The sequence below is a fragment of the Capra hircus genome, chromosome 11 (assembly GCF_001704415.2).
Source record: "Capra hircus breed San Clemente chromosome 11, ASM170441v1, whole genome shotgun sequence".
In the NCBI taxonomy this organism is placed as follows: domain Eukaryota; kingdom Metazoa; phylum Chordata; class Mammalia; order Artiodactyla; family Bovidae; genus Capra; species Capra hircus.
In genome coordinates, this window is record NC_030818.1 from 70,651,896 (window position 1) to 70,796,074 (window position 144,179).

The 144,179-nt window shown below is 38.6% G+C and overlaps 3 protein-coding genes across 8 annotated transcripts; 1 reads left to right on the forward strand and 2 right to left on the reverse strand.

Moving 5' to 3' along the window:
- On the forward strand, positions 6,418-19,341 carry TRMT61B (tRNA methyltransferase 61B). 2 transcript variants are annotated; one of them, XM_005686858.3, is made up of 7 exons: positions 6,418-7,798; positions 10,407-10,509; positions 13,354-13,544; positions 17,257-17,348; positions 17,826-18,052; positions 18,764-18,841; positions 18,926-19,341. In XM_005686858.3, exons 1-7 carry the CDS (start codon positions 7,085-7,087, stop codon positions 18,967-18,969), a joined length of 1,449 nt encoding a protein of 482 aa, XP_005686915.1. In that variant the 5' UTR covers positions 6,418-7,084; the 3' UTR covers positions 18,970-19,341. The 2 variants fall into 2 exon arrangements, with proteins under 2 accessions (XP_005686915.1, XP_005686916.1); XM_005686859.3 differs by having other exon boundaries at positions 6,419-7,798; positions 17,826-18,025; positions 18,926-19,135.
- Positions 19,206-55,035, reverse strand: SPDYA (speedy/RINGO cell cycle regulator family member A). Of its 2 annotated transcripts, XM_005686857.3 has the most exons (7): positions 50,762-51,322; positions 48,831-48,889; positions 46,723-46,808; positions 39,892-40,063; positions 31,549-31,846; positions 31,188-31,190; positions 19,206-19,314 (listed from the first exon to the last, which is right to left on the reverse strand). In XM_005686857.3, the coding sequence occupies exons 1-7, from the start codon at positions 50,994-50,996 to the stop codon at positions 19,226-19,228; spliced, it is 942 nt and encodes a 313-aa protein (XP_005686914.1). In that variant the 5' UTR covers positions 50,997-51,322; the 3' UTR covers positions 19,206-19,225. The 2 variants fall into 2 exon arrangements, with proteins under 2 accessions (XP_005686914.1, XP_013823248.1); XM_013967794.2 differs by lacking the exons at positions 19,206-19,314; positions 31,188-31,190 and adding an exon at positions 54,877-55,035 and having other exon boundaries at positions 31,201-31,846; positions 50,762-51,014.
- PPP1CB (protein phosphatase 1 catalytic subunit beta) lies at positions 61,273-97,896 on the reverse strand. Of its 4 annotated transcripts, none has more exons than XM_018055488.1 (9): positions 97,878-97,896; positions 97,379-97,518; positions 79,588-79,719; positions 78,170-78,400; positions 76,118-76,222; positions 74,624-74,695; positions 70,336-70,487; positions 67,399-67,533; positions 61,273-65,238 (listed from the first exon to the last, which is right to left on the reverse strand). In XM_018055488.1, exons 2-9 carry the CDS (start codon positions 97,428-97,430, stop codon positions 65,134-65,136), a joined length of 984 nt encoding a protein of 327 aa, XP_017910977.1. In that variant the 5' UTR covers positions 97,431-97,518; positions 97,878-97,896; the 3' UTR covers positions 61,273-65,133. The 4 variants fall into 4 exon arrangements, with proteins under 4 accessions (XP_017910977.1, XP_017910974.1, XP_017910975.1 ...); XM_018055485.1 differs by lacking the exon at positions 97,878-97,896 and adding an exon at positions 97,755-97,860; XM_018055486.1 differs by lacking the exon at positions 97,878-97,896 and adding an exon at positions 97,672-97,761.

Here is a 144,179-nt window from a genome sequence, read left to right on the forward strand (position 1 = left end):
CAGAGGCATGGGTCAGTGGTGGCCTGCTGCAGGATTGGGGGCACTGAGTGCAGCAGTGCGTGCATGGGACCTTCTGAAGGAGGTCGCCATTATCTTCATTACCTCCACCATAGTTTGGCCTCAGGTCTAATAATAGGGAGGGAACACAACCCCGACCATCAACAAAAAATTGGGTTAAAGATTTACTCAGCATGGCCCCGCCCATCAGAATAAGAACCAGTTTCCCCCTCAGTCAGTCTCTCCCATCAGGAAGCTTCCATAAGCCTCTTATCCTTCTCCATCAGAGGGCAGACAGGTTGAAAACCACAATCACAGAAAACTACTCCAGGCCGGAATACTGGAGTGGGTTGCCATTTCCTTCTCCGGGGGGATCTTCCCAACCCGGGAATCAAACCCAGGTCTTCTGCATTGCAAGCAGACGCTTTAACCTCTGAGCCACCAGGGAAGCCCCATATGGACCACAGCCTTGTCTAACTCAGTGAAACTGTGAGCCATGCCTTGTAGGGCCACCCAAGATGAACAGGTCATGGTGGAGAGTCCTGACAAACGGGTCCAATGGAGAAGGGAATGGCAAACCACTTCAGTATTCTTGCCTTGAGAACCCCATGAACAGTATGAAAAGGCAAAAAGATAGGACACTGAAAGATGAACTCCCCAAACTGGTAGGTCCCCAATATGCTACAGGAGATCAGTGGAGAAATAACTCCAGAAAGAATGAAGAGATGGAGCCAAAGCAAAAACAGCACTTAGCTGTGGATGTGACTGGTGATGGAACTGAAGTCCGAAGCTATAAAGAGCAATCTTGCATAGGAACCTGGAATGTTAGGTCCATGAATCAAGGTAAATTGGAAGTGGTCAAACACGAGATGACAAGAGTGAACACCGACATTTTAGGAATAAGCGAACTAAAATGGGCCGGAATGCGTGAATTTAACTCAGATGACCATTATATCTACTACTGTGGGCAAGAATCCCTTAGAAGAAAGGGAGTAGCCATCAGAGTCAACAAAAGAGTCCAAAATGCAGTACTTGGATGCAATCTCAAAAATGACAGAATGATTTCTGTCCGTTTCCAAGGCAAACCATTCAATATTACAGTTATCCAAGTCTATGCCCCAACCTGTAATGCTGAAGAAGCTGAAGTTGAACGGTTCTATGAAGACCTACAGAGTTATAGAACTAACACCCAAAAAAGATGTCCTTTTCATTATAAGGGACTGGAATGCAAAAGTAGGAAGTCAATAAATACCTGAAGTAACAGGCAGATTTGGCCTTGGAGTACAGAATGAAGCAGGGCAAAAGTTAATAGAGTTTTGCCAAGAGAATGCACTGGTCATAGCAAATACCATCTTCCAACAACACAAGAGAAGACTCTACACGTGGACATCACCAGATGGTCAGTCCTAAAATCAGATTGATTATATTCTTTGCAGCCAAAGATGGAGAAGCTCTATACAGTCAACAAAAACAAGACTGGGAGCTGACTGTGGCTCAGATCATGAACTCCTTATTGTCAAATTCAGACTTATATTGAAGAAAGTAGGCAAAACCACTAGACCATTCAGGTATGACCTAAATCAAATCCCTTACGATCATACAGTGGAAGTCACAAAGAGATTCAAGGGATTAGATCTGATAGACAGAGTGCCTAGAGAACTATGTACAGAGATTCATGACACTGTACAGGAGGCAGTGATCAAGAGAATCCCCAAGAAAAAGAAATGCAAAGAGGCAAAATGGTTGTCTGAGGAAGCATTACAAGTATCTGTGAAAAGAAGAGAAGCGAAGAGCAAAGGAGAAAAGGAAAGATACACCCCTTTGAATGCAGAGTTCCAAAGAATAGCAAGGAGAGATAAAGACTTCCTCAGTGATTAGTGCAAAGAAATAGAGGAAAACAACAGAATGGGAAAGACTAGAGATACCAAGGGAATAGTTCATGCCAAGGTGGGCTCAATAAAGGACAGAAATGGTATGGACCTAACAGAAGCAGGAGATATTAAGAAGAGGTGACAAGAATACACAGAAGAATTATACAAAAAAGATCTTCATGACCCAGATAACCACAATGGTGTGATCACTCACCTAGAGCCAGACATCCTGGAATGTGAAGTCAAATGGGCCTTAGGAAGCATCACTGTGAATGAAGCTAGCGGAGGTCATGGAATTCCAGCTGAGCTCTTTCCAGTCCTAAAAGATGATGCTGTGAAAGTGCTGCACTGAATATGCCAGCAAATTTGGAAAACTCAACAGTGGCCACAGGACTGGAAAAGGTCACTTTTCATTCCAATCCCAAAGAAAGGCAACAGTAAAGAATGCTCAAACTACCGCACAGTTGCACGCATCTCACACACTAGTAAAGTAATGCTCAAAATTCTCCAAGCCAGGCTTCAACAATATATGAACCGTGAACTTCCAGATGTTCAAGCTGGTTTTAGGAAAGGCAGAGGAACCAGAGATCAAATTGCCATCATCCACTGGATCATCGAAAAAGCAAGAGAGATCAAGAAAAATATCTACTTCTGTTTTATTGACTATGCCAAAGCCTTTGAATGTGTGGATCACAACAAACTGGAAAATTCTGAAAGAGATGGGAACACCAGACCACCTGACCTGCCTCCTGAGAAATCTGTACGCAAGTCAAGAAGCAACAGTTAGCATTGGGTATGGAACAACAGACTGGCTCCAAATCAGGAAAAGAGTACGTCAAGGCTGTATATTGTCACCCTGCTTATTTAACTTATATGCAGAATACATCATGAAAAATGCCAGACTGGATGTAGCACAAGCTGGAATCAAGATTGCCAGGAGAAATATCAATAACCTCAGATATGCAAATGACACCACCCTTATGGCAGAAAGTGAAGAACTAAAGAGCCTCTTGATGAAAGTGAAAGAGGAGGGTGAAAAAGTTGACTTAAAACTCAACATTCAGAAAACTAAGATCATGGCATATAGTCCTATCACTTCATGGCAAATAGATGGGGAAATAATTGAAACAGTGACAGACTTTCTTTTCTTGGGCTCCAAAATCATTGCAGATGGTGACTGCATGAAATTAAAAGACGCTTGCTCCTTGGAAGAAATGTTATGACCAATCTAGATAGCATATTGAAAAGCAGAGACATTACTTTGCCAACAAAGGTCTGTCCAGTCAAAGCTATGGTTTTTCCAGTAGTCATGCATGGATGTGAGAGTTGGACTATAAAGAAAGCTTAGCACCGAAGAATTAATGCTTTTGAACTGTGGTGTTGAAGAAGACTCTTGAGAGTCCTTTGGACATCAAGGAGATCCAACCAGTCCATCCTAAAGGAAATCAGTCCTGAATATTCATTGGAAGGACTGATGCTGAAGCTGAATCTCCAATACTTTGGCCACCTGATGTGAAGAACTGACTCATTGGAAAAGACCCTGACTCTGGGAAAGATTGGGGGGGCTTCCCGGTGGCTCAGAGGCTAAAAGCGTCTGCCTGGAATGCGGAGACCTGGATTCAATCCCTGGGTCGGGAAGATCCCCTGGAGAAGAAAATGGCAACCCACTCCAGTATTCTTGCCTCGAGAATCCCATGGACAGAGAAGCCTAGTAGGTTACAGTTAGCAGGGTCGCAAAGAGTTGGACACGACTGAGTGACTTCACCTGACCTGGGAAAGATTAAAGGTGGGAGAAGAAGGGGACAACGACAGAGGATGAGAATGTTGGATGGCATCACCGAGTCAATGGACATGAGTTTGAGTAAACTCTGGGAGATAGAGATGGACAGGGAGGCCTGGTGTGCTGCAGTCCATGATGCACAGAGTTGGACACAACTGAGCGGCTGAATTGACTGACTGACTGAGATGAGCGCAATTGTTCAGTAGTTTGAACATTCTTTGGCATTGCCTCCATGGTCAGGGAACTATTAAGAAGCTGCAAGGTGGGGCCAAAACAACAACACAAACCTGGTAAAACTGGTAAAATCTAACTCTCCACCCACAAACAACTGAAGATGACTAGAGGAAAGCCACAACCACCTTCTTATGACTCTTAATCTACTTTAAATTGATCACAAACCTCACATGGGAAGTCAGTGCTAACCAGATCATCAAACAGTTGATCCCTAACTCATTCACTGTTTCACTGTTGCTGCTCAGTCACAAAGTCATTGTCTGACTTTTTGCAAACTCCATGGACTGCAGCACACCAGGCTTCCCTCTCCTTCACTATCTCCCAGAGTTTGTTCAAACTCATGTCCATTGAGTTGGTGATGCCATCCAACCATCTCATCCTCTGTTGTCCCCTTCTCCCCTGCCCTCAATCGTTCCCAACATCAGGATCTTTTCCAATGAGTTGGTTCTTCCCATCAGGTGGCAAAGGGTTGGAGCTTCAGCTTCAGCATCAGTTATTCCAAAGAATATTCAGGGTTGATTTCCTTTATGGGCCTTGATGCCATGATCTTTGTTTTCTGAATGTTGGTTTTAAGCTAGCTTTTTCACTAGCATGAACCTGGGAGAGAAAATGCTAGTTGCCTTCAAATCCATTTACCTCTTATTCAGGATTAATATAATTTCAGATTTTTGGTTAGGGTGATATTCAGTTGTAATAAAGACTAAATTTCTCAGCTTTCCTTGCTGCTAGATCTGGCCATGCGATTAAGTTCTGGTGAATGAAATGTAAGCAGAAGTGATATTTGTGTTTTTAGGAAAGTGTTTTTAAAGAAAGAGGGCATGACCTTCTTCCTACTTCTCCCTTCTTACTGACTAGAATTGAGATGAAGTGGCTGGAGGTTGAGCAGCCATACTCAATATTAATACTTTTAGATGTGTGCAGGACAAAATATTTATATCACTGTATTTGTTATTCAAACAACAGAAAGAAAGGAATGCTATTTACTGTTCACAATTTTAGAAATTATGTATTTAAATGTACTTCGCATATTTTGTCAATGTACTTTCTAATTCTTACTCCTTCTGAAATAACATCCAAATATCTTAAATAACATTTAAGAGTTAATAAAGTAGGAATGATAAATTTTAAAACAATTGTAAGGCTTAAGATTCAGAAGGTTCCAACTCAGACCCATATTTAGCAGTGATAATAAAAGGAACTTTTCTTAAAACAAATCGGAAACAAAAATGACACATGCAGTTGGGAAAGGGAGAGCAGGGCTGTTTTGTCTTTTCCTGTTTAGGATTAAAAGAGAGAAGTCTTGATGATGGAGTTTACAACGGTTGATGTTTTAGAAAGCACAGATTAAAAATAATTTATGTCTTTGAAAGTAATAACAAGACTTATTTTCTCAAATTTAAATTGAATTAGTAGCTCTCTGAACATATTCATTCCCATGCCAACTCTGAATTCAGTCGTACTGTTGACTGGTCTTTGAGAAGGGGTGTTACAGTACAAAGAGCATGGACTGCTGAACCAGACTGACCTAGATAGGGAACCCTGTCATGCCACTTGTCAGCTATGGGCTATTGTCCAAATCGTTTAATCTCCCTGGGTCAGTTTCCTTATGCATAAAACTGGAATACTTATTTTGACACAGGATTGTTGTAAACTTATATTAAATAAATATCTAATGTGCCTTGTAATACCGAACCCTCAATGAACTTTTATCGATTGAATTAACATTAAGCAAACAAGTTAGTGATATTTAATGTCAAATGAGATTTTAGACTCCATAGATAACTTTTCCCCTGTTATTAATTTTGTTTAGTTTTCAGGGTTAAATTCATTTTTATTTAAATATGGGGGGGGGGTGTGTGCCAAAACCTGGAAATAAAATTTTTTTAAGAGATTCAGCAAGAGAGAATTAGAAAGCAGTCAATTCTTTCTTTTTTTTTCTTAAACAATTGAATTAATTTTCTCACAGTTCTGGAAGCTTGAAGTCCAACATCAAGGTGTTGGCAGGTCTGGTTTCCTCTGAGTCTTCTCGCCTTGACTGTAGATGGTCATTTTCGGCCTATGTCTTCACATGGTGTTCCCTCTGGATCCTCATCTCTTATGAGGACAGCAGTCATACTGGATTAGGGCTCACTCTAATGGCATTTAAGTTAATTACCTCTTTAAAGACCCTGTCTCCAAATACAGTCTCATTCTGAAGTATTTAAGGTTAGGACTTCAGTGCATCAATTTAGTGGGCGGGGGGCTGGGGGATGGTGTGGGGAATGAAATGTAGCCTATAACACCCCTCTACTCTGCCACTCCTGTTTTAGCAAAGGTCTTTCCCTGATAGCTCAGTTGGTAAAAACTCCACCTGCAACGAAGAAGACCCCAGTCCCATTCCTGGGTGGGGAAGATCTCCTGGAGAAAGGATAGGCTAACCACCCCAGTATTCTGGCCTGGAGAATTCCATGGAGAAGTCCAGGGGGGTCGCAAAGAGTCAGAACTGACTGAGCGACTTTCACTTTCCCATTTTAAGACACTAAAATTTTGCTTAGTTTTGAGGAGGGTAAAATACTTAAACTAAGTATTATATTTTAGTTATTGAAAACAACTCTGTTAAATGAGCACACGGTGGATGCAATCACTTTAATCTAGGGTGGCCTATTCCCAGGGCCTGGGGAGGACATGCAAGTAGTCAGAGCCCAGTCAAAAGGGACTCGCTGAGACCAGAGGAAGAAGGAGGCGGTCAGCCGGGAAATGAGAGACAGTCAGCTGGTGGTAGGTACAAATGCAATCTGTAAAACACATCTCGCGGCCAGTTTTACTGATGGTGACTGAGTGACGTTCCTGTTCCTGATGACTAGCGAGCTAACTCTGATACAAGACTTCAGCTTAGACAGCGCTTTGACAGGCTGTGTCTCTGTTAATCCTCTCGTCCCCGGACGAGGCTGGTGGAGATGTGCCAGCGGTCAATTGTTTAGTCTGAACACATTCCAAAGAGGAAAACGCGCCCCCGTGCAGGAAAGGGTCCCACGCATGGGACAGTCAGTCAGCGAGGACGGGCGGCCACCTCGCCGCCTCTGGAGACAAGCGCGGTAGCTGCGCTCTTCCCGCTCAATAGTTGTCCAGCCGAGGGAGGCTGCGTCACTGCTACGCGCAGCGAGAGGCGGAGCCTCGCCGGGCCTTCCGTCACTCGCCTGCGACTGCGCCTGCGCGGGTCGTCATGCTGTCAACCAGGTGTGTGGGTCTGGTCCTACTACCGCTGCGGCGCCTCCAGAGGTTTCCAGGATTCAGGACTTGTCTCTTCCTGCGTGGCCTTGGGCGAGAGTCCTTCAAGAGAGGCCGGTTACTGTGTTTTAAAGCCTCACCTAGAGACACGGGAAATGAAGAAGGAGTGCGCGAGGCGGCACAGAGGAAAGCCCCAGGCTCAGACTCGCCTCCATCTCTCCCTCCCCCTGTCCGGGGACTTGGGACCAGATGTCTATCGTCGCCGGAAAGCTTCGGACTCCCGACGCCGCGAGAGGAGTCACTCCCTCAAGAGAGCGAGGGCTCGAGTGGAGACCAGGGCCGGACGGATCCTGCACACCCGGGATCCGGGAGTCCCTCAGTGCCCGCCTTGGTCCAGTCTGCCACCACGGACGAAATCTTTCACGTCTCCTCCTCCTGGTCCGCTTCCAGAGTGGTGCCTTTTCGGGTTGGGGAGCTGATTTTAGCTGAGACTGGGAAGAGAGAAACACAATTTAAAAAATTATTTAGGTTGAGCAACGCCGGACACTTAAATAGTAATTGGGGGACAGTCCCGTTCAGCGAGATCGTGGGGAAGTTTCCCGGCCAGATTCTGAGGAGTTCCTCTGGTAAGCACTTCATGCTGAGGAGGCCGGCACTGGAGGATTATGTGTTACTGATGCAAAGAGGGCCTGCCATAACGTATCCTAAGGTAATGCCATGGGAGTTACTAAGAGCAAAACGGATGTAGTACTACAGACCTGATTAATGTACTTAAAGCACCTCTCAGAATATTTCAAGTTTCTATTCTCACTTTTTTTTTTTAAACCAATGGCTATAACCAATGGCTATTACATATATTTTGATTTCTAATTCCAGGAAGAAACAGCCAGATTTTAATTTTAACTTGGGAGCCTCGATTCTCTGATCTGTAAAGTGACTTACTATTATGGAGTGGGGTGGACTCACTAGGCATTTAATAAGAATATACATTTATTCCCCATAATACTTAAGTTTGCAGGTTCAGCCTTCAAGAGAATGTTGAACTCTTGGGGACAATTGTATAGTACCACTGTGGTGATATTTTAAGCATCATACTTAATGAGGTAAGTTATTAGAGGTTGTTGTTCAGTCATTAAGCTGTGTCTGACTCAGCAACTCCACGGACTGCAGCATGCCAGGCTTCCCTGCCCTTCACTGTCTCCCTTAGTTTGCTCAAACTCATGTCCATTGATTCCGTGATGTTATCCAACCATCTCATTCTCTGTCTCCCCATTCTCCTCCTGCCCTCAATCTTTCTCAGCATTAGGATTTTTTCCCAATGATTACACTCTTCACATCAGGTGACCAAAATATATTTTATTAACAAAAGATTTATTACTATGCTTCTATCATTAGGGAAAAATGTTTGTATTAAAACAGCTAAAATTAGACACTAAACATAAAAGGGATATTCTTTAAAGGAAATTATCTACCAATTCCTTGTTACAGTTTTATATCCATTGCTAGTGGATTATTTTAATCATTCATCATAGTCACTGTCCTTGAGTAGAATGTTCATTTGTAATTATAACAACTCTTCCTCCAGTCCTAGATGAAGAATCATTCATTTTTTCTTCAGCAAATAACCACCAACTTTATACATTCAGGGCACTATTTTAGGGAGGTGTAGTGGTGAACTATAGTCCTTGCTTTCAACATAGACCTCATGTCCTAGAGCAATGGTCCCCAACCTTTTTGGCACCAGGGACCGGATTCATGGAAGACAATTTTTCCACAGACTAGGATGGGGGTGGGGGGAGGTGTTTTGAGTTTGATTTAAGCACATTACATTTATTGTGTGCTTATTTCTATTATTATTACATTGTGATATATAATGAAATGTTTCTATGTCTTATATGAAAGAGCCAAGGAAACAGAATTGCTTCTCGTGGGCATTTCATTGAAATGATTGCTGGAGATGCCTCCCACTCCTGTGTGAAATTATCTGTGCCCCCTCCCACCTCTGCTCCCATGTGCCTGACAGATGGGAAAGGATATGTGTATCTGAAAGACTTTGAATTTGTGACTGAAACTTTTTGAAGTGTACACCTTAAATATTATGTATCTATGTATCATTGGGTTCAAGTCTTAGTCCATCATTTCAGAAAATACATTTTGGCTTTCAATTGGACCACTGTACCTGTTAAATATTAATAGTTTCTTATGCAGCCAAACCCATATTTAATACACAGTTTTTTTTTGTGATTCAACAGAGGATCTTATTTTTTTTTAGAATTTTCACTGCAGCTTTTCCCAGAGAAGAAAAATAGTAAAAACTTAATTGATATGCTGCTTATTAGCAACTTCGAAAGGTTTGCTATTGGGGGGAATGATGAAATAAATGCTAACATTTACATTTTTCTCTCTATAGCATTTATAACAAATAGTGTTTAACAGTCAACTGCATGGTGTTTGGGAGTTCAGCATCAGTATTACTTGCCCACTTAATTCCTGGCTGTGTGACTTTGGGCAAATTACTTAAACTTTCTGATTTCTCATCCTTATAATGGCAATGGTGATCATTTTCTCATTATTATTCTGATTAAACAAGATCATATTTGAAAGCAGTTTGCATAGTTAACAGAAGCCTGGCACCTGGTGAAGTTTCAATAAACAGCTATTACTACTATCATCCGTGATATTCCTGTTAACAAAACAATTCTTTAGTTATAAAATTTGGCAAATGTGTCCTGTCTGTTCCTGGTATCCTAATTCTAAATGAGAATTCATCATTTAATGCAGATTATGTAATAACTTCCTAACTTGTCTTTCTGCCTCTACTTTTTCTCAGTTCTAGTACATCCTGTATTGCCCTGACAGATTAATCTTTATAAAATGCCATTTATATTACCTCAGTGACACATCCTAGTTACTTACCATGTTAAGTTTAAATGCTTTAGCCTGGATTCAGATAAGCAAACTATGTTTTATTCTACCTATTTTTTGTTGAAAGCTGTCCCTACCTTGTGACTGTTTCCTTACATTTTCTATGTCTTTAAGCTAGGATAGTCTGCTGATTTCTCTCCTTTCTCTGAGCTCTTAATGTTACTTATTGTCTGTAATTTCAGTATTATACTTAAGTCCTTCCGTATTTGCTAATTGATTCCTCAATTTCTCATTTTGTCAAGTAAACTATAAACTCTTGGTGGAAAGGGCGAGAGTTTAATCCTTTTTTTTCCCCCCCACTTTTCTCCAAGCCCAACATAGTATTTGAAGGAGTAGGTGCTTAGTACATATTTATTGGCCACACAATCACCCTTGCTGTATTTCAATCATAGGATATAAATATGATACTGTCGATGATGAATATCCATCCAGGTGATACTGTTTTGGAAGCTGGCTCGGGCTCTGGTGGAATGAGCTTATTTTTATCCAAAGCAGGTAAGAGATTGGGATAAATGAATTGAATTTAGATGACAAAGAAAACATTCAATCTGTTCATAATAACAGAAAGTTAAATAGATACAGATGTTTCAGAAAATGTTCACATAACTTTGAGATAGAGAGCATTCTCCTTGAAATCAAATGTTTTTTCTATTAGCAATGATTTTTCTATTTTGTTCATTTATTCAAGTCATTTTCTGTCTAACCCTCTCTCTCTTTGCTTTCTATTGCTCCTTCCATGCTTTTTTTTAACTGAAATTTTTATTAGAACATAACACAGCTGCAGAAAAATGCACAGATCATTAGTGTATACTTCATTGAATTTTTATGTAGTGACCACACTCATGTAATTATCGCCCAGATCAAGATAGGGAATATTATTGTACTATTGAAACCTCAAATCCCTCTCAGTCCTTATCCTATCCAAAAGTAGAAGGTAACCACTACTTTGACTTTAATCACCATTGATGAATTTTGCCTGTTTTGAATCTTACATAAAAGGAATCCTTGAGTACTATACGCTTTTGAATCAGGTTACTTTCATTCAACATTCTGTTTGTGAGGTTCAGTCATTGCATGTAGCAGTGGTTATTTCATTTTAGTTGCCATTTTGTGAGTAAAGCACAGTTTATCCATTCTGCTGTTGATAGGCATTTGAGTTGAATGTTGTAAACAATGCTCCAGTGCTCCTCTGAACTTTCTTGTGCTTGTCTTTTGGTGCACATGTGTACATGTTTTTGTTAATAATACTGCCAAATGAATACTCAGTATCAGAAACTATAGAAGGGGGAAAAGAGCTGTCAGCTGCTGGAGAAGAGTCATATACTATTAGAGGCAAAGAATTATCATTGTTCATGAATAAATTAATTAAACTATTAAAATAAAACTAGATCATGAAGAATTTTCCTTTCTTAGACCAAGTCTCTAAAAATTGTCAGTTGGTTAAAGTACTGCTTGAAGGTCAAAAATCAAGAGGTATATAGTAAACATAAATAGCTGTTCATGTTACCACCACTTGAATTCTGGTTACTGTTGTAGCTGATTACTGCTCCTTTTGGCCACTGAATTCCTCTGATTGTCAAGGTTGCTTTGGCTTGTTTGACTGCCTCTGCGGTGTTCCCTTTCTCACCTAATAACAGACAGCACTCTCTTTGGATAAATTTAAAAAAAAAATCATTCATGTTGTTTTTATTAGTGTATTCTTTTTAAGCTAATAAACATTGTTAGAGCAATTGTAGGTGTATGTGGGTAGATTTATAAAGATTACAGATAGACATATATTGAATTAAACTTAAACCTTTTGTTTTTTGACCTAATGTCATCACATACAAACATAATCCAGCTTATACTGGGTCAGGAAATTCATTTTGGGCTCTCCACATCTTTTGTTGCACTCTTTTCTGTGCATAAAGGCAGCCATTTCTTCACAGTCTGTGACTGATTCCTAAATGCATTTGACAAAAATATAAAAGTTTGTGAGATAGGAGTGTCCATATTTCTAATACCTATAGTGTTGGAGGAGGGTCACATAGCATGAATAATCCCGACCTATGAGTGATCAAGAAATCATTGCTATTTACCTTCAGGATGGATATTTTTGCTCCATAATTTTCTAAACGGTTAGCTTATGCTATTAACATTAATTTTTATCCCTTGAGAACATGATGAATTACAGCTGGACTTACATTTTAAAGACACATGCTGGAATTTAAACTCATTTTAACTATAGACTGATTGACCTAGGACAGCCTCCAAATCAAATCACCTCATATAGAGAGTGATAGAAAATTAATTGCTGTATTGAAAATGTAGTAGTTTTCTGTGAGACTGCAGTATTACTATGATAGTTTGAAAGTTTTTCAGACACACACAAAAATACAAGTATCTTTGAAAGTGAAGTGAAAGTGGCTCAGTCTTATTTGACTCTTTGTGACCCTGGAATTTTACAGGCCAGAATACTGGAGTGAGTAGCCTTTCCCTTCTCCAGGGGATCTTCCCAACCCGGGGATTGAACCCAGGTCTCCCACATTGCAGGCAGATTCTTTACCAGCTGAGCCACAAGGGAAGCCCCAAGTATCTTTTAAGTATCCAAAAGGCCTAACTTCATCCTAACAAAAGACATGCAAGTTAAAACTACAGTGATAAACTGTATGCAATTTTTAGGTTAATAAAAAGTTTGATAACTCTGTTGGAGAGAGTATGGAGAAATAGGCACTCTAATACATTATTGGTCAAATGTAAATTGGTATCATCTTTTTGGAGAACAATTTGGTAATAATTTTCAAAATAAAAAAAATTCACATATCCTTTGAGTCAGCAATTCCATTTTTAGGACTTTATCCTATATATATATAACTGGCTTATGTTTACAAAGACCTAGGCAAAATAATTGTCACTGGGGTATTGTTTGTAATAGCATAAGATGAGAAGCTAAATATTCTTTGGCAGGTGACTGGTTAAATAAACATAGCCATACAAGGGAACATAAGAGCTCTTTTAAAAAATTCAGTAGATCGTTAATCACTGAAATGCCATTGGTAAATAAGAAGAAAGGTACAGGACAGTATGTATGATGGGACACTGTGTTAAAAACAGAAAAAGAGATACTTGCACACTTGTAGAGGCACCGACTATCTTGGGAAGGGTAAATAACTGTGGTGATATGGTTGCCTCTGAAGAGGGAGACTGACTGGGGATTTGGGATAGGATAGAGACTTTTTTAACCTTGAACCACTTGAATTATTTTTTCACGCCCATGAAATATCTTTGAAAAATAAATTTTTGACATTTTTAAATAAACTGATTTATACTATATACTGTCATAATTTGTTTTTAATTAAGTTGGATCACAAGGACGAGTCATAAGTTTCGAAATTCGAAAGGACCACCACAAACTGGCTATGAAGAATTATAGACACTGGCGTGATTCATGGAAAATTAGTCATGTAGAAGACTGGCCAGACAATGTAGATTTTATTCATAAGGATATTTTAGGAGCAACCAAGGACATACAATCTTTAACATTTGATGCGGTAAGTTTTCTAAAGTGGGTCCTATGATATTACCTAATACTGAGTACAAAGAAAACAAAGACCACACTTCTTTTGTATGGAAAAGGGTCTTCCTTCATTATTTGTCCCATTTCCATTTCTAAGAGTGGGAGGAATATTTTCCTTTAATATCGTGGTGGGATTTAGAGCAGAGATATATACTGAATTAGGTGCCAGAGTTGTTAATAAATGTGCCTATGCCGTGCGTGCCATGCTCAGCCACTTCAGTTATATCTGACTCTTTGCAACCCCTGGACTGTAACTCGCAAAGTTATGTGAAGCAAGAACTTCCAGAGGCACAGCTGGGTTTAGAAAAGGTAGAGGAACCAGAGATCAAATTACCAACATTTGCTGGATCATAGAAAAAGCAAGGGAATTCCAGAAAAACATCCACTGCTGTTTCATTGACTATGCTAAAGCCTTTAACTGTGTGGATCACAACAAACTGGAAAACTGTTAAAGAGACGAGAATACCAGACCATCTTACCTGTCTGCGGGTCAAGAAGCAACAGTAAGAATCTTATATGGAACAACTGACTTGTTCAAAATTGAGAAAGGAGCATGACAAGGTTGTTTATTGTCACCCTGTTTATTTAAGTTATATACAGAGTCCATCATGTGAAATGCCAGGCTGAATGAGTTACGAGCTGGAATCAAGATTTCCGGAGAGATATCAACAACCTCAGATATGTAGATGATACACTTTAATGGCAGAAAGTGAAGAGGAACTAAAGAGCCTCTTTTGATGAGGGTGAAAGAGGAGAGTGAAAAAGGCAGCTTAAAACTCAATATTAAAAAAACAAAGATCATGGCATCCAGTGTCACCACTCCATGGCAAATAGAAGGGGAAAAGTTTGAAACAGTGATAGATTTCCTCTTCTTGAGCACTAAAATCACTGCAAATGGTGACTGCAGCCATGAAATTAGATGACTGCTTCTTGGCAGGAAAACTATGACAAACCTAGATGGTTTATTAAAAAGCAAAGACATCACTTTGCCAACGAAAGTCCATATAATCAAGGCTGTGGTCTTTCCAGTAGCCATGTATGGATGTGAGAGCTGGACAATAAAGACTGAGTGCCGAAGAACTGATGTCTTTGAACTGTGGTGCTGGAGAAGACAATTGAGAATCTCTTGGACAGTGAGGAGATCAAACCAGTCAATCTTAAAAGAAATCAACCCTGAATACTCATTGGAAGGACTGATGCTGAAGCTGAAGCTCCAATCCTTTGTCCACCTGATGCAAAACAGCTGTCTCACTGGAAAAGACCTTGATGCTGGGAAAGATTGAAGGCAGAAGAGTGTGAGAGAGGGTGAGATGGGGGTCAGCATCACTGATTCAGTGAATAAACTTGGGCAAACTTTGGGAAATGAGAGACAGGGAAGCCTGGTGTGCTGCAGTCCATGGAGTTGCAAAGAGTTGGACACAACTGGGCTACTGAACAACAGCAGACACTGAATATAGCTCCTTGTTGTTTAGATTATCTATTTTATATATAATAGTTTGTATCTGGCAATCCCAAACTCCTACTTTATCACTCCCACCTGTTTCTCATCTGGTAACCATAAGTTTGGTTTCTATGCATTAGCAGTAGGATGAATTTGAGAAATACTAAGAGATAGATTTGTAGGACTAGGTGATTAATCCAAACAGAAGCATCATAAGTCTACAGATTCTTAAAAGAGAATTCAAGGTAAAGAAAATAATGACTCTAAATTTCTGACTTGAGTGGCTAATGAATGGTAATACTGTTAAGAGCTTTGGATTGGCAGGCTGCTTGGTAGTCTGACTTTTGGTCCTTGTCAATAATATAAGACTACAATCAAAGAAATCCATTTATGTCTACAATGTTGGCCCCCTTGATTAGTCATTGAGATCTTTACTTGGATATCTAATAGGCATCTTAAACTCACATCCAAATCTGAATTCTCAAATATTTCTCCCCAGGCTTGTTCTTCCCATTGTCTTAGTCATTTTCCTCAATAGTAAATGAGGAAAATTTACTCTATTCTTTCAGTAGCTTAAGCTAAAAGCATTGAATTTATCCTTACTTCTCTCATATCTCACAGCCAGTCCTAATTCTAATTGGCTCTGTCTTATCCCATTCAATGCTATTTGCTATTGCAAGTCTTTCCTTGCCCAAGTCAGAATATACTTAACGCCACTGAACTATGTACACTTGAAATGCCAAGTTTTATGGTATGTTTATGACACTCAAAAAAGTTTAGAAAGTCAGATCATGTCTAAAACTCTCCAGTGGCTTCTCTCTTCATGAATAAAGCTAAAGTCTGTAAGATTCTGCATAATTTTTCCCTCCCCCGTTTCCACCACATCCCCATCATCTGAGAACTCTTCTCTAGCCACTTTCCCACTTTTGTCCCCACTGCAGCGATAGTGGCCTTCTCAGACTCACCAAATACGCTTCAGCCTCAGAGCATTTGTATTTGCTCTTCTCTCCATCTGGAGTACACTTCCCCCCTAAATTTCCACAGGGTGAGCTTAATCACTTTCTTCAGGTCTCTCCATGACCAGCTTATGTATAAAATTAGCACTTCCTTTCCTTGCCCTGTCATTCTGTCCTTCATATTCTCCTTTATAATCTTGTAGTTCATGTCACTCATTACTCTCTGAATTACATATTTATTGAATTTTTGTTTAATGCCTATCCCTTAATTAGAATATAAGTTCCTATGAAACAAAATAGAATGTAAGCTCCCATTTTATTTTTACCACTTAGCAAGATACTTGGCACATGGAAGTTGCTCAATAAATATTTGGTTAATAAATTATTAATGAATGATGACCTATTATTTTTTTAAAAACTGTGAACAGAATACTTTCTAATTTAGTAAATTTAAGGATGTGCCAACTAGATTAGATTTCTGGAGTTATCAGTAGGTCAGTTATTTTCTATTTTGGCTATTTATTTTTTTCAATGAAATTTTTTTGAAAATTTCACTTTCTCATTGTATTCATTTGACATCTTTTGAGTATATAGCCTTGTATTCTGCAATTGAATGAAGAGTAAAGAAATAAGGGACATGATTCTTATATTTTAGGGTCTCTAAAATTAATATTCAGAAGTTTTCTTTTGAACATAAAAATACACATTTGAGATAGTGTGAATTTCTATTGCAAAAGGCTGAAATAAAGCATTGAAATTTTATATATACAGTGGACCTTTGAACAACACGAAGTTTAGAGGCAACAATCCTGCTTGCAGTCAGAAATCTGAGTATAACTTACAGTCAGGACTCCCTCTCCATGGTTCCATTATATCCAAGGGTTCTACATCTTCAGATTTAACCAAATGTAGATCGTGTAGTTCTGTAGTGTTTACTATTGAAAAAATCCTTGTGTAAGTGGACCTGCACAGTTCAAATGCATATTATTCAAGGGGCAACTCTGTGTGTGTTTATGTATACAAGAAGCTAAAGATTCCTGTATTATCAATATTGTCAAGTACAAGACTTGCCATTACAGTTTTTATGTAGTCAAGAATTATGACAAAATGTATAATAAATGTGCCTTTTTGAGAGAAGTAAAATGATCATCATCAGTACTGTATTCTAAAAAGTGAAATACTTTAACTTGGTATTTTAACTGCTTTCTCAAAGTGTATCATTTTACCACAATAAGAAATACATGTTTTATTTAAACAAAACTCAGTCTGATTCTCTTTCCCCACTATAGGTAGCTTTGGATATGTTGAATCCTCAAGTTGCTTTGCCTGTTTTATTCCCAAATCTTAAACAGGGTGGTATATGTGCCGTATATCTAGCAAAGTGAGTAATGTGACTGTTCTTTTTTGTAATGTTATTTTTTAAATTTATTTTTAATTGAAGGATAATTGCTTTACAATATTGTGTTGGTTTCTGCCATATATCAACATAAATCAGCCATAGTTTAATGTTATTTTAAACACACTTTTGTTTTAAAACTGAGTTAGATGTATATTTTATCTAGTAAAACTGTTATGAAAGAGCATATGTCCCAAATTTAGTTATATTTCTGGTTAAATCATTCTTTACATAAACAGTAATATAAGATGGCTAGTTCTTCTGACAATTTAGAAGAAAAGTTTTTAAAAGTGTAATCTATATTTTTTTATTTAGTATTCTCTTTTGTGCCCTAACTTGCATTTTTACTTTTTTCCCCCGTCTTGATTTCAGTATAGCATTTAAATTGGGATAAGTGGTATAATGAACTTAAAGTTATTGCTGTAGTAGAAGTTTAAAGTACATTTTTCACTTTTTTGAAAGCATCACACAGGTTATTGAACTTTTAGATGGAATTCGCATCTGTGAACTTGCCCTCTCATGTGAAAAGATAAGTGAAGTTATTGTCAGAGATTGGTTGGTTTGCCTTGCAAGACAGAAAAATGGAATTTTAGCTCAAAAAGTAGAACCTAAAATCAACATAGACTTACAAGCACACTCTCAAGAAAAAGTTAGAATTGAAGGTGAGATGTTTCAATATGATGACCATGGTGAGCTTCAATTCTATTTTATGCATGTGTTTGCAATAATAAATGGAGAATATATTCCTGAGTGTATGAGCAATACATAAAAATATTTCTCAGGGATTTATTATTTTATCCTATGGAAATTGAAATGTATTTATTCTATTAAGTTAAAATCTCTAAGAGAAAGAATCATGACTTTTCCGGCCTTTAATGTAAAACTCTGATACCTTTGAAGAATTGAACTTCTTATAATATTCATATTTGTGATAAGGGGGTTGGCTTATGAAATACTTTAAATATACTAAAGAATGTTTTAAATTTAGATCAGTGATTATCACTGAAGGGAAAGAATTTAATAGGACTTGGTATGCAAATAGCTAATATTCCAAAAAGCAACTTCTAGTATGCTGCTGGAATTTTTCCAAGAACTAAATTTAGTTCCTTATTGCATGTACACATTATTTAGACCATAAACAAGTTTTCAGTCATCTATAGATTTATGATATTGGCTTATTCATTTGGTAATAAAACCATATATAAAGTTTATCATGTAATCCTCGACAAGTTGTTTCTGTAAGATAACTGTCAGAATAGCTCCAAAACAAACACTAAAAAAAAAAAAAACTGAGAGAAAAAACTTAAAAGAAAGGGACAGTAATTTGTTGTTTAACAGTTTTGTAAACAAATTGTCAAATATTTTATGTTGCTTATAATACATATTTTGTTCTATAATAGAAGAATCACATTCTGATTTTCCCTATGGATCATTTCCCTATATTGCTAGACCTATACACTGGCAAATTGGTCATACAGGTGAGTAATTTTTTTCTGGCTATATTATATGGTGTTTTCTTCTCATTATTGCAATCACCTTACCTTTTTCTCCCCTTAATTTAGCTTTTCTTGTCAAGTTGAGGAAGTGCAAACCACAACTTAACTGAGTACCTCAGATGACAACTGATTTGAAGACTTGAAAAGTATCAAAATAGAACTTTATATTGCAAATCACTACTTTCATAGATTGGTATTTTTAGCTATCACTATGATTTGTATAACTTTTACATGTAACTTTGAAAAGTAATAAAAGCTGGAGAAACATGTAACATTTCAAAACTGCTTAAATGTCCCATTTTGACACTTGTCTTGCAGTTTGGCATTTTGTAGTAAATGATTCCAAGTTGGTTTAGTTGAGCCATTTCATTCTTCACTTCCTGTAAACCACTCCATAGATTTGTCTTTCTTCATGAAATTAGTTTTCTTTTCTTTGTTTGATTGATGGTCATTGGCTACCAAAATAAAATATGCATTTTGAGGTAAATTTTATGTATCTGTGTATTGTAAATACATACCTTAATGGCTTGTATGTATCTTAAAAAATAACAAGTCTAGGCTATAGTAAATAATAGGGAAAAAATGATAATGATATCACTTTCTTTAAAATTGTAACAAAAGATGTAACAATTCTTGACTCTCTTTTGCCCTAATAATAATTTCCATGGAATTATTTTAACAGTTTGAAAGAACATCAGAATTATTCTGTTATGTAAGTCAAATGTTTGTGGAGTTCCCTGGCGGTCCAGTTGTTAGAGCTTGGCACTTTCACTGCCATGGCCCAGGTTCAGTCCCTGGTCAGGGTACTAAAACCTTGCAAGCTGCATGATGCAGCTAAAATAAAGTTTGGAGAGATACACTTTATATGTATGAACTAATTAGGACTAGATTTTATTATTCATCGGTACCAGTCATTTAGCATTTACCATGTGCCTTACATGTCTTAAGGACTTTATAATGTCTTTTTATTTAATATGTGTTGCTCATCCTTAAGGTTATCCGTATTTTACAGATAAACATAAGCTTAGAGTTATTATTTAAATATAGATTTTTATAGGTTTTGAAGTAGTGCCTGTAAGGATAAATGCTACTTATGTCTTAGGTTAGAACTACGTAATATACATATCCTAAAAAACATTTTACATACTTTTCATTATGTGGAAAAATCTAGTCTAAAATCTCTGCCTTTTTAGATTTTATACCCTGTAATAGAGATAGACATGAGAAAAATCACACAAATATAAAACTAAAACTGTTGTAAATACTTCAGAAAAGTACAGGGTACAATAGAGATTTTGATCAGGTAAAGTAATTACCTGTGCAAGTGACAGTTGAGCCAAGACCTGAAGGGTAGGTAAGAGTTAATTACAGCAAGGGAAATGAGCACAAAAAGGGTCAGTGATATTGTGGTTGACTGAAAAGAGACTGAAAAGAAGGTAGGGGTCAAGCCATGCAGGATCTTGTAGACCTGTTATGGAGTTGGTCTAACCCAAGAAAAATGGGGTGCTACTGAAGGGTTTAGTGAAGTAAGGGGTAACATGCGTAGATCTGTTTTGAAAAAAAAAAATCACTTTGGTTGCATTTAGAGAAGTGATTAAATCATAAGCACAGAAGTCTTCTCATACTATTTCTGTGTGGTAAGTATCTGAACACTCATATAATAATAATGGCTTTAAAGTTTTTATAAGATTTCCAGGTGTATAGAAGTTCTAACATACAGTTTTAAATTCCATCATGGAATACTCCCCATTCTTCTGCCCTTCTATTTAACTGCTAGTGAAATTCTGTCCTTCATTTATTGTTTTGAACACAGGCCCTAATTGTACTTTTTGGAGAAGGGGATGACTTAAAGAAGAGAGAAAAGTTGTACTCTCTCCTGTTTCATGTAGAATAATTGGTTTGGTACACTGCTCAGTAGACGTTGAACTGAACAAGGAGTTGAAAACAAAACTACAGAAGCAAATAAACATTTATTTGTATATTTAATCAAAGTCCAGTTTAAGCCCTTTATCCATCTCTTCACTGAATACTAAGCATCTTTATAATTCAGTTTGTGGGACAGATGCCTTCTTCTAAAGTTAGCTTTCTCGGTTCAAGTCTGGCCCTCATTTACCATAAAATACTCCTAAAGATCTGTGACTGACTCACAACTGTCTTCCTAGTAACTTTCAGAAATCCTGACTTTTCCACCCAGTAAATGGTCAGTAAAAGTTTGCTGATGGCTTTGAAGCCTACACTGGATCAGGTATTATTTCATCAATGTTGACTTGGTTGTTCTAGGGGGAAATGTAAGTATATAGCTCATGGATTGTGGAAAACTTTGATTTTGAACTTACTTCAGAATCAGTAGGAAAGTTAAGTTTCCATGTTTATGCAAAAGCAGGTATTTTTTAAAAGTCTGTTAGCAGTGTCTGAGTATTTAAAGGAAGGAAAAACCATTAAATGAGAAATTTCATAGTAATACATAGTGTACAACTATGAGGTGATTAGAATATACAACTAGGAATGGTGGAAGAGAGAATCTAAAAAATTATTGTAAAGGAAGAACCAGATAAGCTGGTGGTTCACTGGATGTAGAGGGAGAGAAGCTATATATACTCAAATTTTCATCCACTGTTCAGAAGCCCTTTCCCTTATTTCTCTGGGCTGAACAGGATTCAGTCAACAACCAGCTCATAAATTACTTCCTTGGAACAGGCTGCACTATGTCTTTTACCCTGCAGAGTTAATTTTGAAATCTTTTGTGCTCGTAAATGTTGATTATATAATTAGCATTGGTAATTTATAAGCCCTGATTATGCCTTCATTAAGGATTTTAAAATGGGATGACTAGAACAGTGGTAATGACAAAAGTAAATAAGCAAATTCAGAGAATGATTTATTTTTGAGGGAAAATTACTTGCTTTTAGATTATGTAGCAGTTGGAATGTCTCCTGCCTGCCTACAGGACCCAGGAGTAAGGTTTGGTATATTGCTTTCTTTCCCTTGGCTTCACTCTAAACTCTGGGGAGTCCTCAGATAATACATAATAATATGTACCCATGTTTCAGATAGATTAGCCTAAAATAGCTTAAGGTAATTTAGTTGGTATAAACATGTACTATCTCTTCAGATAAAACTGGGTTCCATCTTGGTGTTTTTATTGTTGCTGTTTTACTATGCAACCGTGACTTTTCTGAGTTTGTTTATCAGTAAAATGAATGTCATACTGCCACTTCAGGATTTCTTGGTGAAGTCAAGTATTAAATGAGAAGGATTTACTTCTGAGGAAAAATTATGTGTTTAAACCTTTATAAGGTAGCTTAGCACATGATTGGTGATTGTGATGCATGTAAATTTGTACAGAATGCTTCATCTATCTCCCACAACCTTATCAAAATCAACTATTTTATTCTTAATAAATGTTATAAATGTTTATATAAACTTGTTGTTGAACATGTTGTTTTGAGAAAAAAAAATGTTAAGGTAGAAAAACATGATCTTAACCTGAAAAGCAAGAAGTTGCTTATATTTGAAAGAAGGATGGAAGCATGGATACCATCTATTGCTAGTTTTAGCATAAAAGCCCAGAGCAGAGCATCAGTTCTTTGTATCTCTCCTGGAGAATGAATTGTCTGCAATGAATTGTCTGCAACCACAAACCTTAGGTGATTCCAACAACCTTATGTGAACTGGAGGAAGAGAATTTTGCTGAATAGAGGCCACTACTGGCATCAACAGCTGCTGAGGCAGTAAGAGAATGACCACAGTCCTGATAATATCATGTTATCCTTAAACCTCCCCAGCCCCGATTAGCTCACTCTCTTGTTAAACCTATTGAGGGAAAATGAATACAAATGTTTATTGGTCAAATGTATGTATCAACAATAATTTTTCTTTGTATTGCCTACCCTCTGTCATCCTGAAACAATAGGTTTTACATTAGCCTTGAGTTAATACTGAGAACAAAACAGAAATGAGAAAGTAATTGTTTCTTCCTATATAGGACTTATATATCCTAAGCCAGGGTGTCAGAGTGTTCATCCAGAAACAGATGAAAGCACAATTCCATTTACAATTGCCCTAAATCAAGTGCCCCCTTTTTCACCTAAAATCCATCAAAGACCTGTTTGTTTGTTTTTTTTTTTCCCTCTCCTTGAAGCAAGTTGACTGGCAGAGCTTCTTCCTCCCTTGCTGCACTCTGATTTCCCGCTGAAATATCAAAGTCTAAGCATAGGCTGTGACTACTCTTGATATCTGAGGGGCTAGCTTGAATAAAATATAGGTGCTTCTGTTCTTCTTTCTTTAAATATTTGTTCAAATTGTGGTTGGAATTCTCTTCTAGTTCATACAGCCTTCCATCAGGGACTTCGTTCTTAATGCTTTCATCAACTCCTTAGTCCTTGGCAGTCAGCTAGGACTTCTGTGGCAACTTATTTTTACCACAGAAGGCAGGATTTCATCAAAGAGATCAGTATAGCATCATTAGAATTCAGGCTGTAGTAGATTCAGACCTGGGTTCAAGTGTCACTCTTATCACCTTGGGGAAAGTATTTAACCTCTCTAAGCCTCTGCTTCCTTATCTACAAAGTGGAAATACTAATATTTACCTTAGGCTTGGCTGTGAGTATTAAGTGAGGTTATGAATATAAAACAATCAGCACATTGCATGGAACATTTTAAACATCTAGTAAATCTTACCTGTTATGAGGATAAAAGAGTATAAGCAGAAAGCTGGGAGAGAGGAGGGATACTTAAAGGCAACTCTTATTTTATAAGGTCCTATTTACCCTCCAATATGAGTGAACGAATAAAAATTATGCTTGAAGATGTTACAAGGGAAGAGACTAAACGATCAGTCAAAATATTCAGTGATTACTATGGCCAGTGAAAGTGAAAGTGTTAGTTGCTCAGTCGTGTCTGACTTTGTGACCCCCATGGACTGCAGCCCACCAGGCTCCTCTGTCCATGGAATTCTCCAGGAAGGAATACTAGAGTGGGCTGCCATGCCCTTCTCCAGGAGATCTTCCCAACCCAAGGATTAAACCCAGGTCTCCCAAATTGCAGGCAGATTCTTTACCATCTGAGCAAGGAAGGGAACAATGACAGGCATGACCCTTACCTTCAAGAGTCTTAAGAGATTAGTTTCTCGTTTAGTAAAACTTCAGTAGCTACTGCTATAAGGATGTGGTAAAAATAAATAGGTGATATTCTGAAATAATGAGCCGTAAGAAATTGCAGTCCTATGTTCAGATGGGTGAAAATCTGGGACAAAGGTACTATAAGAAGTAGAAAGGATCACTGCTGCTAGAATATTATTCTGGTTCTGTTTCAACTTGGGAAATGTCAGAGAAAAACAACCTTTCTAAATATAATTTAAATGGAAATTAGAATGTGGTTGACTCAATGTATTTCCATTTCATGGTTCAGTTCAGTTCAGTTGCTCAGTCGTGTCCGACTCTTTGCAACCCCATGAACTGCAGCACGCCAGGCCTCCCTGTCCATCACCAACTCCCCGAGCTTACCCAAACTCATGTCCATTGAGTCTGTGATGCCATCCAACCATCTTATCCTCTGTCATCCCCTTCTCCTCCTGCCCTAAATCTTTCCCAGCATCAGGGTCTTTTCTAATGAGTCAGCTCTTTGCAGCAGGTGGCCAAAGTATTGGAGTTTCGGCTTCAACATCAGTCCTTCCAATGAACACCCAGGACTGATCTCCTTTTGGATGGACTGGTTGGATCTCCTTGCAGTCCGAGACTCTCAAGAGTCTTCTCCAACACCACAGTTCAAAAGCATCAATTCTTTGGCACTCAGCTTTCTTTATAGTTCAACTCTCACATCCATACATGACTACTGGAAAAACCATAGCCTTGACTAGACAGATCTTTGTTGACAAAGTAATGTTTCTGCTTTTCAGTATGCTGTCTAGGTTGGTTATAACTTTCATTCCAAGGAGTAAGCGTCTTTTAATTTCATGGCTGCAATCACCATTGGCAGTGATTCTGGAGCCCAGAAAAATAAAGTCAGCCACTGTTTCCCCATCTATTTGCCATGAAGTGATGGGACCGGATGCCATGATCTTTGTTTTCTGAATGTTGAGCTTTAAGTCAACTTTTTCACTCTCCTCTTTCACTTTCATCAAAAGGCTCTTTAGTTCTTTGCTTTCTGTCATAAGGGTGGTGTTATCTGCATATCTAAGATTATTGCTGTTTCTCCCGGCAATCTTGATTCCAGCTTGTGCTTCATCCAGCAGAGCATTTCTCATGATGTACTCTGCATAGAAGTTAAATAAGCAGGGTGACAGTATACAGCCTTGACATACTCCTTTTCCTATTTGGAACCAGTCTGTTGTTCCATGTCCAGTTCTAACTGTTGCTTCCTGACCTGCATATAAGTTTCTCAAGAGGCAGGTCAGGTGATCTCTTTCAGAATTTTCCAGTTTATTGTGATCCACACAGTCAAAGGATTTGGCATAGTCAACAAAGCAGAAATAGATGTTTTTCTGGAACTCTCTTGCTTTTTAGATGATCCAGCAGATGTTGGCAATTTGATCCCTGGTTCCTCTGCCTTTCCTAAAATCAGCTTGAACATCTGGAAGTTCACGGTTCACATATTGCTGAAGCCTGGGTTGGAGAATTTTGAGCATTACTTTACTAGCATGTGCTGCTGCTAAGTCACTTCAGTCGTGTCCGACTCTGTGTGACCCCACAGACGGCAGCCCACCAGGCTCCCCTGTCCCTGGGATTCTCCAGGCAAGAACACTGGAGTGGGTTGCCATTTCCTTCTCCAATGCATGAAAGTGAAAAGTGAAAGGGAAGTCGCTCAGTCGTGTCCGACTCTTCGCGACCCCATGGACTGCAGCCTACTAGGCTCCTCTGTCCATGGGATTTTTCAGGCAAGAGTACTGGAGTAGGGTGCCATCGCCTTCTCCGTTACTAGCATGTGAGATAAGTGCAACTGTGCAGTAGTTTGAGCATTCTTTGGCATTGCCTTTCTTTGGGATTGGAATGAAAACTAACCTTTTCCAGTCCTGTGGCCACTGCTGAGTTTTCCAAATTTGCTGGCATATTGAGTGCAGCACTTTCACAGCATCATCTTTTAGGATTTGAAATAGCTCAACTGGAATTCCATCACCTCCACTAGCTTTGCTCATAGTGATGCTTCCTAAGGCCCGCTTGACTTCACATTCCAGAATGTCTGGCTCTAGGTGAGTGATTACACCATTGTGGTTATCTGGGTCATGAAGCTCTTTTTTGTATAGTTCTTCTGTGTATTCTTGTCAACTCTTCTTAATATCTCCTGCTTCTGTGAGGTCCATACCATTTCTGTCCTTTATTGAGCCCATCTTTGCATGAAATCTTCCCTTGTATCTCTAATTTCCTTGAAGAGATCTCTAGTCTTTCCCATTCTGTTGTTTTCCTTTATTTCTCTGCATTGATCATTGAGGAAAGCTTTCTTATCTCTTCTTGCTATTCTCTGGAACTCTACATTCAAATGGGTATAATCTTTCCTTTTCTCCTTTGCTTTTCATTTCTCTTCTTTTTATAGCTATTTGTAAGGCCTCCTCAGACAGCCATTTTGCCTTTATTGCATTTCTTTTTCTTGGGGATGGTCTTGATCCCTGTCTCCAGTACAATGTCATGAACCTTTGTCCATAGTTCATCAGGCACTCTGTCTATCAGATCTAGTCCCTTAAATCTGTTTCTCACTTCCACTGTATAATCATAAGGGATTTGATTTAGGTCAAACCTGAATGTTCCAGTTCATAGAGTGCCAACAAATATCTGTATAGTCAATGCTATGGTGTTCCCAGTGGTCACATATGGTTGTGAGAGCTGGACCATAAAGAAGGCAGAGTACCAAAAAATTGATGCCTTCGAACTGTGGTGCTAGAGAAGATTCCTCAAAGTCCCTTGGACAGCAAGGAGATCAAACCAGTCAATCTTAAGGGAAGTCAACCGTGAATACTTGTTGAAAGGACTGATGCTGAAGCTGAATCTCCAGTATTTTGGTCATCTGATGTGAATGGCCGATGTGAATGGCTGTTACGAATGTCACTGGAAAAGTCCCTGATGCTGGGAAAGACTGAGGGCAGAAGGAGAAGAGGGTGTCAGAGGATGAGAAGTGGATGGCATCACCAATGCAATGGACATGAACTTGGGCAAGCTTCAGGAGATGGTGAGGGACAGGGAGGCCTGGTGTGATGCAGTCCATGGGGTCTGAGTCAGACATGACTGGGCAACTGAGCAACAACCACTGTTCAAAACCATGTAAATCACCCCAAAGAAATATGCAAATAAATTGTGGTACTTATACCAGGTCATGACTAAAAATCAGATTTTCAAAGACTAAATAATGACAAGTTGCTTTAAGATAAGTGAAAAAAAGCAAACATGGAAAAAACCAGAAAATAGAAAAGTGTATAATATTACAAAACAATATTAAGACAGTATGATATTGGCATAAAACAGACACACAGATCAATGGAATAGAATGGACAGCACAGAAATAAACCCACACATATGGTTAATTTATGACAAAGGAGTCAACACACTGGGAAAAGATAGTCTCATCAATAAATGGAGTGGGAAAAACTGGATAGCCACATGTAAAAAAGTTTAAAACTGGACCAGTATCTTATACCATGCACAAAAATAAATGGATTTAAGACCTGAAACCACAAAACCCTAGAAGAAACAGAGGGTAAGGCGCTTGAAATTGGTTTTGGAAATTGCTTTTTGGATTTTATACCAAAAGCAAAGGCAACAAAAGCAAAACTAAAGAGTGGAATTACATCAGACTAAAAAGCTCTCTATGGTATAGGAAACCATCAACAAATGAAAAGGGACCACAGAATGGGAGAAAACATTTGCAAATCTTATATCTATTAAAGGGTTAATATTCAAAATATATAAAGAACTCATAAAACTCAACAGAAAAAAAATCCAATCAAAAGATGAGCAGAAGAAATGAACAGACATTTTCCAAAGAAGACATACAAATGGCCAACAGGTACATGAAAAGGTGTTCAACATCACTAATTAGCAGGGAAATGCTAATTAAATCCACAATGAGCTAACATCTCACACCTGTTAGAATGGCGGTTAACAAGGAATAACAAGCTTTCATAGGGACATGGAGAAAAGGGAACCACTGTGCACTTTTGGATGCAGTCACTACGAAAAATAGTATACAGGCTTCTCAAAAAATTAAATTTAGAACTACCATATGATCCAGCAATTCCACCTCTGGGTATTATCTGAAGGAAACAAAACCACTATCTTGAAAAGATACCTGCATCTCCATGTTCATTGTAGCATTATTTGCAATAGTCAAGAAATGGAACAGAAACAACCTAATTGTCCATCAACAGATGAATGGATAAAGAAAATAAAATGAGAATATTTTACACACACAAACATCTTTAAAAGAATACTTACCATTTGTGACAACATGGATGGACCTTGAGGGCATTGTGCTAAGTCAAATAATAAATGAGAGAGTGAAAGGCAAATACCGTGTGATATCACTTATACGTGGAATCAAAAACTCATAGATACTCCACCAGATGGTGGTTGCCAGAGGTGGCGAGGAAAGGGGCAATGGGTGAAAGTAGAGGAAAGTATAAACTTCCAGTAATAAGATAAATGACAGTGTCTTCCTGGCCCCTAGCTGACTGGGCCCCTTTTCCTGCAGTGCTCTTGAGTCTGATATGGTGGGACAACTCACCCCCACCAGGGGAATGAGCTCATGGTAGAGTTTTGCCAAGAGAATGCACTGGTCACAGCAAACACCCTCTTCCAACAAGAAGACCCTACACATGGACATCACCAGATGGTCAACACTGAAATCAGATTGATTATATTCTTTGCAGACAAAGGTGGAGAAGCACTACACAGTCAGCAAAAACAAGACTGGGAGCTGACTGTGCCTCAGATCATGAATTCCTTATTGCCAAATTCAAACTTAAATTGAAGAAAGTGGTTTTCTAGGGAACACCACTAGACCATTCAGGTATGACCTAAATCAAATCCCTTACGATTATACAGTGAAAGTGAGAAATAGAGTTAAGGGACTAGATCTGATAAGAGTGCCTGATGAACTATGGACAAAGGTTCATGACATTATACAGGAGACAGGGATCAAGACCATCCCCAAGAAAAAGAAATGCAAAAAAGCAAAATGGCTGTCTGAGGAGGCTTTACAAATAGCTTGAAAAGAAGAGAAGCGAAGAGTAAAGGAGAAAAGGAAAGATATACCTATTTGAACGCAGAGTTCCAAAGAATAGCAAAGACAGATAAGAAAGCCTTCCTCAGTGATCAACGCAGAGAAATAAAGGAAAACAACAGAATGAGAAAGACTAGAGATCTCTTCAAGAAAATTAGAGATACAAGGGAAGATTTCATGCAAAGATGGGCTCAATAAAGGACAGAAATGGTATGGACCTCACAGAAGCAGGAGATATTAAGAGGTGACAAGAATACACAGAAGAACTATATAAAAAAGAGCTTCATGACCCAGATAACCACAATGGTGTAATCACTCACCTAGAGCCAGACATTCTGGAATGTGAAGTCAAGTGGGCCTTAGGAAGCATCACTACGAGCAAAGCTAGTGGAGGTGATGGAATTCCAGTTGAGCTATTTCAAATCCTGAAAGATGATGCTGTGAAAGTGCTGCACTCAATATGCCAGCAAATTTGGAAAACTCAGCAGTGGCCACAGGACTGGACAGTTTTCATTCCAATCCCAAAGAAAGGCAATGCTAAAGAATGCTCAAACTACCACACAATTGCATTTATCTCACATGCTAGTAAAGTCATGCTCAAAATTCTCCAAGCCAGGCTTCAACAATATGTGAACCGTGAACTTCCAGGTGTTCAAGCTGATTTTAGGAAAGGCAGAGGAACCATAGATCAAATTGCCAACATCTGCTGGATCATCTAAAAAGCAAGAGAATTCCAGAGAAACATCTATTTCTGCTTTATAGACTATACCAAAGCCTTTGACTGTATGGATCACCACAAACTGTGGAAAATTCTGAGAGATGAGAATTCCAGACCACCTGACCTGCCTCCTGAGAAACCTGTATGTAGGTCAGGAAGCAACAGTTAGAACTGGACATGGAACAACAGACTGGTTCCAAATTGGAAAGGAGTACGTCAAGGCTGTATACTGTCACCCTGCTTGTTTAACTTATATGCAGAGGACGTTATGAGAATGCTGCACTGGATGAAGCACAAGCTGGAATCAAGATTGCCGGGAGAAATAATCAATAACCTCAGATATGCAGATGACACCACCCTTACGGTAGAAAGCAAAGAACTAAAGAGCCTCTTGATGACAGTGAAAGAGGAGAGTGAAAAAGTTGGCTTAAAGCTCAACATTCAGAAAACAAAGATCATGTCATCCAGTCCCATCACTTCATGGCAAATAGATGGGGAAACAGTGGAAACAGTGGCTGACTTTATTTTTCTGGGCTCCAAAATCACTGCAGATGGTGATTGCAGCCATGAAATTAAAAGACGCTTACTCCTTGGAACGAAAGCTATGACCAACCTAGACAGCATATTAAAAAACAGAGACATTACTTTGCCAACAAAGATCCGTCTAGTCAGTGGTTTTTCTAGTAGTCATTTATGGGTGCAAGAGTTGGGCTATAAAGAAAGCTGAGCACAGAAGAATTGATGCTTTTGAACTGTGGTGTTGGAGAAGACTCTTTCAGAGCCCCTTGGACTGCAAGGAGATCCAACCAGTCCATCCAAAAGGAGATCAGTCCTGGGTGTTCATTGGAAGGACTGATGTTGAAGCTGAAACTCCAGTACTTTGGCCACTTGATGCAAAGAACTGACTCATTAGAAAAGACCCTGATGCTGGGAAAGATTGAGGGCAGGAGGAGAAGGGGACGACATAGGTTCAGATGGTTGGATGGCATCACCAACTTGATGGACATGAGTTTGAGTAAGCTCTGGGAGTTGGTGATTGACAGGAAGGCCTGATGTGCTGCAGTCCAAGAGGTCGCAAAGAGTCGGACACGACTGAGTGATTGAACTGACTAATAAGTAAGTTCTGGGGATATAATGTACATCACAGTGACTATAGTTGACAAGATCCTATATTTGAGAGTTGCTAAGACTGAGCGTCTGAACTGAACTGAACTGAAGAAAATCCTAAAATTAAAAATCCCAAGAAAAAAACAAAAACAAACTATGTGTGGTGATGGATGTCAAGTAAAATTGCGTTAATCATTTTGCAACATCTATTAAATCATTATGTCACCCACCTAAAACTAATACAGTGTTACATGTTACTTTTAGTTTTTAAAAGTGTGTAAAAGAAACCAAAGTTACTCACTGATAAAGCTGGATGGTGAGATTAGAAGTAAATTTATTTTCTTCTTAAAACTTGCTTTGAATAAAATAAACACTTCAAAGAAAATGGTTCAGGCTCTTAAAACACTTGGGATCCATGGTGAATTAGGTTTTAATTTAACAAATTCATGTTAAAAATCTCTTAGTTTAGGTAAGCTACCACAAAACAGATACCAAAACAAAAAGTAGCAACTGAAAAGGGGAAATTTTTCAATATTAACTCATATTGTTATAGTATAAAATTATTACGTACCGCTGCCTACAAGGACTACATACAGGTCAATAGATAACTTCGATTCATTACTAAGGTGCATAGATCTGCCATATTGCTAAATCATACCTTGAGAATAGCTATAAGCTTGAGAAGTATCAACTATTTTGTCCATTGAGAATGAGTTGTGTGATTCCTGAGAATGTTTCTCCACCACCTCTAGTGTATCACTGGATGAAGATGATGATGAAGACAATCCCAGCCTAACATATCTTCCTTTTTTACCACATAGTGAACAATCTACCGGTGTGGCACTAGGTCCCCGGGGCAGTTGAACTTCATCTCTGTTGTAGTTTCTAACAGCTCCACTGTGATGCACAGAGCGTTCTCGTTGCCATATATAATGGGTTGGAGCAATGGCCATAACCTATAGTGGAAAGCTTTCTTTTAGAATTTTTAATAAGATTTTAAAATTTAGTTAAAGAACAAAAATTATAACTTAAGAAATGCTATCTCTAAAACTAGATCTAAAAAAATGTTTAAAAAAAAGCATCTCCAGATAGGGCAGTATTACCTATAAAGTGATTCATTGCTCAGATCCTTAAGATAACAATTGGTAGAATATTTAAATTATTTCTAACAGGAAATAGAACTGAAGCAACTTTCCAGGTTTTGCTCAGATATTCTAGGTTTGGGAAAGATAATGCCCCCCAAATGATACATCATTCTTAACTTTGGAATGTATTGGGTTGAGAATATTTTTAATTGAGGTTTCCACCTACGTATGTTTATCTTAGCACGTTTGCAATAGCAAGAGATATGGTAAATGTGAACACAGGTAAGTTGCTTAACCTCTCTGTACTTGTTTCTTGTCTGTAGTATGGAGAGAATAATACTGTCTATTTTAGCAGGTTGTTGCAAGTATTAGATGAGGAATTATTTAGAAAGTACTGAAGATTCTGCACTACATGTCAGACACTATTCTCTAAGGTGTGTTAGATAAGGTACTGCCTTTAGAGTCGGGATAGACTTAGTTTCTTATCCTGGCTCTGCCACTTGCTAGCTGTATGATGCTAGTTACTTAACCTTTAGGAGCCTCAATTTCTTCATATCTAAAACTGGGGATACTATCTGCTTCATAGGATTGTCCTGAAGGTTAAATATGTATAAAATCCTTATCACACAGTAAACATCTGGCCAATGAAAGCAAATGATAGCCATTTAAGAAGACAAGCTAGGGAAATGTACCTACCTGCTGACCTCATGGTGTCTAAAACTTCAAAACAGAATGTTAGATAGAATGTTACTTCTAAACAAAAAAAAAATGTTTAGTTGCAGTTATCAATGACCCAAGGTAAATTAGAATTGTAGAATTTGAGAGCTAGACACTGCTTTTAAAAAATATTTAAGTTTCTGGACAAAACTATAATTCAAAAAGATAGACAGTGCTTTATTAATTGTCTAGTCAAGTGATTTTTCAGACTGGTTTGAGGAGCCCTTGGTTTCACAGACAACGCTGGGGATCCCAGGAGGGGCTAAGGGAAGACAGAGCAGCTTGGAGAACCTCAATTTTTTTGGAAATTTTTTTGGAAAGAAGCTTTTGTTGTTAAGAATGAAAACCTTAACCGCACCCCCCACCCCCAATCCCGGTTAAAGCCAAATCCCTCAGAAAATAGGGTTATTGCAGTTATTGTCTCATTCAAGGCAATGAATAAAGAATACTAGCTATGCTAACTTTATGATTGTTTCTTTTAATTTTAAACTTTTTATTTTGTATTAGGGTGTAGCCAGTTAACAATGTGATAGTTTTAGGTGAATAGCAAAGGGACTCAGCCATCCATATATGTGTATCCATTCTCCCCCAAATTCCCCTTCCATCCACAGTGCCATATAACTTGAGTAGAGTTCCATGTAGCTATGCTAATTTTTAAAGTGTACTTTAGGATTGGATTTATTTTATAATCTACTTCTTAAATCCTTGAAAAGTTTTCAACCAAAGACATGTAATTAAAGTTATATATCTTTTAAAAGGCAGAATAAAGATGTTAACTTAAAACATATATATTTCTATGACAATGTAAAATTTGTTAAGAAATACACAAGGTGAGGAAGTAAAATGTCAATTTTCCTTATTCCTTCCAAATTTGTCTATAATTTTTCCTCAGTGTTTCTCTATTTCCCATATCTGGAATGGCCTTTCCCTTTATTTGTCTTAGCATTGCTTTTCCTTCAATGCCTGGCATAAATCCCACCTTTCTAGAAACTCCAGGTTTCAAATTTTGTTTTATTGTTAATCCTATATTAGGACTCAGCATATAAATGTTAGTACTCAGATATCTTTTTATGCATGTAACCCCTTCTGGACAGGAACAGCTTCTTGTACATTGCTCTCTCAAATGCCCTCTCCACACATGTGAAAGTGAAAGTTGCTCAGTTGTGTCTGACTCTTTGTGACCCTATGGACTATACAGTCCATGGAATTCTCCAGGCCAGAATACTGGAATGGGTCGCCAGCTCCCTTCTCCACAACAGTACACAGTCATTAAATATTTCTTAATGATAGATGAAAATAAGAAATTAAGAGGCCACTGACATTACTAGCCTTCAACAATATAACTTTTGTAGGAACCCTACAGCAAAGTCTAATGAAGAGAGCAGAGGGAACTATGAAGTAAAGGGAACTCTGAAGCAAAGGGCACAATATAGATGATTTGATATTGTTCTTTCTGCAATAAACTAGGCATCATAGTCTCTCCACATGCTAACCCAGAGAAGCGCAGGCAAGTGCACACTCTTTTAAATATACATAAGGTCTACATATATTTTGCACACACATTAGAATGTTACAGTGATAACAACAGTGAATTAAAAAGAAAACTGTACCACAGTCAAAAAAGCAAGATTTTGGTCTTAATTCTATTTAGTTCCTATGATCTTAGGTAAATCGCATTAACTTTCTGAGCCACAAGGCCTTTTATACATAAGGAAATAGGTCACTTAGAGTTAACAAATTCTACAATTCTATGAAGGTGACTTCTCTGAAGCATCGGTAGCACTTGACCTATCAGAAACATTATCCTAGTTTGTTTTTTTTTTTTACTTTATCTCACTCTTCTGTTATTTTTAGTGATTTCTTGGTGGGGGGTGGAGGTGAGCTTTAGTGAGTTTTTAAAATTTAATATTTGGCTGTTTTTCTCTCTATACACTCTACTTCTCTGTGATCTCAAGCAGCAGTATAATATAAGGTGTTAAAAGCAATGACTCTTGAGTTAGACTGCTTAGGTTTGAATACTGGTGTGCTGCTTTTCTAATTGTGTGACCTTGGAGAAGTCATTTAGTCTCTCTGTGCCTGTTTCCTTATCTGGATTACCTAGTTAGCTGTAAGAATTGTGAGAGTTAATACATGTGCAGTACTGAGACCACTGCTCAGAAAGTATTAACATTACCTTCATTGTGGATCTTTTATCTACTACCAAACTTTAAACATCACTTAATGAAATGATAGATGTCAGAGAACACAGAACATTGGGAAACCATCAGATGTGAAGTCAAGCTCTGTTCTGCCATTTAACTATGTATGATCTTGAGTAAATTTCAACCTCCGTGGTCCTCAGTTTCATCAGTTATAAAATGAGAATGCTACAATCTTCGAAAGTACTTTTGTGAGGATAAGAAGCTAATTTATATGAAAATATAAATTTGTAAAGCACAATGCTAATGTATAGTATAATTATTGTAAGCCAGTTTGTAGCTAGTATTGTAACTTGCGTTTATTTTCAGGTATGTGACTAAAAAATCGGTTGGCAGTGTGCCAGTACTGGGCTCTTAATAACAAATGCATAGAACACTTAACTAAATTTCTTAGCATGTATCCCCACCCCTACCCCCCCAAAAAAAATTATATATCTGGATATCTGGATAAGGGTCAGTGCAAAGGCTACTCAGTAAAGAACTGTTCCATAGTCTTGTTTATTTTTAATGTTTTTTTTAATTGAAGTACAGTTGATTCACAATGTTTCAGGTGTACAGCAAAGTGATGCAGTTGTACACTTTCTCAGATTATCTTCCATTATTGATTATTACAAGATACTGAATGGAGTTTCCTTGTTATATAGTAGAGGTCCTTGTTGGTTTTCATGGATAAGAAAATATGAAAAAGAAATGGAAGCTTCAAGTTTCATTGTGTCAGTCAGTTGTATTTACTGAGTACTTACTATAAGTCAGGCACTGTTCTAGATACTGTACACGTAATAAGGACAGAATAAAGACCCTCTTGGGGACTTCCCTGGCAGTCCAGTGATTAGGACATAACACTTTCACTGCCAAGGGCTCAGGTTCAATCCCTGGTTGAGGGAACTAAGATTCTGCAACCTGCACAATGCAGCCAAAAAAAAAAGACCTTCTTGGAATTTATATTTAGTAGGGGGAACAGACATCAGCAAGGTAAGTAAGTAAAATAGAGTGTTATACAATGGCTAAGTGTTGTGAGGAAAACCAGGAAAAGGAGTAGAGAGTAATAGAGGGATGTGTACTACTTGCTATTTTACCAGCTTTATTGAGATATAACTCAGATATCATACAATTCACTGGTATGAATTCAATGGCTTTTGATATCTTCAGGGTAACACAATGATTACCACAATCAATTTTAGTACATTTTCATCACTTCATAGAGAAGGCAGTCACACTCCATTCCTCCCTCCCTTCAGCCTCAGGCAACCACTTTCTATGATTTTGGATTTATGTATTCTTCACAGCTGATGTAAATGAACTACGTGGCTCTCTGAGGACTGGCTTCTTTCACTTGCTTTAGGTTTTCAGCATTCATCCACTTTGTAACATGTATCAATCCTTTATTGCTTTTAATTGCCACATAATATATCATTGTATTGATATTTTGTCTATCCATTCGTTAGCTGCTGGACATTTCAGTTGTTTTTACAACTATTGACTATTATGAATACGGCCGCTTGCTATAAACATTCCTGTAGAAGTTTTCAAAAAATATCTATTTATTTTTGGCTGTGCTGAGTCTTCATTGCTATACGTTCTCTAGTTCCAGCAAGCAGGAGCTACTCTCTAGTCGTGGAGCATGGGCTTCTCACCGTGGTGGCTTCTCTTGTTGCAGTGCACAGGTTCTATGGGCACGTGGGCTTCAGTAGTTGCTGCTCCTGGGCTGCAGAGTGCAAGCTCAGTAGTTGCGGCACACGAGCTTAGTTGCTCCATGGCATGTGGGATCTTCCTGGACCAGGGATCAAACTGGGATCTCTTACATTGTAAGGTGGATTCTTAACCACTGGACCACCAGGAAAGCCCCATATACAAGTTTTTGTGTGAACACAATTTTCATTTCTTTAGAGTATAAAACTAAGAGTGGAATTGCTGGGTCATATGGTCTCCGTTAAGCTTTTCTGAGGAAGTGCCAGACTGTTAAGCAACTAAATGATTTTACACTCCCACCAGAAGTGAAAGTTCCAATTTCTCCACATCCTTGTCAATATGTTATTATCAGTCTTTTTTTTTAAATTGTAGCCTTCCTCGTGCATGTAAAGAAATATCTCCTTGATTTTGATTTTACATTTTTCTGATGGCTGTTGAGCATCTATTCATGTGCTTTTTGGCCCATCTGAATATCTTTTTTGAAGAAATGTGTATTCAGATCCTTTGCCCTTTAGAAAATTGGGTTGTCTCTTTACTTCTGAGTTTTAAGAGCTGTTTATATATTTTAGATACAAGTACCTTATAAGATAGATGATTTGCAAAGATTTTCTTCCCGTTTCTGGGCTGTCTCTTCACTTTCTTAATGGTGCCCTTTGAAGAACAAAATTTTTAAATTTTGATGATGCTCATTTTTTAATCTGTATTTTCTATTCTTGCTTGTGCTTCTGGTTATTACATCTAAGAAACCTAATCCAAGGTCATGAAGATTTAACACCTATGTTTTAAGAATTTTATAGTTTTTAGATCTTAAATATAGGTCTTTGATCCATTTGAGTTAGTTTTTATATATAATATGAAGCAGGGGTCCAGGTGCTTTCTTTTGCATGTGGACATCCAGTTGCTTCAGCACAATTTGTTGAAAAGATTATTCTTGCCCCACTGAGTTTTCTTGGTATCCTTGCCAAAAGTCAATTAAACATAAATTTCTGGACTCTTCAATTTTTATTCCATTGAGGGAGATACTATGCAATATAGGGCAGTAAGGAATGATTTCTCTGAGGTGACACTTAGCAGAGTTCTGCATGAAGTGAGGAAGTGAAGCATACTAATACCTAACTAATAGGAATGGCAAGTGCAAAGACTCCAAGGTGGGAGCGTCCTTGATGAATCTGAGGAATAGCTAGAAGGCCAGTGTGGTTGAAGTGAAGTGAACAAAGCTGGGAGATAAAGTCAACGAAATAAGGGAAGAGAGGTGGCAGACCATGTGGAGCAAGATAAGGATGTTGACTTTTGCTCTGTGAGATGAGAAACCTCTGAAGGTTTTTGAGTAGAGAAGACATGATTTGATTTCCTAAAAGATTTACTCTGGCTGCTATAAAGAATAAACTATAGAGAGAAAGACTGTGAGGGAGTCTATTTGGAAAGTTATGGAAATAGTTGAGGCAAGAGATGACAAAGTAGGGTTTAGTGGCAGAAGTGAGAAATGGTGGGATGCTGGATATTTCTTTGAGGTATAGATCTGAAAAAAAAACCAAACAAACCTAGGGTGACAGTTTTTGGCCAACAACTAGAATGATGAAGTTACTGTTTATTGACATGTGCAAGACTGTAGGAGGAGCAAGTGTGGAGGTCTGTGTAGGAGAATCAAAAACTCAATTTTCAACATGTTAAGTCTGAGGTATCTACTAGATAATGAAATATGAAGTAGGAAATTAGATCTGCCAATCTGGAATTAGGGGAGAACTCTGTTAGTTCTCAGTGCTGAAGCCTTGAGAGACTGAACTTTTCTGTAAATCCCACTGACATTTTCAGTGTCAGTGAAATGAGTGAAAAAGTCAGTGAAAAATCAGTGAAAAAGTCATTACAACAACTGACTTTTCAGGTGTCTAAAACACTGTAGTCTTTTATAAGCCACATCATTCCCTAACTGTCTGGTGCCAGCAACCAAGGTAATTCCAGCTCCAACAGAATAAAACTGTTGTAATTAAAATGTGAGTCATTGTATTTTAGGAGTGGTGGGCAGTCTACCATGAGGAAGCATTGCCTATCCTGACCTCTTGCCTCCAGTGCCTCCTCCATGCACTTGGCTGAGTGTTCCATGGAACCTGAAGCATTTACTTTGATAAAATCAGAGTGTTCAAATAAGGGCACTATCATACCAAGGATGGCAACAGGTGCACAAATTACCCACTCCTGACCTGGGGAAGCTGTGACAAAAAGTAACGAGACAGGAATTTTTCAATGCCCTGTAATTGGAATGAGTCCTTTAAATTCATTAATGAAGACCCACTAATGGAAGGGAGGTAGTCATACATACTCATCCTTTCATATTTTTCTACTGAATATAATCATGTGCTGTACAGTCTTCTAAGTTATTTCTGAATCTTTGCATTTCTCCCAATATTCAACAATTCTAATTTAATCCAAAACCATGTATAACTTCTATAACTTCATCTCATTAATAAATATAATGAACAAGATTAGTTCTGGACAGAGTTCTGTGACACACCTCTAAAGTCTTCCCTCAGGTTAGACACTAATCCATTATTTGGCTTCTCTGGCCTGTAGTCATTAAACTAGATATGACTTCATTTAATTACAGCATTATCTGCCCTGACTTTTCTGAACTAGTTCTGGCTTATATTAATTAACTTAATTACATGAACTAGTTACTGCCTTCCATTAATTTTCTACTCTAATATTTTTAGTTTGAAACATTAACTTTCTTTACTGAAAACCAGAACATCAGATAAAATAACTGATCTTTTAATTTAGTGTCTTTCTGCTTTACATTAATAGAATCTGTCATCAAGGAAACTTACTTTATGTATGCTATATGAACAGAGGTATAGTTTTTAAGCTTATTTAAATTTATTTAAATTTTAATACCACACTGTTTATATTTCAACCTTGTGAATGTGAAATTTTGATACTTTAGTGGAAATTATTTAATAGAAATTATTATTCAGCTCCAATGTTATTACCCTGAGGTACTTTGGAATGTGCACACTATTTCTTCCTAATATATTGGTGATCTTTTAGAGAAGAGAAATACACTAAAATAAAAATACTTTCTGTGGAAGTAGGCTGTTCAGAAAAAAAGAAATGACACTTTTAAATTGTTGTGCTATAAATTTAAAATATCAACATTTTAATATGCAAGTTGTACTCATGGTAATCATCAAGGTTAGCAGTTTACCCTTCATTTACAAAAAATGAAGCATTAGAAGCACATTGAAAAACAAGACAGGGAAAATTACATAAAGAGAAGACAGAGATTATATATATATATGAAGCATTTAAAAATCTTACCTCCTCACAGCATCGCCTGCTTACAATAGCCCTATAGTCAATTCTATCCCAGAGTTGGTCCCTTAATTTTAAGAAGTCAGGGAATAATTTTCTCCAGTTTTTCCCTAAAGCCCATGGAAAAATTTCATATTTGGATTCTTCTTCATCTTCTTCAACTGTATTAGCGAGATACCTAAAAAAGAAGACCAACAACTCAAAAAAGAAATGAGTAAAGGACAGGAAGAGAGTTTACGCACATACAAAAAATTCAGCTTGTTTATAAACACGGTAACAGATATTCAAGCCTTATGAATGATTAAAGAAATGTATATAAAAATTAGAGATACAATGAATTTTACATTGTTGAGTTCTGGATATTTTTATATTCCTATAAATTTTGAGCTTTGCTCTAGGATGCAGTTATTGAAACAGTCTGATCCTTTCAAGTCTTGATTTGTTAGATGGATCTGGAGCAATGTTCAGTTTGGGGCCAATTACTCCCCACTAGGGCAAGATGTTTCCAAGTACCCTACTCAGTAGTGAATTATTCAGTGTGAACTGGAAGTTTTTTCAGCCTGGCTGGTGTGAACAGGCACTATTTGAGCTGCGGGCAAATGTTAGGCACTGTGTTCCCTCTAACCTTTTCTTATGGTCTTTCTCTACACTCAAATACCTGAGGGGGATTAGGCATGCATAAAAGTAGGAAAACAGGACAGCTATGAAGAATCATCATTAGCCAATCAAAACTGACTGATATATGGTAGAAGTAACAGACAAAGACACTAAAACAGTTACAGTTATTCTAGATGTGCAAAAAGACAAGTAGACACATTGAAAGTATACTTCTAGAGATGAAAACTTTGTGTACATTGAAAATTACACTGAGTGAGGGTAACATCAGATTAAATGTCATGGAAGGAAAGATTTGTGCACTGAAGACATAGCAATATAAACTATCCAAAAGAAACATAATGAGAAAATGAAACAAAAATAATGAAGAGCATTAATAAGCTGTGAGACAACTTCAAGTAGCTTAATAAAGGTGAAACTGGAATCCCTAAAGGATGGTGGGTGGACAGAAAAAACACCTGAAGAAATAATTACTGAAAAATTTTGAAATTTGATGAAAACTGTAAACCCACAAAGAAGCTGAATAAACTCCAAAGCACAAAACATATCATAATTAACTTCTTGCTGCTACTGCTGCTAAGTCACTTCAGTCGTGCCCAACTCTATGCAATCCTATAGACGGCAGCCCAGCAGGCTCCCCCGTCCCTGGGATTCTCCAGGCAAGAACACTGGAGTGGGTTGCCATTTCCTTCTCCAATGTGTGAAAGTGAAAAGTGAAAGTGAAGTCACTCAGTTGTGTCTGACTCTTAGCGACCCCATGGACTGCAGCCCACCAGGTTCCTCCATCCGTGGGATTTTCCAGGCAAGAGTACTGGAGTGGGGTGCCATTGCCTTCTCTGATTAATTGCTTATGGCCAGTGATATAGAGAAAATCTTAAAAGCAGTCAGAGAAAAAAATAGACACATTAAATTATACAGGAATAGAGATAAGGATGAAGCAGATTTCTCACTGGAAACAATGCAAGGTCCACAGATGATTTTCTAAGGAAAAAAAAGGCAACTTGTAATAAAAGGATTTACAAAACATATAAGGGAACAAGGCAAAATGAACAGAAACAGGCTGTGAAGTGTGAAGATACTGGAAAAATAGACAAACACCCAATAAAAGGGGGTCTTAAAGCAAACAGAAAGGTAGGCAAATGATCCCAAGTGGAAGGTGTGAGACGCAAGAAGTAACAGTAATGAAAGATATATAAATATGTGGGTAAATCTAAACAAATGTTGAATTTATAAAACAACAATAATAATATCTAACTTTTTAGAGAGCATCATGTAGAACTAATGGAATTGTAAGATAAGAGAACAGAAACTGGGTCTTGTAATTAAAAATAACTAGGGTAATTGCTGAAAGAATAGGTGTAGAATGTAAGATTTCCTAAGAAGTAGAGGAAAAAAGGTGTCAAAGGTAAAAATTTTAAAATCTCAGTTAAAAAAAAGATAAAAATGGAGGGGAAAGAAGAAACAGAAAAAAAAAATGGAATATTTACAAAGTACACAACAAGATGGTGGGAAAAAATGCAAATATATAAGAAACAAGCGTATTTTTTTCTGTAGTGAAAGTGAACTACAGCTACACATATCAATAGAAATTAGTCTCAGAATAATATCATAAAGCAAATGAAGGAATTTACAGAAGACATGTACATATAATTTTTATTGTATAGCCCCAAAATAGGAATAACCAAATAATATATTAGAGGTATATACATAGAATAAAGGAAAGCAAAAAAATGATTACTTGTGGAAGGAAGAGGCTCTAATTGGGAAACTGTGCTGTAAGCTTCTAAGATTCTGATAATGTTCTATTCTTAAGTCAGGGGTACATGAATGTTTGTTTTGCTTTTATTCTTTCACACACACATACATATACACTCCAATCACTCTTCTGTAGATATTTCATGTTAAAAAAATTTTTTAAAGCACACACAGAAGTGTGAGTACATTTCTATTCATGTAATACACATACTGGTTCATATATAGAAAATTATTTCTAGACAGATACACATGAAACTGTTAATTATCCTTGAGGAAGGAGATCAAGATTTTGAGATACGAGAAGACTCACTTTCAATTGTATACACTCCTATGTAGTCTTTTTAACCATGCACATATTCATATTTGTGTGTGTGTGTATGTGTGTCTCAGCTGTGACCAACTCTTTGTGACTCCATGGACTGTAGCCCACCAGGCCCCTCTGTCCATGGGATTTTCCAGGTAAGAATACTAGAGTGGGTTGCCATGCCCTCCTCCAGGGGATCTTTCTGACCCAGGGATCGAACCCAAGTCTCTTGCATCTCCTGCACTGGCAGGCAGGTTCTTTACCACTGGTGCCACCTGAAAAGTACCCATTCATATTTAGTTACATTAATATGAGTAGTTACATATTTTTATTCTCCCTTAAAATAATTATATATTTTAATATTATTTTATATTATATGTACATTATTAATATCATAAAGTACCTCATTGTTAAACTCAGTTATTCGAGTCAAATTGTGTCCTTTGTGAAATTATATCAAGTAATTTCTGACTTTAGTATCCCTAATAATTGTTAGTAAACTGTAGATAGAGTTGGAAGAGGTTGGCCCCTTTCATGCTTGCTGATTATGAAAAATCTATAATGCACATATTGAGTGCCACACTCAGTACACCAGCAAATTTGGAAAACTCAGCAGTGGCCACAGGACTGGAAAAGCTCACTTTTCATTCCAATCCCCAAAAAAGGCAATGCCAAAGAATGTTCAAACTACTGCACAATTGCACTCATCTCACACACTAGCACAGCAATGCTCAAAATTTTCCAAGCCAGGCTTCAACAGTACGTGAATCTTGAACTTGCAGATGTTCAAGCTGGATTTAGAAAAGGCAGAGGAACCAGAGATCAAATTACCAATATCCGCTGGATCATAGAAAAAGCAAGAGAGTTCCAGAAAAACATCTATGCCAAAGCCTTTGACTGTGGAACACAACAAACTGTGGAAAATTCTGAAAGAGATGGGAACACCAGACCACCTTACCTGCCTCCTGAGAAATCTGTATGCAGGTCAAGAAGCAACAGTTAGAACTGGACATGTGACAATGGACTGGTTCCAAATTGGGAAAGGAGCACGTCAGGCTCTATATTGTTCACCCTGCTTATTTAACTTATATGCAGTGTACATCCTGCGAAATGCCAAGCTGGATGAAAACAAGCTGGGAGAAATATCAATAACCTAAGATACGCAGATGACACCACCTTTATGGCAGAAAGCAAAGAACTAAAGAGCCTCTTGATGAAAGTGAAAGAGGAGAGTGAAAAAGCTGGCTTAAAACTCAACATTCAAAAAACGAAAATCATGTCATCCAGTCCCATCACTTCATGGCAAATAGATAGGGAAACAATGGAAACAGTGACAGACTATTTTAGGGGGCTCCAAAATCACTGCAGATGGTGACTGCAGCCATGAGATTAAAAGATGCTTTCTCCTTGGAAGAAAAGCTATGCCAACCTAGACAGCATATTAAAAAGTGGAGACATTTCTTTACAAAGGTCTGTCTAGTCAAAGCTATGGTTTTTCCAGTAGTCATGCATGGATGTGAGAGTTGGACTATGAAGAAAGCTGAGCACTGAAGAATTGATGCTTTTCAACTGTGGTGTTGGAGAAGACTCTTGAGAGTCCCTTGGACAGCAAGGAGATCCAACTAGTCAATCCTAAAGGAAATCAGTCCTGAATATTCACTGGAAGGACTGATGCTTAAGCTGAAACTCCAATACTTTGGTCACCTGATGTGAAGAACTGACTCACTGGAAAAGACCCTGGTGCTGGGAAAGATTGAGGGCAGGAGAAGGGGTCGACAGAGGATGAAATGGTTGGATGGCATCACCGACTCAATGGAAATGATTTTGAGCAAGCTCCAGGAGTTGGTGATGGACAGAGAAGCCTGGCGTGCTGAAGTCCATGGGGTTGCAAAGAGTTGAACACTTCTGAGCAACTAAACTGAACTGAACTGATAACACACTATGGTACAGAGGAACCTGGTAGGCTACAGTCCATGGGGTCACAAAGAGTTGGACACGACTGAGCAACTTCACTTTCACTTTTCAATATTGTATTAGGACCACATTATGATTCCATTCCACATTAACAATTTTTCAGGCTCCATGCAATGAAATGTCCGTATCTTACACATGTAAGTTGTCTTCTAATTTGAAATAGATTTTTCTTGGAGCAGAGTCCATTTATATTGCATAGGGTTAATTATGTTTATTCAAATAAAGAATTAAGAAATTCTACGTTAGCCATTGAGGTATGCAAAAAAAGTAAGGTACACGTTCTTTGCCTGTAAGGAGTTTACAGTCCAGTAGAAAAGGTAACATGAAAAAAATACTGGAGTAAAAAATAATAGTAGAAGTTCAGAGTGTTAAAAGAATATATAGAAAATAACTTGAAATAGAACTGTGGCTGAGAAAATATTTAATGAGAACTATTGAGTTGGGTGGGCTTCCCCTATGGCTCAGATTGTAAAGAATCTGCCTGTAATGCAGGAGCCCCAGGTCTGATCTCTGGGTCAGGAAGATCCTCTGGAGAAGGGAATGGCAACCCACTCCAGTATTCTTGCCTGGAAAATTCCATGGACAGAGAAGCCTGGTGGGCTAGTCCATGGGACTGCAGAGTCAGACACAACTGAGCGACTATCACTTTACTTCACACTGAGTGGGGTTATATCAAAAGTACGATTAGATATAAAAATGGAAATTATGATTCATGTTACTTTTAATATGAAGCTTATAATACAACATGCAATAAAATCTGACATGCTACTACACAGTGTAAGCTAACAAAGTGCTTTGCTGGTAATAATTTTACAAAGCTAGTCAAATCCAATTTTGGGCATGTGGTTCAATTTAAATAAAGTTTATCTTGGCTTATTTTCAATTCTCAAGTGAGAAAAAAACTACAAAATATATATTGCATCAATATACCGATATAATACTAAAAGACACATTAAAAGCAATACAGCTTAGTGTCAAATGGCTGGATTTGGCCATTGGCAAATCATACCTAAATCTGTGCCCCAGTTCCTCTACTTACTAACTTTTGTGATCTTGGAAAGCACTTAATCTTTCTAAGTTTCATTTTTCCTATCTGTAAAATGGAGATAATTTAAAAATATATCTCATAGGAAAATTAAATGAGTTTATAGAAAACATTTTTCTGGTGCCTCGCACATGATATTCAAATTAGCAAATACTATTATGTTTCTCCAATTTAGCAATCATCATCAAATTTTATACTGAGTTCATTTTTTCCTATGCATGGGGAAATGTATCTCCTGAAAACATCCAAAGATCAATTTCCTCTAGTCCTATTTCCTAAATTATATTCTGAATTAAGCAGACTTTAAATTCTTCATTGCTAATAGTTGCTGTGATATTTAACTTCAATATATTTATGTGTAGCTCCTTAGTTAGGTACTTAAAATTATATTCATATATTTCAAACTGTAGCATTGTATCCAGGTAGTGGGCTTTTGATATTGAGATTGTCTAGAGTATTTCCCACAAACTGTTCAATTTAAAAGGGCAATAGTTATGATTTTTACTAAATATTAAATTTCAAAGAGGATATTCTGGCTTTTAACAAGTCTCTAAGTCCAAAAGAGGAAATTTAGGGGATAATTTATATGGAACACTATGTAAAGTATGACAATGTGAAAGGTACAATATAAACTCAAGTGGAATATTAAAAAATAAATCTTAGGCATAAGATCAATGAAAAGAACATAAGAATATCCTATTAAAGTAAAAAAAAAACCATACAGCCTTTAAACAGGAAGGCCTATTCAAAGATACATACCAAGGTTTAAACAGCCTCTATTTTAAATGAGGTATTGTATATATTGCGCTTCCCTGATAACTCAGTTGGTAAAGAATCTGCCTGCAACGCAGGAGACCCTGGTTCAATTCCCGGGTCAGGAAGATCCTCTGGAGAAGGGAAAGGTTACCCACTCCAGTATTCTTGGGCTTCCCTGGTGGCTCAGCTGATAAGGAAACCACCCACATGTGGGAGACCTGGGTTTCATCCCTGGGTTGGGAATATCCCTTGGAGAAGGGAAAGGCTACCCACTCCAGTATTCTGGTCTGGAGAATTCTATGGACTGTATAGTCCATGGGGTCACAGAGAGTCTGACACGACTTATAAATAACTACCATAAAAATCACTTAGTAGAAAGCATACTTACAGAGCAATAAAGAAATTTATCCTGGTATGCTCATTTACAGTAAATTTAGCTCTCTTGAAATAAACAAAGGTCATAGCCAAAAGATACTACAGAGAAAAAAGTTAGAAGTTAAAATTAATGTTTTGCTTTCATAAGTAAAACTGTTTTAAACTAGCTGTCTTTCTATACTAAAACAATAAAGCATTATTTATCCTTATTACAGAAACACCTATTTGAGTCCTTATTTTTTGGCTTCCTTTAATCTATATGAACAGTGAAAAATAGTTATGGATCACTTATGATTAAGTCATAATTGGAATCAACTCCTAAATTTTATTCTTGCCAATATCTTTTGAACCCCAAACTCATTTTTTTCCTATTATTCAAACATATAAAGAAGCTGAAATAATAATCAAGTGAATAACCATACATCCTTTACCAAGACTCATCAGCTGTTACTCTGTTGCCACACTGGCTTGATCATGTTTATAACTCTTTGAGTTAGTTATAGACATCCATACTCAAAATACTCAAAATAATTTAAAAAATAACTTCTAACCAGAAATTAGAATCACCTGGCTCTATTTTCACTGGGAAAAGTGTTTTAAATGTATTATTAGGAAGACATGTCTAGCCTGTTATTAGCACCCATGCCAGGTTCTGCCTGTTCAAGTTACAAACAAGTTACAATGCAAATATATTAGACTCCCTCTCGTAAGATAGCTAATTCATCCTACCTTTGCAGGTTTGACCACAAAGGTGATTCCAAGTTTTTAAAGGTAACTTTCAGTAGAGGACTCGATACTAGTTTGTTAAGATACATTATTCCTGGTTAATTACTTTAGAGGCACTGCACCCTGCTGTCCAACAACTTTAATTACCAATAAGACACTTAAAACTAAAATTTAAACTTTAGAAGTCCATATGAACTGGATATTTGATATTAAGGCATTACTGTTAATTTTTAAAGGTATTAGTGACATTGATTATGTTTAGAAAGGTCTCACTTTTTAGAAGTACGTCTTTAAATATTTATGGATAAAATGTTAGGCTGTCTGGGCTTTGCTTCAAAATAATTCAGTTTTAGGGAGAGAAATGAGAAGAAACAAGAATGGCCATGAGTTAATGACTGTGTTAGCTGGATGGTAGGTACACAGATGGTCTTTGTTCTATTGTCTCTATTGTAATTTTAAACGTACTACCGCATGTTTGAAATTTTACAAAATTAAAATTTCAAACTTTAAAAGAAAACCTCCAATTTTATTTTTGTTATCTTAAGCTTAAAAGAGTTTACATCAATATTAAATTAACGGGTATTTAATCTTGAGGTAGTCTGTTCATTCTCTTTTCTGTTGGTTGGCACATTATCTTAAATGGGATATGAAGTCATGCTGCATTTTCTGATATGACTAACTGGTCTAAGATGACATTTATAAAGCTGAAATTCTAACTCTTTGGCTAAACCTAAAGAGTACAGAGATAGCACAATCTCTACGGTATAAATCAGCATCATGATGTTCTTTTATGAAACACTGATTCCTATATAAAGAATAAGATAAACTAATTTTACTCTACAAGATTACTGGGATTTGTTTCATTTAAATTATCTACAAAATATTAAAAAGGATAATCAACCACTTTTATCAGATGTTATTACCTTATAAAAGGTAACAATTTGGATCAAAACATATTAAGCCTAATACAGCAAATATTTTATAACTATAAATGGAGTGTAACTTTTAAAAACTGTAAATCATAGTGTACAGCTGTACTGTACATCAACTGAACTTCAATTAAAAAAGAATAAAAAGTAAAACCAAACCAAAAACACCCAACCAACCAAACAAAAAACATATTACGTCTATATTGATTCTTGTTTTAAATCAAACAAATATGGGTTTAAGATCATATGAACCTAAATCAATATTTTACAATTCCTTGAGTATAGATGGAATGAATGTATGTTGTATACTAACGTATAAGGATTCCATTTTGAAGGAGCAATGTTAAGTTAGTTCTTTTCTTAGCCTTAATTAATAAAATAGAAAATCATTATAAGGTTCATTAAAGTCCGGACAGTCCAGTAACATAAAAATGCTAGTTAATGATTATACTGTTATCAAATTTACCTTGTCTGCAATTTTACAGCAGCAGTCCATCCACAAGAAATCCTGAATTAAATCGTCATCTACAACAAAAGAAGGCTATGACTTGTCTTTTGAAAACAGGTTTCCTTTTGAAGAATTAATTTTTACATAAGAAGATTATAAACAATGCTTATAAATCACACAAAATGGCTGGACTGGTGTTGTACAAAGTATAATAGTTTTTGGTTCTTTAGTGTGTTTACCACTGCAAGCACTGTACAGAAAACTACCACTTTATTTTTTGGCTTCCTATCTGATAGACCAGACTAGAAGGGGAATGCCAGAAGTGTCTGATTTACTAAATATTCCAGTAGCTCTTTTAGGAATGTTTTGGGTAGCTCTAGATGGGCTCTTTGTTAATTTCCAAAACAAATCTTTAACAGGTGGAAATGGAATCTGATAAAAGATAACTCAGTCATTAAGAAATAATGACTCAAGGAATACTCTGTTTTCTAAATATCTTTTTTTTTTTTTAAACACTTTATCCTTTTATGTATAGGGCATTTTTAGTTTTGGGTTCTTTTTCTATCCTCATATTTATCTCACCTCTGTCCAATTATCTATTATCCAAATACACATGAAAATGTCTATGTAAGGAAGATTTAAAATTCATTAGTTATTTATAACTAACATTTAATTTTGGAAAGACAGTGTTATGACAAAAAGATCAACAGACAAAAATACTGTTAAAAAGAATAACATCCAAAAAAATAGGTAAAAAACACTCACTTCCAATAAAGGCTCAAATACATAATACCAAAATATACGTGTAGCTGTCAGAAAATAATTTGGAAAAAAAATCCACTTTTTTCCATTTCCCCCTTCATTTTTAGTTAAATAACTAAGTATAACTTTTTGTTATATCCAAGAAATTTTATCAGTGTAGTCAAATAAATGGAAAGTTCCAATATGTATCAATTTTCTGAGAATAATTAATCTCTGCCTTGTTAATTCCATTTCTATTTCTTAAATTACCTAAAATGGTAGAGCCATGTATTTTTCCTTATTTCCCACATTCAGTTATGAATAACAAAAAAGTTTGTGGGTAATAATTTTGCTCTATTCTTAACTGAGAGGGAATCCCCCTCCCCCATTTTTTAAAGACTTCTGTCCTCTCAGAAGGGCAAATACTCTTGTCCCTCTCTCTTCTTTTATGCATCTCCTTTCCTCTATAAGCAAGGAAGGTTGTTACCTCAATCTACCAGTCTGTGATAGCTACTTGATTCAGTCCCACAGATAAGTACCAGAATCTATCTATCCAACCCTTTATTCTGTCTACTTACTACCTTACCTCAAAAAAAAAGAAAAAAAGGTCCTCTTTCTTGGGCCAGTAGAAATACTACAAAGTTTCTTTTTGGCTATTTTTAAGATTCTCAGCAAAGAAGCACTGTTTCAAGATCTGAACAAAATTTAATTTTATTATATGAGCATTATGATAAAGCATAGTTAAATTTTTAATAATATTCCCCAGAGATTATACTGAAACTTCTCTAGGTTGACTAACCTTGCCAGTTTGCTCAGTTTTAGCACTGAGTCCTGGGAAACCCCTCAGGCTCGGTGACACGAGTCAGTTAGCTCACCTGAGACTTTATGTGTATTTACTTTAGGTCAAACAAAACTCATGCTATGACCTTGAATTGCCCAGAATTTACATTTGACACTTGAATTAAGTAGTCTAGAAGCTAGATGAGTCAGAATTTCTACTCTCAAAGTAACAGAAACAAACAAAAATCTAGCACTGGGGAAGAAAACAAAACAGACTAAGGCAAAAACAAATTTGGTTTGAGATAGAAAATCTGACACAGAAAATAACAGCATCCTTTTTGATTATCATGAAAATGATAAAACAAAACTTACATTCTCTCACTTTTAAGTACTTTATAATTACCTCTATTACAATATTTTAAACCTACCAAATAATTTAAAGAAAGCAGTCATTTCCTGACGCTGTATAACTAGACAGGGTCCTTTGGGGCGTTTAGACTTGTTGCTATTATGTGCATTTTTTTCAGATGCTGGCCAACTATCTTTGAAAATAGGACGCTTCAGGGTAATGGGTTTTTTAGGCTGATGCAATCTATTTGACCCTGATTTTACATGTACAGTGACAGTAGGTGGTGTCTCACAACACAGCTGATTATGTCTCATTTTGGTTTCCCACGATTCCTGTAAAAATAAAACACATAGTTATTTACCACACTCTTGTTCACTTCAAGAAAAGCTATGTTTCCTTTGGGTCTGGTATGTCTCTATTCCCAAATAATAAGATACTGCATACTATTTTGCTTTGACTACTAGGGAACTAAAAACCAAATTTTAAAGTTAATTATAGAAACTGTGCTGAGTTTATAATCTATTTGTGGTATTCTTTTTTCCTGATAATTTTTATTCTGCTTGTACTGACAAAATTTTATATGATTATTGTCATCTCGAATTTTTTATAGAATAAGGCAAACTGCTTTAAGAACTAAGTTATTATCAATATCATTATTATGTTAAAAAGCAATTCACATACACACAAACATTTTCTAACTGGTTAATTCCTGGATATGTTATAAAACTCACTGATTCAACAAGTGTTTACTGATATTTTTGAAAAGTTAAAAACAATTCTAGCAAAGAAATGCATGCATTGAGGGATTCTCATAAATTGATCACTTTAATTTCTAAAGTTGTGAGTGTATGACTATGCTATTTGAGTGGCTGATTACCAGTGTATATGAATGTAAACTGCTTTAGTCTAATAAAAATTGAAAGTTAACCCATCAGTATTTAATGATATGCATAATCACTATTACATCAGATGGTAATTAGTTCACATAATTACTAGTATTACTTTTATGATCAAAGTATTTATAGGGTAATAGGAAATGCAGTTATGAATAGCCAAAGCAGCAAACTATTTTAAGACCCTAATGAGAATCTCTGAATCCATAACTCACAGTGACCCAGGCAGTCGTGCCCCCTTCGATGTTCAGTGAGTTAGGTACAGATTCTCCTTCCTTACCCTCAGAAACTTCCCTGCTGAAGGAAGGAATGGAAAATAAAATTGGATATAGTGAGGCTAGATCAGAATTGCCCAATATAAAGTGAGCCACATACATAAATTTATATTTTAAAGCCACATTTAAAAAAGCAAAAAATAAGCAAGTCAATTTAATTTTACAAATATACTTTATGTAACCGAATATATCAAAAATACAATTTTGGCATGTACTCAATATAAAAACTAAGACAACATTTTATATTCTTTTATACTGTCTTTGAAATCTGGTTTGTATTATACTTATATCTCAATTTTGAATGCTAAAATTTGCAACAGTTAGTGAAATGTAGTCTTGCTAAAACAATGATCTAGGAGGTAAGGGAAAAATATTTTATATTCCTTCAATATTTAATTGTAAAGTAAAAATTCTTCAGTTGCACCTGCCACATTTCAACTGTTTAATAAGCACATATGGCTAGTAGCTACCCATATTAGACAGCACAGGGCTAGATTATGAAGAACTAGGCAGACTAAGTTATATTCAATACTTTTATATATAATTCCTTCTCCTCTACTTTGCTTCCCTCCTCTCCACTCCTCTCTCCTCCTAGATCCTCATCTGTATCTTCTTCTTTCCCCCAAAAGAAAGAGCAGCTTTACAATCTAGATGGAAAAACACTAGTCACGCTTCTCACATTGGGGGGTGTGAGGGCTAGGCTTAGGGAGTGGGGGACAGATGTGCCAGAAAATAGAATAATGGTGGAACTTCTCCCAGGATGTCATTTTTACTTAATGTTAAGTAACTTAAAAAGTGTTGCTTTATTAAAACAACCTGGGATATATGATGAAACAGAATGCAAATTTTCTATCAAAAAAATAATGATCACATTTTACATTATTCTGCCTCATATAAAAATTGAGAAAAGAGAAACAGGAGGCAATTTGTTGAGATTAATAAGCAAACACTGGCAAAAGAGTTATGGAGAAGGAGCTTAAGGAGAGAAGCTATCAATGATACATTTTTGTTCAAAATCCAACTTTAGGTAACTTCAATTTTTGCTCTTCATTTAGACATACTAAGAGAATGGCAAGTCAAATGAGAATTTAAGACAGGATAATTTTATAATTTTTAAAAAATTAATTGAAGGATAATTACTTTATAGAATTTTGTGTCAAACCTCAGCATGAATCAGCCATAGGTATACATATATCCCCTCCTTCTTGAACCTCTCTCCCATCTCCCTCCTCGTCCCACCCCTCTCACCCCTCTAGGTCGATACAGAGGCCCTGTTTGAGTTTCCTGAGACATATAGCAAATTCCCTTTGGCTATTTTACATATGATAATATAAGTTCATGATACTCTCTCTATACATCTCACCCTCTCCTTTCCTCTCCCTGTGTCCCTAAGTCTGTTCTCTATGTCTGCTTCTCCATTGCTGCCCTGCAAATAAATTATTTGGTACCACTTTCTAGATTCCATATATGCATTAGTATACGATATTTATCTCTTTCTGACTGACTTCATTCTTTATAATAAGCTCTAGGTTCATCCACCTCATTAGAACTGACTCAAATGTAGTCCTTTTATGGCTGAGTAATATTCCTTTATGTATATGTACCACAACTTCTTTATCCATTCATCTGTCAATGGACATTTAGGTTGCTTCCATGTTCTAGCTATTGTAAATGAACACTGGGGTACATGTGTCTTTTTCAATTTTGGTTTCCTCAGGGCATATGTCTAGGAAAGAGATTGCTGGGTCATATGGTGGTTTATTCCTAATTTTTAAAGAACTCTCTATACTATATATAAGACAGGATTTTAAAGTATGACTGAAGGCAAAGGGACAGAACTGGCTGAGAATAAATGTTAAAATACTGGACAAGAGACCTGGATTAAGACCTGATTCTCACCAGTGATATGATCTTAGGTTATTTAACTTCTGGGAGTCTCCCTTTTCTCGCTTGTGATATTGAGATAATAAAAGCACTAATTTTTTTTAGAAGCCGGTACATAGTAAGTATTCATTTAAAGTCACCTATTATCAGGTATTGTTATAATACATATTTTGGAGGGTTAATGAGGAAAGGAACCATATGAATAATGCACAGTGCTGAATGTTTGGCAAAAACTCAACCTATGGCAGCACTATTATTGTTTGTTTTTTTTTTTTTTTTACAGAAAGTGTCTTTGGAGGAAAGAGTCCCAATATGACAGATAACCAAATTTCACCTCAACTAATAAACGTAATTTAAATGTTAAGACTTTATTGGTAACAGGCACCATAGATATATTTTAATGTGCTTACGACAAAGAATAAAGTTTGTAAAGAGGCTCTCAATTACTTCTAAAGTTTTGTTTTGTTTTTAATTGAAGCTAGCTGTCCCACAGTCGTACTGGAAATGCTAGGAAAGGACATTTGTAAATTTTGATAAATGGGCTAAGGGCATAGCCCTGAGATACAGCAACTCAGGTCTCAGGATTCTGGTGCAGATGTTCCTGGAAAAAAAAGATGCGTTTAATGGGACACAAGAGGCAGGATGAATTAAAAACACTGCTATCCCGCGCTCAGCTGTAAAGGCAGGCTGCGGCGAGGCGCGAGCTCTTTCCTAAAGGCCTTCCTTTCCGAAGGGGGAAGCGCCCGCTGAGGAGAGGGCACGACGAGCCCTTGGGGACACGTCTCCGTTGTCCTCTCCCCCGCCCACTAGTGGGCACAACCAGCTGAGCTGGTGGGCAAAGTGTGGCAAACTCCAACAAACACGGCCGAGGGGAGCGCCCTGCCTCCTCTCTCTACTGCACCGTCGTCCTCCACCCCGCTCCTCCCGGCTCTGCGCAGTCCTACCGCTACGCCTCCGCCTCCCCACCGGCACCTGAGGAAACTCAAGGGCGGAAGTGTGAGGAAGGGGTCGAGACGCCGCCGCCATAGCCTCACACATTTAGGCCGGCGGGGTTGGAGGAAAGAGGAGACGGAGGAGCCAGGCACAACCTAAACTGTACAGTCGCCGGCGAGGCCCTAAGCCGGAGAGCGAGCGGAGGGTACCTGCGGAAACCTGAGCCTGGTGAGCGAGGGCCGGACCGGCGGCCAGCCTTTCACAGACGCCCTACGCTTCAGACGGTTACTCGCAGTTCGCTCCACCGCGGCACCGCGGGCCCCGAGACCTCCCGCCAACCCGAGCGAGGCCAACGCAGTCCAATCAGCGCCCGGAGCCCGCCCCTTGAGGCGGGGCTAGCCCGAGGCTGCGCGCGACGCCTGCCGACCTTTTACCGTTACTTTTCCTTGCTTGACCGTGAACTTCCAGATGTTCAAGCTGGTTTTAGAAAAGGCAGAGGAACCAGAGATCAAATTGCCGACATCCTCTGGATCATCGAAAAACCAAGAGAGTTCCAGAAAAACATCTATTTCTGCTTTGTTGACTATGCCAAATCCTTTGACTGTGTGGATCATCATAAACTCTGGAAAATTCTGAAAGAGATGGGAATACACCACCTGACCTGCCTCTTGAGAAACCTGTATGCAGGTCAGGAAGCAACAGTTAGAACTGGACATGGAACAACAGACTGGTTCCAAACAGGAAAAGGAGTACGTCAAGGCTGTATATTGTCACCCTGCTTATATGCACTTAACTTATATGCAGAGTACATCATGAGAAACGCTGGGCTGGAAGAAACAGGCTGGAATCAAGATTGCCGGGAGAAATATCAATAACCTCAGATATGCAGACGACACCACTCTTATGGCAGAAAGTGAAGAGGAACTAAAAAGCCTCTTGATGCAAGTGAAAGAGGAGAGTGAAAAAGTTGGCTTAAAGTTCAACATTCAGAAAACTAAGATCATGGCATCAGGTCCCATCACTTCATGGCAAATAGATGGGGAAACAGTGGAAACTGTCAGACTTGATTTTGGGGGGCTCCAAAATCACTGCAGATGGTGACTGCAGCCATGAAATTAAAAGATGCTTACTCCTTGGAAGGCAATTTATGACCAACCTAGATAGCATATTCAAAAGGAGAGACATTACTTTGCCAACAAAGGTCCGTCTAGTCAAGGCTATGGTTTTTCCAGGAGTCATGTATGGATGTGAGAGTTGGACTGTGAAGAAGGCTGAGCGCTGAAGAATTGATGCTTTTGAACTGTGGTGTTGGAGAAGACTCTTGAGAGTCCCTTGGACTGCAAGGAGATCCAACCAGTCCATCCTAAAGGAGATCAGTCCTGAGTTTCTTTGGAAAGACTGACACTAAAGCTGAAACTCCAATACTTTGGCCACCTCATGCGAAAAGTTGACTCATTGGAAAAGACTCTGATGCTGGGAGGGATTGGGGGCAGGAGGGGAACGTGACGACAGAGGATGAGATGTTTGGATCGCATCACCGACTCGATGGACGTTGAGTCTGAGTGAACTCTGGGAGTTGGTGATGGACAGGGAGGCCTGGGGTGCTGCAATTCATGAGGTCGCAGAGTCGGACACCACTGAGCGACTAAACTGAACTGAACTTCCTTGCTTCCCCTCCCGAAAAGGGCCTGGTAAAAAGACGGGACCCTACCAGCCTCTTCTTGCCTTCTAATACAATCCCTTTTCCCTGGGAACATACCAAAGTCAGGCTTGGATTAGAGCCATTTATCTCCCCACTAGCAAGACAGAGAGGCACTGCTGGGCCGGGAATTCTGCCCCAATGCACCAAACATATACACTGGCAGGTATGTGAAAAATGGAGACATCAATAGCTGGAGGACGAAGAATCAGAGAGGAACTTTGCAGCAGTAATTATAAACTAGCTGCTATGTTAAATAATTACAAAAACAGGAAAAGGCAACTTAAACTGAAAAATGTGTGAATACCGTGGCTCACTGTGAGAAGGGGTAATGTTCTTCTATCCTGTTGAATCTACTGTTCTAACTTCTACAGGGACCTTTTCATTATGGCAGCATTCTAGCCCTTGGCCTGGTGCCTAGAATGTAAGGTGCTTAATGTTTGTTCAATGAGTAAGTAAAAGGATTCTTCATAGCTTTTTAATTTTGTCCCTGACATCTTTTCCTCTTCCCTTCTAATTTATAACCTGCTTCCTCACCCCTCTGATACATCACATTGCTGTAGTCTTCTAAATATTTTGAATGACTGCACACTACTCCAGAATGGATGGACCAAGTTTAAACCGTTTTGATATTTGCATTGCTTCTAGATTTTTCAGCTACCACCATTGTTGTTGTTATTCAGTCACAAAGTCGTGTCTTGACTCTTTGCGACCCCATGGACTGCAGCACGCGAGGCTTCACTGTCCCTATCTCCCAGAATTTGCCCAAGTTCATGTCCATTGAGTCGGGGATGCCATCCAGACTTCTCATCCTCTCGTGCTCTCTCCTTCAATCTTTCCCAGGATCAGGGTCTATTCCAATGAGTCGACTCTTTGCAGCAGGTGGCCAAAGTATTGGAGTTTCAGCTTCAGCATCAGTCTTTCCAACGAACACCCAGGACTGATCTCCTTTAGGATGGACTGGTTGGATCTCCTTGCAGTCCAAGGGACTCTCAAGAGTCTTCTCCAACACCACAGTTCAGAAGCATCAATTCTTTGACATTCAGCTTTCTTATAGTCCAACTCTCACATCCATACATGACTCCTGGAAAAATCGTAGCTTTCACTAGACAGACCTTTGCTGGCAAAGTAATATCTCTGCTTTCTAATATGCTGTCTAGGTTGGTCACAACTTTCCTTTCAAGGAGTAAGCGTCTTAATTTCATGGCTGCAGCCACCATGTGCAGTGATTTTGGAGCCCCAAAACATAAAGTCAGCCATTGCTTCTAATTTCATGTACACTTAAAATGGAATTTGGCCTTGCCTATTTGTGGTATATCCAAGCTCAGTCCTGTCCAACTCTTTGTGACCCCATGGACTGTAGCCCGCCAAGCTCTTCTATCCATGGTATTCTCCAGGCAAGAATACTGGAGTGGGTTGCCATTTGCTACTCCAGGGGATCTTCCCTATCCAGGAATCGAAACCGAATCTCCTGCAGGCAGATTCTTTACCACTGAGCAGCCTGGGAAACGCCCTATTTGTGGTACTTCCTAGCAATTAGTTTCCTCAGTCAGCAACTCTGAAGAACGATTATTTAGTTCCCTTCTTTCTTGGGCTCTCACCCTTTTAAGAGGATGGCAAAAACCACCTACGTGTAAGAGGATACAATCTGGGAATTCATTTTTCTTTTTAAGCATCTTGGACATTTTCTTCAGTGAACCAAGAACAAACTGGCTGTGAAAACCTTAAATACTGATTCTCTTGAAGAAACACTGCTTGAAGCCTCATCCCGCTTTCTCTGGTGGTTCTCTTTTCCCCAAGATATCAGGGTTTACTGTGATTACTAGTTTCCAGCCTTGGGTACAGAATGTTTACTGCATACTGAATGTCTACTACAGGCATGCTGCTTTTCTTTTTTACAGATTGAAGGTTTGTGACAACCCTAACAGACCTGTGCAAGTCTGTTAGCGTGGCTTTAACAGCAGTATTTTCTCACATTATGTCTCTGTCACATTTTGGTAATTCTTGCAATATTTCAAACATTTTCATTATCATTTTATTTGTTATGGTGACCCATGATCAGTGATCTTTGATGTTACTAATTATTTTGAGGTGTCACAAAGGGAGCCCATAAAAGCCCATCGATAAATGTGTTTTGATTGCTCCACTAACCAGCCATTCACTCATCTCACTCCCTTTCCTTGGGCCTTTTCCCTGAGACACAACAAAATTGAAATCAGTCAAGGTTTTACAGTGGCTCCACAGTGTTTAAGTGAAAGATAGAATTGGATGTCTACCATTTTAAATCAAAATCCAGGCATTTTTTACATAAATGGGATTGTATACACATTTAAAAAATGAAATATTTGATATGTGTAAAAATATTAGTAATATATATGCAAGCTAAGCATAAAATAAACACTCAAGAAACCACTACCCACCGAAAAAGCATGAAACCTAAGACCCAAGGAATAGAACATAATACTGTTGAGATTCTGTATGCTCCTCCTCCCTTCCCTTACTTCCCAGAAGAGGTGACTTCTGTTTTTCCCACTCCATACGCCTCCTCCTCCCAGGGGCTCTGAAAGCCTAAGCACTGGACTGCCAGGGAATTCCCCCATTCCATTTTTTTTAGATTTACCATATTCCCAAGCATAAATCTTGTTTGAAAACTTAACATCCTCTTTATTCTCCATACTTTTAAGACTTAGACATGCTAATGCATGACAGTGAATCATTTTCATTCTGTATAGGATTGTTCTATAAATATACCATAATGAATCAATGCTCCTGTCAAGTCGTTTGGGTTATTTTTTGCTATGACTGCTCTGAGTATTCCCATACACAGACCTGGTTATCTGTTGCGCTGTCTCTGTAAGGCCACTTAAGTTATCGATAGCTTGCACAGGCTCTGATTCGTTGGTTGGCTGACTGATCAGTGCACATGTATGAAAGTCAAATATTTTGAATACTACTTATCTTACCAACATCATGTTTTCAGACTGTGTGACAAACATTAATCTTAAGGGCCAGCCACTGATTCAAGCTGGGCAAAATTCGCTTCCTGGAATTTTGTACTATGACCAAGTACAGCTAATTGCTCTTTTATATGGTAAAGGTTAAAAACTCTTCAGAAGTATTAGCATTGAGCAGTAATCAAAAAGATAAAACTTCTCTCCAGTTTTCTCCACTGTACCTCACTTCTCTGTTCAGTAATGAAAATACCTATTTTTATTTCTCCTCATTCTAGCTTCTACTTATGACATAATCCTTATTTGTTAAATTCAGGCAACAGCCTGTCCACTTTCAAGTTTTGATTCCTGGTTATAAGTGTTCATTTACTAGGTTGACTTTTGAAAGACAAAGTGTCACACAAAACTACATCACCTTCCTAAAAATGTTTGAACTGGCTCACAACAAAGATGACTTTAAGGTCAATAAAATAAAACCTCAATAAAATGCAGCAAAGGGGAGGCAAGAAAGTAACCATAAGGATATTGCAAAGTTTGATACTGAACAAGAGATGATCTCCCCAATGTGCCTGTGAGCAACTAGCTGAGAAATGTTCCTTCAACCAACTGAACACTGACTTATCATTATTTACCAATGTTTTACCAAATAAGGATTATAGTTCTGAAAACAAACTATTTTTGCCATACAGATCCAAATCAATTTTCTCCTGAGACTATTCCAGCATTCTTGTAAGACAGAAAAGGCAGTTAGATGAGGATAAAAACTGGAACTATTTTTGACTAATTTCTCCAAAAGATCAAAGTGTCAAAACAGAACCAATAATAGTAATTTTTGAAACTCGCCTGTCATTCATTAAACCAACATCTGCATCCATACTATGTGCCAGGCACTACACTAGGAGCTGTAGACACATCAGCAAACAAGAGACAAAAATCTCTGGTCCATATGCGTTTACATTCTAGTCACATACAATTAGACTGATCTAGACCCAAAGGCTTCTAAGGACCAAAAAGAACTTTTTGTAGGAATGCCCAACATACTAATGGATCTGTACAGCAGATAATTTGATTTTCAGTGGCATGACCAAGCCCCAACTAAGATGGGCTACAAAACATGAGGGCAATCATCCTGGAAGATGGGGATTTGTTCCTAAAACTTTTAAGGCATATACTGTGTAACAGATACATGTGCTAAGAATGGGGCCCTAGGCCTCACATAAGTTTTTCTGAGGTATTGGGTAATTTCCTGAGTTCTACCAGAATATGATTAAGGTGACTCCACCCCTCACACCTGCCTTTTCAGGAATCCTTATATTGAAAGCTACAGAGACAGAGATCATGTTTGCCCAAGAATGGTAGGATAGGTGTCAGTTTGTTAACAACCTGTTGGTGAGTGAAAGCATTTTCAAACGGTGCCAGTATCAGTGTGAGAATTACATATTGGAGGGTAGCCTGATATAAGGTTACCTTATATCAACACCACCCCAGTTTTGTTTCCTCTGCTCTTCCTCCCCTGAAGAAATATATTAGAAGATTATTATTATTGTTACATATAACAAATTAGTCCAATCAAACTTGTTCCATATATTAAGGACTTCTCTGGACTACTTTATTGCTGCTCTGTATTACATCTTTGTGACTTTGTCAAAACTCCGTGTTTATATATGATAAAACTATAAATTAGTATACTAAAAGGCACACTGACTTTAATAACTAGTAATAATTATAATTAGTATAATAATATGATAATTTCAGATGTTTAGTTGTAGTCTTACTGCTCTCTCAGGAAGATTTTTTGGGCCTGTACATCCACTGAATTACTCAGATTTAGAAAGCTGCAAAAATTAATGTATATCTTACTTGGTGAGCTCAGGCCAGGCTTAACAGAAAGCCTCTAGGGATAGACCTTAGGTTCCCACCTTTTTGCACACAGTATCAAAGAAATACTGAGTCTATGAGCTTCAGGCAGTTTATTCTCACTGTTTCACATATGTACAACACAGACCGCACAACACACTTATAAGCTTCCACACTACTGATACCCCAAATAATGTGTGTTACAAGTAAGATTTTGTCACATTAGTTGGCAAAGATCCCTAAGAGAAAAACAGCAAAGATTTATGGCTACTTGAGAATAAAGTAGAACAAAAAATAAGTGTTTCCCTGGTGGCTCAGACAGTAAAGAATCCACCTGCAATGAAGGAGATCTGGGTTCAATCCCTGGTCGGGGGGGGGGGGGCAGAGATCCCCTGGAGAAGGAAATTGCATCCCACTCCAGTATTCTTGCCTGGAAAATCCCATGGACAGAAGAGCCTGGAGCACTAGAGTCCTTGGGGTCACAGAGAGCTGAACACGACTAAGTAATGAAACAACAATGTAAAAATAAGGTTTAATAAAATACTGACCACTTGTAAAGAAAGTAACAATGAGAAAATAAAGAATGTTATGATTTAATAAGTCAACCAATATAAGAAGAGGTGGTAGCTGAAGAAATTAAGTTTTGACTTAAAAAAATTTTCTGATCAATGGATTTATTTAGAAATTCTGGCATTCAAATGTATAGGTAAAACTTGAACAAGAGATCAAAATTTCTACATTGCATCTAAATTTCACTTTTGTTGAAACATTATAAAGAGAATAAAGATAATAAAACTTTAAAGTATGTACTTACATGGAATCAACTTGTGTCTTACTTAACTACTGTTCACTTTGCAAGGTATGCTGTCACTTTACACTCCTTTTAACCACTTTTTAGCTGTTTACGGAAGTTATAAAACACTAAACTCTATTAGCAAAGAGAGACACAGTATTTCTATGTCAGGCAACTGGTACAGTGAGGCTGTTAAGTATCTTTTCAGGCACACTTTTTATTCATGGACGGATTTACAAGGAACAGAAGAAGTGGATTAAGTCACAGTAGCAAGGTTAGAGTAACCCTGCCTATTTTCCTTCTTATCTAAACACATTTTTAGAATGCAAAAGAAAAAAATTGGGGTTTTTTTCTGGTTTAAAAGTTAGAGTTGCCAAAGAGAAAAAGGAATGTATCTGAACTTATAAATGGAGATATATTTAAGTTCTTGGGCTCAATATATTAATAATATACATTTACATATTCTTAAAAGACATCTCAAGATACTCCCGGTTTTCCCTCAGACGAATTTTTTTTAAAAGGCCTATAACCTCTCATACTTCCAATTAGTCACTTTTTTTAAACTTTAAATTCTGCTTGCAGGTATTTTGACCCAACATTTTGAACAAACCAGTCTTGCTGATCATGATTAAAACTGTTCCCTAGGCAAAATTTAAATAGTGAATGCTAAAGCTTCAAATATTTGTAGTTGATTCTTTCCATTCAAGAACAGAAACTGACCAACATAATCCATGTGATCCATCATATTATCACAGCTATCTAGTGTGTTCAGTGACTATGAATGTCATGACATTTAGAATAAAGATAAATTTGAATATAGAAAATTATTAAAATTCAGAGAGGAAAAACGACATAAATTAGTGACAGGGAAGCACAATAGAAATTAGTGACACTAAATTTTTGATACTCTTCTCCTAAGAAACAAAGTTTTATTTATTTTAAGTAACAGTGTTACCAAGCAAATAATATTTGTAATGAACACAGTATATGAAAAGAAGCTGTTAAAAGTGGTTTGAAGACTGAATTTTAAAATGTGATAAATTTCCATTCTTCAAATTCAATGACCAATATTAATTTGCTTAATTAGTGACTATTCAGTATTAACCTGACTAAATTATTATAAAAACTCAGTATAGAGGATTCAAATTAATGTGTTTTGACTAATACTAAGATAAATAAGCCTTTGTTTCCTCCCAAAGGCTTATTTTCTAGACCCCCTTCACACTGTGACTACTAAGAGTACAGCTAAAATTCTATTAAAAATTGTTCAACTTACTCTTCAGTTGGGAAGATATTTAAATCACATTAGATAAAAGCCTGTTTGACCAAATATATCATAAGCAGTATATGAACAGTTTTTAAAAAGAACCAATTCAGCATGAAAGATATTAAAAATCTATTTGAATAAAATGTGTTTAAATGTTTCACTGTAAAGGAAAAAAAAGGACTAAAATAACCAGTCAGGCTTCATATCAATTAGACAACTTTTACTAATGAGAAAACTACATTTAAAATGTGCTTTAAAACAAAATGGCATTAGAAAAAAAGAAGACATATGCATTTGATAGAACTTTGCACTGTGCTGAAAATCAAATCTCCTGCAGTAATACAATACGCCAATTCTTAAGATGTAAGTTAATAGAATTCTCAATTTACATTTTCAAAGACGATATTAAGGTCAAGAATTTCACATCTATGGTAGCACTTATAGGAGGGCATTTATAAATATGATGTCCATCCCTATGAAGCTTACAAATTTGACAATGCTCAATAATAGCTTTTAGAATCACATCCAAAAGTGTTGCACCCAAAGAATTATGAATTGGTGTCCTGTAAGTTCTCCTAAAATCTTTATGTTGACTCTTCTACTCCTGTCACTTGTTAACACTACCCTTAAAAAAAAGAGAACAGGAAAAGAAAGGCTGCAATAAACCCTTGATCATGTACAGAAATTATTGCTACTATAGTTCACTACAAAGCATGTCTATACAATATCATATGAATTTCGATCATGAAAAATCAGAATAAAAATCTTTAGTGACATAAGCCTTACAATCGTATACAACATTCACATGGCAATATTAGACAGTCAAGCACCCAATACCCATGGTTGACAAATGTCCCACTGACCAGCATTCATATAAATACATCCTTCGTACAGAGGGAGAAAAAATAGTGTCAGCTTTCCAAGGCTTGTCAAAAAAGGATTCTCATGTTCTGTGGATCTAAAAACAAAAAACAAGAAGAACAAAAAAAAAAAAACCCAAAAAAACAAAACCAATGCAGGTGAGGGTGTTACCAGAAAGTTAAGCATGCCAAAAAGGTGTTTCGTGCGAATTAAAACCTAAAGCCAAGGTACCACATAATCACATTACCAACTAGTTGGGTATACTAAATGAGCCTTATCTTAAATGAAATGCTACTGCACAATAGAGCATCAATAAGTTAAAATTAGAGTGCACAAACTCAAATCAGTGGCCATTTCTGTATGAAGCAAAATATTCACTATCAGCTGTAACAGTTGCCCAAACTGATTAAATCACTCGATTGGACAGTTTGCGTATTTTAAAAAATATCTCTAAATTCCTTTTTACTGTAATGAGGCATAAGTTTTCTTAGTAAGATCAAACAGGTACATAAGTAAATAAGCAATGGAAAATTAATAGTTGATGAATGTCTTCAAAAATCTTCCCACATTGCACTTTTTTAAATGTTTGGGGAAAAAATTTAAAGAATTTGCCATTATTTCAGCAAAAACAAACAAACAGAAACAAAACAAGCCCAAAATAATTAAACAACCAAGCAACACTAAAACCACATTACACAGATGGATCATCATGCTTTCGTCTGGTTTAACTATCACATCTAGTTTAACTGGGATGCTTTTCAGCTTTAAAAACTGTGATACGTGAAGATGTAACTTTAATGGGTAATTCTGAATTTGGATTTAACTTTGTTGAATATTATAACAGAGTATACTTATTACAATACAGTGTAGCACATCTTTCTATTAGAAAAAAATTTAAGATCCTTTACCCGTCTCCTTAAGTTAAAGGTGTGACATCATAAAGGGTGTCAAATGGCTGGATGGTTTTACAGTGCACACTTAAAGATTATGAAGTATGTCCTTAACAAATTGGATGGTTTCTTTACAGAGTTCCTTTCTTCACCTTTTCTTCGGTGGATTAGCTGTTCGAGGTGGAGTGACAGGACGTCCTGAATTCAGTCCACCATATTGGTACTTAGCTTTCTTTTCAGACGGTTTCAATATCTTAAAGTAAATAATTTAATAACAATGTTACCTTTTTCAAGTACAATAAGTTTAAGGAAATTATTGTTACATAGTAGGCTTCTCAATAAATGACATCAATTGTAAAATTGTAGGAAAAAAATAGCAAAGTTCTACAGTCATTTCTCACATTTAAAAAGTATCAAAAAATAAATAAAAAGTACAAATGTCTGAATATCACTATTATTGGTCATTCCATTGACAATTTAGTGACAAAAGCTCAAGTACACAAAACCCATCAACTATTCAATCCTTAGATCTAAGTATAAAAATTTTCAAACTAGTGTATCTCTGTGATGAGGAAAAAGCACTGAGTCAAAAGATTCAGGTTCTCATCATAATTCTCCTATTTATTTAGAGGGTAGTTAGTCACAAATTCTTCAATCTTCATTTATTATGTGTATACAGATCTTTCACTTAGCTATATATATTAAGTATCATAAAGCTCACCATTTAAACTGTAGAAAGACAACAATTTTTAACATATTTACAACTATGAAACCACTGGTATAATCTAACATTAGAACATGTTTGTCACTCCAGGAAGAAACCTTGTTCCCAAAAGCACTCACTCACTCTTTATTTCCATTATTGACTGCCCTAACCCCCTTCAACTCTAAGCAATCACTACTTTACTTTCCTCTATTGAACTGTCTTTTCTGGCTATTTTAAATAAATGAAACCAGACAATTTGTGCTATTGTGACTGGCTTCTATCACTGAGATAATGATTTTGATGTAGCATGTATGAGTACTTTATTACTTTTAATTGCCAAACAATATGCCACATTTTGGATACTCCACATTTTGTTTATTCATTCTTTAGCTGATGAACATTTGGGTTGTTTCTACCTTTGGGTATTATAAATAATGTTCCTATTAATATGTATATATACATGTATTTGAGTACTATTTTCAATTCTTTCAGGTATATACCTAGGAGTGGAAATGCTGGGTCATATAGAAACTTTTTATGTTTAACTTTTTCAGGAACTGACAAACTATTTTCCAAAGTGGCTGCACCATTTTCCATTCCCACTATCAATACATAAGGTTCCAACTTCTCCACATCCCCAGCAACACTTTGGTTATATCAAAAAAACAAAAAACAAAAAAAACAGCACAACACACACCAACAAAAATACAAACTATTTGTTGAAGGATATGGCCTGGTTACTACATTTAAATCTGAATGAGAAATCAAACATTTAGCATTCAATTGTATTAGCTGATAGTAATGGAAACCTCTGTTACATTTTTAAGAGAAATACAGGGTGTCAAGGACAAAAAAATTAAGTTATTTTAGTCCATGAACAAGAATGATTAAGTAGTATGCTAAAGCTGGTCTCTTTCTTAAATGTAAATGTTTCTATATTCACAGATACTTTAAGATTATTTGGAAGGTTTTTCTAGGCAAATATTCTACATCATTTTCATCAGAGTTCATAAACTCTTTCTACTCAACGCCTGTCCCATCCATTCATCTTGCAAAAGACAACAAAATCTGAATTCACATTCTTTTAGTAGCAAAGCCACTACCTAAGGATTCATACAGCAATTTCCAATTTAAACACATGCCACCAAGAATGACTGACATGCCTTAGATTTCCAAAAACTCTAATTATGAGATATATACTTGAAAGACTAGAGTAATTGTGAATGAAAACAGAAATCTATAGGGAGTCCAAGAGTGATAATTACTTCTGAATAAAACTGATTTCCTATACTTCCTCAAGGAAAGAACACAAATCTGCAAGAAAATTCTTCTGACAATAGTTTTAAATTAGATTTCTAGATGTTAACTTATAGTTACCAAAGGAGAAAAAGAGTAGGGGAGAGATATATTAGGAGTTTGGGATACAAACTACTACATATAAATTAAATAAATAACAAGGTCTTACTGTACAGCACAAGGAACTATATTCAATATACTGCAACAAATCACAATGGAAAAGAATATAAAAAAGAATATGTATGTAACACTTTGCTGTACACCAGAAACTAATTCAATATTGTAAGCCAACTACACTTCAATTAAAAAATCAACTTTACTTCAATTAAAAAGATTTCCAGTTGTTAAAAAATTTATATTTAAAAAGAGAGCAAAAAAGAAGAAATAAACAAAAGTATACATACGGCATACCTGAAATGAACACATCAAAGTTTCATCCACACTCATCATTCCACCAGCATTATCAAACTCGCCACAGTAATTTGGGGCTGAAAACAGGGTTACCAGTTGTCGCTTAGCAAAGAATTCATATCCATCTTCCACAACCTGGCAGAGAAAAAGTCAAAAGAAATAACATTTATGTATCTTTTAAATTTTTCAACCATCAGTACTAATTAAGATAAACGTGACAAAGACCTGAAAAAATACAAACCCCTATTTTGTTTGGGAAGCCTGATTTTTATTCTTAAACTTACCCGAGAAAATATTAAAATTGGCTTTCCTTTCCTATAAAGCCAAGAATTTAGCTTAAAAAGAATAAATTTATGATTACTGAAGTTCAAAAATACCATTTTCAAGTGTTCTACTACCATTCTCCATATGCTAACAGGAACACTGTCAAAGGGAGTTGAGATACCAAATACTTCTTAGACGATGGCATTATGGTCCAAATATAAAATCCTTGATTCAGTGAACAATCATCAGACAATGAAAGACAGATTATGTTACGAACATTTTTCTTCTACTTTCTAATTTCCTACTAGTATTACAAACATTGAAAACTTTACTAAGCTGAGCTTAATTTACACAGACTGTGCTACTACAAATTAGCTGCCTATAGATTTTTATGTATATAACTCTTTTCCTTAATGATTTAAAATGATTTCTAGAATCTGTTGTCAATTCCTCAGTAAATTAAACAATTTATGTTTCTCAGATCTACAACTCTGAGAGGTAGGCAATGACATGTAAACATTTTCTATTTATTTACGTAAAAACACGTAAAAATACATTTTGAAGTCTTTTATGTATTCTGATTAAGCAAAATTATCCTACAATAGTGGGAGAAAGCACTTCGACAACAATCTACATTTTTATATAATTCCTACCTAGGTATCAGGCACATGTTCCTGTTGTTATTACTTCATGGTAAAATTTAGGTATTAACCTTTTCTGTTAAGACCTTGGCCAGCTTACCGACTCCAGCTCAGCATACTGCCTGGCATTCAGTAGGTCCTTTTAGTTCTTAGTTTGCTTGTTCATATGTTTATTTATTCACATATTTACCAAAAGAACAGGGTTTTTTTTTTTAAAGGAAACTGTGTGTTGTTTCCCATCATAAGTCTCTTAATTTTAGAGATAACAAGCTTGAGAATAAGCAGAACAGGATTTGGAGGTGTCTAGAAAATGACCATGGCATCCATCACTGCATGGGCATAGGAGGGGAAAAAGTGGAAGCAGCGACAGATTTTATTTTCTCCAAAATCACTGCAGCCATGAAGTTAAAAGACACTTGCTCCTTGGAAGGAAAGTGATGACAAACCTAGATAGAATATCAAAAAGCAGAGAAGGCTGCTGCTGCTAAGTCACTTCAGTCGTGTCTGACTCTGCGACCCCATAAACGGCAGCTCACCAGGCTCCTCCGTCCCTGGGATTCTCCAGGCAAGAACACTGGAGTGGGTTGCCATTTCCTTCTCCAGAGAAGGCTGAGCACTGCAGAATTGATGCTTTGGAATTGTGGTACTAGTGAAGACTCTCCAGAGTCCCTTGACTGGGAAATCAAACCAGTCAATCCTAAAGGAATCAACCCTGAATATTCCTTGGAAACTCCTTTATTGGAGCTTCAGCATCCAATACTTTGGCCACTTGATGCAAGGAGCTGACTCACTGGAAAAGACTTATGCTGGGAAGATTTAAGGCAAAAGAAGAGAGAAGCAAAGAATGAGATGGTTAGACAGCATCACCAACTCAACGGACATAAATCTGAGCAAACTCTGGGAGACAGTGGAGGACAGAGGAGCCTGGTGTACTGCAGTCCACGGGGTCAGAGAGTTGGACACAACTCAGCGACCGAACAACACAACAACAAGAAGTCTTATATAAACACAATGCTCACTGATTAAAAGACAACTTTGCCAAAAGCAAAGAATTTGGGGATATGACTTCATTCAGTTGAACCAGAAAATTTTAACAGAAAAAAGGGCATGTGATACACAACATGCACAGAAAATGAGAAGCCTGTCTTGTGTGTTATCACACAGGATCTTCACATAAACAGGTAGAAGCAGTCAAGGTTTATGGGGCACAAAGCTGCAGAAAAAATCTATGTAAGTATATATAGCATATAAATAACTCAATAAATTTTACCTTAATAAACAAGGAATCTTTAAATATTTACAAATTTAAAATATGTAAGAGCAGCTAAAAAAGATTTTTAAAAAATGCTTTTCAGTGTATTGCAAATCAGTTATGTTCTAGAGAGCATGAGGACTGGGTATTTACTTACCACCCTGATTCAATAATTACCAAGACTTTACTACATTTATTTCATCTATCTCCCTGCTCCTTTTTCTGATGTATTTTAAAGCAAAACATCTTACCACTACATACTTGAGCATGCATTTCTGAAAAATATGGACATCGTTCTTACATAGCAATACAATTCATCGAAGCTAAAACAATTAACAATGACTCCTTGGTATCTAACACACAGTCTATAATCAAATCTTCCCAATGATCTCAAAAATATCTTTTTAGTCGAGTGTAGTTTGTTCTTATCAAAATCCACACAATATATTTGATTGTTATCTATAATATGTAACTATCAAATTAAAATGGGATCAAATATTTCTAGAAGGTTGCAGACAAGCATTGAAAAATTTGTTAATATTGTAATACACTACAAAAATATATTCCTTTGAAATCTTTCCTCTTAGAGGGTAAGAAAGAGTTAACTAATCATTAGGTTATTAACTGTGAAATCAAGGTACAGGATTTACCTCTTCTGTTTTCCTTGTAATAATTAGCTTTTTTACATTTCAATTTTCTCAAAATAATTTTTAAAAAAATGGCATAGACCTGGATGAAGTTAATAAATACCAAAACATCCAGAAGTTTTGTATTTCATACCTGATGAGCTCGACAAATCAAGTCTAAATCATGCCGATTCAGAAATTTACTGACTACGTCAGCTCCAAAAGTGAAGGAAACACCACGATCATTTTCTCCCCACCCTTGCACATCCTTATCTGGGTCAGACCACAGCAAATCACAGAGCAAACCTTTAAAGGATAAAAACACAGCAATGAAAAGACAGAATTTATAAAATTAAGTATATCTACATCACATTTCTTCTCCTGTCCTCCTATCTTTTAATAAATACTGCCAATCATTGCCCCCTAGTATCCCAGCCTATAAAACTCAGCCATTTTTTGTTAAAGTAACCACACATTTACAATGTTGCCTGGCTTAAGGTAGTACTCCCCAGCCCTTTAAACAGGTAAGAAATATATGCACAGAACGCTCTAAAGATGATATTGGAAAAGGTTCTTCATCTTTTGTCTATGGTTTCTCTGTATGGATACCAACTGACTCAGCAGCATTTCCTGAATAATTTCATCCTTTCCTTACAGAGCTACCGATTCCGCTTCTGGTGCTATAATCTATTCCATTAACCTACTTTATCACTGAGACATCAACACACTAGAGCTAGTAAATAAATCTTTCCATTTAGTAGGTCTATCCCCACTCATTAATTTTCTTCAGGACTGTCTTGGTTACTTTTAATCCTTTGTTCTTCTATATATAAACCTCTGAATCAGTTTGTCTAATTCTGTGAATCCAACTGAGATTTCACTGTAACTACATTTGATCTATAGATCAATTTGAGGGAAGAAAATATTTTCTACAAAAGCCTGGAAGATTTAAATAAATTATGGAGGAACAAAATCAGATCAAATCCTTGACTTTATAGTTTTCAGGCTTAAAAAAAAAATAGAGCTAAAAATATTTAAATATTGGTGACAGAGGATGAGATGGTTGGATGGCATCACTGACTCAATGGACATTGAGTGTGAGCAAACTCCTGGAACGTGAAGTCAAGTGGGCCTTAGGAAGCATCACTATGAACAAAGCTAGTGGAGGTGATGGAATTTCAGTTGAGCTCTTTCAAATCGTAAATGATGATGCTGTCAAAGTGCTGCACTCAATATGCCAGCAAATTTGGAAAACTCGGCAGTGGCCACAGGACTGGAAAAGGTCAGTTTTCATTCCAATCCCAAGAAAGGCAATGCCAAAGAATGCTCAAACTACCACACAATTGCACTCATCTCACACATTAGCACAACAATGCTCAAAATTCTCCAAGCCAGGCTTCAATAGTACATGAATCTTGAACTTGCAGATGTTCAAGCTGAATTTAGAAAAGGCAGAGGAACAAGAGATCAAATTGCCAACATCCGTTGGATCATAGAAAAAGCAAGAGAGTTCCAGAAAAACATCTACTTCTGCCTTATTGACTATTCCTAAGTCTTTGACTGTGTGGACCACAACAAACTCTGGAAAATTCTTAAAGACAGGAGAATACCAGACCACCTGACCTGCCTCTTGAGAATCTGTATGCAGGTCAGGAGGCAACAGTTAGAACTGGACATGGAACAACAGACTGGTTCCAAATAGGGATAGGAGTACATCAAGGGTGTATATTGTCACCCTGATTATTTAACTTATATGTAGAGTACATCATGAGAAACGCTAGGCTGGATGAGGATGAACACAAGCTGGAATCAAGATTGCCGGGAAAAATATCAATAACCTCAGATATGCAGATTACACCACCCTTATGGCAGAAAGTGAAGAACTAAAGAGCCTCTTGATGAAAGTCAAAGAGGAGAGTGAAAAAGTTGGCTTAAAACTCAACATTCAGAAAACTAAGATCATGGCATCCGCTCCCACCACTCATGGCAAATAGATGGGGAAACAATGGAAACAGTGAGAGACTATATTTTTTTGGGCTCCAAAACCACTGCAGAAGGTGACTGCAGCCATGCAATTAAAAGATGCTTGCTCCTTGGAAGAAAAGCTATGACCAACCTAGACGGCATAATAAAAAGCAGAGATATTACTTTGCCAACAAAGGTCTGTCTAGTCAAAGCTACGGTTTTTCCAGTAGTCATGTATGGATGTGAGAGTTGGACTATAAGAAAGTGAGTGCTGAAGAATTGATGCTTCTGAATTATAGTGTTGGAGAAGACTCTTGCAAGTTCCTTGGACTGCAAGGATATCCAACCAGTCCATCCTAAAGGAGATCAGTCCTGAATATTCACTGGAAGGATTGATGCTGAAGCTGAAACTCCAATACTTTGGCCACCTGATGTGAAGAACTGACTCATTTGAAAAGACCCTGATGCTGGGAAAAATTGAAGGTGGGAGGAGAAAGGCATGACAGAGGATGAAATGGTTGGATGGCAACACTGACTCGATGGACATGAGTCTGAGTAAACTCCAGGAGTTGGTGATGGACAGGGAGGCCTGGCATGCTGCAGTCCATGGAGTCACAGAGTCAGAAACAACTGAGCAACTGAACTGAAGTGAAACTCCAGGAGATAGTAAAGGACAGGGAAGCCTGGCATGCTGCAGTTCATCAGGTTGAAAAGAGTTGGATGTGACTTAGTGACAACAACATCTTCATCATTCTAACTGTAGTATAAGTCTTAGGAGGGACTGAGACCATCTTGGGAATGTAAATTAAGAAGACCAATAAATCTACTCTGAGAAATCAAAATTTAATATGCAGGCAGAGAAGGAATGAGCAATTAAGTATTGGAAAGGTATTGTCAAAACAAAAGAGGAGATTAGAATAGCAGATCTCCTGAAAGGCTAAGAATTAACCTAGAAGTACGAAATGGTTAAGCTTCAAGTACAATGAATAAATGCTAAGGGAAGACTATTTTAGAATTGAGTTGGGGTCAAAGATTTTTTTTTTTGATAATCCATATACTAATACAGCTTAGAACAAAAGAAGCTCTTCATTCTGAGTCACAATATAGCTTATCTTGGTAGAAGAAGTATCTAAAACATATTGTAGAAATGGTGGCAATGTACACTTAATTTCTATCATCATTTCCTAAGCTCCTGTCATAAGAAATCCACCAGTATAAGAAATCCACTATGATGGTCTCAATTTACAAGCTCTTTCTGGTTTCTAAAGAATCAGAAGCTGATTCTTTAAATACATACACACACACAGCTCTATAGTGCTCATAGTTTCCAGTCAGTTTCCACAAAAGCAGCAGTGAGAGGTTAAGATACTATTTTATGATTTTTGTATGACAAAATAACTAGAATGTAGTTGGCTTTGGGGACTATCTGGAAAATGCAACTGCCTGGATGCATTCAAAATCAAATAATCATAGCAAAAACAATGTGGCATTCTTCAACCTTAACAGAATCAAGACAAGAATCCGAGAGTCAAGGTTTAATGTTTATAATCCAAGTCCTAATGAATAAGCCCCAATAATCATTAGGCTATTGTTTCAACAACATTAATTTAGAAAATAAATTTCTAAATATGACAGACAATATGAAAGCTCAAAATGGCCATTTCATGGCATCCCAAAAACGTCCCATTAAAATATGATGGAAAGAGAAACTTAACATGCCATCTTTGAAACTGATTTATGCCTGAGCTATACCATCAACAGGAACTCTCAAGATGTAATACCTTGAAATTTGTATTGTACCTTATTTTAAATAAATACTCTATTATTACTTAAGTACTAGCTTCTATTAGGTTTAGTCAAATATATTCTAAATTATAGTCAAAATCTGGCAAAATGCTTTTTTTAAAAAAATAATCAACACAGAAACAGTGGTACTCTGTTAGGAGACAGTGTACTGCAACATGTCAGAGACTTACTGATAAAAGAGGATCTATACAACTGTTTATATGGTTGATGTTTAGTCATGAGTAGCATTCTGAGTGATATCATTATGTTCTCAGTATGCTTTAGTACACTGAGCAAAAACAGCAAGATTTTGGGCAAAAATAAGTTTGACAGAACCATATTACAGTTATAATAAAATCTAAAACTTCTGTACTATGGGGAATTAGTGGAGAGTGAAATATTTTATATTATTCCAAGTAATCTGTAGTTAGCTTCAGTTCAGTCGCTCAGTAGTTAGCTTATGGACTACTAAAACAAAGCTCTATTTATTACACAACAAAGTCCTACTTTCACTAAATATAATAAAGTTCAAATATGCCAACAGTTTACATTAAAATTGATTAAGGGACTTCCCAGGTGCTCCCAATGTAGGGAGCACAGGTTCGATCCCTGGTTGGTGAACTAAGATTATGCATGCTGCATGGTGTGACCACACACACACACAAAAGATTAAACTTCTCTATATACTTAACCTGTATCAGGGACATCAGTGGGTCTCATAATTCTCCGTATCTGCTCCATAGATTGCAGGTCTGGTGACAGTCCTATAAATGAAAACAGGACTCACAGTACTGATATCTAAAAAATTTTCACTCCAAATAAAAAGCATTTAATCAAAGTAGATTCACTATGTGAAATTAAAGATACTTTCAAGCATTCCTTTCAATGTTATCTTTAAAACACTGGGTTATTAAATAGAATCCCACCTTGATATAACAAAACATTATGATTAGGTCTTCCCTATTTTTCCCTACCAGAGAAATAAAACTCCTTTTCATTTCAAAAGATTTTTCAAGGAAAAAAATTCTACCACTTTTCTTTAGTTCCATAGGAAGGCACTCAATTCTAGTCCTTCCTACTAAGAAGTCTGGCCACTTCTTACCACTTAATCATAAACATTTCCTAAATGTCCAGTGTTTCCTATACAATGTTTCAACTAACATAAACATAAATATTTATAAATTATGTTCTATCTAAGAATAAACAACTTATTACCTCAGGCTAAGACACATGCATCTATCTTTTAGCATTTCTCTACCTTAATTCTTCCTGCACACTGATGAAAAACTATTTTCACTAAATTATCTCCCTGTACAAAAACCCAATGTGGTTATTAAACCATTCAACAAACTCCTTTGCCCAGTGCGCACATCTCCAAAATCTGATCCCATCATACTCCAAAATGTATTTGACATCCTAGTTGGGCCAGCCCTCACATAGTCCTTCAACTAGAGAGACTCTCACGTCCTTTTCATCTCCAAAACCCAAGCTTCCGTAAATGTTTGCCCAACAATTCTCTCCTTTCCTGATTTTTCATTATAATTACTGTCAACAAGTACTCTGACAAATTCCTTTCGTTACTCAATTATCTGTTTTGAAAATATGTTTTTTTTACCAACAGGTTTTAAAATGCTTCAAGATAGCCAGATCATACACTATCTATATTTTTTCATGGTATCCAGCCAACTGCTAGACACATGTTAGTTTTTCAAATAAACTGTCATATATTTATCATTCTATTATTACTTTTAGGACGTAAGCAGACATAGTACATAAAGCCTAGAACTCTTGGCACATGAGAATATTAAACTCAATTATATGTGAATTCTGATGAAAGGCATTTAATAGACAGAATAAAATAGTCATGATCCTTGCATTTTCCCTGATAGTTTTCTGTCAAAACTGAGGCAAAGCAAAGACATTTTTTTCAAGCAAAACTCTGGTCATCCTCCTCATATATGAATTTCTTTAAAGACAAGTACTAAATCTGCATTTCCATTATGTATAAATAACCACAAATTTCTAGTTATTAAAAGGTATTTTTGGCTATGTTTAAAACAGTTTTAATCACTTGAGTTTTCAAACAAGCATTGCTTTGTTTTCCCACAGCACCTCAATAAACATAGGTCCTTTCTAAATAAGGGAAGAAAAAGAAGAAAAGCCATAAGGCAGATTTACTAGTCTACCTCCATGACAACAGAAGATCTTCTCATCCACAATGGCAGCTATAGGCAGACAGTTGAAACAGTCAGTGAAGGTCTTCCACAACTTAATATTAAATCTTCGTTTGCCTAAAGAAAGGACAAACAGAACAAATCTAAAACTGTTCTCATTAGCTATTCTAACAGCCACAGACTTATACATGATTCCAATTTTCTTTATGTTTCACCTAGCACTAGTGTTTTTCTATAATGAATGTCACTTGGTAATACATATAATAAACATTCAGCACCTTCAGTAAAATTACGAAGACTAACTAATAAGATTTTGCCAGGTGTTTTATGAAACAAATCGAACATTTTTGCCTTTTAAGATCACTAGAATATAGCAACTCTAAACAATCTAACAGATTATTAATTTTTTCCATTCAACATGTTAAATACCTAGCCAAATAAGTAAGCAGAAGTGAAAAGAGTGCCTCTGGAAACTGTCCCTTTTAACTCTAATGCACTGGTAACATGGTATAAACTTGTTGCCAAGAAAGGAGAATTTCCAGGTGCTTAACTTCTGAGTAAATTTCTACTTGGCACCACAACAAGGATAAATAGAGACACAAAGGCTATAATTTTCCTGTAATCTAACATCAAGAACTACAATGAAAGTCTTAAAATCCATGTTCACCTTTTTGGAGTTACTGATTCTGAATTTGGTAGTAAGTTGCAACAACTAACAAAGGGGAAGAATAAAAAACACAAAGCACTCATTTCCTATGCTTTTTATGCCATAACCTTTCTCTCAATGAACAAGCATAACTGAAAGTGTTTATGCTCTCACATACATTTCATTTGATTTCTTTTCTATCCTTATTAGTAGTCAAGTCCATATTTTATCTTTTAATAATACACCTCTATTTCTGATATAGCTTCAGAAAAGTGGTTATAGCTTGGTGTACTACAATCCACTTCTTGTCTACTGGTCTGATTTAAACAACTGAAACCATACACTACACCTTAGAAAGAAAAATGCAATATAAAATCATTCCGACTAGAATGTAAACTCTGTAAGAATAGAGATCATCTCTCTTGAGCACTGCTGCATTCCTAGTATTTAGAATAATGCCTGGCATATAATACATCCTCAAAAGTTTGTCAAATAAATGATTACATGAAACAGAGAGGGGTTCTAATAGCTCTACCATAATTAAGGATGGAAAAAAGCAAAAACAGATTCTAATGGAAAATTCAGCACTGAAAAACAAAATTCCATTTGAAAATCTTTGTTAATTGGTTCTAACTTTTAATTAATCAAACATATGTTCATTCACTCTCTTGTTAAGCTAGTTGCTCAGTCGCGTCAACTCTTTGCGACCCCATGGACTGTAGCCTGCTAGGCTTCTGAATCCATGGAACTCTCCAGGCAAGAATACTTGAGTGGGTTGCCATTCCCTTCTCCAGGGGATCTTCCCAACCTAGGGAAGCCCATTCACTTCCATAACCTAACCAAAAGCAAAAAGACCAAAGTCAAATGTAACAGGGTCATCTGTAACACTCGGAAATACCACCACACAACAGCAAACCAGTGACTTCTATTGATGAAAAAGAGTACAACAAAATAAGGATCAGAGTACCCAACATCCTTATAGGTACAGATTAAAATTCTAATAAACTTCAAATTTTAAATAATTTCATAGAATTTCTCAATTTTTTTTGTGACACAGGCTCAATAAGAGTTTTTATCATATCACAAGAAAACTAAAACCTTAGTGGAGACTAGAAACAGGCTACTTACTATCTATAGTGATGTCTGTTCCACTTGGATATTTTTACTACATAAACTAATTATAAGAGGGCCTTTCAGCTGAGTAAGCTGCAGCGAACCTGAAACAACATGACTGAGGAGATCCTAAGAAACCTATTTAACTAATAACATGTTTCCCAGTTTCAGGTTCCTCTTCCATGAAAGGCTCTCTTCTTGGGCTTCTGCTTGATCATATTTTTTAAAACTCGAAAGAATTCTTCTGAACGGAAAACTACTAAAGAATTTTCCAATTAAAAAGAAATGCTTTTATTTTTACTTACATTCATCATAGAATCCATAAATGCGATTGATGCTAGCACACTCATGGTTTCCTCTTAAGAGAAAGAAGTTTTCTGGGTATTTGATTTTATATGCCAATAGCAAGCAGATTGTTTCCAAAGACTGCTTTCCTCTGTCCACATAATCTCCTAAGAAAAGATAGTTGGCTTCTGGGGGGAAACCCCCATATTCAAATAATCGCAGTAAATCTGTATACTGTCCATGAATATCTCCTAAAAATAGAAAGAGCCAGTTTCAGAAAGTTTACCGTTACTGTGGTAAAGCAGCTTCTATGAAATGATTCTCAATGTTTGTACCCTTATGTAATCCTCTCTCCTGAATGTGGGCTGTAACTAGTGACTTACTCCTAACGAAGAAGAGACAGCAAAAGTGAGATGGGCTGTCACTTCTGAGACTGGGTTACAAAAGATTGTAGCTTCCCATCTTGCCTGCACTTTCTCTTGCCTTCTCTCCTGCTCGAAGATTAAACTGCCTTATGGAGAAGCACACCAAATGAAGAACTCGAGGAGGCCATGGGCCAACAGCTCCTTGGGAACTGGGGTCTTCAGTCCACTGGCCCATAAGGAACAGAATCCTTTCACAATTGAGCCTTGAGATGATTACAGGTTCAGATGGCATCTTGACTGCAGTCTTGTGAGAGACTCAAAACTAGAGGATCCAGCTAAGCTCTGCCTGAATTTTTATCCCACAGACACTGTGACATGATAAATTAATGTTGTTAAGTCACAAAGTTTGAGGGTAATTTGTTATATACTAATACCGTTACATTCATTATCTGGTAATTTAACTTAGGTCCACTTTTTTTATGCCTAGTAGTAAGCAAACAGCAAAAACTTAAATATTTAGTGTAAGTAACTTCTATTTATTTCAAATTATTTCTGTATGAAAGCATGTAAAGACTATCTTGTTGAGACTACTGAGTCACTTAAATTTTAAAATGACTTTTAATTTGCTTCATTTAATTCATAGAAGGGACTGATCATTTCCACACAATTTCAACTATCTCTTCAAAAGCTGCTGGTTAAGTTCATAAAAGCTATGTGATAAATACTGACAACTACTAAAAGAAAAACTGCATTATCAAGCCAAAAGTCAGTACATTATACATACCACATCCTACTGTTATATAAACTATAGAAAAACGCTTTTCTGTGCCAACAGTTTTTCCAATTACAACAATATGTTAACTTAAGGTTTAAGTTTTTGCCTTTGGCCAAAAGCCACTGTGAGATTTGAAAGATCAAATACAAATTGTATAGTTTAGTCTCAACTTCTACAACTGTATGTAATAAAACCTAGCAAACCTTTGTTTTACAAAACTTTTTAGATGTTTTCTCTAACTCATCTTCAGTGTAGTGGATTCAAAAGATATTGTTTCCAACTTTATCCATTTACATACCACAGATTTTCAGTGGTGCTTCCAATTCCAAAAGAATAGGCTGGCTGAGAAAGATCTCCCGAGACTTGATACATAAGCCCCGAACTTCTGCTTCAGTCATCTGTACGATCTTTCCTGGACGACATCCTCGTACTGGTAAACAGTAAATAAAATGGTCAGTTTTCTAAAATTTATCCATAAAATAGTTATTCTAAAAAAAGGAGTCATGCCTATATTCTGAATATCAGAAGATTCACATAGGCAACAAACTACCAGATACCCTGTTGTGTTCCATGGCTAACAGTAGGTTACTCTATGATCTTTGGCTTATCTCTATCTTCACTGTTGGTGGTTTCCAATGCTCCTTAAGGCTGCTGCCATGGAAATGTGGTCTTGTTTTCCAGTGGTCAATTTGAGGCCTTGCAGTTCAAGTGACTAAAATTCATTAATTAATATGGTTCCCAGTAACTTCTGGGATGGAATGGGGAGGAATGGTCCATGGAGAATTCCCTTATTTGCCCTATCGAAAATGAAGTGAAAGTGAAGTCGCTCAGTCATCCATGGAATTCTCCAGGCCAAAATACTGGAGTGGGTAGCCTTTCCCTTCTCCAGGGGATCTTCCCAACCCAAGGATCAAACCCAGGTCTCCCACATTGCAGGTGGATTCTTTACCAGCTGAGCCAGAAGGGAAGCCCTTGCGCTATTGAATTGAACTTGTAATCATTTCCTCTCATTATTACCTTCCCTACTGGCTCTTTTTCTTTAAATACACTGTGAGCTGCCAATCTTACTTTGAAAAAGCATTTATTAAAGAAAACAGAGACTACATTTTTATATACGCCCATGACTTTCTATTTACATTTTAATCCATACATTTCTCGCTAAAAATTGTGGATTCCTTTGTCAGGTTGAAAGAGGCTAAAAAAGAGGGGGAAAAAAAAAGCCTCTAACCCTGCAAAAGCCTATTCATATATATAATCTACTAATATGGAAACATAACAAAGAGACAATGTTGAAACGTGTTTTAAGCAAATATGACAGTAAGACCATTTCTGAAATCCAAACGATGATCAGAACTGCTTTTACTATGGGAACTTAGCCTTTTACAGTAAGTACTAGTTCTCAATCAATTACCTACTTCCTGTAAACATTTGAATTTTTTAAAGATGAAGAAACACATAACTTTTTATCTTCCTCTAAGTATCTAAAATACTAGCTTAGATTCAATGCTGCAATAGGAACAATTATTAATCTTGGTACAAAAATGTAAATGTGGGAAATGATGATTACAAAAAAGGTTTTACCATCAGTGCATCAAATACCTATTTTAGTTTTAGGAGGTAAAAAGTATTCTCCTTGAAGGGTTAAAAGTTTCTGGGGCCTTTCAGATGACAAACACACACCTAAAAGTAATTATTTAGAGATAACAGCAACGGACAATACAAACAAAATACTTTGGGCTCTCATAGAAGTTTCCACAATTTCTGCTGTGATTCTGTAGTAATAAAACACTTCTTGGTTATCAAAATTTAGTTTTAATTTGATGGCAATGATTATTAAGCAATTAAGACTAGTGTGGGTCACTCTGATGTGTTAAAGTGTCTAAATTCCAGTGGTGAATATTTTATCTCATATTTGCTTTATTTCCTCTGTAAGCTCCGTCTTTAATTCTGGCCTCCCATGCAAGTAATTTAAGTTACAATTAGGTACACTTCAACTAACATTTTGTTTTGTTTTTGTTTTTTTTTTTAATTTTTTATTTTTTTTAAATTTTAAAATCTTTAATTCTTACATCAACTAACATTTTTACAGGGCTAAAAATAATTCAACTTTTAAGTCATGCTAATCCACAGAAACTAAAAATTTACCAAAACCTCTTGTATTTCACTGCATGCTTTTTCCCAATTAATATCTCTAAAAGTTAGGAGATACCTTGCAATCAGTACTTTCTTAAAATTGTAATTGGTAATAGCTCCCCTACCCTCCACAGGCAAATAAAACAGCGACTTTCATAATCAATCACTTCTAAAAGTTGATGAAGTTTAGAGAAGCTAAAGGTTCTTCCAAAGGTTAAGCTTCTGACACGTGACCACATATTAGGAATACATCAGCAAAGCAATTGGGAGAATCGGGTAAACTGCTCAGGGCAATCCTACTGTCTTTCAATGCAAAAGTCATGCTCCCACCAGTGCAGACTCCAAGACTTCCAAGAACACTTCAAAATTCTCAGTTATCTGATAAACAGGAATAAATCTAGGCAATCTGTTACACAGGGGAACTAGATCACTATCACAATATTCATAAGGAATTACAGAATGTGGGTTTATGAACCTAGACCCAAGTGTCTTTAAATTATGAACATACTACATATCTGCATAATTAATTTAGTGCAAAGCAACTTCACATGGATCATCTCATTTAATCCTTTTGGTATCCCGGGAATTAAAAAGGGAAGTTACTACCTACATTCTACAATAACAGAAAGAGATTAAAATAATTTGCACAAGATTACTAGAGGAGTAAAAAGCAGCAGAAAGGAATTGAGAACAAGGTCTTCAAACTCAAAGTCAATACTCTTTCTAGTCCACCACATCAAATTTTTTAGTCAAAAATTTCCCAGAAAAAAAAATTTTTCAGCAGGTAGTAAGTGCAAGCCAGGTGAAAATTCTGTTACAGCAAATATCTACTGTACTATTACTGTTTAAAAATCGATTGAGCTATTATATAAAGTACACTTTATGTATACACCTAGGTAACCACCACCCAGATCAAGACACAGAATACTTCCAGCAGCCCAAGGCTCCCTTAAGCCCTAACCATTCAATAACAATGCCCAAGGTTACTATTCTTATTTCTTTCAGCATAGATTAGTCTAATCTGTTCTTGAATTTTAGATAAACAGAAATTTATTGTATAAATTTATAAATAGTATACACTTCTTTGTTCACTGTCACGTGAGATTCATGCATGTTGTATTTAGCAGTCATATGAAGTATTTTCTCATATGAATACACCAAAATATATTTATCTACTCTATTTGGGTCATTTCTTGTTTGAGGTTATTATGAATGCTATGAATATTCATGTACATTTCTCTTGGTATACATATAACAGGAGGATTGCTGGGTCACAGGAAGAAGCATATACCATCAGTTTCCCAGAGTGGTTAAACCAATTTACAATCCCACTAGCAATGGTGCTCTACCTCTTTGTCAACAATTTTAGTCCATTTGTTGGGTGTAGTGATATTCAGTGAGATTTTGGTTTGCATTACCCTTTTCATATGCTCAATAGGCCACTGGGACATCCTTTTTTGTGTGTGAAGTTCATTTTAAGCCTTTTGTTCATTCTTTAAAACTGGACTTAACTGATCTGTAGGAATTCTTTACATATTCCAGACGAATTCTTTGTTGGATACATTTTGAGTACCTTCTTCCTTTCAGTTCAGTTGCTCAGTCCCATCAGTCTCTTTGCGACCCCATGGACTGCAGCACGCCAGGCTTCCCTGTCCGCCACCAACTCCTGGAGCTTGCTCAAACTCATGTCCATCAGGTCAGTGATGCCATCCAACCATCTCATCCTCTGTTGTCCCCTTCTTCTCCTGCCTTCAATCTTTGCCAGCATCAGGGTCTTTTCCAATGAGTCAGTTCTTCACATCAGGTGGCCAAAGTATTGGCCAAAGTATTGAGCTTCAGCAACAGTCCTTCCAATGAATATTCAGGACTGATTTCCTTTAGGATGGACTAGTTCAATCTCCTTGCTGTCCAAGGGATTCTCAAGAGTCTTCTTCAACATCTCAGCTTAAAAGCATCAATTCCTTGGCACTCAGCTTTCTTTATCGTCCAACTCTCACATCCATATGCGACTACTAAAAAAACCACAGCTTTAACTTGGTGGACATTCGTTGGCAATGTCTCTGCTTTTTAATATGCTGTCCAGGTTGATCACAGCTTTTCTACAAAGGACAAAGTGTCTTTTAATTTCATGGCTGCAGTCATTATCTGCAGTGATTTTGGAGCCCAAGAAAATTTCATTCTCTTAATGCTGCCTTTGATAAACTAATATACTTTAATGTATTTAAATCCATCTTAAATTTTTTTTTGGTGTCTTACATCATGTTCAAGAAATGTTTGCCTTCTCCGAAGTATTTCCTTATATTTCCTTTTAAACCTTTTAGATACTTTATTGTTTAGCATAACTCACTCAATAATCTACCTTAAATTTCTGTATGGTGTGGAATAAAGGTCAAAATTCTTTTTCTCCCCCTTAAAAATTTTTTTCTTCCAGTTATTGAGATATAATTGGCATACACCTCTGAATAAGTTTAAGGAGAATACCACAAAATGATTACCACAATTAAGTTTAGTGAATAGCCATCATCTCACATAGAAACAAAATAAAACAAAAAAAGCTTTTTTCTCTTGTGATAAGAACTCCCAGGTTCCACTCTTTCTCTTTTATGGCTGTGCATGTAGCTTGTGGGATCTTAGGTCCCCGGGCCCTCTGCAGTGAAAGTGCAGAGTCCTAAGCCCTGGACTGCCAGGCAACTCCCTGGGATCCACTCTCTAAACAGTTTTCATATATAACACACAGCAGTGTTGATTATAACTATCATGTTGTATATTACATAACCAGCATGTATCTCATAACTGAAGTTTGTACCTTCTGACTACCTTCAATCAATTCCCCTCCGCTGGTAACCACAAATCTGATCTTTGTTTCCTGCAGGTTTGTTTGTTTTGAAGCATACTTGACCTACAACACTGTTAGTTGCTGGTGCAACACAGTGAGTGATTGATATTTCTATACATTTCAAAATGATCACCTTTAGTTTCCATCTGTCACCATACAAAGGTACTGACTGCATTCCCCAAACTGTACATTTCACACTCCTCACTCATTTAGTTTTCAGCTGAGAGGTTTGTACCTCTTAACCTTCCTCATCTATTTCTCTTAGCCCCCACTCCCCGGGACCATCTGTTTGTTCTATCTATGACTGTGTTTCTGTTTCGTTTGTTCACCCGTTTTGTTTTTTTAGCTTCCACATGCAAGTGAAATCATATAGTATTTGTCTTTGTCTGAATTATTTCACTCAGCAAAATACTGTCTAGGTCCATTCCTGTTGTCACTAATGATAAGATTTCATTCTTTTTTATGGCTAATAGTCCACAATACAAACACACACACCGTTTCTTCTTTATCCATTCACTGGATCAAGGGCACTTAGACTGTTCCCACATTTTGGCTATTGTAAATAACGCTGCAACTAACATAGAGGTGCATGTGTCTTTCCAAATTAGTCTTTTCGTTTTCTTTAGATATATACCCAGAAGTGCAATTGCTGGATCCTACAGTAGTTCTATTTTTAATATTTTGAGGAACCTCCATTCTGTTTTCTGTAGTGGCTGCATCAATTTACCCCCCACCCCCCAACAGTGCACCAGCATTTCCTTTCATCCATACCCCTGCCGACACTTGCTATTTGTTCTCTTTTTGACAACAGCCATTCTAACAGGTTTGAGGTGACATGTTAAACTTTTCCATTGTCTTCTGCTGCCTTCTTTCTGTATTCCCCCTTTTTTCTTCTCTCTCAGCACTGCAGAATTTCCACTCAAGTGTTTTTCCCTAGTTTACTACTACTCTATTCTGCTGTTTCTAATTTGCAAGTATGTAAACACAACTACGAAATTCTTAACTTTAGTTAACATATTTTTTTGGTTATAGAGTTTCCAGGTCTCTGATAAAATTTTTCCTTTCCTCTTTACCTTGAGCATATTAAATCAGTTATCTTAAAGTCTGTGTGACATCTCTAATATATGAATTATATAAGGTGGATTTATACCTTTTTTTCCTCTTTTTTTTTTGGTCAATTGATCATGTTAGCATTCCTGTAGTATTTCTCTGAATGACATATTTGATTATGGATGAATAATTGTAATAGTTTTTTATAACATCTTCTCCATAGAGGGTTGTTTCCTTTAGCAGCAGAAAGCATGGCAATAATGCACCCACATTTTCTTGAGGGCGGGTCTATTTCACTTTGCCCTCAATCTTGGCCATAATGGAGGTCTCAATGGAAAACTCAGGGTACAATATAGTCTCTCTTACTTTATTAAGTCTGAACTTCAACTTTTGCCACGCAGGTACTGGACAACGCTGGAATCTCTGCTCAGATTCTTCTGGGTTTCTTAGAATCTTCTCTTGCATGTATGCATCTTAGAAGTCAATGACTTTAGGGGGAATGTGAACTTGAAGTCGCTCAGTCGTGTCTGACTCTTTGTGACCCCATGGACTGTAGCTTACCAGGCTCCCCCGCCCATGGGATTTTCCAGGCAAGAATACTGGAGTGGGTTGCCATTTCCTTCTCCAGGAGATCTTCCTGACCCAGGGACTGAACCCGGGTCTCCTGCATTGTAGGCAGACGCTTTACTGTCTGAGCCACCAGAGAAGTCCTCGACCTCAGGGGGAGTTGACTACAGATTTTGAGGTTACAGTCTATGTGATTCTCTCCTCTTTAGGATTTAAGTTTCAACTGCTTTAGTTGCCACAGACTTCCACCTCCCCTCTTTAGTGCAGTAAGACTGCCACTTTTTATTTGGAGTCTATTCCCCTATGCCTCTAGGAGTGACTGGTGAACTCACTGGTACTTCTTTTCTCTTAAAGATCAAAACCCTCTGCTCAAGTGAAAATAGTAAGTACACAAAATATGATTATTGGGTATACACTAGAAATTCATATGATTTTATAAAGAATTTTGAGAAATACCTTGCCAAGGACTGTATGTGAATGAATCAGTCATGGAACTTGGGTGTGAGCATCAAGGTACCTGACTCCTGATAAAGCAATCTTTCTGCAAAATCATGTTTACAACAGAAAGGGGGGAAAATACTAAGGTCCAAAGTGAAATTTGGTCCTTTATATATTTTTAATAACAGTTGGTGGGGAGGTGGGAAAAAATAATACTTTGTGACACATAAAAGTTACATGAAATTTAAATGTTAGCATTCATAAATGAAGTTTTACTGGAACAGAACCACTCTCATTCATCTATGTATTATCAATGCCTACAGGTACTTTCACGCTACAATGGCAGAGTTGAGTAGTTGTGGCAGCGAGTACATGGGGTACCCTCATGGCTTTGCATTATTTCCCAAGGTTCTAGAAACTGCAGATACAGCTATAACTCAACAATTCTTGAGTGCCATTTTATTTTACTTTTATTACTAGTGCATACTCATCATGTCAAAGGAAGAAAAGTGGAATGTGAATGTCTAAGGCACAATGGAGTGTAGGTTATTTTGTTACTGAATTAGACTACCAGGCATTATATTTATGACTTTCCAGCTAAAAGAATAAAATATGTGTTAACACTAGGAAACCGAGCACTTGTCACAACATTCCCAACTCACAGGAAAGTAACAAAACTTTTTTTTAAAATTTAAACAGAATCTCATCACAGCAGAATTTCTGCACAAAAATAGAAATGAGGCTGCAATGAAAGCAAGTTTCCAACTGATTCATGTATTAGCAAGTGAGGAAAGCCATTTACTAATGGTGACTTAATTAAATCATGTTTGTTTGGAAAAGCCAAAGAAAAATGTCCCAAAACTATATGTATTTATTGAAGTCTTTTCTGCAAAAACAGCTCTTGAAGAGTTGACAACATTGGAAGCAACATCAATTATCAGTTAAAAAAACAAACAATTTTGAGTGGTTTCATTGGCTCTTGAGTTCACAGACATTGACAATACTTATTTGTTGCTTATTTGAGGAGCCAATACTGAATTTAAAATGACAGAAAAGTTAGCCTCTATGAACAGTATGAATGGAACAACCACAGGCAAGAATATTTTCAAAGAGGGACTTCCCTGGAGGTTCAGTGGTTAATACTCCACACTTCCACAGCAGGGAGTGGGGTGGGGAGCAACATGGTTCAAACCCTGGTGGGGGAACTAAGATGCCACAGTCCATACAGTGTGGCCTAAAAAAAATTTTTTTTCCCAAAGAAGCCAAACAAACAAACCCAAAACAATGATGGAGGTAAAACTATGCATGGAGCAGAAAATGACTTAGTTGGATAATTTTTAAAAGCCTGTAAAAATTGAAGGTATTTAAAGTTTATGGTGCAGTTACTGAGTGGAAAAAGATTCTAATCACACCATTGAACCAGTGATACCAATAGTATACTTCATTAGCTCATGAATCTAACCACGGTCAGTTCCACAAATGTTTGTGAGAAACAAAAGCTGAATATCCTGACTTGCCCTACCACAGAGCAGTTCAGTAGTGATGAAGTTTTACTGATATTTTTTTTAAGGCTTAGGGCTGATACTGAAATTTTTCTGAATAAGAGTAGCCCCCAATCACTATCATCAAACCGAGAGTATGTTTTATAAATTAGATTTTGCTACAAACCTAATATTTCTCAATTAAAACCTAAAATTAAAAAACAAAACAAAACAAAAAACCTTGTATGTGAAACATATACTATAGTAAGTTACTTTAACAACTAATGTTGCCTGGGTCACAAGCAAATGTCAGGTTGCTTTATACAGTTTCAGGGCTGTCAAAAGTTTAAACAAGTGAGATTTTTACTCCCTCATAGTTTTGCACTGAATACTATTTTCTAGGCTCAAACCACAGTTCTAACAGCATTCATCAGATCTTAGTGCTAATGCAAAATATATCAAAATTCATTTATTCGTGCAGGTGAGGAGCTTCCACCTAACCTATCACTGGAAGTGATTAACCTGTAATGCAATGACATGCTAAAAGGCAGATATCAAGAGAGAACTAATAAAATCCTATAGATCCCTTCCAAGTGATGACTAAAATCACATGCTTGTGGATTGATATTAGTTTTGGCAGTACCTACCTGTCTGTGTTAAGACAGCTTCCAGATAAAATACATAAAGTCTCATTATAGATCAACAATAGACAAACACTTCCATTGACTTTGATGATACAGAACACCAACTCTGAACCTCAATTAAGCAAAATGTTGTCTTCTCCCCTAAAAGAAGTCCTTCTCATGACTGCAAAAAATTATACTCAATCATTATATTTCAAATTCTTTTAAAAGTCTTTTCAATGCATGTTTGTCTCTTAAATTACAAATGGTGTGTGATATGTATGTCTGTGTTGTGTGTATCCTAAATTTTATTTCTCAATAACAATATGCTATTTTTTCCAGCAAGTTTTTACTAATAACTGTCTTCTCTGAAACAGAAAGAATGTCAAGAGAATAATTCCACTACTATTTTTGCCCCATGAAATCTTAGTAATCTTCATTAACCTTTAATATTTTAATTTCTACAATACTAAAATGATTCACTCAAGGTTACATACTAAACAGCAAACTTAAAAACGTAAAATTTTTACAATTGGCTAGAATGTGGGGTTTTGGTTTTAAATGAAAGAACTAGGCAGCTGCCATAATTTTATCTTAAGTTTGCCTGATGGTAATAATTAACGTGATTTGAGTCTACAGATGACCTTCAGGAGCTCTATCACCCCCCCGTCTGTAATACTGTGTATATAAACATGCATATTTTTCGGAGAAGGCCCAGGGCTTTCATGATTTCTCAGAGGAGTCTGTGAATTGCTGTATCATTTCAGGTACACTAGTAAACAAACAGATAATGAAAAAAGAGTAAAGAAGAAAACTTAACAGATACAGGGTCAGGCTAGACATTTCAGGATTAGAAGGGCGTGCCTTAGGCCTGTGGGTTCTCAGTGTGATCCTCTTTTTCACTGCGCTGACATATGCATGGTGAAAACAATGATGATTAAAATGCAGGCACCTGAGCAGAAACCAAGTCAGTGGCACTAAAGTGCCATGCACCTACAGTGAAACAGAAAGATCCAGTTTCAATTTAAAATGCCCTTAAGCAGTAAAAATGATGAATTTTATTAAATCTCCACCGCTGAGTATACATCTTTCTAATATTCTATGAGGAAATGCAAAGTATCCATGAAGCTTTCCTGTTGCATATTCAAGTACAGTGGCTGTCTTCAAGAAAAGCTCTAGAGTGATTGTTGAAGTACCAAAGTGATCTAGCTACTTTTTCTTTCAGAGAACATCTCTTTTGCTGGAAAGCACAACTAACAAACTATGGTTACTCACTCAAGATATTTAACAGAGATGCTTGAAAATGAACAAAGTGAGCCTGTCATTTCAAATGAAACAACTGACAGCATTTGTTGCTAGTGAAAATTAAAATTTTGGAAACTTTGTATCCAGCACCATGAATCTGACAGCTTCCTCATACTTAAGGACTCATCTGATACCTTATTCTAAATTAACAAATGTGATTCTTTAATGTTGTATAAACTGTGTCAACTTTGAACATCTGCGTAAATCACCTTAACCAGTGATTTTAAAAGAACCAATGCATGTTACAAAATTATTTGTAAGATCCATTTAAAATGCAAGATAGATCAATGGATTTTAATGTAAGAGAACATTTCACATTCTACATTAAAACTAACCTTTAAGAAATTACCACTTGTCAATTTCTATTATACTATTAAAGAGCATCCACCATTATCTATAAATGCTTTTAAAATACTCCTTTCTTTTCCAATTTATCTGTAAAAGTACAGATTTTCCTCAGATACTTCAACCAAAACAATGTTATCAAAACAAACTGAAGCAAAACAGGTACGAGAATTCTGCTGTCTTCTACAAAGCTAGACATTAAAGAAATGTGCTGATTCCTAATATTTTTGTTGTAGAAAGCAAATTCTACTTCCATAAAGTGAATGGGTTATCAAAATTTTAAGTTCGTAGTTTTAATTTCTAACAGTACTGATAACTCACACGAAAATTCTCGTCCTCAGTTCTTTTTATGAATATAAAATAGTCTCAAGATTCAAAGTTTGGAATCCACTGCTCTCTAGCCCCTAATGAGAAGAAAGCATACACCTAATCTCCTTAAATCACCTTTCACCACTTTATTCTGCCTAGAAATCTCTCTCCCTCTCAGCACCAACATTAATATGTCAAGCCAGACTATAAATGCTAAATAACAGTAATAGGAAAGAAATGTTTTACACACACGCAGTACAATGTGTGGCTGTATGCAACAAATAACGCAGGTCTGTTAGATCCTCACTAGAAATAAACCTTCTCAAAAATTACTGTGGAGAGGGTCCAGGGCTCCCCAGCCTAAGAAGCCCTGTCTTATCTCATCTTGGCTCAGGTTTACACTAAACAAGAACAGTAACATTTTCCCAGCTTTTATTATGTTCAAAGTGTTTTACCAGTTTAATTGTTACAAACAGATACATTATGAAGCAGGTACCTATTATCATCCTGGAAATACAGAAGAAACTGGAGATAAGCTGAAATTGTAACACATGCAGAATCTGTAACTTTAACAAGTATCAGCATGTACCAATACTTCAATACACCTTGAGTAAACAAATGTACACCTGATTTTTATTTAGGATTCACATAACAATTGCAGCTAAGGTCTGATGTTCATAAAATACACTCCTTTTTGTCATTAGTAACTTAGACCTTTCACTTCCACTCAGAAGCCTAGTCATTTTCTTTCACTACTTTGGCTCAATTATTTGATAAATATTCAAATATCACAGAAAAACCTAAAAGTACCTATAAAGTTTCCTTCTCAGTTTTCCATTTAAAATAAAAGAGCCATAACTGCTAAGTACAACATTAGAGAAAGCTATAATAATAGAAGTCCTTAAATTTCTTTGGACTTCCCTGGTGGCTCAGACAGTAAGAGTGTCTGCCTACAATGCGGGAGACCTGGGTTCGATCCCTGGGTTGGGAAGATCCCCTGGAGAAGGAAATGGCAACCCACTCCAGTACTTTTGCCTTGAAAATCCCATGGACGGAGGAGCCATGGACGGATGCTACAGTCCATGGGGCCGCAAAGAGTCAGACATGACTGAGCCACTTCACTCTCACTGTAAATTTCTTTTATGAAGAAAAGTAACTTGATTTCTTTAAATGTGGAAAACAGGTGGCAGGATTAAGGGAAAAGTTAAAATGGTGTTAGGCAAGCACTCAAACCAAGAAAATGTTTCTATCAATAGTTTGGTAATTGACCAAGATGGAAACTCAGGCATGGTCTGAGGAACAGCCCAAGGCTTAAACTCCTTCATGATGAAATAAACCTAGTCTTTGCACAGAAGCAGGAAAATCTGGGAAGGGAGGGCCCTGAGGTCAGTGATTATTAGGAAGGTTATGTATGACCTCATAATTCACTTTGCTATACACAGGTGGATAGGCAGATTAAAGGACAACTGCCCCGTCCTTTATCTACTTTCCCTATGTATGGCAAGTATCCACCTAGACCGGGAACTGAATTCGTCTATCAAGCTAGTGCCTACTGGTTATTTACACAAACTTAACTTCAGAATTAATTTCTGCTTTTTTAGCCTCCTACCTCTAATTGTGGAATAAGGACTTAATTTCCATTAAAGCATTTTCATTTTATTTAACAGAGGAAAATCTGAGGTGCAGTGTATTACAGAGGATGAGGTGTAAAAAAAATTGCATTTCACCTACTAATAATGAAGACTTCAAAGGTAACCATATTCAATCTTGGGGGAAGGTGGGGAGTTTACAAAAAGAAAGAGTTGTAACCTCCATCTCTTTCTGCTTCCTGTCTTCACTCATCCTCTCTTTTCCCAGAAACAGTAAGCCTTGAAACGACTACTTCTAGCCACTAGAGCAGTGACTGCTGTCCAAGGGTATACATTTGTATTGACTCAAAATTAAATCCTAGAAGATTCAACTGTGAATCCATATCCTCCACCACCACACCACACTAAGCCTACTGATATTTGCAAACCATTTCTTCTTGCATCCCTAGAGCCCAAGACTTCTAGGATAACCTTTGTTTCAGAAACTGAGATTTTAATTATTTCTAAATATTCTGACTTTCTTAACAGCTGCATTATTTTACCTGTTAGAGATGCTTGAGAACATAGGATATTAGAACGGATATTCTATTAAAACAATAAATGTGGATAATGAGACATCAGAGGAAAAAAATTACTTGATAAAATTTACTATCTTCCTCACTAATCCTAAATCTTAATATGAGTCTCTAGACTCAAATATAAATAGATTTCTAAATCCCAATAAATCCTAATCTTGGATTTGGACATTTATCACAAAAGCCCTGTATTCAAATACAATAATAACACTCTGGACTATGTTTTCAAACTGTCAAAAATTCCCTCACCTGGAACTCACTAACAGTTCCAGGAACTAAAAACCATTTAATCGCTCAGTCTCTGAACAATGAACCATCTTTATGCCTTCTCCAGCTTTTCATCTAAAAAGAAGCAAGAGGAGAGAAAGCAATCTTCAGCCTATCTCCCCTATTCCTCAACCTGCTTTTTCCAAGAGACCTGGCCTTGGGTTTACACACAACACTTGCCCTGCAGAAGCCGAGGTTGCCAAGATCAACTAGCACTTCCTTCAAACTGCCTAACCTTTAGACTGCTGGGTCATAATTAAACAACTGAATCAGAAAAGAAGCTTTAAACAGTTGGGCAGTTCCTCAAAAGGTTAAACAGAGTTACCCATTGACAAAGGAATTCCACTCCCAGTTATATTACCCAAGGGAAATGAAAACATATGCCCACACAAACACTTGTACATAAACATCCATAGCAGTATTTTTCACAACAGCCCAAAGCAGGAAACAACTCAAATGTCCATCAAGTGACAAACGGACAAATAAAAACGTAGTACAGTCATACAATGAAATATTGTTTAGCCATAAAAGGAACGAAATACCGACACATGCTTCAATACAGATGAACCTGCAAAACATTAAAAAGAGGCCAATCACAAGAGATCACATAATGCATTATTTCATACACATGAAACGTCCAGAACAGGCAGAATCCACAGGAAGTAGATTAGGGGTAACCTGGTGCTGGAGAGGAGTGAAGGGAAAAGGGACTTGTCAGCTAATGGGAACAAGGATGTGTTTGAGAATGGTGGGGAGAACTTTCTAATGTTGATGGTGGTGCCTGATGGGTTGCACAACTCTGTGAATATACTACAAACCACTCAATTATGCAATCCAAAAGGTGAAATTGCATGGTATATGAATTGTATCTCAATAAAACTATTATTTAAAAAGGAGAAAGGAGAGACGGGAATTCCCTGGCGATCCAGTGCTTTCACTGCAGAGGACCAGGATTCAATTCCTGGCTGGGGAACTAATATTCCACAAACTGTGTGGTGCAGCCAAAAAAACAACAATAAAGCTTAAAAAAAGGGGGTGGGGGAGCTTTAATATGGTTTCATTAATCTTCATTTTTCAAATCCATTCCTTTTCTTGACGTTCAAAAGGACACAAAAGACATAAACTTCCTATTTGCTTAGTCTTCCAGCTTAACTAAAAATAATCACAGCAGTTTCACAAATTTAGACATCTGATAGGTTGTGATTAAGTGAAAAACTGATTTAAAAACAAGAATACACACATCCCAAGATTTTCATAAATAGTGGGCCAAAACTATAAACACAATCATATTCTGTTAAGTTTTGCTAATAGTCTACTAACATGATACTAACAGTCTACAATTTATCTTGTAATACTAAGTTTAGCTTTACAGCAAAGTAAAAAAAAAATGCAAGAAAACATTTAAAAATTAATTCATAAAGCTACATAAACAATATTCTAAAGATGTAAAGTATCTGAAAGAAAAATGCATCAAAATTTCAACAAGTTATCTCTGGATCATGGAATCATGGGGAGGACTTTGGTTTTAATTCTTCAGTTTCATATAAGAAATTCTTTCCTGTAAGAATAAGAATGCTTATTTTTATAATCAGAAAAGCATATCCCAGACACTCACAGTTTTAAATGTACATGATACACATACATAATACATAATCAAATATATGCTATAATATATATAATGGGCACATGTTAGTTATCATCAGCTGATACAGCCCAGTTTTTAAACACCTGGATCATGTCTGTATTTGGGAACAAAGCTAGCACAATCTGAACCACCCAGAAGCAGATTCCCAAACAAGCAGATTCTACTCATCCTATTTCAACTCCTCCAAAGTAAACTCAACATTGACAGTCTGAATAAAGCTCCCCAGGTGATTTCTCTATACTCCCACTGCCATCCTAAGTCCTTTTGGAACTGCTCATCAAAGTAAAAAAGCTTTTAGTGGATTTCCCAGGATACTCACAGAAACTTGCTTCAATTTAAACAGCCAGTCAAAAGCACGATGATAAACCCACAACAATGTAGTAGCAGGGTCACTACAGCTGAGAGTGGTAGGAATCTCTGGCTTTGTAGTAAGTAAAACTTAATCAAGAAAATGTATTGGAAGAATATGCACTGTCCAAACAATAAATTAGTATACTGTTTTGCATTAAATAATATCAACAACAAAAAATTAAATGTAAATGGTGCTTTAGAAATTCACATGATTTGCCCACCTAAGAAAACACAAACCAACTCATAAAATTTATACTAAAAGTATTATAGCTGACTGGTAATCTGATGTAATAAAAAGAAAAAAAAAATCGAGACTATGTTATGGAACTACAATCAACATTTTAAAATGAGATTAAATATTGCTGATCAAGTTCTGTACTTTCATTTAATACTAAAGACAAACCAAAATTTTAACTACAGCTATTCTGCTAAGCAACCTCACTTGAATTTGAGTTACATTTAATTAAAATGTAATGTCACTGAAAATCAAGTGATTTTTATTTGGAGACTAAAAAAATTTATTTCAATACTAAAAGTAACTACTTTCTAGAAAATCCAAGTCTGTTTTGGATGTCTTTGGACAGGTCTAGATTTTGCAAAGGAGAAAGGGGCCTGGAGAATTAAATCACTTGTTTAAATTGAGAATTCCCTGAATGAAGAGACAGTGTCTTGTCTTTGCATTCCTGGTGACTGGCACAAAGCAGGTCAGTAAACTCTTGCTAATTTAAAAGGGGAAAATGTCTGGAAAACGATCATCAAAAACCAGAACCGAACACTGATGTAATTCAAATTCACAGAAACAATCACTTAGCCTATTTTCCCCACCATATCTTTCTCCTAGTAGCCTTGAACAATCCGTGAGTGAAGTTTCTTAATTATGTATAATCATAAAATCATCTCACTTAAGACATCCCACATCAAACATTTAAAAATACATAAGCTTATCTTGTCTTACGCCTATAAAGTATATAAATAAGTATATGGAGAATAAAAATGAAGAAGTTGGATACAAGCATCATATTTTTAAATAAATTTACAAGCCAAGTTCATGATGAGCATAAACTTCTCCCAAAGTTAACAAGATATTAAAATTTTTAAACAGCTACATTTCCCTCGCAGAACAAACAACAAATAATTAAACAACAAAAAAATTTTCCCCTCAAAGCAAATGTCTCACACCCAGCAAGATGTTCACATCTGTTAAAATCCACAAAGTCTTAAACAGTGAAAACTGACTGCAGGCACCAGGGGGCCTCCCAGGAATAACTTAATAGTAAAGGAAAAAGCAAATAAGAGTTCCTGGTAAAACTTTGCTTCTTATTCAGTCTTAAAAGACACTCAGTCTCACACTGCTGGAAGACTCACATCTGCAGCAAATTTACTGTAGTTTGCTACACAACCGGTATACACAGAAACTGATGAGATACCGACACTTCGGCCAAAAAAAGGAACCAGCGCCCTCCCTTCCGGCCCCCAACCATACAATCTTCTGTGATGCTTTTCCATCACAGTAAGCACATACTGTTTCACTGTGAAAAATAATTATCTTCAGGAAATTCGAAAGCAAGTAACAACGTCTATGTAATCCTGCCACAGTTTCTGACAGAGAGGACTCTAAATCTTTTTTTTTTTTTTTATGGGTCAATTTCTTTTCTACACACTCACAAAGCAGTTAGTGATGACGCAAATGTTGGGATAAAGGCATTCGCGGGCAGAAGACCGCGATGGACTTTGAATAATATCCTGGCCTCTCCATCTCTTCCTTATCCCTCAATCCCCAACCCTAACATAAAACTATCCAATAAAAACAGAAGGGCCCAGAAACTTCAAAAGCTGCGAAGACTTGTAAAGACCCTTTAAACACAACAGAGGCTTTACAATCGACCTCTTCTAAGTTTGTGCAGAAATCAAATCCTGCTCAAACCTGTTAAAATTCTCAAATTCGAAAACTAATCCCTACAGCAAACGTGTGTCTACATATTTCTGGCGTGCTTCTTCGTCTCGGTCAGACCTGTTTTACTATTTTTTTAAGCTAAATTAGACATGGGAGGTACTCACGCTAGTGTTATCTTCTCCCTAAATAGTTCGTCCTGTAGGATCATGTAAAATTTGCTGAACAGATGAAACAGTTTTCTCAGGTGGATTTAAAAAAAATTTTTTTTTTCACTCCCAGAACAAGAATCGGGAGGCAGCCAAGGGCAAGGCACAAAGAGCACAGAGGAGAAACACACAATTCGCGGGTATACAATGCACCGGAGCACGCATCCCGGCCCACTCCTTCTGGGAAGGGTCATCCCACGCCCCGGCCGCGCGCCGCCTTGCGGGTCCCCGAAGGTCCGCGGGGCACTGCCCGCCCGCGGGGACAGCCCCTCTCGGCCGGCCTCTCTCCCGGAGGCCGCTCCCCCGGCCCACCAGCTTCTTCGCCCCCATCCTCGGCGGCCGTCTCGGGGCGGGAAAAGCAGGGAAGCGGACGGCGGAGAGGGGGGGTGGTGTTCCCTCGGGCTCCAGCGCCCGAGGGACGAGGAGGGGTAAGGGAGAGCGTCCCCTCCCCGCGGCCCGCCGGGCCCCGACTCACCCTCCAGCAGTCGGGTAATAAGGCTGTCCACGTTCAGCTCCCCGTCCGCCATCTTGTCGGCACCAGACGCTCCTTCCCGGCAGCGGGAACAAGGGCTTCTCGGCGGCGGAGTCTGCGGCGACCGCTCGGCGTGCCCTCACCTACAAGTCACGCGGCGTTTCGACCCCAACTCCAACTCCCCCTTCCCCCAGGCCCTCCCCCCCCACCCCGTCCCCACCTAGCTGCGGAGCTCGCACACACTCGGAGGCACCCACGATAAATAAATAAATAAACAAGCGGAGCCCCCCACGAACCGGGCCGCGTCAGACCCAGCCGCCGCCGCCGCCACCTCCTCCTCCTCCTCCTCCTCGGCACCGCCCAACTCCGCAAAGCTCACCAGCGCCGCCGACGGCCCCACCCGCAGCGCCACTCACTCCACACCGCCCTGCCCCGCCACCGCGCCACGCAGCCCCCCGCGCAGGCGCACGGCGTACTCCCCTCGCGGCCCCGCCTCACCCACCCCCTGCCCTCGCGCAATCGCACTGGACTCGGTTCTCCCGCCGCCACCGCCGCCGCGCCGCACCGCCCGCTTCGCGCAGGTGCGTCGCCCTTCCTCGCCAGTTCCACTGCGCTGAATCTCAGCGGCTGCGCAGGCGCCCCGGAGGCTCCCAGGGTTTGCTGCGCTGGGGAAGCTCCCATTACGCAGAGCGCGCGTAGGCAGTGTTGACCTTCCCGCCTCCCAGCTGGCCGGGCCCCGGCGCTACGCAGACGCGGTTGTGGCTGTTCCCGCCTCGCTTTTCTTTTCTTGGTTTCAGTCCCTGATTTGGCAAGCAATTCCTCGTTTTCAGTAAGCGGGAAACGTGGACTGCTGTTACCCATGTTTGAAGCTGGATTTGTCCGTTTGGAAAACGAGAAGGGGTTTTTCTACTGGAAAAGTTTGACTTTGCAAATAAAGGGTTTTATAATCCAACGGTTCCACAAGGTTGGTTGCCAAGTGTCCGTGGATGAAATAAATTGAAGAGGGCCTTGGGAGGGTCAGCAATAAAAATATTTCACATGAGTTCCGCTGTCTGCTTTCTTTAGATCTCTTTCAAATACCTTACGTCTTAAATTCTGTGGCTGCTGTTTTTCACAGTGCATTTAGCAACAAGAAAAATACTTTCATTATATGGCTTAATCATTCTACCGTGTGATTTTGCATTTATCTCCTACACTCGACTGTGAGCTACACGGTAAACCCAGTTTATCTTTGTGTTTTCAGCTCCTGCCACATCTGGTAATGTAGAAGAGAGGGACAAAGAAACACTGAGGCTCAGAAAGGTTGGTTGCTCACCTCTTCTTTCCATCACATAATTCTGCCTCTAGAAAAGCAGGGGGAAGAGCAGCCACGCAAAAGATCTAGATAAGCCAGAGTTTTTGGCCTGTTCTCAGAGGTGGTCAGAGGCAAAGTCTTTAATCATTCCTCAGGTGTTTGTCCAGAAACTTAAGATACTGTTTCAAGCTCAAGGCAGTGCTCCCCCCTCACTCTCATATCACCAATAATAACTAACATTTTTGAGATCCCTGTATGTGCTCAGGCACGGTTTTAAATGTTATACAACATGTGTTGTTTAATCCTTACACTAGCCCTATGAGGTAGGTACTATTACTATCTTTACTTTGTAGATGGGATTTATTGAAACTCAGGATGGTTAAGTACCTAGCCCCAATTCAGTGGCAGATCTGGGATTCAAACCCAGGCATCTAGCACCAGTGTCTGCACTGTCAACAGTTGTGATATACTCCTCCTCAGTGTGTGATCTGAGATGCTTAAAATATGCGTGTGCTGTATCATAAACACAGAACAGAAATCATAGGTGATTTTTTGGGGGGGTGGGGGGAGGGGAGTGAAGCATTGTCCAAACAAGGATTTTATGATGGTTCATCAGATGACTTATAGAGATAGGATTTCCTAATCATGAACTTCCAGATGTTCAAGCTGGTTTTAGAAAAAGCAGAGGAACCAGAAATCAAATTGCCAACATCCGCTGGATCATTGAAAAAGCAAGAGAGTTCCAGAAAAACATCTATTTCTGCTTTATTGGCTATGCCAAAGCCTTTGACTGTGTGGATCACAATAAACTGGAAAATTCTGAAAGAGATGGGAATACCAGACCACCTGACCTGCCTCTTGAGAAACCTATATGCAGGTCAGGAAGCAACAGTTAGAACTGGACATGGAACAACAGGCTGGTTCCAAATAGGAAAAGGAGTACATCAAGGCTGTATATTGTCACCCTGCTTATTTAACTTCTATGCAGAGTACATCATGAGAAATGCTGGGCTGGAAGGAGCACAAGCTGTAATCAAGATTGCCGGGAGAAATATCAATAACCTCAGATATGCAGATGACACCACCCTTAAGGCAGAAAGTGAAGAGGAACTGAAAAGCCTCTTGATGAAAGTGAAAGAGGAGAGTGAAAAAGTTGGCCTAAAGCTCAACATTCAGAAAACTAAGATCATGGCATCTGGCCCCATCACTTCACGGCAAATAGATGGGGAAACAGTGGAAAGTGTCAGACTTGATTTTGGGGGACTCCAAAATCACTGCAGATGGTGATTGCAGCCATGAAATTAAAAGAGGCTTACTCCTTGGAAGAAAAGTTATGACCAACCGAGACAGCATATTGAAAAGCAGAGACAGTACTTTGTGAACAAAGGTTCGTCCAGTCAAGGCTATGGTTTTTCCAGTGGTCATGTATGGATGTGAGAGTTGGACTGTGAAGAAAGCTGAGCACTGAAGAATTGATGCTTTTGAATTGTGGTGTTGGAGAAGACTCTTGAGAGTCCCTTGGACTGCAAGGAGATCCAACCAGTCCACTCTAAAGGAGATCAGCCCTGGGATTTCTTTGGAAGGAATGATGCTAACGCTGAAACTCCAGTACTTTGGCCACCTCATGCGAAGAGCTGACTCATTGGAAAAGACTGTGATGCTGGGAGGGATTGGGGGCAGGAAGAGAAGGGGACGACAGAGGATGAGATGGCTGGATGGCATCACCGACTCGATGCACATGAGTTTGGGTGAACTCTAGGAATTGGTAATGGACAGGGAGGCCTGGCATGCTGCAATTCATGGGGTCGCAAAGAGTCAGACACGACTGAGCGACTGAACTGAACTGAACTGAATCCCGTTTTGTCTAGCTTTCTCTCCATTTCAAGATTTAGCATGTACATTGGTGGCGAACACAGACCAGGTGACAATCTCTTAGAGTGATCCTGTCTGAAATAGTTTTCATTGATTCTTACTGCTGCCAGATCATCCTGGGGCCTTTAGGAGTGAATGAATGGATCCTCATCAAACTCTTTTATTAATGAACATTAATTTATACCTGTTTTATTCCAGAAGAAGAGATTTAAAGTAGCTTATATAAACACATGCAATATGATCAATTAAAATAAGTACAGAGAATAATGGCACAAAAGAAAACTGAGGGAGAGATCATGGTAAAACTAGCAGTATTGTATGCAAAATGCATGGCATAAGGTCCTTTTGGTTTGCTAGGGATAGGTCACAAGTATGGTTCTAAGCTTTCTAGTGACCAAGGAAAATTGCAATCAGTCAGCAGCAAGTGGAGTAAGTGTTCTGGCTGAACTGGATCTGGAACTTGAGTAGACCAGCTTATGGACTTAGATGCCGCTTTCCCAGATCTCTCCACAAGCCTCTAAGACTAACAATCCTTTAGAACACTTAAAAAGTGTCTTTTTATCCTCCACTTTTCATGGGACCCATTGCTGTTAAGTTGACCAGTCGTGTCTGACTCTTTGTGACCCCATAGATGCCAGGTTTCCCTGTCCTTCACCATCTCCCGGAGCTTGCTCAAACTCATGTCCATTGAATCAGTGATGCCCTCCAACCATCTCATCCTCTGTCACCCCCTTATCCTCCTGCCTTCAATCTTTCCCAGTATCAGGGTCTTTTCCAATGAGTCGACTCTTTGCTATCAGATGGCCAAAGTATTGGAGCTTCAGCTTCAGCATCAGTCCTTCCAGTGAATATCCAGGCCTAATTTCCTTTAGGATTGACTGGTTGGATCTCCTTGCAGTCCAAGGGTCTCTCAAGAGTCTTCCCCAACACCACAGTTCAAAAGCATCAATTCTTCAGGACTCAGCCTTCTTTATGCTCCAACTCTCACATACATGACTCCTGGAAAAACAACAGCTTTGAGTGTACAGACCTTTGTTGGCAAAGAAATGTCTCTGCTTTTTAATATGCTGTCTAGGTTGGTCATACTTCCAAGGAGCAAACGTCTTTTAATTCCATGGCTGCAGTCACTATCTGCAGTAATTTTGGTGCCCAAGAAAATAACTGTTTCCAGTTTTTAATGAAAACACTGTTTCCATTGTTTCCCCATCTATTTGCCACCAAGTGATGGGACAGGATGTCATGATCTTAGTTTTTTGAATGAAGCCCCATGAAACAGAACTTTGAACACTGTCCTCAGTTAGGGTCCAATATATGCAGATACATTTAACGGACAAGGAACACCCAAAGTAACAGAATTATACAGAGAGAAAGTGAGCACCTTAGAGAAAATACTACAAGTGGAGTAGGGCAGAAAGAGCCCAGTCTCAGCAGAGTTCTGGGAGTCAGAAGGGCTTGGAGAGTGGTTCTGAGTACTGCCTAAAGATGGAAGATGGCCCTTCACCCCCACCCTCACCAGATTTTCTAGTGTTTTAGAATCCTGGGTAAGAAGGGACTATTGTGAAAATGAAAGAGCTTATTACTAGTGGCCCAACCAACTTTCCTGTGGGATCTGCCTCCAAAAATATTACATGAGAATTAAAATCAGACTTCTTCAGGTTTTGAAGTTTGACCAGTGTGTATACTATATATTACTAAACACTTCTGCAGCTTTTGGGACAGCTCACTGTAAACTGAATTTTTTTTTTTTTAAAGAAAATCATAGGCATATCTATGTCATATAAGGTAAATACAGACTACGTTATGCCTCATGTTAGTTTAGGTCAAAGGAAATTTGGAAAAGAAAGAAAAAATATAAAAATCACCTATAATTTCACCAGCCATAGATAACCATTTTCTGTTTTCTTTCTGAATGTACATGAGTGCTCAGTTGCTTCAGTCATGTCCGACTCTTTGCAACCCTGTGGACTGTAGCCCACCAGGCTCCTCTGTCCATAGGGATTCTCCAGGCAAGAATACTGGAGTGGGTTGCCATGCTCTTCTCCAAGGGATCTTCCCAACCCAGGGATCTAACCTTCATCTCTTATGTCTCCTGCATTGGCAGATGGGTTTTGTTTTTTGTTTGTTTACTACTAGTACCACCTAGGAAGCCCTTCTGAATATATATATATATATATGCTTATTTATATAAAGTGAAGTGAAGTGAAGTGCCGCAGTCGTGTCTGACTCTTTGCCACCCCATGGACTGTAGCCTACCGGGCTCTTCTGTCCCTGGGATTCTCCAAGCCGGAATACTGGAGTGGGTTGCCATTTCCTTCTCCATATTTATATAATATATAATTATTTTATAAATATATTTACTATATATACATATATAGTGGGTTTCCCCTGCTATCTGAAAGTAGAGTATTCCTATGCATTTACCCTAGGACATATCTTGCTAACAGACACACAAAACAAATCAGATAAAGTACAGATGCTCACAGACACAATTCAGTTACGGCAGCCTGATTCTGAGATGCTGAGTATAGTTCCTAGGGAAAGAGCTTGGTGGTGCTTGGTGTGAGCACTGCCTCTGTCACAGCCCACTGGAGAACTAAGGCTAAACACTATTTTTGCTTCTCACATTTTTGTAAAAATGAAAGTCCTCTTTAGATATCTTTCAGTTAGCAGAAAAAGATACTCATGTAGATCTTTTATAAAGTCAAAGTTGCATAAAGTGAACTTTCTTAAAGCAGAGAAGAGATAGCTGAATGCCTATTTTATAAAACTGGTCATGCTTCACTTTCATTTCGTCCTCCTTTGTTAAGTGATTTTTCATGCCACATTTATGTAAATCTCAGTTTTCAGAATTAATTTGGACCTTAAAATGTAGGCAAGACATTGAGGACAGAGGAAGACGTAAGAGGTGGAGATCTGGAGACCGGAAAAGGGAGCGCTGCAGGCAGCAGCAATAGAGGCAGTTGGAACCACTGTGAGGATCAAGGGTAGGTAGGTCCCAAAGAGACAGAGCCTCATGTAGCACATACTGGCACTGACGAATTTCTTGGCCTGAGTCTGAGCAGTGACCTGTGGGCAGAATGGGATCGCCAGTTAGGGAAGTCAGCAGCTTAGAAGCAGAGACACAAGAAAGCCGCCAGCGGTATAGGAGACACTGGTTGGAGCACTAACAATATTTGGTGGGCTTTGAAGAGCACCTGAACCTGGAGACCAGCAGATTTTAGAGCAGGGGACTAGCAGGTAGTGGTCCTGATGGCATGCAGGAAACTGCCTACCTTTCTTTCTGGACATATGGCCAGACTTAGAAAAAGGATGAGGCTAAGGTCCTCCTCCTGGTGAGACCAGGATTGTTAATCTATTAATAACAGACTAAAGCAAACCATTAGCTAGAGTCCCAACCCAGTAGGGCTTTAGATAGTGCTGTGTCAGACCCAGTTGTTAAACTTTCAGGGAATTTTGCAAGACAGTTGTTAAACAATCTTATTTAAAAAGTAAATTATATAGACTTACAATAAATATAACACAGTCAAAGGTAATGATTACTCAAGATTCATCACATTCTATTTATGTTGCTACATCTTACTATTATGTATAGTCTAAAAGTTGTTAACATGTATCTGTAAGGTGGAAATACTATATAATGAAATGCTATTATGCATCACTTTCCAACTCTACTTTCAGTGACATTATATTGGCCAAGGTGGGAGGAATATTTACACCAAGGAAATCAGTGTATGCTATAAATCCAGAGCTTTTTTCCACTAGAAAACTGGTTGTTCAACATTTACCACCATGCCACTGGGCTTAGGAGTGACAACATGCATGTTAATATCCTTGGGTAATTCCAGAAATGTCTGTGGAGGGAAATTGGACTTCCTGATTGTATAGGACTTGGGGAATCATGATTTAGGGTCTTAATAAAATCATGATCTTATTTGTGCTTACTGACAAGAATTGCCTGGGCTAGACCAGCGCTCAGAGAAACCCAGCTGTTACTATACTGAGACCAGAGAGATGTCCCTGGGGATTGTCCTCAAAGAAGGCACTTTAGAATGCAGTGAGCAGTAGCCTCATGATTCCTTCTAGTAAACACAGCTCAGACTTTCATAGGGACATTTTATATGCCTCTTGATATTGATCAATAGCCAATATGGTGTGAAGCTGAGTAGGTTTAGGTAGCAAAGTATGAAGGTTGTGATAATGACATATAGACTTTTGTTGCCTTGACTAATCCAAGGTAGCTTAGAAATGAATTAATCGACATTCATCAAACTGTCCTTCCATGAACATGATTCCTTTCAATCAAGTCTTGAATAAGTCTTAAATGGCAGTAAGTTCTAAATTTTACTAGACATACCTTGAGGGCAGCCATTCTGTAATCAAATATCACAGGCTTTTGTAGTCAGTTTACTTCAAGGATATTGAGAAACCAGGTCAGGACACACTCATCAGCATGAGGCTACCTCTATCAGTACAGAGCCAAGCTTTGGTGTACACCCAGGCATGACCAAGAATTTTGCTTAGGATTTATTTTTGGTTTCATTTCAATACCCATATGAGAGGATAATCAGGCACCAAAGTGATCATTTAAGTCATAAGGCATGTCCTCAGTCATTTTAGCCCCCCAAATTTGGGCTCCAAAATCACTGCAGATGGTGACTGCAGCCATGAAATTAAAAGACGCTTACTCCTTGGAAGAAAAGTTATGGCTAGCCTAGACAGCATATTGAAAAGCAGAGACAGTACTTTGTGAACAGAGGTCCGTCTAGTCAAGGCTATGGTTTTTCCAGTGGTCATGTATGAATGTGAAAGCTGGACTGTGAAGAAAGCTGAGCACTGAAGAATTGCTGCTTTCGAACTGTGGTGTTGGAGAAGACTCTTGAGAGTCCCTTGGACTGCAAGGAGATCCAACCAGTCCACTCTAAAGGAGATCAGCCCTGGGATTTCTTTGGAAGGAATGATGCTAAAGCTGAAACTCCAGTACTTTGACCACCTCATGCGAAGAGTTGACTCATTGGAAAAGACTCTGATGCTGGGAGGGATTGGGGGCAGGAGGAGAAGGGGACGACACAGGATGAGATGGCTGGATGGCATCACGGACTTGATGGATGTGAGTCCGAGTAAACTCCAGGAGTTGGTGATGGACTGCGAGGCCCGGCGGGCTGCGATTCATGAGGCCGCAAAGAGTCAGACACGACTGAGCTACTGAACTGAACTGAACTGAATTGAACCAAATGCCTCTTCCCCCACCCTTGGTCTCAAACCTTCCCCTTCCTGACTTCTAACTCTCTCTCTCTCTCTGTTGAGTGCTGTCTCTTAAAGTAACTCTCTGGTATATCCTTTGTGATCACAAAGTAAATGCCTATGAATTGAAGGAGTTAACTAGCTGCATAGAACAGTTAACTATAAGACAATTAAAGTCAGTTGGAAGAGTTGGGATGATTTGGGAGAACGGCATTGTAACATATATACTATCATGTAAGAATCGAATCACCAGTCTTTGTCCAACGCAGGAGACAGCATGCTTGGGGCTGGTGCATGGTGATGACCCAGAGAGATGTTATGGGGAGGGAGGTGGGAGGGGGGTTCATGTTTGGGAACGCATGTACACCCATGGTGGATTCATGTCAATGTATGGCAAAACCAATACAGTATTGTAAAGTAAAATAAAGTAAAATAAAAATTTGAAAAAAACTGTATCTTTAAAAAAAAAAATTGAAGAGTTGATCTGTGGCTCTTTTTCCTTCTTGCAATTAGATTACAGGACCAGCTGTCTATTTAGGTCATACCATAGTTTGTTACAATAAAGCCACAATATCTACATATATAAGATAGTTTCTCTTTCAGGCTCTCCCATCTTGCTCATTCAAGGATATTCAAGAAGTAACTCATTGTGTGTGCTGGTAAGGAAAAGTATACCAAATGGAAAGATTGTTTCAAGTAAAACAGTTTAAATGTTTTGTTTCTAATGATGGAAGCTCACCTCATTTAGCTATCCAAATGATGTTAGTCTCTGTTTCAGCTGGCTTTCATAAATAAAACAAAGAGTTATTAAGTTTTTTAATGTAGTTATAAAATGAGTGGCTCTCCCTTAAGACCACATTAAAATTAATGGCATGTATCTTCTAAAAATAAAACCAGATGTGCCTGTAAGCTGTGAAAAATAGTTATTGGAGTGATATCCAACACTAAATAGACCCTTTTATATAGGAAACACTAGTTAAATAGAATATATTTGAGGGTTGTTTGTTTTGAGATTTTTTTTAAGTTATTTTTGAGTTATCTTGATTTAAACCAAATCTAGTCTACTATTAATACATTCTTAACTCAAATGCCCTCATGTTGTTATTTGAGGACATCTTACAGCAAACACACCTCCAAAACAAAGTGAATAATAAATTCGTTCAGTATTTATGAAATATTTGGTATGTTTGATACTACACTAAAGAAGGCATGATCTTCTCAACTTTCAGGTGGTTTAATGGCTGTTTGGGAAAATGACCACAAAATGATCTGGATAGTGGGAAAGGCATTGGCTTGAAGGTGGGAGACCAAAGTAGCTGAATAACCTGAAACAAATCTCCCCGTCTTTTTGAATCTTGGCTTCATTACCTACAAAATTAGCTCCATTAGATATCCAAAGCTTCTTCCAGCTCTAACAAATCTTTGATTCTAGGACACAAAACTGAAATCCAAAATGTAACATAATATGGTACAGGCTGTCCCCAACTTAGGAACTGGATCAACTCCAAAAGGTCAATTGTTTGGAATACAGAATATATTTTCCCACAGAGACTGTAATACAAGTGATGGTTAAATCCCAGATCCATCTGCAAAATCAATTTAATCCTTCATGTAACTGTAGAAGAGTATCCATGGTAATATGGACTCCAACCACCAATTATGTATAACAAAGTTTATGGGAAAAGCCATTGAGGATTCTAACTTGGCATGGCAGAAAACATCTATCAGTGTTTTCCACTATCCAAAGCAATAGGCATGAAGCAATTCTAGCTCTAATTTACAGGCAGACCTGAGCCCCAAATGTGAAACAAAGGCTGGTGTGCCAGATGGAGAGTGAGGGAGGCTCTGGTACCTCTGATCTCATAAAGCGGTGGGGGGATGCTGAAGATAGTTCATGGCTTCTGGAGATTTGTTACTAGGGAGAAGTTGGCTCCAAACCAAAGGATAAAGAATATAAGGGTAGGAGATAAAAAATAAGGGCATGAACATGTATGTACTGGGAACTTTTTAAAAAAGATACAATTGTTTTGATCTCACTCACTTTGTGGGTTGAGGAAGTTGAGATCTGAAAAGGCTGCATTGCATTTAGCAAAACTAGGACTTGAATGGAGACTTAGGATTCTTCGTCTACACTCCTTCCAGCCCCATGCCTCCCTCCCCGCTCCCTCCCCTTCCCCCTGATTTTTACTTGACAGCTACCATGCTGTGCAAGAACATGCTCTTTTCACCTCCCTCTTTCCTGCACCGGAATCCCTAGAAGCCTGCACCCCACCCCCATCCTTATCCTCTTTTTCATCCTCTGATCTTCCAGGACAGCCTGCTCAACTGTCAGCACAGCACTTTTCTGTTTTGCCCACGTGTGGTGTAGCAGTGCCACCAGCTCAAAGAATGACTCTAGTTTCTCAAAAGGAGCCTCTCACACTCCAGTGCAGGTTTGAACAAGTCATCCAGAGAGCAAGCTGGAGTAATCCCAAACTCTAGTGACACTGGGGTACTTCTAGTAGTGATGTTTCTGTTAGGACAGAACCCAAACTGGCTGGGAGAACCACTCTCCCCATGTCCAGGTGATAGGCATTGCTCCTTTGTCAGAAAAAAAGGCTTCTGGGATGGGGGGGTGGATGGGTGGGGGTGGGGAAGGGGTGGTTCCTACCCTGTGCTAGGAATTTTTACTGACATTATCACATCTAATCCCACTAAAAATCCTGTGAGGTCAGTACGTTTCCCTGTATAGACGTAGGAAGGAAAGCTCAAAGACTTTGGCTTACCTTGAGTCACCATCTCGGTCTGATGTCTAAGACCTGGTTGGAACAACCACACAGTACAACTTAGAGGTCGGGGCTGGTTCTGTAGACCAGTTCTGGGACAGGGTTGTGAGAAGAAGAGGTGAGGAGGGGGTGGGCCCTGGCAGTGGCTGTAATCTGCTTTAATGGCAGGGATAGTTCACTCACAACAGGATGTGAGTGGGCAGAAGGTGAGTGGTTTTTCAGTAGTGCAGAGACTTCCAGAAAGAGAGGGAAGAGAGGTCCATTCACATCAATGGCTGGAGAAGGGTAGGAAATGACCACCTCATCCTCTTGAGAGGGCTCCCAAGCGAGACCAACAGTCCCACATATGCAACCCTGATTTGTCCATATGTTACGCCAAGCCCCCAGGATCAGTCTTGGAAATGTGGTCCAGATCCTGAGCCTTTTAGAACAGGAGAGGGTAGGTAAGAACATAATACAAGTGCAGCTGAGGGGCTGGAGCTGGGTTGTGAAGCACTTTGGTGTTTACATCAGTGCCTTTCACACAAGGTGCTTTAGGTTTGTTGTCAATCATCTCAGGAGCTTTTCGAAAATACCAGTGTTTGATTTCCCCTCCTCCCCTTGAAAGTGAAAGCATTACTCACTCAATCATGTCTGACTCTTTGCTGCCTTATGGACTATAGCCCTCCAGGCTCCTCTGTCCATGGAGATTCTCAGGCAAGAATACTGGAGTGGGTAGCCATTCCCTCCTCCAGGGATCTTCCCAACTCGGGGATCAAACCTGGGTTTCCTGCCTTGTAGGCAGATTCTTTACCACCTGAGTCACCAGGGAAGCCCATTCACTCCCATACTCAAACCAAAAGCAAAAGGCCAAAGTCAAATGCCTCAGGGTAATTCATAACACTTGGAAATACCACCACACAACAGCAAACCAATGATTTCTTATTGATGAAAAAGAGTACAACAAAACAAAGACACCCCAGAGTATTCAATATCCTTATAGGGACAGACTAAAATTCTAATAAATTTTGAATGCAAATTCCTCCCTTTCGGAAGTCCTATCTGTTAATAATTCTCAGCATTGGGAGGAGAGGAGCAGATTTTGGAACAATGCCCTAGGAGGTTCTGATAGGGGCCCATGCATCCATCCTCCATTTTTCACTGGCATAGATTGCAAAAAATAAAACAAAGCATATCAAAGAGGCTGGCTCAGACAGGAGAGCCAGGGGAGGGTTCTTTAGGGGAAGGGATCATTTCTGGTGGAGTTTGCAGAAGTATAAAGAGACTGGAGTGCCTGGGGCAGAGAGTGTGCACAGGGAGTGATAGGAAATACGGTGGAGTGATTAAGGCGAGGAGAGTGAAAAAATTGGCCTAAAGCTCAACATTCAGAAAACAAAGATCATGGCATCTGGCCCCATCACTTCATGGCAAATAGATGGGGAAACAGTAGAAACAGTGTCAGACTTTATTTTTTTGGGCTCCAACATCACTGCAGATGGTGACTGCAGCCATGAAATTAAAAGATGCTTACTCCTTGGAGGAAAAGTTATGACCAACCTAGATAGCATATTCAAAAGCAGAGACATTACTTTGCAAACAAAGGTCCGTCTAGTCAAGGCTATGGTTTTTCCAGTGGTCGTGTATGGATGTGAGAGTTGGACTGTGAAGAAAGCTGAGCACTGAAGAATTGATGCTTTTGAACTGTGGTGTTGGAGAAGACTCTTGAGAGTCCCTTGGACTACAAGGAGATCCAACCAGTCCATTCTGAAGGAGATCAGCCCTGGGATTTCTTTGGAAGGAATGATGCTAAAGCTGAAACTCCAGTACTTTGGCCACCTCATGCAAAGAGTTGACTCATTGGAAAAGACTGTGATGCTGGGAGGGATTGGGGGCAGGAAGAGAAGGGGACGACAGAGGATGAGATGGCTGGATGGCATCACTGACTCGATGGATGTGAGTCTGAGTGAACTCTGGGAGTTGGTGATGGACAGAGAGACCTGGCATGCTGCGATTCATGGGGTCGCAAAGAGTTGGACATGACTGAGCTACTGAACTGAACTGAACTGATTAAGGTGAGCAGTCTAGGAGGAACTAGAATGCGGGGCAGGAAAGTTTACACCTAGAGCTATTTGAAACAGGAAACTGTTCATATATTCTCCTTCAATGACTATTAAGCACCTGCTCAGTGCCAGACATGATGTTACCTGCTGGGGATTCAGCAGAGAACAAAATAAAGTTTTTCCTCGTCAAGCTTATATTCTGGTAGGGCAAGCGTAGGAAGATCAATCCATCCCGATTTGCCTGGGACTGTCTGGGTTTAACACTGAAGGTGCCTTAGCCCAGGAACTCCCTGGGCAAAGCACAATGGTTGGTTTCCTGGGATGTGGAGTATGCAGGCACATACATGTTTTACAGTACTGAGTGACTGAGTGAGTGAAGTCACTCAGTTGTGTTCAACTCTTTGCGACCCCATGGACTGTAGCTTACCAGGCTTCTCCATCCATGGGATTCTCCAGGCAAGAATACTGGAGTGGGTTACCATTTCCTTCTCCAGGGGATGTTCCCGACCCAGGGATCAAACCTGGGTCTCCTGCATTGGAGGCAGACGCTTTAACATCTGAGCCACCAGGGAAGCCTAGTACTAGAGGCTATAAAAGGATTCCCTGGTGGCTCAGACAGTAGAGTCAGCCTGCAGTGCGGGAGACCCAGGTTCAATCCCTGGGTCAGGAAGATCCCCTGGAGAAGGAAATGGCAACTCACTCCAGTATTCTTGCCTGGAGAATCCCATGGATGGAGGAGCTTTTTGGCAGGCTACAGTCCATGGAGTCAAAAAGAGTCAGACACGACTGAGCAACTTCACTCTCAGTTTTCAGGAGCCATAAAGAAACATGAAGCAGGGTAAGAGGCTGGGGATAAAGAAAAATGGTTTTTTTAGAGATGGTGGTCAGGGAGGATCTCTGAGAATGTGATAAATGAGCAGCAATCTGAATAAAAAGAGAGCGGGTCCATGTAAATATCTCAGGGTGGGTTGGTGAGAGTTGATTATTTCTAACAAAGAGAGGTACCATGTAAAGGCCCTGAGGTGGCAACATGTGTAGCATAGATGAAGAAAGAACAGCCTTGACAGGCTGAGAGGAGGAGTCAGAAGCAGAGAGGGTCCCAAGAGAGTGAGCTTTGTCAGGGACCCTGGATTATATTGAGTGTCATGGGAGGTCCTGGAGGGCTGAGAACAGAGACACAACCTAATCTCTCAGAATGTGGGGAAAATAAGAGTGGAAACAGGAAGACCATTTAGGAAGCAGTGTTATTTGAAAGTCTTGAAGAGTTCCTTCTCAAAATGTTTGATCAGAGAGAGAGTAGTATACAATGCCTTTCAAGTAGATGGGCCTGGGCAGGACTGGGCTGAGAGGGGACTGGGAGTGGAGAGGAGGAAACATCTAGCGTTGCCTTGGTGATGAGATTAACAGAAGTTGGTGGTGCAGGATAGTACAGGGGGATGAAGGAGAGTGATGAATCAAAGATGATTCCAAGCTAGTCTTTCACACACTTGTTTTCCTAGTTTGAATTTCTCCCTCAATTGTCCTAATCCAAACTCCAGGGATCATGAAGTTTTCTCCTGGAATGAGGAGGGTTCCTTGATAGCAAGAGCAGACATTTGGGGGTTTTACAGTCCGGGACTCACACCGTGTCTCCACCATGGACAAGCCATACCACTCAGGCAGCTCACCTAAACCCTGGGGCTCTCAGTGCCCTTGACAGTGAAATAGGGATGCTGACACCTTCCTGGCAGAGCTGGGAGCACTGAATGAGGTAACACTCAGAGAGAACCTAGTTTCAGAACAATGCTGAGCCCACAGTCTGGGCTCATTCTCTCCCTCTGTTTGTACCCTTGGAGTTCAGGCCATGTCCCTACACATTTTCAGAAGGGATCAGTACCATATATGTCATTTTGTGCTCTTCGGCCCCTTTCCCTACCCGCCAGCCTATATATTCCATTAACACACTTCTGTGTTTTGGTGGAGTCCACAACTCTGGACAGTTGGTTCTTTTCTTTCCTCTGCCTCTGTTCAGATGTGCCTTTCCTTTCACTGGGATAGTTACAGAAACCTCCCAGCCGGTCTCCCCATCCTCCAACCTATGCTCTTACATCCTTCAGGCCACAACATCTCCAGGATAAAAATCTAAACACCTGAGCTGGTCTTGCGCTGTCCATGTTGCCTCTGCTGACTTTTCCATAAACTTTCCTGCTGACCTGCCCCCACCTTTGGCCACACTCTCCATCCTCCACCCCTGCCGGGTCCACAGTCTTAGTCCTCATGCTTCCATGGCACTTCGTACCTACTGATACTTGCCTCCCATTATTTCTGTATGAAAATACCAAGGTATTTGATGCAGGAGTTCAGAGCTCAGTTTCTGGAGCCACCCAACCTCCATCCTCATCCCAGCCCTGTTACTTAACAGCTGGGCCTAGTGATTAGAGATTAGTTAAATAAAGGATGATACTTCCCTAAACTAGAATGCCATGACCTTGAGCAAGTTACTTCATCATTGTGCTTCAGGACAATAATAATATCCACTTCACAGGGTTGTCATGAATATTGAGAGTTAATGTATCTGAAAATTATTACATCTGTCTCCCTGAGTTTGAGCTCCTTAAAGGATGAGACTAGGGATTTAGTCTTAAAGATTTTCTTAAATCTTCTATCTCCTCCAAATAGTTACTTAAACATTTGTTGAACAGAGATATAAGTAAATCATTTTTTTAAAGACCTTGTTTCCTCTTTTATTTAATTTTTTCCTCATTGAAAGATTTGGACTGTGCCCAAGCTTTTATTAATAAAATACTATTATTAATATTTTTGAAAACTTTAAATTTTAATTTCTATTATCAGTAAAAATTATAAACAATTTTACAGCTCTTTTATACATATTCACAGGTTGCTCTTCATTAAATTTTGTCCTGTGACAAGTTAAATGCCCAACTGTAGGAAACTCATTAAACAATGATATTTTTGAGTAGCAAAATATTATGTACCCAATAAATACCTTACTTTTCCATAGTATAGTTGTTACTGGGCTTTACTTACTACATTTATAATAAAGTGTGCAAACTTTGGGTTCATTTTTCTTAATTACTTATGGAATATAGGTGTGTATTGACCATACGTATTTGGATCTATATTTTGTATGAATTTCTATCAATATATTTTGGATGGGAAGATCCTATTTAGTCTATATATGAGGTGAGGTGAAGCTCAGTTGTGTCCAACTCTTTGCGACCCCGTGGACTGTAACCTACTAGGCTTCTCCGTCCATGGGATTCTCCAGGCAAGAATACTGGAGTGGATTGCCATTTCCTTCTCTAGGGAATCTTCCCGACCCAGGGATCGAACCCGGGTCTCCCACATTGGAGGCAGATGCTTTAACCAGGGAAGCCCAGTCTCATTCATAAAAAGACTAAGGACCAGGACATTAAAATTCTTCTAAGCTACAACAGTCTCCTGTTTTACTCAAAGGATACCTTTGGTAGAGAGAAAATAGATGAGCTTAAATAAACAAAACATATCAGAATATAAAATACATATTTAAAGGAAAACACAGGGTGAAGAAAATACATATACTCAATATACAGACTATATATAGACAAATATATAGACAAATATATAGACTATATTGAGTTATCCTTTGAGTAAAATAGGAGACTGTTGTAGCTTAGAAGAATTTTAATGTCCTGGTCCTTAGTCTTTTTATGAATGAGGACTCTGAGGGTCCAAGAATCTGACTTAATGCCACAAAACTGTCATTTTTTAGTAGCTAAGACCAAATTTTCTCCTGTAGCTTGAATGAATAAAATGTTTTTTAGTTTAGAAAAATATTCCAGCTATTCCTGTGTGGAATGGGTTTTGCTTGAGCCACAAGATACGCAAATCTAATGTCTAAACTACTCGGAGCATGAGAAGAGACATGGAAGTCCCCTCCAGTGACCACATGCTACCCTTTGTGTGTGTATACGTTTCGATGGGTGTCTGAGAGCTGTAAGGAGGAAAGCAAAAGAGAACAGAACAGACACACACACACAGAGGGAACACCCTATGCCTAGTCTTTTTCTAAGTTAAAATAAAAGTGGGATAGAATTAAAGAAGACCTAAATAAATGGATCTACGTATTATGTTCATGAACTGGGAAAATGAGAATAAGATATCAGTCTTCTCCAAATTAATCTATAGATTCAAGGCACTCAATCGGAACCTCAATTACCTTTTTTCTGGAGTGGGAGGAGGTGGTTACAATTGACAAGCTGTCTCTAAAATGTATATAGAAATGCAAAGAATCTAAAACAGATAAGACAGCCTTGAAGAGAAAGAACAAAGCTGGGGATTATACTACCAAGAGCTTCACTGATGGCTCAGATGGTAAAGAATGTGCCTGCAATGCATGAGACCTGGGTTGAGAAGATGCCCTGGAGAAGGAAATGGCGCACCTCTTGAGTATTCTTGCCTGGAGAATCCCATGGACGGAGAAGCCTAGTAGGTTACAGTCCAGGGAGGGGGCTCACAAAGAGTCAGATACAGCTGAGCAAATAAAACACACACACACTACCAAATTAAAATATTTGATATAAAATTACAGGAATTAAGATAATGTGGCATTGGTGCAAGAATAGACAAAGACAGTAGAGTCCAGGAAAAGACTTACACATGTGTGGTGGGGGAAAATGGTCTTTTCAGTAAACAATTCTGTAGGAACTGGATAGCCTTATTAAAAAAAAAAAAAAAAAAAAGAGCTTTGACCGCTATGTCATACTATACACAAAAAATCAAGTTCAGCTGAACCACAGATTTAAATGGTAAAACAATAAAGCTTCTGAAGAAAACATGGGAGAAAATTTTCATGGCTGCAGGGCAGTCAAATATTTCTTAAACAGGATATAGAAAAGGTAATCATAAAAGGCGGAGAAGGCAATGGCACCCCACTCTGGTACTCTTGCCTGGAAAATCCCATGGACAGAGGAGCCTGGTAGGCTGCAGTCCATGGGGTCGCTAAGAGTTGGACATGACTGAAGTGACTTAGCAGCAACAGCAGCAGCAATCATAAAAGAAAAGACTGATAGATTTGACTTCCTTAAAATTGATAAGTTTTGTGAAAGGGCAAGCACAGACCAAGAGGAGATAGATCAATAGAGACACAGATGGGTAGATATCCAACAAATAGCTTGAATTCTATAAACCAATAAGAAAAAAGCCAAACAACTCAATTTTTAAAACAGGCCAAAGATTTGAACAAGCATTTTGCAGATGAGATTGTTCAAATGTCCAATAAGTGTCTGAGAAAGTACTCAGCGTCATTAATCACTAGGGAAATGCAAATGAAAACCATGATGAGGGCTTCCCTGGTGGCTCAGTGGTAAAGAATCTGCCAGCCAATGCAGGAGACACGGGTTTGATCCTTGGTCTAGGAAGATATCACATGCTGCAAAGCAACTAAGCCCCTGTGCCACAACTATTGAGCTTGGGCTCTAGAACCAGGTAGCCACAACCGCTGAGCCCACATGCTGAAGCTGCTGAAGACTGAGCACCTTAGAGCCCACGCTCCATGACAAGAGAAGCCACCGCAATGAGAAGTCCACACACTGCAACTAGAGTAGGCTGTGATCGCCCCTGACCCCCGCTCACTGCAACTAGAGAAAAGTCGATGCAGCAATGAAGACTTAATACAGCCAAAAATAAATAAATAAGTAAAAATTGTGTGTGTGTGTGTGTGTGTGTGTTAGTTGTTCAGTCGTGTCCAGCTCTTTGCAACCCATGGACCATACCCTGCCAGGCTCCTCTGTCCATGGAATTCTCCAGGCAAGAATACTGGAGTGGGTTGCCATTCCCTTCTCCTATATAGAGAGAAATATAAAAGAAAACCATGATGATGGGGACTTCCCTGGTGGCCCAGTAGTTAAGATTCTGTGCTTCCAATGCAGAGGGTGCAGGTTCGATCCCTGGTCAGGGAACTAAGATTGCATAAGCTGTGCTGTGTGGCCCCCCACAAAAGTATATACTATATGATTCCATTTATATGAAAATCAAAAATAGATAAATCAAAAGTAATAAAAGTCAGGATAGGAATTATAGGTGTGTGAAGCATAGGGATATTGACAGCAGAGGAACAAGCAAGAACTTTCTGGGGTGCTGGAATATCTGTAATGTTGATCTGGGTTTGGGTTAAAGAAGCACACACTTATGTAATGTATCAAAATGTACATTTAAGATTAGTATGCTTCACTATGTATAGATATAGCACCTCAATGAAGAGTATTGCCCCAAAATTAGGGAAATTTTAATTTTCTTCCTTTTGCTACGTGTTTTCCATGTTCTCACCTTTTCCTCAGCAATATTTTCCGAAAAGTCTAAATTGAAGTCATGATAAATTGTAACGAGAGAAATATAGAAGTTATTATTTTTAAAAGCTAGAGCGGTATCTCAGCTACCTATCCCAATTTAGTGCCCTGAGCCCTGGACCCAGCTAAAAATAGTTCAGAGCCTTGCCAGCTGGTGACCTGGGAACTGGGCTATGTTTAGCAAAAACCAGCACGTGAGTGAAATGGGGGAGAGCCAAGTGGAGCACTGCGAGTCTGGTAGGCATGGCTCGCTCTCAGCAAGCTGTTTGAGCCATGCTTGTCATCAGTAACTCAGGCTGTTCCCTCCACTGCAGATCAGTGGGTAGTGTAGGCTCACAATTTACTGGTGAGCAGAAGTGCGAGGGAAGGACAAGAATCCATACTGATTACAATGGGAGAGACCCAGCCCTGGGAAGCAGATTGGACATAAAGGAAGTCAGAGGAGTTAAGCCCTGGCTAAACCCAGGGTATAACTTCCCTTTTTCTTTACCAGGTTAGACTCAGCTTTTGTTTTAGCAAAAATGTATTCATTTTCAACAACTCTATTTTATCTTTTTAAAGTGAAGTATAGTTGATTTACAGTATTGTGCTGGTTTCAGGTGTACAGTAAAGTGAGTCAGTTTTATATATGTGCATTGTTTTTTCTTTCAAATTATTTTTCCATTATAGTGTTGCTGTTGTTGCTGTCTAGCTGCTGAGTCGAGTCCAACTCTTTTGTGACCCCATGGACTGTAGCCTATCAGGCTCCCCTGTCCATGAGATTTCCCAGGCAAGAATACTGGAGTGGGTTGCTATTTCTTCCTCCAGAATATCTTCCTGACCCAGGGACTGGACCTGTCTCACCTGTGTCTACCTGAATTGGCAGGTTCTTTGCCACTGAGCCACCAGGGAAGCCACTTGTAATAACCATAATAGGTTATTATAAGAAATTGAACATTGTTCCCTGTGTTACACGGTAAACCCTTGTTGCTTACCTATTTTATGTGTAGTCTTCTTAATTCCATACTCTGAGTTTATTTCCCCCACTCCTTCCCCTTTGGTAATCATAAGGTAAACAGACTTCTATGTCTGTGAGTCTGTTTCTATTTTGTATAGATTTATTTGTATTATTTTTTAGATTCCACATGAAAGTGATATCATATAAATATTTGTCTTTCTCTGACTTCAATTAAAATTATATTCTCTAGGTCCAACCATGTTGCTGCAAATGGCAATAGTTCATTATTTTTTATGGCTGAGTGAAAGTTATGACCAACCTAGATAGTATATTCAAAAGCAGAGACATTACTTTGCCAACAAAGGTCCGTCTAGTCAAGGCTATGGTTTTTCCAGTAGTCATGTATGGATGTGAGAGTTGGACTGTGAAGAAGGCTGAGTGCCGAAGAATTGATGCTTTTGAACTGTGGTGTTGGAGAAGACTCTTGAGAGTGCCTTGGACTGCAAGGAGATCCAACCAGTCCATTCTGAAGGAGATTAGCCCTGGGATTTCTTTGGAGGGAATGATGCTAAAGCTGAAACTCCAGTAATTTGGCCACCTCATGCGAAGAGTTGACTCATTGGAAAAGACTTTCCTGCTGGGAGGGATTGCGGGCAGGAGGAGAAGGGGACAACAGAGGATGAGATGGCTGGATGGCATCACTGACTCGATGGACATGAGTCTGAGTGAACTCCGGGAGTTGGTGATGGACAGGGAGGCCTGGTGTGCTGTGATTCATGGGGTCACAAAGAGTCAGACATGACTGAGCGACTGAACTGAACTGAACTGAATATTCTATCGTGTGCGTGTGTGTGCCCATCTGTTGATGGACATTTGGGTTGTTTCTTTGTTTGGGCTATTGTAAATAATGCTGCTATGAACATTAAGGTACATGGATCCTTTTAGATTAGAGTTTTCATCTTTTCCAGATATATGCCTAGGAGTATAATTGCTCAGTCATATGATAGTTCTATTCTTAGATTCTGTTTTTAGATTTTTAAGACATCCATACTGTAAGAGATTTCACTCAACAATTTCTAGATGAGAGAACTCTATTTCTACATTGTGTTCATTTTGTAAAGGAAGGTGTAAAGATGAGGGTAATTCATAGTAAGTGACAACATTTGAAGAAATGACTTTAAATAACTTGATATGTTGCTGTTGCTAGTGGACAGATAACTTTTAGCCCCAAGTAAGATGCAACCTAACTTTCAAAGCAGAGGCAAGGATGTACCAAATTCTGAGATCAAAATAAACTTGAATTTAAATACTGTGGATGCCATTAGAAACTTTCTGGAAAATAAATCCATTCTGATACATGATTTAGAAATGGCTTAGAATACCATCTTTTCCATCATTTAAGAAGCAGAAATCCTGAAATATCATCACTGAAAATCAATCCGGGAGGTATTTCTAAGACTCTGTCAAGGGTATGGTCTCCCTTCCTATAATAACCAATAAACTTGGCTTTGATTAATTAAAAAAGTATAATTTGGTAAGCAAACAAGAATGTGGCAAGCCAAATAATGACAATGAAGGTGATGACAATAATCATGATAATAATAATGACAGGATGCGGGTACCGAGGGCTTGCTAGGTACCAGACACTGTTCTAAGGGCTTCACAGGTCTTGACTCATTTGATCCCTGCAATAGCTCTGGAAGATAGGACCTATTATTATCCCTGTTTTACAGACAAATAAACTAAGTCTTGGAGCAGTTAAATAACTAACTTGCCTAAGGCTGTATAGTCTAGCAGCTAGCAGTGGTTTTCAAAACTTTGATACGCTTACAGTTCCACAGAAAAATAATTGAAATCAGTATTCCCAGCCCAAGACTATAGATTCTGATTCAGAAGTGTGGGGCAGGGTCTGAAAAATGCATTTTTAATAACTACCCAAGGAGTACTTTCTGTAGGTAGCCTTCAGACCACCCTCTGGGAATCAGTGGCCCAGTTCTAGAAAAAAGGAGAGACTGGGAGTAAAAATTTGCCAGTGTTTCTCCAACCCTGGCCTTCCCTGTCCAGCTGAACAGTAGATCATTTGCCCAGCTAGGACTGTATGTCCTTGTAAAGAAAAAAACACTGCTTAATGAATATTGCCTTTCCAAATATCCAACTCAATTTGTTCAGCTTCCATATTTAACTTTTAGCCATCCAACTTTAATTTAATTTCTTAAATAGATTTTTCTACCAGGAAGAGTGTGTGCTGACCAAATATATGAATTTCAGTTGGTAGTTATAACTCTCATAGGTAATGAATAAATGGCATTGTACTTTATTAATTAGTCTATTATAAGTCTGATTAATGTGAATCAGTTCCCCAGAGCCAGCTCTCTCACAAATGAACTGAGAACAATGAGTTTACAAACCTGCAAACTTCAGGGCCAACATACATTTTGAGGCCTGACTTATCCTTTCTTTGGTCCCATTGAGCAGGAAGACACATTTTGAGACCCAGAATCCTGATACCTCCATCCCTCTGCAAAGGGATAATTTCATCAAATTTAGTGAAACAATTCATAAAGTCATTCACTTGGGCCTTACTTTTCTGCACTTGGCTTTTAACCATCTGTGACCTCTAAGTTGGCTTAAAGCTCAACATTCAGAAAACTAAGATCATGGCATCCGGTCCCATCACTTCATGGGAAATAGATAGGGAAACAGTGGAAACAGTGTCAGATTTTATCTTTTGGGGCTCCAAAATCACTGCAGATGGTGATTGCAGCCATGAAATTAAAAGAAGCTTACTCCTTGGAAGAAAAGTTATGGCCAACCTAGACAGCATATTCAAAAGCAGACACATTACTTTGCCGACTAAGGGCCGTCTAGTCAAGGCTATGGTTTTTCCTATGGCCATGTATGGATGTGAGAGTTGGACTGTGAAGAAAGCTGAGCACTGAAGAATTGATGCTTTTGAACTGTGGTGTTGGAGAAGACTCTTGAGAGTCCCTTGGACTGCAAGGAGATCCAACCAGTCCATACTGAAGGAGATCAACCCTGGGATTTCTTTGGAAGGAATGATGCTGAAGCTGAAGCTCCAGTAATTTGGCCACCTCATGCGAAGAGTTGACACATCGGAAAAGACCCTGATGCTGGGAGGGATTGGGGGCAGGAAGAGAAGGGGATGACAGAAGATGAGATGGCTGGATGGCATCACGGACTCGATGGACGTGAGTCCGAGTGAACTCTGGGAGTTGCTGATGAACAGGGAGGCCTGGCGTGCTGCGATTCATGGGGTCACAAAGAGTCAGATACGACTGAGCGACTGAACTGAACTGACTGACCTCTGAGATCTTGAGGGGCATGGTGATGAATTTTTAACATCCTTGCCCTTTTGCTCTTCTCAAACGTCATTTCATTTGTTTGGAACGTGGGTATCACCTGATAAATCTTACAAAGACTTACAGATGAATTTGGCCAGAGATAATGCTATGGAGACTGAACAAACCCATAGTATATGCCCACCTTTTGCTTATTACATATTCTTAAGATAGAGTGAAAACATAAGGCAGGGTAAGGCAGTTACAGTTTCCACAGTCCCTCTAACTGAGGAAATTATCATGGTATTTGCCCCTGACACATTCCCCATGCCGTGCTCTAGATGGAAGTCTTATTCTGATTCCCGCTCTCCTCCTCACCAGCCACCCTCCAGCCTTCTTTCTCTTCCCTCACTCACCAAGCCTGTTTCTCCTTTCAGGCCTGTCTCAGGTCTCCTCTCTGGCAATGTTCTTCACCCTTATTTTCCTATAATTGGCTCCTACTTTTCGTCGAGGTTTCAGCTTAAACTGATGACCTCCATCTATTACATTATTCACTTTTGTTTTCTGTAGCAGTTACCAGGTACTGCTATTTTTCTTGTTTATTATTTTTTCCTTTTTATAGTCTGTCTCCCTCAACTAGAATCCAAGACCCATTAGGTCAAGAATAATCTATCATGTCATATTTTCACTATTATAGCTACAGTGCCCCCAAACTATGCCTCACACAGGAGAGATGTTTGGTGAGGAAAAAAAGGGAGACAGTGGGGGTAGATGCTTCTGATCTGAGACTGATTCTGATTGTAGAAGGCATCCAGCTAGCTTTTCTTTGCTCAAGAGTCAAATATTTTTATCCATCTTCTTTGGAAACGAATCAGAGATCTTAAAGATGTGCTGAGTTTATTGCATAAGACTAACAGTGGTTAAAAACCAGGTGAGTTCTACTGAGAGGCTTTACAAGGTATTTGTCATCATCTGCTCATATTATAATAAGTTATTACAATATGAAATCAGCAAAAACTGCTTAAGTGCTTGAATTCAGGTAGTTAAGTTTTAAAGTATAATAAAAAAAATTACACTGAAAGCTTTCTTTCCAGAGAGCTCAAAAATGCCTTTGTTGGCAGAGTAATGGCTTCCAAAGAAACCTGGAAGTAGGAAATGAGGTTGCCTTCTGGGAGTTAAATGAATAAGACACACACACACACACACACACACACACACACACACACACACACAGATTATGGTAAATCAATTGAAGTAACCTGATAGATAATCAGTATGTAACTGAAAACTTTGGAAACACCTATAAATTCAGCCAAGGAGACCTAGGGGGTAATCTCAGGTTAGCAGGCACCAGAAAGTAACTGTTAATTTAACAAGTATAAAGTTAATTGATGGTTTGGAGAAAACCTGGATGAACAGAGGTGATGGGCAGAGGTGTGGTCAGCCTATAGCATAGAAAACCAAAGCCTAGGAAACCAAAGTTGGTAGCAGTTTCCCAAATACTCTTTGGGAGAGAATGGGCCTTGGCCCAAGAATGTGAGCTCTTTTGTCTCTGTGGCAAATTATCCTTTGATAGATCATCTCCCTACTTCTCCCTGTTCAGTTGTGATGCTGTAAATAAAGAATTTAAATCACTTTGCTCCCTGACTACAAGGAGCAAATGCCCCAGTCTGCTAATGTGAGGGGCCATTGGCTAGCTGATTACATTTATCACTAAAATGGAATAAGTTTGAATTCTGGCTAGATAGCAGTCTCTATGAGCTTGGGTCAGTTCGAGTCTATCCTGAGACAAAGTTCTAGAGCAGAGTGATTGTTGGCCCTGTACTACGCAGCAGAGAATAGACCAGAATTCATCCTGCTGTGATAGGCTGGCTCTGTGGAAATAAGGGCTGCCGTAAGTTCTGTTCCTTCTCCCAAGTTCAACAGCAGTACAACTCATATGACTTCCTGAGGGGATGTTGAGCAAGGGAAAGATGAGAGGCCAGGAGTGATGGTGCTGGACCCCTGCAGAGGAGCCATGGCTGCTTTAGATCATGGGTTGACACATTTTTTTTCTGTAAATGACCTGATAATAAATTAGATTTTGCTAGCCATAAAGATAGTCAGCCACTTGATGTGAAGAGCCGACTCATTGCATCCTGATGCTGGGAAAGACTGAGGACAGGAGGAGAAGAGGGTGTCAGAGGATAAAATGCTTGGGTAGCATCGCAAACTCAATAGACAGTTTGAACAAACTCCAGGAGATAGTGAAGGAGAGGGAAGCCTTGGTGTCCTGCAGTACATGGGGTCTCAAAGAGTTGGACATGATTTAGCGACTGAACAGCAACAAAGCCGTAAAGATAGGTAAGTCCGAGAGAGGAACAAGGATTTGAGTGGCCAGACAAGAGCTATTGCCTCTTAGAACACTAGGGAGAACAAGGATTTTTAGAACTAAAGTGGAGGGGGAGGCAGGGCAAGATGAGACTTTTAGAGAAAGCTAAGGGGAAAATGCCTTTGGCCAGGAATGAGATGAACTCAGGTAACTGGTAGAGAGTGCCAAATTCAAAGGCTCTCTGAGACTTCTTATGAGGGTCTCCAAGCTACATCCTCACCCTCTGTGTATCTGTAACTGCCTGGCTCTGCTGGGCCCTGTCAGCATTCTACTATCCCTTAGGTAAAGGAGTTTGGATAACATACCTCAAATGCATCCCAGGAAATGAATGGCATCATTTTGAAACTGCATCCTCCAGCTACAATTGAAAGTCTGCTTCTTTGAGGGGGAAATGAGGCTTACTGAATGAACCCAATTCAGCCAACTCTGCCATTTGTTTTGGGGACTAAGTACAGTAGACAGTCGAAATACATATACTTTTCCTATGATAGCTTTTTCAATATATATTTCATTCTTTGAGATTTCACTTAATTTTTTTATTCATTTAAATTCAAAATATAGAGATGAACAGATTAGTGTATTGACCAGACGGCAAACCAGGATCACAGAGCATCTGGGGAGCTGGTGACAGAAATGTAAAGGGAACTTGGCCTCCAGATTCTGATCTGCTATTATCAGTTTCTCCAGTAGTCATTCTTCTTAGATGCGGCAGTGGACAGGGATGGGCAAAGGGGTGCTGTGTGGTTTGAAAAAGCTCTTATCCCTCCTTACTCCCATTTGAAATTCACTGATTTATAATTCATTTCATTTTACCTTGGGTCTTCTTGAAACCTCCTCAAAAAAGCAAAACAAAATATGAGTTTTACAACTCAAGCTGGAAGATGGTTCTACTTATTTAGAAGTGGCCAACAGAAGGGTACAAGAACAGAATGATTCCTGAATCAGCAAACCCTATGCGCTTGCGTGATGCAAACCAAGAAACTGAGACTGGGATCAGCCTCAGACACAAGCAAGAAGCTGCCCAATAAATCACAGGATAGAACCAATTTAAGGCCTCTCTTTTCCAAAATAGAAAAGAGGAGTTAAGTCTCAGACTTGTATTCATTTCAAAAGGATCAAAGACAAGTAAAGTCTTTTAAAATTTGAGTCTGTGGAAAGTAACTTGAGTACGATGACAAAGTCATTCTCCACCAAATCAGGCTGAAGGAGTTTTGTACTCTCAAAACAGCCCTCCTTGGATAAAAAGTAACTGTGGGGTTTTAGGTAGGTTAGTAACATAAGGAAAACATAAAGAGAAGCCTGGAAGAGGCCGTAAGACCAATTTTGATGTCAGCATTGGAGAAGGTCTGTTAAATGCCTCAGCTGAAATAATAAGAAACCTAGAATCATATACATATACATCAGTCATATACATCAACTAGAATCATATACATTTTATAGTTTGAATGGACCCTAGAGGAGTTATCCATATGAAGTAAATGATTCTCTCCTCTGGACTCAGAATCTGTAGGTTGGGCTAGACCATACTCATGCCTCTAGCAGAGAATACGTATCACACAGTATTCCCATTATCTGAATCCTCTAGATTGGGCTTTTTGACCCCAAAGACTTTAGTCTTTATCTTTGAATTCCTAACATTCAGCACTGTGTCTGACAATAAGGGTCCAGTGGTGCTTGTTAAACCAACCGGAATAAGCTAGAACATAAGTCCTAGGGCAACAGAGGAAAAAAATATTGAGAGGAAAACTCTCCCTGATCTCCCAGAACATGGCAGAGCAAAATTACCCTCCAAAACAAAAAATGAGCTGACCTCAGCGTGTCTTTTTTTAGGTGAACACCCCAAGTCACAGGTAAGCATTTGCTAGACCGCCCAGAGGTATCACTTCCATCATTGCTATTAACAATATGGCTTGCTTATTTTGTCTTATTGGAGTATTAGAATGAGTTCACTCACAATTATGTTCCTTGCTTTAATTAGAGTAGAAAGAAAAACTAGGCAGACAAGTGGCTTTGATTCAAGTATTTCAGAAATGTTTTCCTTTTGAAGTCTGAAGTATTAAGGGTAGATAAAAACAGCATCTGGTTTGAAGTTAAAAGTACAGGTTATCTCATGGAAAAAGATTAAATGTAATTCTGTGTATCTTATGACTATAATGGTTCATCAGATTTAGTAACTGTTGGGAAACAATCATATCTTTTCTGTATCTTAATTATTTGGTTCTTTTCTCTGAAAGGACTGAAAATACTGTGAACCCTTAATTTCAGTGGCACAAAGAATTGTGCATTGCATATTTATAAGCCAGTCACAGAACAAAAGAAAGCAATAAAGAATTAAACATTACATTCTACTAAGGAATATTTTTTTCCAGTATTACATAAATATCTTTGTGCTTATCCATTTTCCTCTTGAAACCAAGTAACCCTTTGACATTTCAAAATGAAATAACTATACACACAATTTTTATATAGAGGCTAGGATGACTTTGTTCTTTAGAACTAAGTGTAATTAACCACACATGACATATTATTCATTTGTCCTATGACCTTTGTAATTTAATTTCATGTTCTGAAAATATATGCTTCTAAATTTAGCCAAGAAAATGAGGGGATGTCATGGTGTCTTTGCTGGCTGTACATTACAGGGGATTGTACTTAGAGGAATTTCCAAATGTGGGTGTTTAAAAATGTATGTTGTTTGTCTGCTTTGGCTTGTAAAGTGAAAGTGGAAGTTGCTCAGTCATGTCTGACTCTATAGAGTCCATGGAATTCTCTAGGCCAGAATATTGGAGTGGGTAGCCTTTCCCTTCTCCAGGAGATCTTCCCAACCCAGGGATTGAACCCAGGTCTCCCACATTACAGGCAGATTCTTCACAAGGGAAACCCAAGAATACTGAACTGGGTAGCCTATCCCTTCTCCAGGGGATCTTTTGGACCCAAGATTTGAACCGTGGTCTCCTGCATTGCAGGCAGATTCTTTACCAACTGAGCTATGATAGAACAGTTTAATAAAGGAGTTTGGATGAGCTAGTGGCATTTTGTAAGAGTGACAAAAGACATAAGTAATCCATAAATCATTTTCTTGATTTCAGCAAAATTACTATGTTCTTGTTTTAAAAATAAAAAATAGAGCCATATTTTATATGTTGGTTTATTTATTTATTTAGGCCATGTTGCATGGCTTGCAAGATCTTAGTTCCCTTCAGTTCAGTTCAGTTCAGTCGCTCAGTCGTGTCCGACTCTTTGTGACCCCATGAATCGCAGCACGCCAGGCCTCCCTGTCCATCACCAACTCCCGGAGTTCACTCAGACTCACGTCCATCGAGTCAATGATGCCATCCAGCTATCTCATCCTCGGTCGTCCCCTTCTCCTCCTGCCCCCAATCCCTCCCAGCATCAGGGTCTTTTCCAATGAGTCAACTCTTCACATGAGGTGGTCAAAGTACTGGAGTTTCAGCTTTAGCATCATTCCTTCCAAAGAAATCCCAGGGCTGATCTCCTTTAGAATGGACTGGTTGGATCTCCTTGCAGTCCAAGGGACTCTCAAGAGCCTTCTCCAACACCACAGTTCAAAAGCATCAATTCTTCAGCGCTCTGCCTTCTTCATAGTCCAACTCTCACATCCATACATGACTACTGGAAAAACCATAGCTTTAACTAGACGGACCTTAGTCGGCAAAGTAATGTCTCTGCTTTTGAATATGCTATCTAGGTTGGTCATAACTTTTCTTCCAAGGAGTAAGCCTCTTTTAATTTCATGGCTGCAATCACCATCTGCAGTGATTTTGGAGCCCAGAAAAATAAAGTCTGACACTGTTTCCACTGTTTCCCCATCTATTTGGCATGAGGTGATGGGACTAGATGCCATGATCTTTGTTTTCTGAATGCTGAGCTTTACGCCAACTTTTTCACTCTCCTCTTTCACTTTCATCAAGAGGCTTTTTAGTTCCTCTTCACTTTCTGCCTTAAGGGTGGTGTCATCTGCATATCTGAGGTTATTGATATTTCTCCTGGCAATCTTGATTACAGCTTGTGCTTCTTCTAGTCCAGTGTTTCTCATGATGTACTCTGCATAGAAGTTAAATAAGCAGGGTGACAATATATAGCCTTGACATACTCCTTTTCCTATTTGGAACCAGTCTGTTGTTCCATGTCCAGTTCTAACTGCTGCTTCCTGACCTGCATACAGATTTCTCAAGAGGCAGGTCAGGTGGTCTGGGATTCCCATCTCTTTCAGAATTTCCACAGTTTATTGTGATCCACACAGTCAAAGGCTTTGGCATAGTCAATAAAGCAGAAATAGATGTTTTTCTGGAACTCTCTTGCTTTCTCCATGATCCAGCGGATGTTGGCAATTTGATCTCTGGTTCCTCTGCCTTTCCTAAAACCAGCTTGAACATCTGGAAGTTCACGGTTCACGTGTTGCTGAAGCCTGGCTTGGAGAATTCTGAGCATGACTTTACTAGCATGTGAGATGAGTACAATTGTGCGGTAGTTTGAGCATTCTTTGGCATTGCCTTTCTTTGGTATTGGAATGAAAAGTGACCTTTTCCAGTCCTGTGGCCACTGTTGAGTTTTCCAAATTTGCTGGCATATTGAGTGCAGCACTTTCACAGCATCATCTTTCAGGATTTGAAACAGCTCAACTGGAATTCCATCACCTCCACTAGCTTTGTTTATAGTGGTGCTTTCCAAGGCCCACTTGACTTCACATTCCACCCAGGCCTAGGGCAGAGAAAACTCAGAGTTTAACCATTAGACCACCAGGGAATTCCTGATTATGTTCTTAAAGATTTTCATGTAATTTATGTTCAACTGACAGTAATAACAAATTAAAAATAAAGTGCAATCTCATTCAAAATGTTTAAAATTTGAGTACATGTTATCAAAATGTAAGTTAAAATGAACGTACATTTAAATTATAATTACTTTGAATATTTTCAAAAAGTTACTGCTTTAAACTATTTGTATTATCTGTTAAAGTCCAAATGTGAAAATAATACGAGTACACCATTTTAAACAAAATTATTTAAATATAGTTGAACTTTTAAATTTAACTGAATATTTTATTAAATCTTATTAAATATATTTATAAATTTAAATGATTGCAATCTTTGTGTTTAATATCCATCTAGTTACCAATATAAAGAATCAGTATTATGTTTCATGCAGCTACGTCTACATATTTACATTTTAAAAGTAATATGAATGGTTTGCTTCTATGAAATATCTTCAATCACCTGTACAGTTGTTACAAGTGCCATATAATTCTCAAGTACCTCCAGGACTATGAGATGGAACACAAAGAGGAGAAAGAAAAGGGATTCTCAGCACCCCTGGATAATGATACTTCATTATACAAGAATCTATTGCATTCATACTCTGAAAAGAAGAGTTTGACAACTTAATTCATCTTTTCTTATCTAAGAGCTTCTGACACTCAAATCTTCCCAAAATAGTTTTTATTTCTAATATGAGCAGTGCAACAACCCACAAACCTTTTATTTAGAAGACAGAGAGCAAAAGAGACACTGAACCAGTCCCGTGAGTTCGGGATGGTGTTATCTCAAGAAGAAATGTTTAGCATCATGGGTTGTGCTGAGCCAGCATGAAGTGATGGATCTCGGGGAGTGGGGGGCAGAGGCCTTTCATCAAATTAATGTGTGTGTGTGTGTGTGCGCACACGCGCACGCATGCTAAACACTGGGTGCAGCTCAAAGTGCTCTGTTCTTTGGGTCTCAGGGGAAAACTCAGAATAAATCATCTTAAAAACACCTCTGGTGTCAGAATTCAGAAGTACATATTTACATGATAGAGATCCTGCTTTAATTCAGTTCAGTTCAGTCGCTCAGTCGTGTCCGACTCTTTGTGACCCCATGAACTGCCAGCCCTCCCTGTCCATCACCAACTCCCAGAGTCCACCCAGACCCATGTCCATCGAGTCGGTGATGCCATCCAGCCATCTCATCCTCGGTCGTCCTCGTCTCCTCTCATCAATCTTTCCCAGCATCAGGTTCTTTTCAAAGGAGTCGGCTCTTTCCATGAGGTGGCCAAAGTATTGGAGTTTCAGCTTCAACATCAGTCCTTCCAATGAACACCCAGGGCTGATCTCCTTTAGGATGGACTGGTTGGATCTCCTTGCAGTCCAAGGGACTCTCAAGAGCCTTCTCCAACACCACAGTTCAAAAGCATCAATTCTTCAGCACTCAGCTTTCTTCACAGTCCAACTCTCACATCCATACATGACCACAGGAAAAACCATAACCTTGACTAGACAGACCTTTGTTGGCAAAGGAATGTCTCTGCTTTTTAATATGCTGTCTAGGTTGGTCATAACTTTCCTAACAAGGAGTAAGCCTCTTTCAATTTCATGGCTGCAATCACCATCTGCAGTGATTTTGGAGCCCAGAAAAATAAAGTCTGACACTGTTTCCACTGTTTCCCCATCTATTTGGCATGAGGTGATGGGATCAGATGTCATGATCTTAGTTTTCTGAATGTTGAGCTTTAAGCCAACCCTTTCACTCTTCTCTTTCACTTTATTCAAGAGGCTCTTTAGTTCTTCTTCACTTTCTGCCATAAGGGTAGTGTCATCTGCATATCTGAGGTTATTGATATTTCTCCTGGCAATCTTGATTACAGCTTGTGCTTCCTCCAGCCCAGTGTTTCTCATGATGTACTCTGCATAGAAGTTAAATAAGCAGGGTGACAATATACAGCCTTGACATACTCCTTTTCCTATTTGGAACCAGTCTGTTGTTCCATGTCCAGTTCTAGCTGTTGCTTCCTGACCTGCATACAGGTTTCTCAAGAGGCAGGTCAGGTGGTCTGGTATTTCCATCTCTTTCAGAATTTTCCACAGTTTATTGTGATCCACACAGTCAAAGGCTTTGGCATAGTCAAGAAAGCAGAAATAGATCTGCTGGAACAGAAACAGATCTGGTCTGGAACTCTCTTGATTTTCCGATGATCCAGCAGATGTTGGCAATTTAATCTCTGGTTCCTCTGACTTTTCTAAAACCAGCTTGAACATCTGGAAGTTCATGGTTCACGTATTGCTGAAGCCTGGCTTGGAGAATTTTGAGCATTACTTTACTAGCGTGTGAGATAAGTGCAATTGTGTGGTAGTTTGAGCATTCTTTGGCATTGCCTTTCTTTGGGATTGGAATGAAAACGGACCTTTTCCAGTCCTGTGGCCACTGTTGAGTTTTCCAAATTTGCTGACATTTTGAGTGCAGCATTTTCACAGCATCATCTTTCAGGATTTGAAACAGCTCAACTGGAATTCCATCACCTCCACTAGCTTTGCTCGTAGTGATGCTTCCTAAGGCCCACTTGACTTCACATTCCAGGATGTCTGGCTCTAGGTGAGTGATCATACCATTGTGATTATCTGGGTCATGAAGATCTTTTTTGTACAGTTTTGTGTATTCTTGCCACCTCTTCTTAATATCTTTTGCTTCTGTTAGGTCCCTACCATTTCTGTCCATTATTGAGCCCATTTTTGCATGAAATGTTCCCTTGGTATCTCTAATTCTCTTGAAGAGATCTCTAATCTTTCCCATTCTGTTGTTTTCCTCTGTTTCTTTGCATTGATCTGAGGAAGGCTTTCTTATCTCTCCTTGCTATTCTTTGGAACTCTGCATTCAAACAGGTATATCTTTCCTTTTCTCCTTTGCTTTTAACTTCCCTTCTTTCCACGGCTATTTGTAAGGCCTCCTCCGACAGCCATTTTGCTTTTTTGCATCTTTTTCTTGGGCATCATCACGTTAGTGTGTGTGTGTGTGCACACATGCTAAACACTGGGAGCAGCTCAGAGTGCTCTGTTCTTTGGGTCTCGGGGGAAAACTCCGAATAAATCATCTTAAAAACACCTCTGGTGTCAGTATTCAGAAGTACATATTTACATGATAGAGATCTTGCTTTAATTAGCAAATTACCAATAATATTTATGCTAAAAATCTACTTCCCGTTGTGCTGTGAGAATAGTTCTTTTTTCTTTTTTTTATACCCTCTTCCCCTTCTTTCTTTCCTTCTCTCTTGATCCCTCTCTTTCTATCTCTCCCACTGCCCGCTATGTATTGACAGTGAAATCTAAACTGTTCTGGGATACATCAATCAATTTGCATTCGGAACTTGCTGCCAGCATTCTGTTTTTTTTTTTTAAAGCTGTCTTATTGAGATATTAATATAATCCACATACTATACATTTTTATCATTGTGTACTTGTCAATTTTTTTAAAATTTATCAATTTCTTTCTTTAATGTCATGTGATTTTTAAATTAAAGTATAACGCTTGCTCCTTGGAAGAAAAGCTATGATCAACCTGTACAGAGTATTAAAATACAGAGACATTACTTTGCTGACAAAGATCTGTATGGTCAAAGCTATGGTTTTTCCAGTAGTCATGTACCAATGTGAGAGCTGGACCATAAAGAAGGCTGAGCATGAAGAACTGACGCTTTCGAACTGTGGTACTGGAGAAGCCTCTTGAGAGTCCATTGGACAGCAAAGAGATCATACCAGTCAATTCTAAAGGAAATCAACCCTGAATATTCATTGGAAGGACTGATGCTGAAGCTCCTATACTTTGGCGCGTGATGCAAATAGCCAGTTCACTGGAAAAGACCTTGATGCTGGGAAAGATTGAAGGCAGGAGTTCAAGGATGACAGAGGAAGAGATGGTTGGATGGCATGACTGACTCAATGGACATGAGTTTGAGCAAATTCCAGGAGATGGTGAAGGACAGGGAAGCCTGGTGTGCTGCAGTCCATGTGGTCGCAGAGTTAGTCATGACTTAGCGACTAAACAACAATGACACAATAGTTCATTTACAATGTTGTGTTAGCTGTGAGGTTTTTTTCTTTGTTTGTGTGCATAGTTGCTCAACAATCATCACAGTCAACTTTAGAGTATTTTCATTATTCCAAAAGGAAACTGTATAGACATCAGCAGTTACTTCCTATTTCCTCCTCAACTCCTCTCCCTCTATTCTTCACCCTTCCTTCTCCCCAGACCTAGACAACCACTAATCTACTTATGTCTTCTGTCTCTAAAGATGAGCCTATTCTGGACATTCCACATAGCTGGCATCCTATAATATGTGGTCTTTCATGCCTGGCTTCTTTCACTTGCAGTGTTTTCAGGGTTCACCCACGTTGTAACATGTATCAAGACTTCATTCCCTTTTGCTGCTGGATAACATCCCATTATATGTATATACCACACTTTATTTAGCCATTCATCAGTTGATGGGCATTTCAATTATTTCCAATGTATATTTGTGTTTTTTCAGTTATTATGAATAATACTGCTATGAACACTCATGTACAAGTTTTTGTGTAGACTTATGCTTTTGTTTCTCTTAAGTATATATCTAGGAATGAAATTGCTGAGTCATATGACAACTCTATGTTCAACATTTTGAGGAATTGCCAGACTTTCCAAAGAGGCTATACCATCTAACATTCCCACTGAGGTGGGAGACAGATGGGCCTCTTGGCTGGACAGCTATTTGTCAAGTGGAGTAAAATTGAAGCTTTAGTTTTCCCCAGACACTCCAAGGACAAAGTTAATGGCAGGAGCTGAGCTCAGCTGAAGTAAAGAGATGAGATGACCACTCCCGAGGTCAAGGAACACCTCCCAGTCTGTACATGTGCAGGAAGGCTCCATAGGGGTCAAAAAGGTAGGCAGTGCCACCCCATAGTAAGTGTGGACATACCCCCACAGGCCTCTGCAGTGGGAGCCATCTTAGCAAAAAGTTGCACATGCATTTGGGGAGGATTCTAGGACCACTCAGGTGTGAAAAGAGAATTGAGATAATTGGCCAAAGGTAAACAAATACCCAGAAGAACTGTCCTATATAAATAATTTAACTGCCTCTTTATTGTGTTCCTCCTCATTAGAGAGGACGCCCATACCCTTTTCTCTCCGGGTGTATTTTTCTGCCTTGCTTCTGTCTTAAATTAACTCTTTCTCTGTATGCACTCCCATTTCTTGTGCTCTGTCTCTAATAAGAAACTTTGTACCTGCTTTTACTCATTGGAGAAGACCCTGATGCTGGGAAAGATTGAGGACAGAAGGAGAAGAGGGCAACAGAGGATGAGATGGTTGGATGACATCACTGATTCAATGAACATGAACTTGGGGCAAACTCCTGGAGACAGTGAGGAACAGGAAGGCCTGGTGTGATGCAGTCGAAGGGGTTGCAGAGAGTAGGACACGACTTAGCAACTGAACAACAACACCTGTTTTAACAGTTTTTCCCTCTTTGAAACATTCTTGCTTTCAGACAGGGGCAAGGACCAGGGCCACTTTGCTTCTAGCTTCTAGCCCCTGGTAGTCTAGCGACTAGGATTCTTGGTTTTCCATACAGGCTACATAGGTTCAAGTCCTGGGCAGGGAACCAAGATCTCTGTTCAGGACTGCCCACTGCTATTTCTCTGAGATCACCACCAGTAATACATGAATGTTCTGGTTCCTACACAATCCTCATCAACGTTCATTAGGGTCTATCTTTTTCATTATAACCATCCTAGTGAGTGGTAAGTGGTGTCTCATTGGGATTTTGCTTTGTATTTCCCTAATGCAAGGAGATCCAACCAGTCCATTCTGAAGGAGATCAGCCCTGGGATTTCTTTGGAAGGAATGATGCTAAAGCTGAAACTCCAGTACTTTGCCCACCTCATGCAAAGAATTGACCCATTGGAAAAAACTCTGATGCTGGGAGGGATTGGGGACAGGAGGAGAAGGGGACGGCAGAAGATGAGATGGCTGGATGGCATCACTGACTCGATGGACGTGAGTCTGAGTGAACTCTGGGAGTTGGTGATGGACAGAGAGGCCTGGCGTGCTGCTATTCATGGGGTTGCAAAGAGTCAGACATGACTGAGCGACTGAACTGAACTGAACTGAACTGAGTGGCTAATGAAGTTGATATTTCTTTTTAATCAACTTCCTGAAGGGAAAGAAAACAAAAATCTTTGTGAACACCCTCACTCATTGCTGTACTCATGGTGTGAAGATAGAAACCAAATCACTGAACAAAGTGTTGGAAGGGACCTTAGACCCAGGAGAGGCTCCTGCTTGCAACCCAGCCCACCTGCAGTTCATCCACTGTCAGAAAGTTCTGATCTTTAGCATCTTTAGTGAGATCTTTTTTTTTTTTAATATGAAACTTTTTTCCTGAAAATTTTAGCTCCTGGTCCTAGCTTTGCTCTCTGAAGCCAGGTAAGCTCTCTCTTTACCCCAGGGTCCTTCTCCTTCCCTGACTCAACCCATCTACGTATTTTTAAAGACAAGCTTTGGCAGTCCACTAAGTTGTTGCCTTTTCCTTTTCTCTTTTGGGTTAATGAATGCAGCCTAAGGCTGGTGTGCAGATGTGGTCACCCTTTCAGGCTCAACAACTCAGCAGAGATCCTGATGGAAAGCCTCTAAATCAGAAAGATGCAGACCAAAATCTGGGCAGAGAGGACATACGTAGCTTGAAGAAATATTCTGAAATCACCTAGCTTTGTTTTTAATTACTATTTTTACTTTGAAATTTCAAATAGCTTTGAGAGGTAATATGTGACATTTGGGCTTCCATTGTGTCTCAGCAGATAAAGAACCCTCCTGCCAATGCAGGAGATGTAAGACACACACATTCCATCCTGGGGTCTGGAAGATCCCTTGGAGGAGGACATGGCAACCGACTCCTGTGTTCTTCCCTGGAAAATCCCACGGACAGAGAAGTCTGGCGGCTACAGTTCATGGGGTCCCAAAGAATCGGACATGACTTACTGACTGTGCACACACCCACGCTTGTGACTTCCATGTTTTACTGAAGGGGAACAAAGGTTAAAAGGCACTGAGGATGCAGTCTGTAAGAATGAACTGGTCCTCCTGCCTTCTGTATAAAAAAAGGTATTGAGTTGGCTAAAAAGTTCATTTGAGTTTTTCCATAAGAAGTTATACAAAAACCTGAACAAAATTTTTGGCCAATCCAATATTTGCACACCTTTCCCTCAACCTGGCACATGATGAAAAGGCACCCGTGATGGCTGCACAAGGGTGTGCACGAGTGTGATGTGTGTGAGCCAGATAAGTATACAGGTAAGTACACCCATCTGTGTGTTAGCTCCAGGCTGTTGGTCCCCCAGGTGTTTAGGTCTCCCTCTTGAGACTGCTTTTAATCTGACTCTGGAGCTCTGTAAGCAGAATGTCCTAAGCTAATTTCCCTTGTTTCATATTTCTAACCCCTATTCTTCCTCATCCAAACTGGTACATTTTCTCTGGAAGACACTGTGCCCCTCTTCTCCCTTTCTTAGAGAGTCCTCATCTTTCTCTTGTTCTTTGCCACCACCTTGGGAGACTAGACTGTTGCACTGGCCTCCCCTCTCTGCTCCTCAGGCTCTAGTCTTTCTACTCTGCCATTGCCAACAGCTATCAACTGCTTTTGTGGAAGCACAGGATCCCCCACCCTGACCTCCAACTCCATAGCTCAGAATGGAATTAGAAGCCACCCTTTAGAATCTGAACTTCTCACTTTGAGCAGGGGGTGTGTCTTTCTCTCTTGGCATGGCTCTAGTCCAGTGACCTAGCAGCTACAAGTGCCCTTCATGGGCGGGTGACCGGATCCCAGGAATAGCTCATGGAATTCCTTCATTTTCCTGGAATGCATGGAACTGATGCTCCTCTCAAAGCAGTTTTTTCTGGGTCTGGTCCCTCTGGCTGGAAACCTCTTCCAAGTGTGATCCCCTGGGTTCACTCCTTTTCATGATTCAGATGTCAGCTCAGAGACCACTTCCTTTGTGCTACCTTCCGTGGCGGCCCCCTAAGGGAACTTGGTGACAGAAAGGATTTCTTCCGTTTCGTTCGCTGCGGTATTTCCAGCACCTAGAACAGTGCTGGTGGACAGCAGGCATTTGACAAACACTTGCTAAATTAATGAAATAAAGCAGCCTCTACATAAAGTACTAGGTTGCAAAAGTTCTCCCATTCTGTGTTGGGCAAGAAAGAAACTAAGGGATAAACAAAAAAAGAGGGATCAATAAGAGAAGAGAGGGACAGAGCTCCTTGAAGGCAGAGGACAAACCTGGATAGCTGGAGAGAAAACAGAGCACAGAGTTCAAGGCCTGCCCTTCACTTTCTCTGATATGGAGAATGCTTTCTGCTATGATTAAAAAAACAACAAGATTTACCTTGCAGAAAAGGACATTTTAGAAGAAACCAGGAAAAGAAACAATCCTTTCTCACATCTCTCTTGCCTCCTCCTCTGATTTTCCAGTTTTCATCACCAAAGTTAAAAATGGGTATATATGTATATTTGGAAGTGTTAATCACTCAGTCATGTCTGATTCTTTTGTGAAACCATGGACTGTGGCCTGCCTGGCTTCTCTGTCCATGGAATTCTCCAGGCAACGGGTAGCCATTAACGGGTAGCCAAACTGGAATGGGTACCATTTCTGTCCTTTATTGAGCCCATCTTTGCATGAAATGTTCCCTTGGTATCTATAATCTTCTTGAAGAGATCTCTAGTCTTTCCCATTCTGTTGTTTTCCTCTATTTCTTTGCATTGATTGCTGAGGAAGGCTTTCTTATCTCTCCTTGCTATTCTTTGGAACTCTGCATTCAGATGCTTGTATCTTTCCTTTTCTCCTTTGCTTTTCACTTCTCTTCTTTTCACAGCTATTTGTACGGCCTCCCCAGACAGCCATTTTGCTTTTTTGCATTTCTTTTCCATGGAGATGTCTTGATCCCTGTCTCCTGTACAATGTCATGAACCTCCATCCATAGTTCATCAGTCACTCTGTCTATCAGATCTAGTCCCTTAAATCTATTTCTAACTTCCACTGTATAATCATAAGGAATTTGATCTAGGTCATACCTGAATGGTCTAGTGGTTTTCCCCACTTTCTTCAAATTAAGTCTGAATTTGGTAATAAGGTGTTCATGATCTGAGCCACAGTCAGCTCCTGGTCTTGTTTTTGCTGACTGTATAGAGCTTCTCCATCTTTGGCTGCAAAGAATATAACCAATGTGATTTCGGTGTTAACTATCTGGTGATGTCCATGTGTAGAGTCTTCTCTTGTGTTGTTGGAAGAGGGTGTTTGCTATGACCAGTGCATTTTCTTGGCAAAACTCTATTAGCCTTTGCCCTGCTTCATTCCGCATTCCAAGGCCAAATTTGCCTGTTACCCCAGGTGTTTCTTGACTTCCTACTTTTGCATTCCAGTCCCCTATAATGAAAAGGACATCTATTTTGGGTGTTAGTTCTAAAAGGTTTTGTAGATCTTCATAGAACCATTCAACTTCAGCTTCTTCAGCACTACTGGTTGGGGCATAGGCTTGGATTACTGTGATATTGAATGGTTTGCCTTGGAGACGAACAGAGATCATTCTGTTGTTTTTGAGACTGCATCCAAGTACTGCATTTCAGAGTCTTTTGTTGACCATGATGGCTACTCCATTTCTCCTAAGGGATTCCTGTCTGCAGTAGTAGATATAATGGTCATCTGAGTTAAATTCACCCATTCCAGTCCATTTTAGTTCACTGATTCCTAGAATGTTAACATTCACTCTTGTCATCTCCTGTTTGACCACTTCCAATTTGCCTTGATTCATGGACCTGACATTCCAGGTTCCTATGCAATATTGCTCTTTACAGCATCGGACCTTGCTTCTATCACCAGTCACATCCACAGCTGGGTATTGTTTTTGCTTTGGCTCCATCCCTTCATTCTTTCTGGAGTTATTTCTCCACTGATCTCCAGTAGCATATTGGGCACCTACTGACCTGGGGAGTTCCTCTTTCAGTATCCTATCATTTTGCCTTTGCCTACTGTTCATGGGGTTCTCAAGGCAAGAATACTGAAGTGGCTTGCCATTCCCTTCTCCAGTGGACCACGTTCTGTCAGATGTGACACATTCTGTCACATTTCATGCAAAGATGGGCTTGATAAGCGACAGAAATGGCAGGGACCTAACAGAAGCAGAAGATATTAAGAAGAGGTGGCAAGAATACACAGAAGACCTGTACAAAAAAGATCTTCACCAGATAATCAAAATGGTGTGATCACTCACCAAGAGTGAGACATCCTGGAATATGAAGTCAAGTGGGCCTTAGAGAGCATCACTATGAACAAAGCTAGTGGAGGTGATGGAATTCCAGTTGAGCTATTTTAAATCCTGAAAGACGATGCTGTGAAAGTGCTGTACTCAGTATGCCAGCAAATTTGGAAAGCTCAGCAGTGGCCACAGGACTGGAAAAGGTCCATTTTCATTCCAATCCCAAAGAAAGGCAATGCCAAAGAATGCTCAAACTACTGCACAGTTGCTCTCATCTCACATGCTAGTAAAGTCATGCTCAAAATTCTCCAAGCCAGGCTTCAGCAATATGTGAACCGTGAACTTCCAGATGTTCAAGCTGGTTTTAGAAAAGTCAGAGGAACCAGAGATCAAATTGCCAACATCCACTGGATCATGGAGAAAGCAAGAGAGTTCCATAAAAATATCTATTTCTGCTTTCTTGACTATGCCAAAGCCTTTGACTGTGTGGATCATCATAAACTGTGGAAAATTCTGAAAGAGATGGGAATACCACACCACCTGACCTGCCTCTTGAGAAACCTATATGCAGGTCAGGAAGCAACCGTTAGATCTGGACATGGAACAACAGACTGGTTCCAAACAGGAAAAGGAGTACGTCAAGGCTGTATATTGTCACCCTGCTTATTTAACTTATATGCAGAGTACATTATGAGAAACGCTGGGCTGGAAGAAGCACAAGCTGGAATCAAGGTTTCTGGGAGAAATATCAATAACTTCAGATATGCAGATGACACCACCCTTATGACAGAAAGTGAAGAGGAACTAAAAAGCCTCACTTTGATGAAAGTGAAAGAGGAGAGTGAAACAGTTGGCTTAAAGCTCAACACTCAGAAAACTAAGATCGTAGCATCCGGTCCCATCACTTCATGGGAAATAGATGGCGAAACAGTGGAAACAGTGTCAGACTTGATTTTTGGGGGCTCCAAAATCACTACAGATGGTAATTGCAGCCATGAAATTAAAAGACGCTTACTCCTTGGAAGAAAAGTTATGACCAACCTAGATAGCATATTCAAAAGCAGAGACATTACTTTGCGAACAAAGGTTCGTCTAGTCAAGGCTATGGTTTTTCCAGTGGTCATGTATGGATGTGAGAGTTGGACTGTGAAGAAAGCTGAGTGCCGAAGAATTGATGCTTTTGAATTGTGGTGTTGGAGAAGACTCTTGAGAGTCCCGTGGACTGCAAGGAGATCCAACCAGTCCATTCTAAAGGAGATCAGTCCTGGGGGTTCTTTGGAAGGAATGATGCTAAAGCTGAAACTCCAATACTTTGGCCACCTCATGCGAAGAGTTGACTCATTGGAAAAGACTCTGATGCTGCGAAGGATTGAGGGCAGGAGGAGAAGGGGATGACAGAGGATGAGATGGCTGGATGGCATCACCGACTCAATGGACGTGAGTTTGAGTGAACTCCAGGAGTTGGTGATGGACAGGGAGGCCTGGCGTGCTGGGGTTCATGGAGTCACAAGGAGTCGGACACGATTGAGCGACTGAACTGAACTGATACTGGAATGGGTAGCTATTCTCTTCTCAAGGGAATCTTCCTTACCCAGGGACTTAGCCCATGTCTCCCACATTGCAGCCAGATTCTTTACTCTCTGAGCCAGATAAGCGCCAATTCCTACCACATATTAGATAATTTCTTTGTTTAAAATATCAGCAAAAAATAGGGTCTGAATTCAAAGGCCACAAATTATCTAAATCATCTGAAACCTTAAAAAGCAATTCCTTGTCAATTGTGCCTTACTTACTGAAACTTTTGGGCTGCTCTTTGAGGTGTTTTCCTCATGATTGACTGACAATATATAAAGAAACTGACAATAAATAAAAGACGATCCTAGCTCAGAACCCCGTTGTGCAACTATCCTGGATCTTTTTTGTCAGACTGGATCTTCTGCTTCCTTTGCCAGCTGAGATCAGATGGATGCATTAGGTCATGACATTAATATGAAATTGTTTCCACAATTGTTTTTCTTTCTCCTTTCTTACCCTCTTTTTATTACATGTAACAAGTCAGATTGTAATTTTGAAAGCGAGGAACCAAGGCGGCCTGCTGGCACTCTGAGGCTGAGTAATGCTGCTGGTTTTGTTTGGACCTTTCCATGACAGCCAGAGGGTATCAGCCACATGATGGTTTAGGATGTGTCATCATCCAGGGTGAAAACGACATCACCAGAGCAAATTAGTCTGGGATTTTGCAAATCTGCAGTGCAGTACTTGCCAGAGAAAATGAAACCATAACTCTTTCAGTCCTCTTGTCCTTGTGTAAGTAAATGTTCCTTTTCTAGTGGCTCTGGTTTTATGTTGAAGAGGAACTTGGTCTAGTTCTTCCTGGTACATGAAAGTGTAAAAGAAACAAAGATTTCATCAGTGTAATTATCCAGTGCGTTAGACCTCCATACAGTGCTACATTTTCTTACCTCTCTGGATTTTGGTGCCTTATATTTCCTCTCTCTGGCATTTTCTTCTCCCTGCCCTCTCCCCTTGTCTTTCTGGTGAACTCCTACTGATCCTTTAAGAACATTTCAAACGATTCCTCCTAGGTCAACTTTAAGTACATATGCGTTTAGAGTTGTTACACCTACCTGACGAATTAACACTTTTATCAAAATGTAGTGACTCACTTTATCCCTAATAATGCTTTTTTGTTTTAAACTCATTTGTCTGATATAATAACCACATTACTCTTTTTATTTTTTTTGGTGAGTATTTGACAGCTTTATATTCTTTCATGCTTTTTTTCTGTCCTTTTGCATCCTTATACTTTAATAAGTCTCTTCTAAAATATATTTGGATTTATAATATTTTTCAATCGAATACTTTCTCTAGTTTTAATAGGTCAGTTTAGTCCTTTCACATTTAGTGGTTACTGACATATTCGGATTTATTTCTATCATCTCATTTTGTGCTTCCTATGTGTGCTGCTTTTTCTCTCCCACTTTTTCTAATGTTAACTTTGTGATTCTTCCTGTTTCATAAACATGTTTCCTGGGCTACTTATATATGATTGAACCAGCAGGTTTCTGTCTTGTTACTCTGAGTTTCTTCTAAGTAGGCAAATGAGAAGATTCTAGAAGATATTTGTAATTACTAATCAGAAAAGAAAAATAGCTAAAAGGAAATATGGTAAAGAACTTTATTTCTTAAAAATTTGCACTGGGTACTAAAGCAGTTTAGCAGCCAATTAGCTAGTTTTCAAAATGATGAGTCAACATAGTGTGCAATGCTGGCCAGAGAAAGGTGGAATCTATGTAAGGTAAATGCTTCTAATCTGAGGGTGGTACCTAAGGGGCAAGTCCTTGTGAATGGCATACCTATATTACCATGTGCTGTGTGACCACATGAGGAGGCAAGCCTTCTATGATCTGTCTCTGTACAATCAACTGTAAAACCCTCATTCATTCAGTGTGTCATAATCATATTTGGCCTCTCTTGACTAGAAACCAGTCATAAACAATGAAGAGCTCCTGTCCTGAATCCTTACTCCAAGGGCTAGGGATCCTGAAAGGCTGATAAAGAACTGAGATTGCATTTTCTTGTACAAGCATGATTCTTTGTAACCGATATGTACCACTGAACTCAGTACTATTAACGATGGTTAAAATAAGGACTTTAGAACCTGAGATCCTAACCTCTTTAAATGATATGTTTCCTTCATATATATATATATATATATATATATATATATATATATATATTTTTTTTTTTTTTTTTTTTTTTTTACATACATCTTGTGGTATTTTAGTTCCCTAACCAGAGTCTGAACCTGGCCCCCTTGCCGGGGAAGTGCAGAGTCCTAACCTGTGGACTGCCAGGGAATTCCCCTACTAAAGTTTATATTTTTAGTGTAGGGAAAGGAAAAAAAAAACAACTCTGCACACCACCCAAAGCATAGGAACTGTTGAGCGCTTACCTTTTTCTAAACTGGGTATCAGCTGGGATAGCCAATCAGCAGTTGCTTGCAAAGATCAACACTTGCTCCTTACTGATCGCCAATGGATGGGGACTGTGAATTAGGTTTGGTTCAGTAGCCACCCCGTGCCCTAGCTGTAGATCTGGATGCCTCATTATTCCTTGGAGAGTCTTCCTCAGAGGAGAGAAAGCCATTTTCCTTCTCAGAGCTTTCTGGAAATTTCCAAGTATTGCCTACAAGAGGTCTCTGTGCCTACATTTCTGCACCTGAATTGGCCTGGCTTTAAGCAGTTCTCCAAACTCTCTGCAGGATCCCCGTCTATCCTTCTGTCACTCTTGTCTCCAGCATTTGACTACCCTGGGCAAGGTTCTCCTATCAGTCAGTTACCAGGAATGTACCATGAGACTACTGTTTACTGCTCAGAATTCCTCTAGGTTCTGTGACAGTTCAGGGAAAAAAAAAAAAAAAGGCAGAATCTCTTCTCTTAAGTGATATACAAACCAGTTTAGGAAGCAATATATCTGAGATGATAAAACACAGGATTCAAGTCAGGCAGCCCTGATCTGCATCCCAGGTGTACCGTTTCTTAGGTGTGTATCTTGGGCCTCAGTTTCTTCATTTGTAAAATGATGATGATGAAAGTAGCTATTTCATATGGTTGTCATGAATTGTGTGGCAAAAAGAAATCACCCGGCAATGCCTGCACATAGTAAGTACTCAATAAGTGTTAGCTATTATTATTATTAATTGTTATTCAGAAAGTCCAAGATGGAGTATAGGCTAGTCTGGGCTGTGTAGGAACCTCATAACGCTTTCCTCAATGCCCTCCTTAGTCTTCTCAGACCTGGGGGAGGAAGTAGTGCATTGTGAATCACAGAAATGGATGGGGATAAACTGGTGGGAGAAGGGCTTGGGGGGCAGATTGAAGAACTGAAGTTGGTGTCCTGGCCCAGGCAGTCTGCCTATCTCGGCTCAGTTCACCACTGGGCTCTTTGCTGGGCTTGGAAACCAAAGAATTGGAACTTCCTTTGTCTTTGAAGAATTTTCTAGCTCAGTGGGGATTCAAGACATAACACAAGATGCAGCTTTAATGTAATGAAGCAGAATCTGAATTAATAAGAACAAAATGATATGGTAAAAATTCCTCAAATAAATTCTTATTAATAAGTCTAAATTCTAGACTCTGGGTAAAATGTTCTGAATGTGTTAATACCATGCACAGCTCTATGGCATCGCAGCAGAGAGGCTCTTTTCTTACCCCCAGCCTCAGGACCCTGCCTCTCTCTCCCCTCTGTTGATTTTTCTTCCCAGACAAACTGTGATCTGGACCAGCCAGTGAAACATAATTCTGAGTTCTACCCACAGCCTTCCATGATTTTGGATGAAAGGCCAGGGTGATTTCCTAGGGGAGTCCCATGTTTGTTTTCATGTTTTAAAGCAGGGTCTGGTGGAGTGATGAATGGTGAAAGCTCTCTTTTTAAAAGAGCGAGGTTGACTCTAGGTGACTCTGACCGGGCTTTTGCAGAGGATGGTGTTTACTTTGCAGGCTAATGACAGGGCTGACTTTCTGGGAGTGTTGCAATGAAAGAAATTCAGAGGCCTCCACGGACTTCCTCCTAGCAGAGGCTGCGCAGGCCAGCATCTCAAGGCAGTTTTAT

What these genes read in the sequence shown, in the direction of transcription:
- TRMT61B (XM_005686858.3), top strand. Translation starts at nt 7,085, where the DNA reads ATGCTGTCAACCAGGTGTGTGGGTCTGGTCCTACTACCGCTGCGGCGC. An exon ending in GTTTCAATATGATGACCATG is followed by an intron (nt 18,053 to 18,763) that starts GTGAGCTTCAAT and finishes GTTCTATAATAG; the next exon opens with AAGAATCACATTCTGATTTT. An exon ending in CTGGCAAATTGGTCATACAG is followed by an intron (nt 18,842 to 18,925) that starts GTGAGTAATTTT and finishes CCCTTAATTTAG; the next exon opens with CTTTTCTTGTCAAGTTGAGG.
- SPDYA (XM_005686857.3), bottom strand. Translation starts at nt 50,996, where the DNA reads ATGAGACATAATCAGCTGTGTTGTGAGACACCACCTACTGTCACTGTA. An exon ending in TGCTTTCTTTAAATTATTTG is followed by an intron (nt 48,890 to 50,761) that starts GTAGGTTTAAAA and finishes CTTTTGTTGTAG; the next exon opens with ATGACGATTTAATTCAGGAT. An exon ending in GCTGTAAAATTGCAGACAAG is followed by an intron (nt 46,809 to 48,830) that starts GTAAATTTGATA and finishes TTTTCTCTGTAG; the next exon opens with TATCTTTTGGCTATGACCTT.
- PPP1CB (XM_018055488.1), bottom strand. Translation starts at nt 97,430, where the DNA reads ATGGCGGACGGGGAGCTGAACGTGGACAGCCTTATTACCCGACTGCTG. An exon ending in TATTACCCGACTGCTGGAGG is followed by an intron (nt 79,720 to 97,378) that starts GTGAGTCGGGGC and finishes ACTGTTTACCAG; the next exon opens with TACGAGGATGTCGTCCAGGA. An exon ending in GATCTTCTGTTGTCATGGAG is followed by an intron (nt 74,696 to 76,117) that starts GTAGACTAGTAA and finishes TTTCATTTATAG; the next exon opens with GACTGTCACCAGACCTGCAA.